General features: G+C 35.9%; 2 protein-coding genes and 1 pseudogene across 3 annotated transcripts; 1 reads left to right on the top strand and 2 right to left on the bottom strand.

Annotated features, from left to right (window-relative positions):
• Positions 1-34511: 34511 nt before the first annotated feature.
• FGFBP3 (fibroblast growth factor binding protein 3) lies at positions 34512-35904 on the bottom strand. The gene is made up of 2 exons (XM_079138953.1): positions 35824-35904; positions 34512-35481 (listed from the first exon to the last, which is right to left on the bottom strand). Exon 2 carries the CDS (start codon positions 35396-35398, stop codon positions 34631-34633), a length of 768 nt encoding a protein of 255 aa, XP_078995079.1. The 5' UTR covers positions 35399-35481; positions 35824-35904; the 3' UTR covers positions 34512-34630.
• A 10383-nt stretch (positions 35905-46287) lies between these two features.
• BTAF1 (B-TFIID TATA-box binding protein associated factor 1) lies at positions 46288-143660 on the top strand. Its single transcript, XM_079138281.1, is given in 56 exon segments — positions 46288-46619; positions 59387-59510; positions 66225-66339; positions 67346-67492; positions 72441-72604; positions 75364-75500; positions 77895-78024; positions 78296-78364; positions 80008-80097; positions 80882-80977; positions 81072-81248; positions 82170-82310; positions 83076-83200; positions 85883-86003; positions 95027-95092; positions 95094-95132; positions 97022-97069; positions 97071-97172; positions 97563-97705; positions 98572-98649; positions 98651-98687; positions 98689-98745; positions 100174-100284; positions 100286-100324; positions 100326-100361; positions 100363-100380; positions 106506-106542; positions 106545-106598; positions 106601-106628; positions 106630-106654; positions 106656-106683; positions 106686-106750; positions 106753-106915; positions 106918-106929; positions 107993-108183; positions 109988-110141; positions 110524-110633; positions 112092-112111; positions 112113-112208; positions 112210-112286; positions 113544-113692; positions 126275-126427; positions 126652-126773; positions 126863-126926; positions 126928-127031; positions 128695-128772; positions 128911-128954; positions 128957-129039; positions 130799-130940; positions 131030-131160; positions 133209-133334; positions 134984-135136; positions 136511-136722; positions 137862-138021; positions 138489-138659; positions 140142-143660. Coding segments are annotated over 56 exon segments (5520 nt in total). The 5' UTR covers positions 46288-46605; the 3' UTR covers positions 140286-143660.
• On the bottom strand, positions 52691-59379 carry LOC306660130 (peptidyl-tRNA hydrolase 2, mitochondrial-like; annotated as a pseudogene). Its single transcript has one exon. The product of its transcript is annotated as a peptidyl-tRNA hydrolase 2, mitochondrial-like (transcript).
• Positions 143661-144179: the final 519 nt, after the last annotated feature.

Genomic DNA, 144179 nt, shown 5'->3' with positions numbered 1-144179 from the left:
TTCCTGTAAGAGTTTCATAAGTATGTTCTTACAGACAATTAAATAACGAGCAGATGGTTCCATTGTTCAACTGTTCTGGAGTGGAGAAAAACTTCCAATTTTAAAGTACAGCAATAGGGTAATACTAAAAGAAATGACTGTTAATGCACATTTCTTTAAAACACCTACAAACAAAATCCAGCAGAACCTTAAAAAAATAACACCAGTAAGAGGAGAGAGAAACCACAAATGAGCATAATAGAACCAGGGGATGATGATATTTTTTTTTTTTTTTTTTTTTTTTTTTTGTGGTACTGAAGATTGAATCTAGACCTCATGCATGATGAGGCAAGCCATCTGTCACTGAGCTACATCTCCAGCCTTTAAAACTGCTCCTTATGTTTCAGTAGGATAGCTTTCAATTTTTTAAGTTAACTTTATACTTACCTGTCTTAACTGAATTTTCTTCTTGTTCCCACATTTTTTCAGTTTTTCATTATTTCTTAAAAAATAGCCAGGTGCAGTGGTGCACTGCTGTAATCCCAGCAACTGGGGAGGCTGAGGCAGAAGGGTCATGAGTTCAAAGCCAGCCTCAGCAACTTCATGAGTCCCTAAGCAACTTAGTGAGACCCTGTCTCAAAGTAAAATATAAAAAGGGCTGGTGATGTGACTCAATGGTCAAGCACTCCTGGGTTTAATCCCTGGTATCAAAAAAATAATAATACATAATGACCAGTTGGAGTTTATGTCAAAAAAGCAAGGATGGTTCACTATCAAAATTATTTAATTCACCCTATTAATAACTCACAAGGCAGAAGTTAGATAATCCCTGGGATTCTGAAAAGACATATACATATATGCATAATAGATACACATAAATGAATTTCATATATAAACAAAAAATTAATGTTTAACGGAGGAACACTAGAAACATTTCCTTTTGCATCAAGAACCAGGTAAGACTGTCCATTATCACTATTTAACATTGTTCTGTAAGTACTAGTAGTATTAGTCTCAGGAAGAAAAATAGTTTAAAAATTAAAAAGAAAAAGTAAAATTACTTTTAATTGATGTTAACTGAGAAAAAGTGTGGGAACAATAAGAAAATTCAGTAAGATGGGTGAGTATAAAATTAATTTTAAAAATGGATAGCCTTCCTACTTACATATAAAAAGCAGTTGTAAAAATATAATAACAGGGCCAGGAGTGGTAACACACACCTGTAATCCCAGTGACTCAGGAGGCTGAGGCAGGAGAATCAGAAGTTCAAGACCAGCTTCAGCAACTTAGCAAGATTTTCTGTAAAATAAATAAAAAGGACTGCAGATAAAGCTCAGTGGTATAGTATTGCTGGATTCTATATCCAGTACCAAAATAGAATAATAATTGTAGAAGAGTTTCCCCTGCTTTTTTTTTTTTTTTTTCCAGTACTAGGAAGTGAACCTAAACAAACTAGGCAAGTGCTGTACCATTGAGCTACATAGCCAGATTTTTTTTTTTTTTTTTTTTTTTTTTTGAGACAGCTTACTCAGGCTGGCAAGTCATCCTCTAAAAGAGATCCCATTTATAATTTTAAAAATACGGCAGGTGTGATAGCACATTCTTGTAATCCCAGCAACTCAGAAGGCTGAGGCAGGAGGATCACAAGCATGAGGCCAGACACAGCAATTTAGCAAGGCTCTGCGCATTTAGTGAGACCCCCATCTCAAGATTTTTAAAACAGGCCAGGAATGTAGCTCAGTGGTAAAGCATCCCTGGGTTCAATCCCTCATGCCAAAAATAACTTTATATATACATATAATTGTCTATATATATATGTACATATATATACACAAATATGTATGTATACACAATCATATACATAATTGTATACATATATACACAAATATGTATATATATACACAATCATATGCCAAGAAATATATATATATGTGTACACATACATATATAGGTATAACCTAAGAATAAAACACAATTGGAAGAAAATGTTTAATGTTTCTTAGAGACACAAAATAAAACCAGAACAGAATATGGCATGCTGTTCTTGGACAGAAAATTTTGGTATTATTATTTCATTTATTCCTAAATTAATATACAAATTTACCATGACCTAATACCATATTAAATATTAACCCATTAAAGGGAAGCAATGGAAAACTGTACAAACTGACTATACTGTTACTATGAAAAATAAACAAGGATTTTTATTAAAAAATATCTGGAAAAGAATACTTCCTGAGGGGATACCAGGCACATCACATACTAAAATAAGGATATTGTTATTAAACAATAATACTGGCAAATAGTACATTGAATGGAACAAAGACTCCAGAAATACTCTCAAATTCATAGTATAAGACAAAGGTAATTGTTGTGGAATGGAGATGTGGCCTTTGGGTAGGAATTAGGTTTAGATGAGATCATGAAGGTGGGATTCTCACAGTGGGATTAGTGCCCTTATAAGAAGAGATGCCAGAGAGCTCTACTTCCTGGTCCCAGCCATAGGAGGACATGGTGAGAAGGCAGCCCTCACCATAACCCTACCACCATCCACCTACCAGCTGCTGAGACTGGCCTCGAACTTGGGATCATCCTGCCTCTACCACCCAAATTGCGGGGATTACAGGCGTGCTCCACCTCTCCTGGCTGGATTCCTTGTTTTAAATCCCATTGTATCATCTCCTCCCCCAAATCACTCTCAATCTTTACCCTGCACTATCTTTTCCTATAACACTAAATGCATTGTAAATTCAATATAGAGGCTAGAGGTGTAGCTTAGTGGTACAACACTTGCCTAGAATGTACAAGGCCGTGGGTTCAATCCTCAGCACCACAAAAAATAATGATTCTATATAATTTATCTATTTATTATATTTATCATCAGTCTCCCACTTACACTAAAATGTAAACTTCAAAAGAATGTATTCCACTGATAAAACCCCAATGCCTAGAACAGTGCCTGGCATATATATGGTGCTGAATAAACACTAAGCGAATGAATGGGCTTATGTTAATGATCTTCACTCAGTTCTTTTTGAAGTCTCACTATTATACGGAGAGAGCAATAGCTGAATAGTAGTACCACTACAATCACCAAGTCTATCAGCAATAACAATGTCAATAATCAAAGTCTTTTTAAAATTCACCACCAGTAATAATATCAATAATTATAGTTGTTTCTCAAGTCCGCTACCAGTCATACCAATAATCACAATTACCATATAGCAAACACTACACTAGGAGCCAGATAGTCCACCTGGAAGATATTAAATCTGTCTTCCAGATGAAGGCACTAGGGCTCAAGGGTTAAAGAAATTTTCTCAAGACCCAAATCAGGAAAGTGGAGAGTCTTTTCTGATTCCCTTTCTGTTGTGTTTGGAAACTTTCAACCTAAATGCACTATACTCTAGAGTAAATCAGTCCCAAGGAGGCAGAAGTCTCCTCAGGATCTGTGGGCATGTCATTGGTCACTTGTGCCCCACAGGAATGCAAGATGGGTAGGTATCTGCAATGTTTCTGGTACTTGCTGTCTCAGATCATGGCTAATAACTGCTGCATCTCTGCTGCAACCCCTATTCCCCACCCCAGCCAGACCGTAGATTTGCTGGAGGAGCTTTATATTCCTCAAATCAACTTGCCTTCCAAGAGGTTTGAACCAAGGAGGAAGTAGACAGAAATCTGTGTCTGCAGTTCTTCCCCCTTGAAACGGATGATCCAAAGGATGTTTTTACTTAGAATCCTGAATCTGCTATATTTTAAACTGACCAATTCACGGAACAGATGGATTCTGGATGAAGCTGTAATCTAGAGGTTGAAACTGATTTCTGTTAGCTGTTTCAACCCCACATATTTGTGAATAATGGTAACTCTTCGGAGCGGGTAGTCATGGAGGATGTTCTGTTCCAAAAAGAAAAAGAATGCTTCTGCTTTGACCACAGAATAAAAAGAATGAATCTAGGCTGAAATGACCTGACTCAAGTTTAATAGATTTTTAATATAAAAAGGCTAGCAGATTCCAGTGGAAGTGAATACAGTGTATTCGTATTTATACACAGGGATTAAACAAACTAATCCAACAGGAGTCTGTGCAGGCAGTTGTTTAGGAGCAAGATAGACCCATCTGCGTGCAAAGAATTGTGAATGAAGGAGCATCCATGGCTCAGTGGGCAGGCAGGGCACAGGGGAGACCACCAGTCTGAATAATCAGACATTCACATTTCCCACTGTTTTGTTCTATTGTATCCAAATGTGAGAAGCTGCTCTTCAGTCCTCCACATACAAAGCTCTTTATTGAACTTTATTGAGGCATGATCCCAGCTGCTTTACTCAAACTGCCAGCCTCTAAAGGAGTTGGGCTTGATGGTGTCTGGCAGCTTGGCTTTGCCCCCCAGTAGATTTATGAGCTGTGAAAGATAGTCAAATTAACACCCTAAGCATTCCTGATAGGATTAGAGGCCTGCATTTGCATACCACCCTGACACACCACACCACCTTTGTGTCTTCTCAGTCCTCCTGGGTGGGGTTTGAAGAGGGCAAGTAGGAGGTGATGCCACACACCCCTCTCCCAGCTGGCTATCCAAATGGTCACCATGCAGTTCCAGATGATGTTATTTGGCATTTAACATCTTCTAATGGCAGCATCTCCCAATCAAAAGGACTGAACTGAAGGGGCTGAACTGAAGGAATGTAGCCCTTTACAGGACTAGATTCCTATCCATGACTCCCAGAGAAAGAAAGAGCCAGTCTCTTCTCTGAGGTGGGATGAACTCCCTTAACTGCCCTGAGGAGCACTGGGAATAGGCCATGAAACAACCTTTGAAATCCAACTAGTAACTGATTGTTCTGATTTTAACCGCTGAGCATATTCATGGTAGAAATTTTGGAAATGTTGAAAGCACAGCAAAATAAAAATTACCCACAATTCCATTACTTAGAAATAATTTACCATTAACATTTTTATGTAGTTCCTAACTGTTTTCTATGTATATAGGCAGGTGATCTGATGTTTGCTTTGGTTTGGTTTGGTTTGATGTTGGGGGTCCAGGCCTTGAGCATTCCCTCTCACTGAGCTATCTGTGCAACCTGTTGTTTTTAACCAAGCCAGATCATATTTATTCTGAATCTTTTTATTTTAATATTGTATCCCAAGCCTTTGCCATATTACTGCCATCTTTTTTGTACTGTGTGAGATCTACTGACAGAATAATCACACTATCACATCACATACTTGAGCCTGGTGAAATGAAGTTACACCCAGTGTAGAGGCAAGAGATAACTGGGGTGGCAGAAGTTTACATATGTAGTTGAAATTTCACAAAACCTCAGGAATGGAGTGAAACCAAAACCTAATGTTTAGAAAGGTTAGAAAATAACCCTGATTCTCCATCCTGTCTCATCGGCAAGCTCTGATCACTCTATGGCAAGTCATAATACTGTATTCCTGCCATTGAATATTTCTTCAACCGTGTATTTGGCTTTCTCGTCTTTTATTTTCAGGGTTAAATTGTTGTTTGTGGTAAGAAATGGGTTTTCAATACCTTCAAACCCTAGTGTCTAACCTTGTACCTATAGAAAATTTCATTTTATGATTTAATTAAGAACTATCATCAAAGAATCATTTAGATTATATTATTAAATAGAAGGTTGTTTGTTGGCTGGGGCTGGGGCTCAGTGACAGAGTGCTTGTGTAGCATGTGTGAGGCACTGGGTTCGATCTTTAGCACCACATAAAAATAAGCAAATAGAGGCAATTCTGTCCATCTACAGCAACAACAAAAAAAAAAAAAAAAAAAATTAAGAAAAAAAAAAAAAGAAGGTTGTTTGTAAATCTATTGTATTAGAAAGAATTCCCAATGCTGGCTATGGTTAGAATCATCTGGGGAATTTAAAAATACTGCTTCTTGGGCCTTAATTCCAAAGATTCCAATTCACTTGCTCAAACATGGATTTAAAATATCTCAAGAAATTCTAACAATCAGAATTGAGATCTTCCATATTTAATTACCTGTAAAAATTACCTTCCCAACAAGTGTGCTTGCTCCATGAAGACAAGGAGGGGCCATGTCAATCTTGATTGTGACAATGCCTAGCATCCAGCCCAAGCTGGGTACATTTGTATTAAATGAATACAACGATGCTCTTGAAGTTCATTGATTTAAGTCCTAAGTGTCAGCCTATTTAGACCCACCACTCACTTTTGGGAAAACGGAAGGCTCTGAGAACTGGTTTGAACCAAATTTGAAAGTAACAAAGGAGGCAGCTATAGAGAAACCTTTAGACAAGCAACCTGGATATGTGGGAATTTTAGCAAGAAGCAGGGACAGGCTCAATTGGCCTTGAATATGAGAAAACAGATTCCTTATGAAAGCAATTACATCCCCACCTCTACCCCAAGGAGCCTAGGAGCTGTATGAGGAAAGTGAGAGGTGGGGCCAGTTAAGGATCTGCAATAGAAAGGACTTGGCCTAGCCAAGGGGGCCGTTGAGACACCCATGTTCACAGCTGTGCTTCTGCGATCCTATAATTCCAAGCACGAAGTTGTGCCATAAATCAGAGCTCTGGTGGCTACAGCAGTGTTCAGAGGAGTGTCCCAGGGAAGATTGATTAGAATTAGTAAGTGGCAGGGCGGTGGGGCAAGGGGACCAAAAGCTGACATGGAACAGATCCGAACACTAGGAAGCCAAAGAGAAGAGATGCTGAATTGGATTTTCTGCAAGTCACTAAAATGATGAAGGGAGTCAGAGGACTGGCTTCTTTAGAAGAGTGTTTTGTTCTTGCCCTGAAGCAAAAGCATAATGGCAGAGCTTGGTCAGAGGGAGAAGTCAAAGTGTAATTTTATATATTTGTTATATATTAATTTTTGAATAGGTATTTGTGTGTGTGTGCACGCGTGTGTGTGTGTGTATCACATACATACACACTTATTTATATATTTTGGGTTCTGGAGATTGAACCCAGGGCCTCACACATGCTAGCAAGTGCTCTACGACTAAGTTAAACCACCATCCATTAAAACACAATTTCAAAAAGAAAAATGCACATAGCATAGAATTCCAAGGTACAAGGAATAGAGGGTGGAAAGCAAGTTTCCCTCCTTTCCCCTCCCCTGCTACTCATTTCCCTTCATAGAAGCAATAATCATCATCGGTTTCCTCTGTATTTTCTCAGAAAGTGTATGCTTAATCAAATATGTTTTTTTTTCTTTCTTGTAAACACAAATAGTACTATGTAATGAAAGCAAATGAAAGAGAATACACAAAGAAAAAGAAAGGGAGACAGACCTCAGCGATGGTTCAGTGAGGCTTTATTAAGCAACCAAGGAGTACATTTCAAGAGGGAAAATGGCAGCTGGCTACAAGAATGGTCTGAGTTTTACAGGGTTTAGCAGGGCCAGGTCACGGGAGGAGTTGCTTAGTTACTTTTGGCGGGCTTACTTTAGGTGGGAAAAGGGGGATTTGGGCAGATAAAGGAGATTTCAACAGGTCAGATTCCTAAATTCCCTTGGTCCCTGAGGGTTTTGTAAATCTCCATTTCCTTCATGTAATACCTTTGCTTTTTTCTCTTGACAATATAGCCCCAAGATATTTCCTTGCCAATATAATGTTGCCTCAGTCTAAAGGAGAATTTTTAGCCAGGTGTGTGGTGCATACCTATAATCCCAGCAGCTCAGGAGGCTGAGGAAGGAGGATTACAAATGCAAGCCCAGCCTGGACAACTTAGCAATTACCCTGTCTCAAAAAGAGCTGAGAAGGTAGCTCTGTAGTAAAGTGTCCCTGTTCAATCAGAGTACCACCAAAAAATAAAATAAAGGACTTTGGGGGGTGTGGGTGTGGGTGTGCGTGCCTACCATGCACAAGTCCCTGGGTTTGGTTCCCAGCATGAAAGAGGAAAGGGAAGGGGAGGGGAGGGAAGAAGAGAGGAGAGGAGAAAAGAAAAGAAGGAAGGAAGGAAAGAAAGGAGGAAGAGGAAGGGAAAGAAGAGGAAAAGAAGGAGGAGGAGGGTGTAGAAGAAAAATTTGAAATGAAATCTCACATATACTCTACATTCTCTTAACTTGCTAAGTCCTTGTGAATTCCTGAAATCTGTCATATCAGGTACCTGCAGGTCTCCTACCCCATTCAGCCCTCATCCATTTTACACATTGGTGTTCAGCATAAGGATTTGTTAAAAATAGAAATTTAAGCCTGTTATACTCCCTTGAATTTCATAAGAAGTTTGTGAGACCCAAAGAAGTTGAGTGACTTGCACAGATTCATCCAGTTGGAAAGAAGCAGGTCTCCCAAATAATGCCCATATCCTGTTCTTCTCAGGCCAGGATCCTAGTCCACCCAAGGTGGCCCAACCAGAGCTCCACCTTCTTAGGACTGTTTGTGTCTTCAATAGACAGTTATTGGAAGGTTTTAGGTTTTCTTACCGTGCTGAGGGTGGAAACTAGTACCTCACACATGCCAGGCAAGCGCTCTTCCAATGAGCTACAATCCCCGGCTCCGGTTATCAGAAGGCTCAGCCAGCCCCTCTAGATGATTTCTGTGCATGTTCACCATTTGAAACCAAAGAATTGCTTAAAGAAAGGGCATCTGGTGTTCTGGAAGAACAACTAGGAGAGTGTTAGGGGAAAGAGGTAACAGGTAGGCATCTGCCCTCCCCTGCAGAACCAGGGGCAGCTTAGCACAAGGCAAGGAAACATTCAATCCAAGAGCTTGCAAGAACTGTGCATCAAAACAAAACCGTCCTTCGTCCAATAAAGTCCACTCATGGGGAGCTCCAGGGAGTTAAATCCCTGTATGAATTAGCTTTATTATTATTATTATTATGATTTTCAGGGCTGGGGATCAAATGCAGGGTTTCACGCATGGAAGGCAAGCACTCTACGATTATGGTGCCATATTATTAACCTCTAGGAATCTTTGCATCTCTTTGTAGGAAGGCAGGAAGGCAAATTCAAGGCATTTATTTTGTCTCATTTGTTCTCCCTTGAAGCACTATCTTCAACTATGACCCCATGAGATTTACAAGGGCAGTTTTGTGACTTAGATTTATGTCACAAAGCCTTCCCCAAATCCAGGGAATTGTGAAGGGTCAGGACCAAGAATGGGTCCAAAGGGAGACTTTTTTCACTAGTCCCTAGCAGAGGCAAAAAAATAGTTGTGCCTTTGAAACCAACAAGTTGAGATAAGCAGAGTGTTGAAGAGGAGAAACTGGCCTAAAATGAGGTGAATCACAAGCAAAGCCCATTAACAAGAATGGAAAATGTATTTAATAGGAATTTAAGTGTAGATTTTTTTTTTTTCTTTTTGTGGCCCTGGAGATTGAACCCAGGGTCTCACACATACTAGGCAAGCACGGTACCACGGAGGTACATCCTCAGCCCTGAGTGGTATGGCATGTTCTTTAATCAGAGCTTCCTAGGTCTCTTAGAATGTCCCCTAAAAAGGCATTCAAACCCTGTGGTCTGTGATCCAATGAAAATGCACTCTGACTCGGTCTGGATTAAAAGAGTTTTGTTTTGTTTCCTGTCTCCCTTTCAAATGATGGAACTACCATTCAAAACAGGAGATAAATTGCAAGAGGCCATTTCATGCCAGAGCAGTTACAGAGTAGAACCTCCAAGAATGCTCAGCGAGAAAGTGGTTGGCCAATCATTCTGCTTTGAGAGCTGCAGGGATACAAAGCAGCTGATGGGTGGAGAGAGCCCTAGCTTCCAGCCCCAACCAGCTTGTCTCAAGTAACAAGAAGGAATAGTCTCCCATGGTATCTTCCTTTGGTTGTTCTTATTGTGATTAACACACCCAAAATTTTGGCAATCCTTGGGCTTTTTTAATAAAGAGGGGGAAATCATTTGAAAATAGAAACAAAACTATTGTCTATTGCCTATATAGTTATGATTATAACTCACACCTAAAGATGCAACAGATGAATTGAAAGAAGAGGGATTTTTTCCACAAATTGTCAAAATGTTGCATTTTGTGTTCTCTTAGGTGAGAAATCACCTTGTAAAATTTAGACTCTAATTAGTGCTAAAGGACATTCTTTAGGAAGGCCTAGGTGCTAGTCAGCTTTCCATTCCTATAAGAAATACCTGAAATGATAAACTTATAAAGAGAAAATGTTCATTTCAACTTACACTTTTAGAGGTCTCAGTCCATGGTGAGTTGGGTCCTATCGTAGTACATCATGGCAGGAGCATGTGGTAGGATACAACCACTAACCTCATGACCGAGAAGCAAAAAAGAGAGAATCTTTCCCCACTGGAGCATAACCTCAGTGACCTTAAAACCTCCCACTAAGCCCTACCTCTTAAAAGTTCCACCACTTTCCAATAGCACCAGCTGGACACCAAGCCTTTAACACTTTTTTTTGGACTTTTGGGAGACAGTCAACATCCAAACTATAGATCTGGTTGGTTTTTGTTGTTGTTTGTTTTGTTTTATTTTGCAGTGCTGGGGATCCAACCCAGGGCCTCAAGCTTACCAGGCATTAGCTCTACCACTCAGCTAAACCCTGAGCCCCTAGGATCAAACCCAGGGTCTCACACATGCTCGGTAAGTGCTCTACCACTGAACTATATCCCCAGCCCTTTTATTTATTAATTTATTTAAATTTTGAGACAGGGCCTCATTAAGTTGCTGAGGTTGCCCTTGAACTCTGCCATCCTCCTGCCTCAACCTCCCAAGTAGCTGGGATTACATACATATGCCACTGTATCCAGCTTTTTTTTTAATTAGTTTTTACTCTAACTCCAATAAACATGTCCTGAGTGCTTACTAGAAGCAAGGCAGTGCAGAGGAGAAGGAAGAATAAAAGAATAATTACTAGCACCTATTACATGCCTGCTGGCCAGAAGTTTTCCTTCAGAAAAATGTAAAACATCACATTGCCTTTCTTTGCTTTAGTAATTCCCCAAATTTTGCTGTACATTGGAATCACCTGGACTCTTTTTTCAAAATATGGATACAAGACTTTAATCCCCTGGCATTCTGATTTGTGATGTGGCCTAGGCCGTCAGGAGTTTTAAAAGCTCCTGAAATGGTTTCGATGTCCAGCAAATTTGGAGAACTTCTGGCCTAATGCCTTATCTTTCTTCAGGAAAACTGCAGATGGCTTTCTCCTCTTTATCAGCTCTGTCCACCCTGTGGGGTGCATCTCCTGCAACTTATCCTTAGGCGTCTTTATTCTACACTCCTCCTCAGGAGTACTGAGAGATGCCCCAAGGCAAGACCATGTCCCATTTCGTCTTGAATCCCCAGGGCCTGAACCATCATGAGCTCTCTGAGTACTAACTGAAGGGGTAAAATAATTCTCTATTTGGACATATCATTTTACTCATTCTGTGAATGCCAGTAGACTTTCTCTGGTGAAAATAAATGTTTTGTATTTGCCCATTCTCTCATACTTCGTAATTTTCATGATCATTGGATTACCTTTTAAAAGAAAGCATTTATACCATTTTATGTTTTACATATTTTAAGATATGTTTGCCAGCTGTAGTTATCAATACAAGCAAGATCCCAAAATGCAATTTGTCACAAGAAGTTAAATGATTATACGTGGGTCAGGATTATATGTGAAAACATTCTCCATAGACTTAAAACCTGGTTTTCTTCTTATTAGAAAACGAACAAACAAATAACTTTATACTTCATAAAATCAGAGGTAAATTCTTGAAAGTATATCCTTTTTATTTGATTAAAATGGATTTCATGGAGCGGCACACACATTTCTGAAGTTGTATCAAGCTTTGCATGTCCACACTGTTGCATCTCCAAAATGCAAACAAAGAAGTAGATTGGCAAGCAGTCCCCTGAAACACTGCCGAAGCGGTCAGATTCAAGGCTGGGGGTCGGGCCTTCAGAGCCACGGTAATTGTCCCCACGTTCCTGCCCCGCATTTCTATTTCCCGCGACGTCCGCAGACTTCTAATGTCGCGCTTTGTAACTCCGCGGAGCCGCGTGAATGGCGGCGAAGGTAACGTGACTGAGGAGCGCGGGGACCGCCCGGGAGGGGCGCAGGCCTGGCCAGTGGGAAGGTCGGACGCTGAGCGGCGAAATCACCCCACGGCATCAGACCACCGTCTCCATTCAGCAGCGGAATGTGGGCGGGCGGAGGACCTGCGGCCCCTCGCCCGCGGTTAACCCTGTGCGCGCCCGCGGCGGTGCGCGGCTAGGCGCCGGGAGCCGTCCCCGCACGGAGCCATCCCTGAGCGTTGCGCAGGGCACCCGGCACCCTTCAGTGAACGGTGCTGCGATTTGCCACGTTCACGTTCCTCTGCATGTACGTGTGGCTCTTTTGGTGTTGCTGTCTTTTTTTACGTCTCGCCACTTAATCACCGCTATTGCGTTCCCCACAACCACATATTCCCGCCACAGTTCAAATAATTTAGAAAAGACTTTAAGGTACGATGCAGGTGGCTTCGCTTGCTGGAAGTCACTGCGCAGTACCTAGAAGAGGAAAGGCAGTGCCCCAGCAAGCGCTTAAAACTGCAGAGAGAGAGGGAGAGAGGGAGAGAGGGAGAGAGGGAGAGAGGGAGAGAGAGAGAATGTGTGTACTCATGCATGCTAAGCAAGCACTCTAACACAGCTACAACCCCAAAATTTCTTTATGACCTTATCATATTCCTAAATTAGAGGTATGATGGGTCTCCAGTGAGTTTTCCTCCAAACTTTTAATTCAGAAAATATTCAAATCTACAGAAAAGTTGAAAATATCGTGTAATAATGCAATAAACCTCTGTGTATCTATCCTTTACCTAAATTAATCATGTGTTATCGTTTTGCCCTGTTCACTTTATCATCGATGTGTGTAGGGAGATTTCTTTTTCCTGAATTGTTTGAAAGTACATTGTAGACCTCATAATACTTGGCCCAGAAATAATTCAATGCAGCAACTAGGAATAAGTATGCTTTCTTACATAACTACAATATCATTGATCAATATTAATACCTAAAATATCATTGATTCAACCTAAAATATAGGTCATATTTAACTTTTCACAGTTGTTACCAAAATATATCTTTAATTTTTTTAAACTAGAAATTGAACCCAGGGACACATAACCACTGAATCACTTCCTCAGCCCTTTTTAAATTTTTGAGACAGGGTCTCTAAGTTGCCAAAGCTGGTTTTGAACTTGTGATTCTCCTGTCTCAGTCTCCTGAGTCAACTGGATTACAGGAGTGTGCCACTGTGCCTGGTTCAAAATGTGTCTTTTAAATAAATTTGTAATATCCAGAGTACATAAGGATTCATGCATTACATTTGTTACTTGCTCTTTATGGTAATTTTATTTTCTTTTTCTTTTTTAAAAACTGTGCTGGGGATCATACCCAGAGCCTCAAACCCTCTGCCAGAGACCTACAACCTTCACCCCTCAATACTGATTAATATTTTCAATCTGGCATTTGCGTTTGGTGGCTGAAGTTATTCTAGGTCTGTCTTCTCTGGGGGACTAGTTAGCACATTTTTAACCTAAGCTTCTGAGTGAAATCCTTTGTTGCTGAGCTTCTGGTACATATTCTGGGTTTCCCATGCAGACAGCTATACTTCCCTGGTTTGTGGACTGACCCAACCCTGATGCAAGAAAGTTTTCTTTCTCAGGTCCTCTCCTCCAGAGCCAAATATCTCCTAGAGATCATTGTATTAGTCTTTTTGTTTTGTTTTGTTTTGTTTTGTTTCCAACCTCCCATTATTTTATTTATTTATTTATTTATTTATTTATTTATTTATTTATTTATTTATTTATTTATTTTTGTAGTTCTGGGACCCCCAGGGCCTCATGCATACTAGGCAAGGTGAATGCTTTAAAAAAAAAAGTAAAAATAAAAAATTAAGCCAGGCTGGTGGTGCACACCAGCAGTTGGGAGGCTGAAGCAAGGGGATCACAAGTTGGAGGACAGTCTTAACAATTTAGCAAGTCCCAAAACAACTTAGAGAGACCCAGTCTCAAAATAAAAAATAAAAAAGAGGTGGGAATATGAGTCACTGTCCTTGGGGTTCAATCCCCAGTTCAAAAAAAAAAAAAAAAAAATTAAAGAACACATGAGTTGGTTTTATCCCAGAGATGTCAGGGTGGTTTAATATACACAAATCAATACATGTAATTCATCTCTTAAATAGAATTCAGGATCAAAATCACTTAGTTACCTCAATAGATGCAGAGAAGGCCTCTGACAAAATCCAGCATGCATTCATCATAAAAACACTGAAGAAACTAGGGATAGAAGGAACCTACCTCAAAATCATAAAGACTATATATAAAAAACCAAAAGCCAACATCATAGTAAATGGGAAAAAACTGAAAGCATTTCCTTTAAAATCTGTAACAGGATTTCTGTTCAAATCTGGAACAAGAGTGGACATCCTATTTAATACAGTGCCAAATTCTAGCCAGAGCAATCAGGTAAGTGAAGAAAGTAAAAATGGGATAGAAAGAAGTCAAATTATCACTATTTGCAGATGATATGATCCTATGCTTAGAAGATCCAAAGAGCTCCACCAGAAGATTGCTAGAACTAATAAACAAATTTGGCAAAGTAGTAGGTTACAAAATCAACCTAAAAAATCAGGTTTCCTATATACCAATAATGAATTTACTGAAAAAGAAATCAGGAAAGCAATCCCATTCACAATAGTCTAAAACCAAACAAAAACAAAACAATACCAAAAAAAAAAAAAAAAAAACCCCTAGGAATAAATTTAACCAAGAGGTGAAAGACCTCTACAATGAAAATTATAGAACATTGAAGACATAGGAAGATGGGAAGATTTTCCTTGTTCATGGATAAGCATAATTAATATTGTTAAAATGGCAATAATACCAAAGTATTAGTTAATACCAAAGTAATATGCAGATTCAGTGCAATCCCCATCAAAATATCAATGACATTCTTCACAGAATTAGAAAAAAGTCCTAAATTTATTTGAAAAAATAAAGGGCCCAGAACAGCCAAAGCAATTCTAAGTCAAAAAATCAACACTGGAGGCATCACAATATCTGACTTCAAATTATACTACAAAGCCGTAGTAAGAAAAACTGCATTGTACTTGCATAAAAACATAGACTAGTGGTACAGAATTGAAGACAGAGACATCTAAAATCAACTGATTCTTCCACAAAAGTGCCAAAAACATACATTGGAGAAAAGATAGTCTTTTTAACAAATGGTGCTGGGAAAATTGGTTATTTATACATAGGAGAATGAAACTAGACCCTTATCTCTCCCTGCACAAAAATCAACTCAAAATGGATGAAAGATCTAGGAATTAGAACGAAACTAGAAGAAAACATAGAATCAACACTCCAATATATAGGCACAGGCAATGACTTTCTCAATAAGACCCCTAAAGCTCAGGGGAAAGCGTCAAGAGTTAATAAATGAAATGCCGTCAAATTGAAAGCTTCTTCATGGCAAAGGAAACAAGAATGTGAAGACAGAACCTGCAGAATGGGAGAAAATTTTTGCTAGCCAATCTTCTTACAGAGGATTAGTAATCTAGAATATGTAAAGAACACACAAAAAAACTGAACACCAAAAAAAAAAAAACATTTAATAAATCGGCAAATGAATTAAACAAACACATTTCAAATGAAGAAATACAAATGGCCATGAAATAGATGAAAAAATGTTCAATATCATTAGTCACTAGTGAAATGCAAATCTTATACCAATCGAAATGGCGGTCATTGAGAATGCAAACAATATTAACTTCTGGAGAGGATGTGGAGAAAAAAGGAACACTTTTACACTGTTGGTGGGCTTGCAAATTAGTACGACCACCATGGAAATCAGTATGGAGCTATCTTGAAAGATGAGGCATGGACCCACCATATGATTCAGCTATACCACTTTCAGTATTTGTCCTAAAGAATTAGTCATCATACTGTAGTGATACATGCATATCCATGTTTATATCTGCAGAATTCACAATGGCAAAACTATGGAACCAGCCTAGGTGTCCATCAGCAGATAAATGAATAAAAAAAAATGTTTATACACACAATAGAGTTTTATTCAGTCATAAAGAAAAACGACATTATGTCATTTCCAGGAAAATGGTTGGAACTTATGATAAGCAAAATAAGTCAAACTCAGAAGGTCGAGGATCTTGTTTTCTCTCATGTGAAAGCTAGAGAGGAAAAAGGAAAAGAATGGTGAGGCATTGGGATCCCATGAAAATCAAAGGGTGATCAGTGGAGGGTGAGTACTGGGGAGGATATTGGCCAAATTATGTTGTTGTATTCTGTGTATGTATGAATATGGAAGAACATATCCCATCATTATATACAATTATACTGCACAATAAAAACAAATGTGAAAAGGAAAGATGTTGAAGAGAGTTGCCTTTCCCCTTCTGCCAGGTGAGGACAGAACTAGTACCTTTATCAGACGCTGAATCTGCTGACACCTTAATTTTGGACCTTCCAATTTCCAGAACTCTGAGAAATAAATTCATTATTTTATTTTTTTTGGAAGAGCATATATGTACCTCTGTTACTTGGGAGGGCTCGGTTCTAGCACAGCTTGGTCTATAACCTTAAACATCCACTTTTAGAACAGCACTGTTTAGACCTCAGAGAAATGCTTCTCCATATTTCTTGGCCTGTGTCCCCAAAATATAAGGTAACCGTGAATGCTCCGATCTTAGATTGATTCTCTTCAGAGTATGAGGAAGAGTTTGTCAGCAAAAACACTTAGGACTGAGAAGAGATGAATTAACGTGTCAATCCTTCCTCTCAGCAGAAATGCAATAAATTCTTGCACAGTGACTTTTTATTATTATTTATTTCCCGGTAACACTACAAGACCAATTTCTTCTCTTCTGTGTTCCAATTTATGTTTATAGAAGTATTCATGAATAAGAGTAGTGTTCACAGTATAGGTACCACCTTTTTTTTGATTAGTAAGCAATTCATATAACTCTTAAACTTATGGATCTGAACATTATGTGCATGAAACACTAGAGTTTTCCATCAGCAACTAAAGATGGACATTGAATGCAAGCATTTGTAATAAGTTTATGTTTAATAAAATCTCAAAATATGAATGAGTTTTTAGATTTATTTAAATAATTTTGATTTGAAATTATTTGTTTTGTATTTTCCTTTTAATCTAAAGGACTTTTTGTTTTGTTTTTGCAGTGCTGGTTACTAAACCCAGGGCCTCCGACAAGTGCTTCACCACTGAGCTATACCTTAAGACTTTCTTTGAATTTAGTAAGTAGATAATTCTAATATTGTAGGAGAAAATAACCTTTATGAAAATATGAAAATAATTCAAATGACTCGATTTTCTTATTATTAAAAATTCACATCTTTTTAATAAAGATCATCAATTTTTGTAACTACCAGATATTATTAAATTTTATTTATTTTAATGTTTAATTTTTCTTAATTGCTGGGGACCAAATCCAAGGCCTCAAGTATGATAGATAAGCACTCTACCACAGACCTACAAGTCCAGGCCCACTTTTATTTTTAACCCCTAAGTTCATTGAGAGAATGAGTACTGGTTAAGACTAAAATAGGAAGTACCAAAATGAAACTCAGAACAGAAAAAAAGCTGAAAGGAAAAGAAGGAAATAAAAAGTTGTTAAATGACCTATTTATATTTTTTAGCACTCTAAACTATAAGATATGATTATCTTGGCTAGTGTATACCAGTAATTCTAGCAACTGGGGAGGCTGAGGCAGGAGGATCACAAGTTCAAAGCTACCCTCAGCATCTTTGAGCCCCTAAGCAATTTAATGAGACTCTGTCTCAAAATAAGAACTAAAAAGGGCTAGGGATGTAACTTAGTGGTTAAGCAGTCCTGGCTTCAATCCCTAGTACCAAAAACAAACAAACAAACAAAAAAAAAAATCAAGAAAAAAACAGATGATTATCTCATATGTACAAACAGAAAATTTGATTTTTTTTTTTACTACTGATGATTCAGTTACTTAATTAAATTTGGATAAAAAGTTATTCTCATCAAATCTGCAACTTGAACAAGTGAATGAAATGTTTTGCACCTCCAAATTCTTATTGTTTTTTGCAATATTAGGGATTGAATTCTGGTCTAAATGAGCTAAATCCCCAGTTGTTTTATTTTATTATTTTATTTTACTTTATTTTATTTTATTTTATTTTATTTTACGACACGATCTCACCAACTTGCCCAGGCTGGCCTCAAACTTGGAATCCTCTTGCCTCAGTCTCCCAAGTACCTGAGATTACATGTGTGCACCACCACACCTGTCTGCACCTTTCCATTCTTAACTAAATGGAGATATAATGATAACGCAAATCAGTGAGGATAAGAAAGAATTATTCCTATTAAAGCACAAATCAGAAAGCTCAAATGCTACTCTGAACTATTAGGAAGTGGAGAAAATTATATCCATGAAATTGACAAATTGGATCAGAAGAAGTGCTCTCTGGAACTTTAGTTTTTGGATAAGCATCCTGGAAAATGGCCATTTCATCCCCTGGCAACTGAAAATGTTTCTAGCAAAACACAATTTGATTCAAAAGAATGATTATCCAATTTTCCATTGAATGAACCCAGCAGAAATTGTAATATTTTACTTTACATCAAATTCCTTCAAATGAGGAACTAGAAATTGGCTTTTATATGCTAAGCTCAAAAACAAAATATCCTGTAGCTACTTTTGTGTCTCACAACCAAATTTATGATTACCTTTGACCAGTGAAGAACCTTTGAAAGGGCGCATTTAAGTTCACTGCTGAAAGTATATAACTGTCACTTGTTCATTAAACAAAAACAAAAACAAAAAGTATATGCAATTATTGGAACTTAAAAAAAGGCTGAATTAGCAGCAATTGATAGATTCGCAATGACAACTAAAGGCTAATACAAAACATTAATGTACTAGTCCTAAAATAATAAAACATGTCTAATACTTAGTCATACATTGTGACATTTTTCATGGCATTAATAGCGTATTATTTACCTAAGTAATGGGAAATTTCTAGATTTAGTAAATATGACTTCAAAAGTTAAAACTAAAACAGCTGAACAGGTAAGAGAGTTAGGAAATAATAAAATAAGGGATCACTGGGTGGAATGAAGAATTCTAAATGAAATTACTAATTTACTTAGAAAAACAAAAACTGAGCTGGCACCAACAATTACGGTCATAGGGCTCAGTAAGGACCCTCTAACCCTTAGACTTGAACTTTCATGTTCAATACTTACTTGTTTTTATTTATTTAAGACTTTCATTTATTTGTTAATCTCGTGTCTGCCTATTTTCTGACTACTTGGTTAATTCTAGACTTATTAGTCTATAACTGGATAAATATGTGTATATGCTGTTTTTATAATATCAGCATAAGTTTTTTTTCATGGTCATTTGAACCAGGTGGAGTAGGCAAGGAAACAATTAGGTCAGAAAAATTTTCAGTTCTCAAAGAATAATTTATAATTTTTTTTTTCAGTGCTAGGGATTGAACCTAGAGCCTGACACATGCTAGGCAAGCATCCTACCACTGAACTACATTCCCAGAACTAGAACAAATTCTTTTAAAGATAAGACAGGTCTTATGAGGCTTGATTACACCTAAAACAAAACAGAAGACTCTTCCTACGTAACCAAATGTTTAAAGAAGGTAATGAATAGTTTTTTTCTCTTTGTGTATGTATATATACTTTCTGAGAACACAAGCATTTTCAAGGTCAAAGAATAACAGGTATCAGTAGATGGCAGAATAGTGGTAGGCTATTCATCATTATAAACATTTTTTTATATTAATCTTCTCACTGAATCAGCTTTTTAGAGCATAACTCTGCTGTGAAAGGAGTAGCTCACACTTCTTCCAGTCTCCTGAAGCCAATGATTTTTTAAAAATATTTTTAACTGTAGATGGACATAATATCTTTATTTTGTTTATTTATTTATTTTGATTCATTGTACACAAATGGGGTACAACTATCGTTTCTCTGGTTGTACACAAAGTAGAGTCGCACCATTTGTGTAATCATACATGTACATAGGATAATGATGTTTGTCTCATTCTGTTATTTTTCCTTCCCCCCACCGCCTCCCCACCCCTCATTTTCCTTCATCCTTCCTCCATTCTTGCCTCCCACCCCCTGTTATGTATCATCATCCACTTATCATTGAAATCATTCAGTCTTTGGTTTTTTGGAATTGGCTTATCTCACTTGGCATGATATTCTCCAGTTCCATCCATATACCTGCAAATGCCATAATTTTATTCTTCTTTATGGCTGAATAATATTCCATTGTGTATATATACCACAGTTTCTTTATCCATTCATCTATTGAAGGACACCTATGTTGGTTCCATGGTTTAGCTATTGTGAATTGAGTTGCTGTAAACATTGATGTGGCTGTGTCACTGTAGTATGCTGATTTTAAGTCCTTTGGGTATAGACCAAGGAGTGGGATAGCTGGGTCAAATGGTGGTTCCACTCCAAATTTTCTAAGGAATCTTCACACTGCTTTCCAGAGTGGCTGCACCAGTTTGCAACCCCATCAGCAATCTATGAGTGTACCTTTTTCTCCACATCTCACCAACACCTTTTGTTGCTTGTATTCTTGATAATAGACATTCTAATTGGAGTGAGATGAAATCTTAGGATAGTATTGATTTGCATTTCTCTTATTACTAGAGATGTTGAACACTTTTTCATATATCTGTTGATTGCTTGTACAGCTTCTTCTGTGAAGTGTCTGCTCATTTCCTTAGCCCATTTATTAATTGGGTTATTTGTATTCTTGGTGTAAATTTTTTTGAGTTCTTTATAGATTCTGGAGATTAGTGCTCTATCTGAAGTGTGTGTGGCAAAGATTTTCTCCCACTCTGTAGGCTCTTTCTTTACATTATTGATTGTTTCCTTTGCTGAGAAAAAGCTTCTTGGTTTGAATCTATCCCATTTATTGATTCCCGCTTTTATTTTTTCTGCTTTGGGAGTCATGTTAAGGAAGCCTGGTCCTAAGCCAACATGATGAAGATTTGGCCCTACTTTTTCTTCTATTAGGTTCAGGGTCTCTGGTCTGATTCCTAGGTCCTTGATCCATTTCGAGTTGAGTTTTGTACAGGGTGAGGTAGGGGTTTAGTTTCATTTTGCTGCATATGGATTTACAGTTTTCCCAGCACCATTTGTTGAATAGGCTATCTTTTCTATTTATTTTTTTATGCAATGCCAACAATTGAACCCGCTCCTCACACATGCTAGGTGAGTGCTTTACCTCTGAGCCACAACCCCAGCCCTAAAGCCAATGATTTTAGAAGAAACTTCTCATCTATTTCTTTTCTCTTTGCAAAATTAGTAACTTTTCTGGCTAAGAAAAAAATAAGTAGTAGAGAGGAGAAAAAATTTCTTTCCACACCCATTACAAGGTTTATGGCTGACACTCCTCTATCCAAAAAAAAAAAAAAAAAAAAAAAAAAATACTGGAAATATAATACATGCAGAGAATTCATTGTTTCTCCTCATGACCAGGACTGACTGGGAATTGCAGCTTCTCCTCGCCAGCACTGCAAAAGAATACAATACTATGTATAACTAGCATTTAGGTTGTCTTTTTGTTTGTTTGTTTGTTTGTTTTTTGTATCAAGGACTGAACTCAGGGGCACTCAACCACTGAGCCACATTCCCATTCCTATTTTGTATTTTACTTAGAGACAGGGTCTCACTGAGTTGCTTAGCCCCTCACTTTTGCTAAGGCTGTCTTTGAACTGGAAATCCTCTTGTCTCGGCCTACCAAATGATTGGGATTACAGGCATGCGCCACTGTGCTCGACTTTATTGGTTTATTATAAAGAATGCAGATGAGAAAGTGCACAGGGTGAGGTGTTAGGAAAGAGGAACAGAGCTTCCATGCCCTCTCCAGGTACAACATTCTTCAGGAACCTCTACATATTCAAATATTTGAAAAATTCCCTCACTTTTGATATTTAACAAGTACCAGGAAGTCTATGAACTTCAATTAGGATATAACAATAAAGTGGTTAATCAAGGAATTTTTATGCTGTATTGAAATTTATAAGACTACATTAACAAAATAATACACTAGTCACAGGCTAAATTATTTTCTAAACAAGATCAAAATTCAAGATCAGTTAGGTATTAAACAATAGTTGTGTGATTATTATTTTAATGGTGAATGAAACTACACAGCTATTAAGAGAGGAGGCCTCCTCTGCTCTTTTAAACAAATTTACCATTGAGTAGCAGTCAAAGATTGAGGCTGTGGCCCAAATGCTCCTGCTGGCCCCTCTTATATCCTACCTGTTGGTCCCATAAGGTTTATTGTCCTACTAGCAAATAACTCTAGCTCTCAGTTTTTGATACACACCTTCCTAAGGTAGCCTTTCTTACTTTTAATCACACACACCCTAATCTTACATGGAGGTCATTCATTCTGGGTACTTCACTAAAAATTTTTGTAACTCTGTAGGTGCCAGCCAACCACAGTTCCACAAAGCTATTTCATCCTCCAGATCTTCCTGAGGATTTGTGTTATGGATCTTAAAGGGGCTTTGCAAAACATCCAAACCCATCTAAGAAATCCCAGCAACTTGGGAGGCTGAAGCAGGAGGATTGCAAGTTCCTCAGCATCTTAGGAGACCCTGTTTCCAAAAAAAGAAAGAAAAGAAAAAAAAAAAGAAAGAAATTGGCTGCTTACTGGCATGCCTATGTGGTTGAGAATAATGATGTGAGGTAAGGAATTAAAGACAGAACTGTACTAAACATCCTCTTTCCTCTAGTTTTCAAAATGCTCCAAGCCTCTGTGCTCTCTGTGACTGCGTGTGAGTGTGTATTTTCTTTCCTTCTTTCTTTCTTTCTTTCTTTTTTTCTTTCTTTCTTTTTTCTTTTCTTTTTTTTTTTTTTTTTTTTTTTTTTTTTTTTTGTAGTTGTTTTTGTTTTGTTTAATTGAGAGCATTCCTGAGCTTTGGGCAATAATTAGAAAGGGATAAGAAGAGAGAAGATTAAATAACTACCTCTAAATTCTTGTATTTCATCCCATGGCACTATCAAGGAATACTTATACAGTACATGGTTAAGCATAAACTTTGACATTTCACCCTTTTGGGAATTCCATACTAATGCTCTTCCCTTTACTTCTCTCCCCACATCTTTAAAAATCAATGCACAAGGGCCCTATCTCTATCTCCATTTGGGGAATTGTTCTCATTGAAATCATTGTGCCCAGGAACAAAAGAACATATGGATCAAAGGTTTAGGATCTTCAGCCCCACCACAATCACATGACTACCCAGCTCAAAGGCGGCCACTGTCAAGTGAAGAGCTAGTTGGAAGCTTCAGGCCTTTCAAGGGGAGTCCTTGTGGTAACCTAGAAACGCCCCCCACCCCCAACATACACACATCACTTACATTGTTTTGCACTATGCTGCCAACATTCTGGGAGACTCTGTATTTAGCCATTTCAAGTTGTACCCCTAATGAAAGCATCTTTCTTTCGTACTTTCTTCTTATTGATACTATGATTTTTTTGTTTTATTTTTGTTTTCTTATTTAAATTTTTATTTTTACGGACTGCATTTTGATTCATTGTACACAAATGATGTACAACTTTTCATTTCTATGGTTGTACACAATGCAGATTCACACATTCATGTAATCATACATATACATAGGGTAAGACTGTCTGTCTCAGTCTACTATCATTCCATCCCCCACCCCTCCCACCCCATTTTCCTCTACACCATCCAAAGTGCCTTCATTCTTCTCTTCCCCCCCCTTCGCCACCTCCCCATTATGTATCATCATTGTCTGATACTATGATTTTAATAACATAATTACATATAATTTTAATATATATGTATACATATGAATTTAATCTATATACATATATATACATATAGTATATATGTATAAATCCAGGGAGAATTGACATTTTTTTAAATTAATAATTATTCCATGTGTTTTCACTTATTTCAGCCTTTCTATTATGCCCTCCAAAGTATTTCTATGTTCTTCTAACAGTTTTCCCATATTTCTCATTGAGTTCACTCTTAGGTATTTAACCATGTGCCACTGTTATTAATGGTATCTTCCACTGTGATTGTCTATATTTGATGACCTCCAATCCTTTTTTTTCCAGTGTTGGGGATCAAACTGAGGGCATCACCCATACTACTACTAAGCTCAGCTCCCAATAATTTCAATATGGATAAAGTAGGCTTCTTTCTTTAAATAGGAGAGGAGGATCTTGGTCTGCTTTTATGGCTGCTTTGACAATTTCAAATGGGGACAAGTCTGAATGTGATGAGCCAAAGGTCATGGGAGGGACAAAACTTGGGTAAGTTCATCAAAGCCCTGCAGCTGTAAGCTTTGGTCAGGAACTAAAGAGAATCGTTCTTTGAAGTTATAAGAAAGCTGTGAAGCTGGGAGGTCAGCTGTGGTTCCCCAGACTCCAAGACCACATATGAACTCCTGGACAGAAACATTTTCATTTCCTTTCAAGTCCTCCATATTGAAGGAGATCTTCCAACCTCCTATGCCTTCATATTAAAGATATGAGCACTTATCATCACATAAGAACATCACATTCTCTCTTCTCCACCTACACATTTCTCACTCACTTCTTTCCTTTTCTTTTCTTTGTTTTTATTTGGTTATGGGTTTTTTTGGTGTCTGTGTGCACGCTGAGGATTGAACCCAGAGCCTCACACATGCTAAGACAAGCTCCACCGTTGAGCTACACCCTCAACCCTTCCTTATTTCTTTTTATGCTGTTCCAAGCTGAGATGAGGAGTTGCTGATCACTGTTTTGTGTAAGTGCCCTTCAACTGAAAATTCGCTTTAGATGCCTGCATTGGGATACATAAAGAAATGTGATCCCTAATAATATATTATCATATTTTTGCAATGTGTTAAGCACTGTTCTTTACATGACCATTTAATGTTCTCCACAACCCTGTGGGGAAAGTACTATTACTATCTTTCCTATTTTACAAATGGAAAAACCAAGTCTCAGAGAGATGAAAAGAGTTGTCCAAGGTTACACAACTATTAGGAGTAACACTGAGACTGGAACTCATATATGTTGGTCTCCATTGCCTACTCTCTAAGTACCTTTTAACCATAAAAAAATTTTTTTGTTGGGGGTGGGGTACCAGGGATTGAACTCAGTGGCACTCGACCACTGAGCCACATCCCCATCCCTATTTTGTATTTTATTTAGAGACAGGGTCTCAGAGTTGCTTAGTGACTCGCTTTTGCTGAGGCTGACTTTGAACACATGATCCTCCTGCCTCAGCCTCCTGAGCACCTGGGGTTATAGGTGTGCGCCACCTCGCCTGGCGCTATAACATATGGAAAGAAAGAAAGAAAAAAAAATACCCAAATCCTGCCTCAGTCAAACTGAAACATTATTCTCTTCTAAATGTTTTCAGCAGCCATGGGAATGCTTACTCCCTTTAAGTGAGCACCTTCTGTGAGGAGTGTGGTTAGCTGACCATTTCCAACAGGAGCATCTTCAGAATCCACCAGTTTTATCATCAAGAGCGTGCTCTCATTGGGACATTCCCATCAATGACTGTGCCTGCAGGAGAGCTAGAACCAGGCCATTCCTGTCCAGTGTGGGGCTCCTTCAATGGGCTCTCTGTGTGCTGGGACTCCCCACAGTCATGGCTGAGATGTTCTCAGAACTGCACAAAGCTGAGTTCTTTATAACCAATTCTCCTTCTTCCCACTCAACCTGCACATGACTCAGAGCTTCGTCCCACCTACTCCTGCACCCTCCTCCTTTATTCCTTACAACCATCTCCCCTAATTTACATTTTGTCATATGCTTTTTTTGGAGGGGTGGGGAATGGGGTTTGAACTCAGAGGCACTCATCCACTGAGCCACATCCCTTACCCTATTTTGTATTTTATTTAGAGACAAGGTTTCACTGGGTTTCTTATCACCTTGCTTTTGCTGAGGCTGGCCATCCTCCTGCCTCTGCCTCCCAAGCTGTTGGGATTACCGGCAAGTGCCACCGTTCACCGCTGTTATATGCTTCTTAAAGGTCTCACTATATCTTTCCCCAAAGATGTTCTCATCTTTGTGGTTCTCCTATGAATCCTCTTTAAAGTTTCTGTATCTCTTTGTTTTAGGATGGGATATAATGCTGTAGTCTGACCAGAACTGAGCAGCAATGAAACTAGTTAGGGTATCTTTATATTCATGCATGACCTCTGGTGAAGTCCTCAACAGATCAGTTGAGCATGTACACACTCAGTTGTAAAATATTCATTTGTCAGTTTGACTGTGCAGTTAATCTTCACTTATTATACCTGTTCCCTTCCCCTGGACATGAAATGCTGTTTAATAAGTTTATATTTTTATCAATACCTAGCATTCTGCTGCACACAGGTTGAGCCTTTATTATTGTATTTTGCTGAATTTAAAGCTCAATAATTGTAATCCATGCCATTTTAACATGACATTCTGAAGGTAAAAATACACCATTACTAAATGATGACATGCCACCTATTATAAGATGTATTCTGATTTCAGATGTAAATGTGAGAAACAATGGTGTACTAGATAGACTTGTCTCTTCAGATCTTTCTACCCCTCCCCTTCAACAATGCTTTGGACCACTAAGCATTGCATCCATGAGATCCCCTTGTCTCTGGCTTCTGATACGTCCAGTCCATGAAAAGTGGAGACAAAAGATTGAAGAATAGTTGGAGGGCTGGGGAGATAGCTCAGCTGGTATAGCGCTTGCCTCGCAAGCACAAGGCCCTGAGTTCGATCTCTAGTACTGCAAAAAAAAAAAAAAAAAAAAAAAAAAAGAGTAGCTGGAGAAAGAAGTCAAAGTATTTCTTTTTTCTCTTGGGTTCATTCCAGTAGGACAGGAATTGACAACAGTTGCATTTATGTACCTAAGACTATAGTTTCTGTGAAGCAAACTTTTCCTGCAGCTCCAGCTCGCTCTCCCTGCAGCCCCATTCCCATCTCATTCCCTCTCTCTCTGCTCTGGAAATCACTCCTCCCTCACCCCTTTAGACTTAGGGATGGACATAGCTTCCACTTATTGCTAATCCTGGAGTGTCATCATTCCTTCTGAGCCCTTATATTTGTTTCCTAGAACTGCCATAACAAAGCATCACATCAGCATGGCTTAAGCTAACACAAATTTACTCTCTCACAGTTCTGGAGGTTAGAAATCTGAAATCAAGGTGCCAACAAGGTCATGCTCATTCGAAATGAAGACCCTAGGGAAAAATCCTTCTGGTCTCTTCTAGTTTCTGGTGGTTGCTGGCAATTCTTTGTTTGTATGTTCATAATTTCAGTCTCTGCCTCTGTCTTCACTTGACCTTCCTCCCTCTGCATCTGTCTTTTCTCCTCTTCTTATAAGGACACCAATCAAAATGGGTTCAAGGATCACCTTACTCTACTATGACCTCATCTTAACCAATTACATCTACAAAGACCCTGTTTCAATACAAGGTCACACTCTGAAGTTTTTGGAAGGACAGTCTCCTTACTCTACACTTTTATAAATAGTTCCTTCATTAACTCCTTCAGATATCCCTTAATGTGTTATATATTTCCTACACGGACAATGATGATATGATGTATACCTAGGTATTATTAAACACAGTATTTGTTTTTTGTTTTGGTATTGGGGATTAAACTCAGGAGTGTTTTACCATTGAGGCATATCCCCAGTTCTTTTTATTTTGAAACAGGCTCTTGCTAAGTTGCTGAGGGCTTTGCTAAATTGCCAAGGCTGGTCTAAGAACTTGCAATTCTCTAACCTCAGCCTCCCAAGTAACTGGGATTGCAGGTGAACATCACCATACCCAGAATGGCATTGTTTTTGACTAATAGAAACTGCACTAGAATCTAGAATCTTGCATTAGTTATGGTAAAGGGAAATCTCAGAATATAGGAGCTTAAATAAGAAATACAGTTGATTTCCATTATTTGTGATAGGGACATTCTATAGAGTCAGTGTGAACACTCAATTAGCAAATACTGAACCATTGCTCCTAGGGAATATACAGGATTAGGTTTCTGTAAGCCTCTGGTCAAAACATTTTCATTAACCATATGATACATTATTTATGTATGTTTCTGTGTAAAGACACTTATTTGATATATACAGTTGATTCATTAACATTGAAACTCCTGGACAATAGCACTATAAACAGTTTCCAAAAGTGCCTGAAAGAAGCTTATCAATACATGTATGGCACATTACAGCTTTCTTAGATTTAGGAAAGCTAGACAGCGTTTCAGCACTATGCTTGGGGGCTATTTTAAACTGCAAAATAACTAACAAAGGGCACAAAAATGCAAAAAAAAAAATGGCGTGGATAATATCATGTAAAGGAGATATATTTAGAGTATGAGAACTGAACCAAGCTGGGCTTGGCAGTACATGCCTGTAATCTGAACAGTTCAGGCGGCTGAGGCAGGAGGATGGTGCATTCAAAGCCAGCCTCACCAACTTAGTAAGGCCCTAAACAACTTAGTGAGACCCTATCTCAACATAAAATATAAAAAACAGGGTGGGGATGTGATTCAGTGGTTGAATGCCCCTGAGTTCAATCTCTGGAACCTAAAACATATTTTTTTTTAACAGAACTGAACCAAGGAGGCACTGTGAAGTCTTGTTGGATCTCAGCTGGAAACAAACATGTCGAATGACTCAAATTTTTCACCATTCTCTGCATGCCCAAGTCCACAAATGATTGCAGAAGCACAGAAATAATTTTGAAGTTACAAATGAATTGTTAAGGTTGCTAACGAACTGAAATTTACATGCGTACAAAGGTGCTTTTAATTTAAAAATTAGGGAGGCAAGTGATGATGGAAACAGAAGTTGAAATAAGATGATTGCTGACTTTGAAGATGGGAGAAGACTGTGGTCTAAGGAATGTGCACAGCCTCTAAACGCTGGAAAGGGCAAGGAAATTGATTCCCCCTAGAGCTTCCATTGTTTATTTTCATTGAGGTTGGTCTGACTGCCTTCTGCTTCCAGCTTGACCTTTTCAGGGTTTCTTGTTTTCACCTTGAACTTTGTGTTGACTATCAAGATGGGAGGTTTACCCCTAGAATTTTCTTTCAGTCAGCAGAAGGTGGAAAATTAAGACACATCTTTCAGGTAACAGTATGCTCAGGCAATGAGATGTGGTGGAAAATTAGCATTTTATGAACCTAATAATATTCCCATATAGATTTACTTTCTGGGTAGAAAATGTATGACAGACTGTCAGCATACCAAGCACATTGTGACATTTCCCATGAGTGCAAAGTGAAAATTTGAATTGGACCCGTTTCTTAGATACCTTAGCAGTTAAGGTAAAATTGAAAGAAAAAAATCAATGGAAACAATATCCATAAGAAAGGGAAATATACTTATGTGTAATAACAAAGAATTGATTCTTTGTGGCAAAGGGCAGGGTCAGATAAGTTTATTAATGTTATGGGTTGAATTGTGTCCCCTCAAAATTTAATTAGAGTCCTAATCCTCAGTACCTCAGGATGACCCTATATGGAAATAAGGTTGTAGTAGATGTGATTATTTAATATGAGGTCATTCTGGAGTGAGATGAACCTCTAATTCAATAGAACTTGGGTCTTTTTTTTTTTTTTTTTTTTTTTGCGGTACTGGGATTGAACTCAGGGCCTTGTGCTTGCGAGGCAAGCACTCTACCAGCTGAGCTATCTCCCCAGCCCAAACTTGGGTCTATATAAAAAAGGGAAACTTACTGCTCTACTCAGGAGATTGGCGAATCATTTGGACCCAGGAGTCCAGACCAGCCAGAGCAACATAGTGAGACCACCTGTCTTAATTTAAAAGTGAGAGGGGAATTTGAAGACAGACACAGGGAAAATTTTATAGCTAGAAGCCAAAGAATGCCAAACAGATTTATCACAACTGTCAGAAGGAAGCAATCCTTGCAGACACCTCAATCTCAGACTTGTGGTTTCTAGGATTATGAGACAATAAATTTTTGTTGTCTAAACTACCCAGTTTGTGATTGTTTCAGCAGCCCTAGAAACTAATAAAAATATGATTTAAGGAAGTATAAGAATAGAATAAAACCTTGTGGGAGTGCATAGGTGATTTTGATTTTGCAGTTATTTCCTATCTTGCTTAATATTATGTTCAAATGAAAAATAATAAGAGGCTTATGTTCAACATGCTCTTTAGAAAGATCTCCAAACTTGATGATCATGTAAAAAAGTAAATTATGACTTCATTTATGCAAAAAGAATAAACCAACATATATATAAATGTAAATACATATATACAATTAAATAGAGCAAAGTATGAAGATTTGCATAGCCCCTAAGTTAAGAATCTTAGTCATAGACCACTGAGAAGTGGTCTGAATATCTATTATATCCAAAGGTTTTATAAACAAACTAACTGATGATTTATACCAGGTTGCAGCAGTTATTGGTAACTTCTATGTAGTGGAGAGGGCATGGGGAACAATGAGAAGGTACAGAAGGATTTTTACATTTTACTCTTTTATACTCATGTATTGTAAAAAAATGTTTAATGAAAATGTCTTCAAGGGAGTTTCTTTGCTTTCTCTCTCTCTCTCTCTCTCTCTCTTTCTCTCTCTCTCTCTCCCTCTCACCAGGGATTGAACTCAAGGGCACCTAACCACGGAGACACATCCCCAGCCCTTTTTATTTTTTATTTTGAGACAAGGTCTCACTAGGTGGCTTATAGCCTTGCTGTGTTGCTGAGGCTGGCTTCAAGCCTGCAATCCTCCTGCCTCAACTTCCTGAGCTGCTGGGATTACAGGCATGAACTACAATGCCCAGCTTCATGGGAATTTCAATTATACAATATTATGGGTGGGGGGGCAATATAGCAATATTTTTCAAAATCCTAAATGCGTATATCCTTTAACCCATGAATTGTATGCATCTTGCAGATACACTAGCATGTGTGCACAATAAAATAATTCCTAAACAGCCTTCCCAGATAATCGGACCTACACTCATCTTTCATTTTCCTAATCTCTTACGTGTAGAAATGTAATTTCTTTGTTTTTTTGTTTTATAATTATAAGTTTTATGGTATAATCTTAAATTCAAATGTATTAAAGATGGGTACTATATCAAGATATTCCTGCCCCCTTCCTTGGTACTAAGCATTATTCATTGTGTTTGTGTATGTTTGTGTGTTGTGATACTGGTGATTGAACACAGGACTTCATGCATGCTAAGCACACATTCTCCCACTGAGCTACATTCCTAACCCCTTTATTTATCATTTAATTAATTGATTTTTAAATTTACAATTCTCTAAGAGAAGAAGAATTAATATTTGTTGGGTACACTTTATGCATCAAGTATTTGTGGTACTGGGCAATAACTAATGTAGAACATAGTTTATTCTTCATGATAATGCTGCAAGTTGGCTACTATTCTCATTTAACAAGAGAATAGAGTAAAATGGACATATTAACCAACTCTCTCAAAGTAGTAACCTAGAGTAAGTGGTAGGCAGAATTAGTATTCAGACCAGTTCTGTCTGACTCCAATACTGGTGTTTGCCCACCATACAGGAGCTGCACTAGAAGGAGGCAATTAAGATAAGGCTCTAGCCTTGGATGTAAAGTGTTAAAGGGTGAAAAAAAAAAAAAAAGAGTAATCAAGATAAATGCTATTTTAATATAACATTTTTAAAAATCAGAATTAATGCAAAGCAATCCACATTGAACAAAATACTTAATTTTCAAATAAAGATAGGATCATTATTACTGGTTTTCCTTTTACTAATGTAAAATGTAGTTTTAATGTAATTTCCAAAGGTGCCAGTCTTTAATTGAAATTATGAGTCTTTGGATGAAATATTTTAGAAGGATGAATAAGTTGGTGGTGTATAGGGCAAACAAAAGAGTGAACCAAGAAAACTTGAAGGTTGAAGAGATTCTGCCTAGCCAAGATGAGTTCAGGCTGGGGATGAAGCTCATTAGTGAAGAGCTTGCCTAGCATGTGTGAGGACTGTGTTTGGTGCCTAACAACAACAACAACAACAACAACAACACACACACACACACACACACACACACACACACACGGGGGAGAAAACAAAACAAAACAAGGAGTTCAGAAAGGCAAACTGGGTTTGGAGTACACAAATGTACACAGTTCCTCCTGTGCTAAGTAACTTGGGAAATAGAACCAAAACAAAATGATCCAATGTCTGTGATAAGTTCCCTCCCTCCCATAGACCAAGCTGCAAGTCCCTTGTTACTTGATGCCCCTGATGATCCCAGCACGGACAGTAAACCTGGGTGTACCCTGGCAACTCTCCCTTTTTTTCTAATGGCACCTGAAGCAGAAAATATTCATGTTTCCCCAGTTCATCTCCTTGTTATTTTAGAGATTTTTGATCCTGTTAATTACCAACTGCAGGATCCTTCTAGCTATTCTTCCAAATGCTTCTAGATGCTCCAGATGTGAAAGCCTTCTCTATTTCCCTGGCCATTCAACTGCCTTCCTCTGAATCTTTGTGATGTCCATGATCTTCTTGGGTTATAGCATGATATTCTTATGTTATTATCTGTATGCAAGACTACATTTAGAATTCTAGAATGATAACAGTGTACTTCAGGAACCTCAGATTTAACCCAGTCCTACTCCCTAAATGTACAGTCTTGAAGGCTCTGGGACTTAGCTGTGGTCACTCAGGCAGTTGATGGTAAGATCTGTCAATTTTCTTCCCACTGCAAGCAGCTGGCTCCTGTCAGTCCTTCTTTGTTCCCAAGACAGAGTCATAGCACATCTCTTCTTTTTTTTTTTTTTTTTTTGTGGTACTGGGGATCGAACTCAGGGCCTTGTGCTTGCGAAACAAGCACTCTACCAGCTATCTCCCCAGCCCACGTCTCTTCTTATAGAGCAAAGGAGCACAGGGAGTAGCTGTTGGTGTTCTTGGGCCTACAGAGTTTTCTGAGAGAAAAGTTCATCAGATTGTGAAAGGGCCCACAGGAATTAGCAGTGGGAGAGGTAAATTCCAATTCTAGTCATGGTACTAGGCAATGCAGTTTCATTTTCAATACCCTTTTCTGAGGACACTTGCTTTTTGCTAGACTTTTTTGAGAAAGCATATGTTGGCCCATATTTTGGGGAAGTGGTCTCTAGGTCCCCAAGTTTCCCTTTTTTGGCCATAATGAATTTTATCTAAAGGTCAATGTTAGTCAGAATGTGACCTCATAAGTGTAACCTGAAAGTAAGTTCAATCTGAATGTTTTGAGAATTGTGTGAATATAAGGATGTATAGAATAGGTATAAAATATTTTACATTTCCTGGAGGCAGGTCAAAGAGGGAAAACATCAGGATGAAATTGTTACATTTACTACTCTTTTAAAAGGGGAGGAGTGAAAAGAACTGGCCAGAAAAAAGGTAAAAGCTTCATATTGAGGGGTGACTTAAATGTCTAGGAATCGCAGGCTGGTAATGTAAACTAATAAAGTTGATTACCTAAAGAGAGCCAGTCAACAATCAATTGTTTCCCTGTGAGAAGGTAAATCCAGTGTTGCCAGATCTGATTTTTCAAGACACCAGAAATCTGGATTTTAATATGAAACTGTCTAATTTTTAAAAGTTGACAAGTAATCTAAATTGGAAGAAAGAGGGAAGGAGGGAAAGTGAGAAGGAATCTTAAACATGATTCAAGATGTATTCGAGAACTTAATTCAAGGTGTGCTTGGGAGTAGATCAAATACAGCAGAATTTCCATTGCCTGGCTGGTTCTTTAAGTCTAATCAGACAGTTTTTTATTGTGCACCTAACAAGTGCAAAGTCAATCATTATGTCACATTAAAACTGAAATACATTAGCAGTTAATTACATGAAAGAGAATGGTCAAAGTGAGATCTTCACATTTTAACTGTTTTTAAAAGAATGATCAATGTAAAGAGACTTGTTGGTTTGCTTTAAAAAGACCTACTAGAGCATTCAATTTGTACATTTCTGAATTTAGATGGTTAATAAGAAAGTTTCAGAGCATTAGGCAATACTCAGTTAAAATGGAACACTTCTGAAAGAATTGAAAGGCAATCATGGCGAAAATCTTTCCTGGGAGCCAGTTTTGACCTATCCCCATAGAAGTGGTCTGTGATGCCAAGCTACACCAAAGTTCATAACGATTCAGAAAGGGGGGAACATTCTGTCTTCTTGTCAGCTAGATAGATAAGAAGACACTGAACAATTCCGCCTGGCTTAGGTTATCCATTGGTCATGATTACATTTTTGTATAAATTGTTAATGTACATTGTATCCTGCTTCTGATAAGGGAGTCACATCACTTTAATCACTATTTCCCTCTTACTCTCAACTTACCTGTACCTCTCCCCAGCCTACGGTTTTTGCATATTTAATGCATGCCTATTTCTGTTTCCACTATTACTCCTTTTAGTCAAAATTGAGACGCTTCAAAACTTTTCAACTTTTCAAAAAACAAACAAACAAACAAAAGAAGTTTTTCTGCTGCTTCAGAGATTCTCCATATCCCTACACTTCAGCCCTAGCTCCCCGCCCTCCCCTGCCCCATTCCAGAATCCGGATCCTCCACACCTCTCTCCCGGTACCCCTTGGTCTAAGATGCTCCTAGCTTCCCTGCCCCAACCGCGCTGACATCCTCTTCCCTCACACCTGTCCCCATGTCCCTTCCCAGATCCGCAGCCTCAGCCGTTCCAGAAATTCACAAAGAAGTTGCAGAGGGAGTGCCACTTCTCAGCGCAGTAGGTCTCCGTGAGCTCTGCGTTCTGGTCCAGCCCGTCGGAGCCGGGCCCGGTCCCCATGGGTCGCTCCTCCAGGGGACCCGAGGCCGCCTTCCTCTTGCCGGCTCTGGTCTTCCTTTCAGAGGGCTTTTCCTTGGGCGGCGAGTTCGGGGAAGGCGCCGCCGCAGCGCCTGGGTAGGGCGCGGGCTGCCGGGGCGGCCCCCGACTCCTGGCCCTTAGCCTGGGCTCCCGGGGGAAGCCGGTGGCAGTGGGGCCGGCCGGGAGGGACGCTCCGGGCACCAAGCGCAGCTCGGCCCCGAGGCCCTTCTTGCCAGCGCACAGGCGGGGCTGGAGCGGCGCAGGGTCGTGGCAGGGCCGCCGTTTCTTGCGAAGCCCGCCCAGCACCTGCTTCCAGTAGTGCGAGCGGCGAGCCCCGTAGGCGGCGCAGCGCTCCGGCTCCCCTCGGTAGGCACACTGGTGGCGCGCCCCATCCGGGCCCTGGCAGCGCAGCGCCAATTCGCTTCCCGCCGCGGCCCCTGGGGTAGGCAGCAAGAGCTGCCAGCTGCACGCGTGCTGCTCCGGGCTCATGAAGCGACCAGAAGAGCCGCCCGTGGGGCCAGAGGCGGGTTTCGCCACGTTGCCAGCCACCCCCTTGTCCCTCCGGGCAGCCGCGTGGAGGCAACAGCTCAGCAGCAGCAGCGAGAGAGACGCTTGTAGTCTCGAAGGACTCATGGCTGGCGGTGTCCACACAGCACTCTTCTCGGACCCCTGAGTACTTCAGTGGAGGTGAGGTGAGGCCAGGAGCATCCCGGGATCTGTGGACAGAGGCAGAGACCGCTACCGACTGAGCCCGTGCAGCAAGCCCAGGCACATGCACCTGTGAACTCCCTTCCCCAGAATTTCTAAAAATTGATTCCCCCAGTTGCGAGGGCCCCTCCTCTGAAAAGCTTTCCTGGGAGGAAACAGCTTACTGTCTAATCATTTTGAAACCATTTGTGCCTTGAGATTTTTCTTCCCCATGTAGTTGTGATAGCAAAATGATGACTGATAATTTCCACCTTCACCCCCTCCGTTCTCCACCCTCCAAAAAAATCATCAACAAAGTCATTTCAGATTAGTCCTTGGAAACATGAACTTTTACTGCACTTTCAACTTACCGAGTTCTGGGAGAGGTGGCAGAGCCTAATTAGGGTAGAGGGAATGACTGCATAGAAGATGAGTCTGTTTTAACCGGTTCCCTATGAATGAACGTGTTATCAATGAGACAGAAGACGCCTCCCCTGCTATGCTCCTCCCAGACTTCTCTCACGCTGAATTTTCCAACACACACACACACACACACACACACACACACACACACACACACACGTTCTGTATGACAGAAGGGGCCCAGTGATGTGAAATACGTATCTTACATTTTGCTTCCACTTTAAAAAATAACCATGAAATGTTTTCTTTTTTCTAAAGAGATTCATCATTTATAAGAAAATAGTGTATTGGAACCCAACTGCATGAGAGCATGCAACATGTTAACAAATTAGAGAGTGGAGTCTTTTTGGAATATCTTACTTGGATGTTTCACTATTTTATCATTAACCTAATGCAGGTGGTGGTTAAAAAAAAAAACTTGCAAATTTTAACAATTTTTTTTTCATTTAGTCATCCAAAAAATAAAAGTTAAACTCAAAGATGTTTTAAGCTTTAAATAAGATAAAATGGAAGTCAATATTCTAAACCGAACATTATTTATCCCATTACGCTATTTTCATACCATTCTGAGTCCTTTATTTTCCCCGATCACTTTAGTGTTTCTTAGAACTCAATCTTAATAAATCTTATTACTAATAAAATTATAATATCATAGTTTATTAGCATAATATGGTGTCTATCTGTTTACTCAGGGGTGGGCATTTGATTATTTTTAGATATTATGAATCAGTTATAAATGTCTTTCAAAAACTAAAGGGTTTTAAAGAAATTGTTTGCATTATAGTTGAAAGGTAATATCAATTCAAAGGGTTTAACATTTAAGAATTAATGTGTTCTTAAAGCCTGGCAAAGTGGTACATGCCTGTACTCCCATTGACTGGTGGAGGATGAGGCTGAGGCAGAAGGGTCAAGTTCAAGGCCAACCAAAGGGCTGGGGATGTGGCTCAATGGCAAAATGCCTCTGGGTTCAATTCCCAGTACTACTACTACTACTACTACTACTACTACTACTACTACTACTATTAATAATAATAAAAAGCTATTTATTTATTTATTTATTTATTTATTTATTTTGGTACCAGGAATTGACTCTAAGGGCACTCAACCACTGAGCCACATCCCCACATCCCTAGACCTTTTTATTTTTTAAATTTTGAGACAGAATCTCACTAAGTTGCTGAAGATGACTTTGACTTTGCAATCCTCCTAACTCAACCTCACAAGCTGCCAAGATTACAGGTGTATGCCACCGTTCCCAACTAAACAAAGGTATTGTTTTAAACTTCAGTGTATTCCATCATATTTTAAAACATTTTCTCAGTAACAAATATGAGTTTTTAAATTTCAAAAGTTTTTTTTTAAGGACTGGGGATGTAGCTCAGTAGGAGAGCACTTGCCTAAAACACACAAGATTCTGGGTTTTACTGATCCTTGGCACCACAATTTTAAAAAAAGAAAAAAAGACCTATACCTCTGAATGTAATTGTTTTACACAATTTTTTCTAAAACAGTATTTTTATTACTGAACTCTCATTGGTATTGTATTTGAACAATTATAACTTAATTACTACTATAAAAACCAAAATACTTAGCATTGGAAGAATGTCTTTAAATATATAGTGGTACATACTAAATATATAGTAACATATATTGACCCAAGGAAAAAGATGTTCACTACTCTGGTGAGTTGATAAAAATTAAATAACTTATTCAAGTTCATATATCTTTGGGTGATAATGTCACAAAACATCTGCTTTTCAGTGGTCAGTGATCTTTACATCACAGCTTTGTATTTCATTTCTACTAATTTCAAAGCTAGTTACAGCTTAATTATACCAGTTCAATTTGTAATGGAAACCAATTTTTACCTATGAAGTAAAGAAATGGTCACAAATGTTTATAATTAACAGTGAATTAGTAATAGTTTTCACAAATGGAAACAAAACCTTTCTTTTGCAGAAAAGCATATTTGTATGGGTAGAGCACTGAAGAGTAGATTTTTTTCCCTGTAGTTTTGGTATTATCACCTACAAAACATATTTGGAATTGTTTTTCAGCTAGAGAGTGACATCTTGTGGCATTATGCACTAATTACAATGAAAAAGTTTACTATCTAAAGTCATAATTACTGAGATTCCAGAGATCATGCTTTGTTGTCAGAAACATTGCTCCTGGAGGAAAAACTAAGGGCACACATATGTGCTATCTCATATCAGAAAAGGAAAACTAACTTTAAAAAGTTTTGGTAAAAGAAACAAAATTCACCAGTTGGGCCATTTTAAAGTGTACCACACTGGGTTTTGCTTGTTTTGTTTTCAGTACTAGGGATTGAACCCAGGGGTGCTTTACCACTGAACCATATCCCAGCCCTTTTTTATTTATTTTTATTTTTAATTTTATCTTTTTTTTTTTTTTTTTTTTTTTTTTGCAATGCTGGGGATTGAACCCAGGGCCTTGTGCATGCAAGGCAAGCACTCTACCAACAGAGCTATATCCCCAGTCCACTACTTTTTATTTTAAGACAGGGTCTCACTGTAGTTGTGGAGGCTCCTGCCTCAGCCTTCCAAGTGGCTGAGATTACAGGTGAGTGCCACCACTCCTGGCAACATCCACACTGTTGTGCTATCATCATCAACATTCATCTCCAAAGCCTTTTTCATTTTCCAAAATGGAAAATCTGTATCCATCAAACAATGACTCCCTTTCCTGTCTCCATCCTGTGGAAACCATCATTCTATTTCTTGTCTCCATGAATTTGGCCACTTTCGGTATTCTATAAAAAGTAAAACCATATAGTATTTGTCTTTTTGTGACTGACTTATTTCTCCAAGATGATGTCATCCAGATTCATCTACACTGTCACTTGTCACTCAATTTCTTCCCTTTTTAAGATTGAGTCACATTGCATTGTGTTTATATATCACATCTTCTTTATTCATTCATCCACTGATAGACACTTGGATTACTTCTACTTTTGGGCTATTAGGAAGAATGCTTTTATGACCAGTGGTGTACAAATATCTATTCAAGTTCCTGCTTTCAATTATTTTGGGCATACACTCAAATGGAATAGAATTACTGGGTCACATGATAATTTTATTTGTATTTTTTTTGAAGAATGGCTCTACTATTTTTCTATACTATATAGATACAGATATAGTATATCTTTGCTAAGACTTGTTTATTATTGTGTGTTCCTCTATAATATCCACTCTGTACATGTGAAGTAGTATCTTTGTGGTTTTTTGTTTTGTTTTGCGGTGCTGGGGATTGAACCCAGGGCCTTGTGCTTGCAAGGCAAGCACTTTACCAACTGAGCTATCTCCCCAGCCCATCTCTGTGGTTTTGATGTGCATTTTGCTGACGATTAGTGATGTTGATCATCTTTCCATGTGCTTATTGGCCATTTGTTTATCTTCTTTGAAAAAAAAATATATTCAAGTCCGTTGCTCATCTTAAGATTGTGTTGATTTTTTGTTGGTTGAGTGGTTGGAGATCTTTATATATTCTGTATAATTAACCTCCTATCAGATATATGACTTGCAAATATTTTCTCCCATTTTGTGGATTGCCTTTTCACTATGTTAATAGTATCCTGTGATGCACTAAAGTTTTTAACTTTGTATAGGCCAAGGAAAATTTCTTTTTCAAATATCATGTGAGGTAAGAAAAGATGAAATATATATCTTAATGATTTTAAAAATCTTGTTTGCATCAATGATCTAACAGGCCTGTTTGGGTTCCTACCATATACTACCTAATGGTTTATAATGGGGTGAAATTTCTTAATAATTTCAGTGATTGTCTGGTTCTATGAATCTTAAAAGAAAAATCTTAGTCATAAAAAAAATAGTCTTTGCAAGTTGGGTGCAGTGGCACACACCTGAAATCCCAGGGGTTTGAGAGACAGACAGGAGGATCACGAGTTCAATGCCAGCCTCAGCAAGGGCGACGTGCTAAGCAACTCAGTGAGAACTTGTCTCTAAAGAAAATACAAAAAATAGGGCTGGGGATGTGGTTCAGTGGTCAAATGCCCCTCTGTTCAATCCCCAGTAGCCCCCCTCCCAAAAAAATAGTCTTTGCAGCCCCTTGTGCTCAGATAAGATGAACTGCAGCACCCAACCTAACAAACTTCTATGGTAGATGGAATGGTGAGTGTTCCTGGCTTTCGGTTTCTTAAGACTTCAAGTCATTCCTCCTGAAAATAAAATGAGCTTTGCATAGTTTAATAATTGAGTTTTGTTTCATGTATGCTAGCCTAATCTCCCAAATTATATACTGGAAGGTTTATCAAGACAGGATTATTTTTAAGACTTGTTTGTACCTAATAAAGTGCTCAAGACAAAAAAGTACTTGTTTGAACTTTCATGTACGCTAGTAGAAGTATTAAAAGGCACAATCACTTTGGAATATTGTTTGATATTTTCTTATGAAGTTAAATACACACTTATTCTATGATCCAGGTTTTCTACTTCTAGGTATTTACTGAAAGTTAATAAAAGGATACAATCACAAAAGACAAATACAAGAATGTTCATTGCATATTATTATTCATAATAGCCCCAAACTGGAAACCATCCAATGATCCATCAACAAGAGAATAAACAAATTATGGTACAATCTGTTTATTCCTCAGCAATGAAAAGGACATGACTACCACAACATGCAACAATGTGGATTAATCTCATAACTGTAATATTGAGTAAATGCAGAGACACAAAGAACCATATTGTATGATTCATGTATATGTTCTGGAATTAACAAAACTAATCCATGGTTGGAAAAAAAATCAGACTGCGACAGCCTCCGGGGAATGAGTGAAGGATATATTGCCCAGGAAGGGATATAAAAAGCTTTCTAGGATTTTGGCTACATTCCATATCTTGGTAGAGATTTGGGTTACACTTAGGATTTGTGTATTTTAGCAGGTGCAGTGGCACATCTATAATCTCAGCAACCTGGGAGGTTGAGGCAGGAAGATCACAAATTAGAGGCTAGCCTCAGCAATTTAGCAAGAAGTTAAGCAACTTAGGGAGTTCCTGTCTCAAAACAAAAAATAAAAAAGGGCCGGGGTATAACTCTGTGGTAAAGTACCCCTGGGTTCAAGCCCCAATACAAAAAAAAAAAAAAATTATTATTATTATTATTATTATTCTGTATTTTGTTGTATGTAAATTTTATCTAAAAATAACATTAAATGATTATTAAACCCAAGTTAATGATAACCATGCTGAAGTGTTTAGGGGTGAGATTGACTGATGTTTGAAACTTATTCTGAAATAAAAATATGGATCATGTGAATATACAGAAATTAGTAATGGAAAATTGCATGATAAAGCAAATATGACAAAATACTAATCACAGAATCTAGGTAATTAGTTTGTGTGTGTGTTCACTGCATATTTTTTTTCTATTTCCCGTACTTCTGAAATGTTTCATAATTAACATTGGAAAAAACTAAAATGAACAGAGTAAAAATGGTGTATGCACTACTCAGAACTAACCTATATTAATATCTCATTTGTGTTTCAAGATTTTTTAAGGAAAAAAATTATAGTGCTTGTATCTCTATTACCCTTTTCAAATCCAAATTCCTTCTCTACTGTACTGTCATCCAGGGGTCACAAGTGTGTTATCATAAGATTGGGGTGAATTCTTTCAATCCACTTGTAAGAATACTTATTTATGCACACATATATAAAGTTAATATCAAGTATAGTCATTGTAGCTTTATGGATGTTAATTAAAAATTGAAAAAAAAACTAAATATCAATTCATATAGAAAGATAAATTGTGGATTTTCATATAATGAAATAAATCTTGGAAACATAATATTAATTAATTTAAAACAAGTTTATAAAATGATACTCTTGTTTATGAATATTCATGTATATACGGAACTGATATAAAAATAAAGACAGGAAGCATATACACAAACTTCGTAACAGTTATTTTTAGGAAAGTAGGGAGGGGGTATGGAATTGAAGAGGAGTAAACACTGACCTCAGTTACATTTTAATATCTTGAATATTTATCTGAAGCAAATTTAGTAGAATATTAACATTTAAATATCTTGCATCTTGGTTTTTTGTTTTGTTTTGTTTTGTTTTGTTAGTTTTTGTACTGGGAATTGAATTTAGAACCTTGCACATGAGTGATCTACCACTTAACTACATCTTCAAACCTTTTTATTTTTTTGAGACAGGGTCTCGCCAAGTTGGTGAGGCTGGCCTCAAACTTTGGATCTTCCTCCTCAGGCTTCCAAGTGGCTGAGATTACAGGTGTGTGCCACCACGCCCAACCCAGAGGCACTTTACCACTGAACGACATCCCCAACCATTTTTATGTTTTATTTTGAGACAGGGTATTGCCACGTTGAACAGGGCTTCACTAAATTGCTGAGGTTGGCTTTGAACTCATGATCCTCCTGCTTCGGCCTCCCAAGTGTCTAGGATTACAGGTATGTGCTGCCACACCCAGCTTGCATATTGCTTTTTAAACTCAAGTTATAGTTTTATGTTTTGTCCACAAATTTATTCATTTCACTACTGTTAGGAACTCATTATGAGATATATAACATTTAATTTATCCATTCCTCTATGGGTGGGCATTTAGATTATGTCCAGGTTTTCTAAATGGTAAACAGTGCTACACTAACTCTTCTTTTTTTTTTTTTTTTTTTGAGTTTTTTATCTTTTTAATTTTACAGTCTGCATTTTGATTCATTGTACACAAATGGACAATTTTTCGTTTCTATGGTTGTGCACAATGTAGATTCATACCATTTGTATAATCATACATGTACATAGGCTAATGATGACTATTTCATTCCACGAACTACTCTTTAGAGATCGATCTTTTGTATAAGAGTATGTCCCTACTGCAGTTTTCTTTAAACTGGGGTACATATACCCCCTGGGGAGACCCAAAACTGATTCAAGAGGTGTATGATCTAAATGTTTCTTTTCTTGTGCGTGTGGTTTTTGTTTGATTTTGTTTTTTGAGGCACTGGGAATGAAACCCTCTATCACTGAGCTGCACCCAATTCCTCTTGGGTGGTTTTTAGACTATATCCCTATGGCCAATGGTCAGTTTAGTGATGGATGTGACCCAATTCTGCATACATTTAGAAGTTTGCTCTCAGATTTTGGTAAAGTTCTTCTCTGCTATTAAGAGATGATAGAAAGTCAGGTCTTTCTCCCCTTTCCCTTGTGTGTTCTCCTTTTGCAATATATAAGTTGTACAGTTTGGTGTGTTCAGGTTTACCTATTTTTTTTTCCTCAGTGGTAAATATTTCGTGCATTAAGAAATCCTCTCCTACTGTGGGGTCAAAATATTCTTTAATGTCTCCTAATAGTTTTAGAGTTCTGCTTTTCGTTTTGGGATATTTAATCCATCTGAGATTTATTTTGGCATGTGGGATGAAGTAAGCATTTGATTTGTCCATTTATATGGAGAGCCAGTTGACCCAGATTCTTTATTTAATATATTTTTTTCTTTCACCATTGATTTTGAAAGCTACTTTTTTGGTGGTAAAACTAATAATTAATACTTATTTAGCACTTAGCATTTCCTAAGTGTATCATGTATTGATTCATTTAATCCTTACCACTGTATCGATTCATGATTTATTATTTACAATTCTGAGGCTGAAAAGAATCTGAAAACCACATTTAAACAAAAATTTTGTTTGGTGGCAAAACCTGACCTGAACTGGCATGCAGCTGTCTATATCATCTTTTATGGTGTTGGTATGGTTATTGCCAAATTTGCCACAGAACTATACATCTGTTTAATTATAGAGTGTTGCCCTCAAAGTTATTGGGGTGTGGCATCAGATGAAATATATTCATTGGATTACTTTTCAAAATGAAAAGAATTCGTAATTCTGAAAATCTTCTGGCAGGGTTTTCAGATAAAGATTGTGAACAAACATTATTATTGCCATTCTATAGCTGAGATAATTAAGATATAGAAGTTAAGTCAATTGCTCAAGGTTATACTGTTAAAAAAAATAATCAGTGCTGAGCTGTAGTCCAGTTGCAGAGCACTTGCCTAGCATGAGTTTGATCCCTAGCACCACCTACACAAAATCGATGGAGTTATAATATTTTGTTAGTGCTTTTCATGGCAATTGTTTGGTTAAGTGTTTTATGTACATTATCTCATTTAATCCCTACCACCCAACCCTATGAATACTATTATTTTCCTCATGTCCCAGGAAAAGGAACTGAAGCTTATTGAGATTATATAACTCCCCTGGACAGCTGTTAAATGTAGTCAGAAAGGATTTAGAAATAAACACATCCAAAGTCGATAATTTGATTACTCAAGCATCCTTACAAATCTATACATCTTTCCTCTCTTCAAAGTGCCATCTAGACTATATATCTAATTACCAATTTGACACTAAAGAATGAGATTTTTTAAATGTAAATCAGATCATTTTAATCTCTTACTTGAAATCCTCCTTTCTATTGCCTCTAGCATAAAATCCAAATTCCTTACCATAGGCTCTTTCTATCTCTCCCATCTCATCTTCCAACAAAGCAGACTTCTTAGGCCTTTGTACTAGGTTCGTCCCCTACCCAGAAGCTTTCTCAGATCTTCACACAGCTATCTCTTCTCTGTTAGGCCTCAATATGAGTTCCTCAGTTTTCCCAAAGTACTTGAGAATAGGCCTTTGTTGCCTTTTCTATTTCAGCATTCTGTTTAACATAGCACCTAAACATGTTTTTGTGTTTATCTGTTTACTTTCTTTTTCCTTTCATTAGAGTTGTAGTTCAGTCAGGCGCAGTGGTGTAGGCCTGTAATTCCAGCGATTTGGGAGGCTGAGGCAGGAGGATTACAAGACCAAACAGCATTTATCAATACCCTGTTTCAAAATAAAACTTGAAAAAAAAAAGGCTGGGGATGTGGCTCAGTGGTTAAGTGACCTTGGGCTCAATGCCTGGTACCAAAAAAAAAAAAAAAGAGAAGAATTGTAGTTCAACCAGAGTGGGAGTTAAGTTGAGGAGGCCGATGAAACCAATGAGAAAATGTGACCATACAACAGCTTAATCAGATGTTGTCGGATAGTATGAACAGTGCCTAGCAGGGTGTCTCACACAGAGGTGCCAAATAAATATTAGTTGAATAAATGAACAATAAATATTATCACTAGCTTTGATCTTGGACAAATTACTTAAGCTTTCAGAGTTTAGGTCCCCACCTGTAAAGAGATTAAAACTTACTTTACAGTGCTGGCCCGCAAATCATGTGAGATAATTCAAGCTGAATATCCAGCAGGTACTTAAGTTAGTTTCTTTCTCCATATGTAACTGCTTTATGGTTTACAAAGTTCTTGCAAGCTTTCCAAGATACACGACCTCATTTTATTTCTACTGCCTACTATAGTGCTTCTCATTAGCCTCATTTTACAGATGAAAAACACTCAAGGATTGAAACATAGCCTCTTCAGGCAATGTTTTATAAGCAGAGGAGTGAAATGATAAGTGTTTTTGAAGATTAATCTGTTAGTGACCTCTAAAATGGGTTTGAAGAAAATGGAGAGATATTACTATGTCTACGCAAATAAAGTTTAACTTGATAAGGGCCTGAGCTAGGTGACAGAACAGTGTTTAAAAGGGTATTTTTTTGTTGTTAAAAAAATACTAATAAACAAAATGATCGAAGAGCAAACAAGAGAAGCACTTTTTTCAAAAAAATGGGCATCTTCGAATCTGGTTGATTGAGAAAATGTACCAACAACAATCAAAACAGAAAAGAATTTAAAAAATCAAACTTGGTAAAATAGTGGGCAAGATCTTCCTTTCCACACCAATGCAGAATTTCTGTCAAATAATGGCACGCGCTTGAGCTGTTTTCAGTGTTGCTGTCGATCTTTTTCTTTTTGAATTTATTTATTCATTCATTCATTCATTCATACGAGGAATTAAAACCAGGGGCGCTTAAACTCTGAGTCACATTCCCAGTCCTTTTTATATTTTGAGGCAGGGTATCGCTAAATTGCAGAGGTTGGCCTCCTAAATTGCTGGAATTAAGGGCATGCGCCACTGCGTCCGGGAAGTTGCAGATCTTTCTTGATTTCATCCTTCCCACTGGCACCGCCACCTGGACCACAGTGCCTCAAGCTTTTTCTTTTCACCAGATAAGGTGGAGGATCAGGATGGAATGCAATTAGAAACCAAAATTTTGAATTTTCAGAATTTTGGCTAAATTGTCCTTTTTCCTACTCTGGAAAATCAGGGCCCCGTATTTCACGTCTCTGTCTAGTTTTAAGACCAGAAGTCTGCTCCAGATCAGCACAAGCAGCTTCGTTTTTAAGTGCCGCGGGCAGGCCCGGACTCCGAAGTCCCTTTCACTCCCCCGCAGAGCGCAGCCCCTTGCGGTGAGCTGATGTCACTTCCGGCGCGCTGACGCTCAGTCCGGCGTGCCGACGCCTGCGTCAGCAAAGAGCGGGGTTGGGGGCACCGGGTTTGAAGTCGTGCGGGTCGGAGGACTGCCGCCTCCGCCGCTGTCTCAGATCCCTGCTCCCGGTTGCGGCAGGGACGACCTCCGGTAGGTGGCGAGGCAGATGCCCGAGGGCCCGCTCCGGGACGCCCCGCACCGCACCGGCCGCTCCCCTCGCCTCCGCGGCCTGGGCCTGCGCCGCTCTGCTCTCTGGAAACTAGCGCCTCAGCGGCGCCGCGAGTAGCTCGCGGGGAGCTCCGAACCGCCGGCGCTCGGCCATGGCGGTCTCCAGGTGGGTCTCGCTCCTGACGTGCGAGTGGGAAGAGGGGTCAGGCGAGGCACCGGCTGCTCCTGGCGCCGCAGCTCCTAGAGAGGAGCGGTTCTCATTGTCACTGGACTCCAGCGCCTTCTTCCTTAGACTTCGGAGTTCGCCCCTCGGTCGGAGGGGACTCAGGCTCGGGTTACTCCTAGTAAATCGCTTCTTTTTCTTGTTAAATAGACCCTCCGGCACTTTAGAGCTGGGTTTTTTTCCCCCTTCTTTTTTCTTTCCTCACCGTATTTCTTTTCTCTGGTTTCTCTTCCCTCTTTCACTTCTAGGAGGGTAAGTCTTATCTGAGTATTCTAAGTCTGATCCCTAACCTCCATTTCATGGCAAAACTTGGTAGGAACTGTCGAAGGGGGAGAGATTTGAATTTTCTATTATCGAAGAGACCTTCTGATTATGCTAGTTTTAAAAACACTTTATAGCGTTAGGCATATGTTCTTTTCTGAGGCATTTTTTCCCTACCTTAAAGTATAAAAATCCTTTTGTTCAGCAGTAAACATTCTGTCGTCAGCTTTGTAATCTTATTATATTAGCCCCATCTTTCAAGAGGTATCAAAAATCTTAAATTATTGTAAAACATTGCCCAATGACTGGAAAGCTTAAGAAAACTAAAGCAAGAACAAGGCATTTGTTCAGGTATAGGAGGAAAGTTTTCTCCCAAATGACAAAATGGTTGAAAAATTAAGAGTTTTTATGATTATTTGTTATGATTATTATTTTAATGATACTGGGAATTGAATCCAAGGGCACTTTATTTTGAGACAGGGTGTGCTAAGTGAGGCCACCATGCCTGCTTTTTTGAGAGATTTGATTTCGGTGGCCCTAAAGGGAGTATAGTCTCTTGGTGAGAACAGTCAGAAAGAATCATCACGTTCTTTAGAGTTGGGTTCTTTTTCCACATAAGCTGAAGGAAAAAATGGTGAAAATAAATAGTTTTCATTCATTTTTCATAATTAATTAAACGCAATCTTAGAGCATCTTACATGCTAAAATGTTATTTGTTATGCAAGGGTAAGAATAACCCCACACCTCTCAGATTCCCTAGACAACTGATGAAATGGTGTATAGGAGAATCCTGTGGGAGTCAGGTGAAAAGGGTTGCTAAGTACTGGTAGTATGGAGCATCTAAGTTTTATTTCATAGATTAATTAATCCATTCAATGTGAGAAAATTCTTTTCTCTCTTTTTTGGTACTGGGTATTGAATCCAAGGGCACTTTACCACTGAGTGTCATCCCCAGTCCTTTTTAGTTTTTGTTTTATGACAGGGTGTCACTAAATTGTTGAGACTTGCCTCAAATTTTTGACCCTCTTCCCTCAGCCTCCAGAGTTGCTGGGATTAATGTGAAGAAATTCTTGTTTTGTGATGTGGAAAACTGCTTTAATGGAATACAAGTAATATTTTTAGCTTTTTTGCAAGTATAAAAAGGAATTTCTTCTAATATGTTGCCTCCCATATAAATACATAAATATATATATTAGAAACACATTGATTTATAAACTTAAAATGTTTATTAGGTGTTACAGTGTTTAATTGAATGAATACTTGGTTTCTTAGAGCAGACTGTATATTTTCCACAATATTTGATGTAGCCTTTTAGAGACAAAATGATAGCGTTTTATCAAAAGAGCCTTATCTACTTTAGTCACACTAATCTATTTTTGTAAGGTTAAGTCACTCAATATTTCTGAATGAATGAGTGGGCTTTGAAGGCTATTTTGCCTTTGGTTCTGGCCCTTGGGTTTCAAAGAGTAGTTTGTTGTTCTTGTTGTTGTCTTTGTTTTTTTGGTGTACTTATTCACTTTACCAAAATTATTTTTAAAAAACCTGTTACATTTTTATGAGAGAACTACTTCTCTGCTTGGTTTAATAATATAAATTAAAGCAAAGTATTTTTGAAATACTGTGTTTTGGTGGTATTTGCCTGTTCTTTTTTAATATGTGAATTCACTTTGACAAACTTTGGTTTCAAGCTGGTCTTCATGCACTAAACATATTTCTGTGCTAAGCTTCCTTTCTTTCCTGTTGATGTATGCTTTTCAAAATATGGACTGTTTTAATACTCTTTATGTTAAAAAAAAGTGGAAGATGGTTCAAGAGATAAAAATCACATTCCAGAATCAAATCTAAAATATTTTTGTTCCGTTTATATCAATGTGTATAACTGAAGATAAACTGCACAATATTTTTAGGACCTTGCAGATATTTCTACAGGAAATAGTAAATTGGTACTGTCATTCCCTGAATTGCCAGGTCAACAAATCTGGGGATAATCTTTGATTTTTCTCTCCTTCCCTCTATCTGCATCTGGCCAGTTACCAATTCCAGTTTTCCTTTTCTAATCTCTCATTATTTCTACTCCAAGACATCTGCAAATAATAGAAGCTTCTCTCCTCTCCTTGCCTCTTATGCTATCTCACTCTAGTTTATCCTTCACTTCAGCCATATTATTTGCTAATATGCAAATTTTAACATGGTTATTTTTCTGCTTAAAACTTGTTAGTTTTTTGTTGCCTTAGGACAAAGTCCAGATTCCCAAACAGATATCATTCCTCAGCTCAAGTCTGACTAATTCCAACCATAGTTTTTTGGTCTAAGCCTATGTCACTTTGTTCAGGAAGCCTCTGCATGTTTTGCTTCACCTTTGCTATCTGCAACACTGTATACTCCTGTCCTTTGTATTATTTAATCATACTTTGTAATTGTTTAATTGTTCTCTCCCTTCCTGACTTAACATAAACTCAGAAAAAAGAATGTGTCTTTGATCTTTGTGTCCCCAGCTTCTAGGAGATGATACCTACATTATTTTTTCTTTTCTTTTCCTTGGCCCCTCCCTGCCCTTTCTGCTGGGGATTGAACCCAGGTGCACTCTTACCAATGAACTAAATTCCCAGCTCTTTTTTTTTTTTGTTTTGAGACAGGGTCTCCCTAAATTGCTCAGACTGGCCTCCAACTTGTGATTCTCCTGCCTCTGCCTCCCGAATAGTTGAACTGTAGTCGTGTTCCTCCACACCTGAGTCCTCTTTCTATTTTGAGAAGGAGTCTTGTTATATTGTCTGGGCTGCTTTAACTCTTGGGCTCAAGGGATTCTCCTGACTCAGTCGCCTGCAACTGGGATTGCAGGCAGGCAGACACTTAGTACCTAGCTTAATATTTTTTAAAGGTTGATTAGTTAATTTTGTGGTGTTGAGGATTGAGCCCAGGGATTCCTGAGTATTAGGTAAGTGCTTGACAACTGAACCACACTCCCAATCCTGAATATGTTAAAAAACAAAAAACAGTGAGTGATTTTGCTTCTTGCTTTAATACCTTCTATGATTTTACCATAACTTATGCATAGTAGAATATTTCTTGTGTTTTTCAGTGAGTGTTTCCATGTTTAACTAGTTTTCCTCACAAAGAAAAATAATGCAGTATAGCTTTGAATATTGGCCAGGATTATAATTTCTTAAAAAATCATTAGAATAACTTTTTGAAGTTTAGAATACAGTTAAGTTCTGTGATAGCATAGACTTTTGTAATGTAAACTGTATGTAATGTAACCCTGTATTTTGTCTGATGAAAAATTTTAGTTCCTGCTTAATAGTACTATGGAGGCTTGATGTTACTGTACTTTGAATTGTTAAGAATGTGTCAAATTATGAAATGTATGAACAATTCTTGATCTTTGGATGAGATATATCTTGCAAAAATAACTGCGACTCTCTAAAATTGTAAATACAATCATAACTGAATTTTCTATAAAATTCCGTGTGATATCACTGAAAGATGTATGACTCCTTTAGACTCTTAAAAAAGAGATGGCATACTCTGGGGTTTGGTGGTGCATGCCTGTAATCCCAGCTACTCAAAAGAAAGGCTGAGAGCAAGAGAATTGCAAGTTAAAGGTCAGCTTTGGCAATTTAGGAAAGGCCTGTCTTAGAATTTAAAGGGTGGAGAGTGGGGGAAGGTAGGGATGTAGTTCAGTGATAGAAAGAGCATTTGCCTACCCTGGGTTTAATCTCCAGTACCACTACCAAGAAGGAAGGAGGGAGGAAGAGAGATTGAGATTGCATACAAGTATAGAGTAGACAACCTTACCTTTGAAATGTAAATGCTGTTAAGTCATTTAAGCTCATACTCTAACTGTATGACTTGTGCCCACAAAACCAACTTTCGGGGAAAAAATTAGTATATGTTCTAGGCTTTCGCTGTTGTTCACAGACAATTTAAGTCTTAACTCTTAAATCTTTTAATACCTTTGTTTTGTTTTGTGAGACTTTCTCCCAGTATTTTCTTTACTTGGCATTAAACAGCTAACAGTAAAGGCAACCCTAGAGGGATTGTTAAAGTTTATTCATTGGTGTTGAATTTTTAACTGTAGGATTCCAAAGCTTAATGTAGATTCTTTTTCCAAAAAGATTGCTTTATATCTTTGCCAACTTATGCTGTAATTGTTTGAATTGACTGTTGTACAACAGTTTTGAGCCAGTAGTTTTTCCTTGATCATATAGAGAAAATTTCAAAAATAACAGTTTTTTGCTCGATGATCATGATTTTAAAAAATGTCTAAAAAAAAATTTTTTTTTTTTGTACTGGGGATTGAACCCAGAGGTGCTTAACCACTGAACCACTTCCCCCACCCCTTTTTATATTTTATTTAGAGACAGGGTGTCATTAAGTTACTGAAGCTGACTTTGAACTCTGGATAATCCCCTTGCCTCAGCCTCCAGAGGGGAGTGCACCCAGCTTGATTTGACTCTTTTCTAGCAGTACCTTAGGTAGTGACATGTATCTGTGCACCTGAAAATGATACAGTTCATAAAGGATTCAGGAGAAAAAAACAACAAAAAGCATGCCAGAAGTTACACCCTCTTACTTGAAGAAACAAGTTGCTACATAATATGAGCAGAACTTTGGTCAGTTTTGTTAATCCTCACTTTGCATTGCTGATACTTCAGAGAAACATTGTTTCAATAGTCCTATTCTGCCAAGTAAAAGGAAGTTTCTTGATGTGGAGGAAGTTCAGTGAACCCTTCCTAAGGACAGGGGAAATGCTAATGTAGAACAAAACCTCTTCATTTCCTGTATGAGAGTACACAGGTGTGCTAGTCCTACTTCTCTCTTACTGCTAATTTCAGTCCATTATGAGATTGACAGGAGTTAGTATTGTAAGTCATAATTTAACAAATATCTCATTATAAAAAATAGAGGCAAAAAAGCCAAAAAAAAAAAGTACCAGGTACATTGTACAAACTTTTCCATTTTAATCTTCTATGGTTAATTCCTTCCTGTTTCTTCATACAAAATACTTGTATGAAGTTTGTTGACTTGTTTTGCAGTGCAGTGGATCAGACCCAGAACCTTACACATGCCTAGGCATGTGCTTTGCCACTGAGCTACACCCCCAACCCTGTTTTTATTTTTAATTTTGGTAACATATAACAAAATTTACTATTTTAGTCATTTTAAAATGTATAATTTGGGGGCTGGGTTTATGACTCAGTGGGAGAGCACTTGCCTAGCATGTGTGAAGTACTGGGTTTGATTCGTAGCACCACATATAAATAAATGAATTAAATAAAGATCTATCAACATCTAAAAAATATTTTTAAAATGTATAATTTTATATCATGTTCATATTACAGATATTTCTGCTAAAGAACCTAGAAGAGAGTTGTTTTATTCCCTCCTGGTCTTGGGTATTGAACCTAGGGCATGATGCATGCCAGGCAAGTGTTCTATCACTGAGCTCTATCCCCAGAACTATTTTTATCTTTTAGATAAAGTCTTGCAAAGGCATGTTGGATCAGGGATGAAGTGTATTAAAAAAAGTCCCAAAGGAAATAGCATAGTGTGGGTGTCCTTTTTCACCATTCATCATTCATTTAACTAGTATTTACTGAGTGCTTTCTGTGTTTTAGGTACTAGAGATAAAACAGAGAAGAAAAGTAGTTTGTTCTCATGGAATTTATGTTTGGGGTTGAGGAATGTACCTGGCCCTTCCACCTGACTTTAGTGTAGTTTCGTATCTTTGTAGTAATTCTTAGTGTTCTTCGTAGTATCTTAAATCTACTTTCTTATTTGGAAAACATAACATAATATCACATTATAGTGTGAACTAGTATTCATACCAAATATTTATTTTTTTTTCCTTCTAAGTAACACACAGACTTTACATCTGTTACCTCTGTCTCTTCCATTTGTCTGAGCTTCAGAGCTTGAAAAACAACTTTCTTTTTCCTGTTAGAAACATCTTTAAGAGAAATTTTAAGCAAAAGTAGTATTTTGGTAAGTACTGTGTTCCCTCAGTCAGCCCTCCTCATAACTTCCCTTCTCTCTCGACATCCTAGCTTCCTTCAGACCTTGTCCTCACCAAAAAACCTGTCTGCCTTCCAATATAATTCTAATCCTCCCACACCAGTTAACAGCCTTTTCCACTGTGGCCTGGCCCTGGTACTTAACTCTGTTTGCCTCAGTTGGCTACCCTGGGGTAACAGGTCAGACTACCCTCTTGTCAAATTCTTGTCTGTTCGTCCCTTTGTTTTTCCTTTTGTGTGTTGTCTAATTTGCTGTCCTGGAAAGAGGAATGGAGAACTCCAAAAGTCAAGGGAACCAAAGGAGTTTCTTGTGTCCCCATTCCTCTGTTCTGGGAGTCTATCACCAAAGCAAGTTTGGCTACCACCGGAGTGGAAGAGGTAAGGATAAACAGGCCTGGGGTTGAAGGACAGAGTAAGCTGATTTTCTATCCTCAGGACAAATGAATGGTGAGGGAACAGAGATGACATGACATGGCATTGGAATAAAAGGCGCTGCAGAATGGAGAGGCAAGAGGAACTGAGGAGCTATGGGGTAGGATCAGCATTAGGTTAGAGAAAAGATGAAGATCTTTGGGCAGAAGTGTGGTTCTAAATGAAGCTGAGTGACAGAGGCTAAAGGAAAGTTCAGGAAGAATGGAAATTTTGGGCTTTTTGAGCTTTCTGTGACTGGAGCAGGCATGACTGCCTTGTTGAGAATGCTGAAGTACTGCTGTGCTGATATTTTCACTTATTGAAACATTACCTTAGCATCACTTAGTTATTTTTATAATTTGTTTTTATGTAATAGCTATTAAAAATGTTTCTTAAAGGAAGCATAAATTTCCTTAATATGGTGCATAAACTTGCTTGCAAGAAACTTGAACATTTCCTTATTTGTAATTAATAAATACTTGAATACTATACAAAGTATTCTGGGGGACAAAAAGAATCATCGAAGGAAGTAGAGCCTAATAAGGAGCGGAAGGCATCCTGTCATGAATCAACATAAGAGATGCTGCATATAAAAAGCATAATAAATACCTAAATAACTGTTCAAGATGAAAATTCATGTAAATTTCTGAAAAGAAAACAATTTCTGTTGTATAGTAGTCAAATCAAATGGTGAAGGATTTTAGCTGAATCTTGATGGAAGGGAACTGGTTGACAAATTGAATGAAGAAAAGACATTCTAAGTAGAGAAAGTAGTATAAATAAAACCATGGAAACCAAAAAGATCCATATTCAGATAATACTTTTTTGTTTTGGATTACTATCTGGTAGCTAAGGGTGAGCCATTTAAAGCTTTAGAATAAAGTTATGATTTGAACAAACGGTGCTTTAGGAAGTTAGACTGGCAATGGGATCACCTTTAGTGTGAAGTTATGCTTATTAGACAGTTGGAAGTATGAAATTGGATCACCCAGATGGGCTAGTGCAGTGATACAAACAAAACTATACAGTTTTCAAAAAGCAACCAAGGATTAAATTTGGAGGAATGCTAAGAATCTGAAGACCAAGGAAAGAAGGGTTTGGAGAAGAACAGAGTAATGTGAAAACTTAGGAAGGAAAGTATTTTACAAATGAGGTACTTCCTGGTGTCATGTGTCATTGAAGAGTGAAGCAAAATTGAATTTGAGAGAAAACCATTGTATTTGGCATTTAAGAGTTCATTGGTGACATTTAGGTGTAGTATTTCAGTACTATGGAAAGAAACTTGATTTGTAAGGATTAAATTGTGTAAAATGAGAAATGAAAGAAGTGTTTTAAGACACTTGTTCAAGATGTTTGGCAGTAAAAGGAAAGTGTTCTAGAAGATGGAAGTCTGGCAATTTCTTTTTCTCATTAGAGTTCTCAGCAAAGTGGACTACAGAAGGGTGTGAATTAATGAAGCAGTGATTTGAGATACTAGATAAAGGATAATTGAAAATAGAAGGAGGACAATATTAAGATAAAAGTTGGACAGTAATATCTAAACCTTGAAAAGGAGTGAGACTGTCTTCAATCTGAAATAGGATAAATATAAAGACTAATTTTTAGAAGTAAGGGGAAAGAACTTGAGATAATTTGTGTTCCATAGTGTATAATCTCCTTTTTAAAAAACAGAGAATGGCTAATTGGTGGGTTGAGGAAAGTTGTAATGACTTAGGAAAGCTTTGAGAATTGGTTTTCTTTTTGCATATGGGTTTATAAATGGGTTAACATTGTGCTTTCCTTAAAGTTTATTTTGCAGCCAGTATTGCTTTTGGTCACCACAAGTGGAAGGTATACCACAGAAAAGGGACTGGGAAGTTTTTGACATTTTCCCACAGGTAGTCTAACAAACTGGCATCAGATAAGTCATAAATAGGACAAACATAGAGGAAACAAAAACACCCTATAAGGTTGTAAAACTTGAAAATGTGGGTGTATATCTACTTATACACTTGAAAATAAGATTGAGTGAAGTTAGTGAGCGTCCTTTAATCTTCTAAGAAATGGCAGAAGTGGGATTTTTATGGTCTCCTAACTTCTAGTCTGGTTGTTTTTTCATTTTATCATTCTTTTTTGTAGTAAAGTCCTCAGTCTATCTGAATTATACACATTATTAAAAAGAAGAGTCCAATGTTATGAAGAGTTTATATAGCATATGCAAATTTAAATCTGTAGCATAAACTTGACTTTAGGCTAATTCTTTATACTGAAACTAATTTAAATTTTAAATTTTTGGTAAGTTTGTCTGCCATAGAATGTAGAAAGTTTAAAATGAATATTTTGACCAAGTTGGGTTGCAGTTAATTATATTCAGGCTCCAGGAGGAGGTCAATTTAGTTTGATTTGACAGTATGAAACTTTTTTAAAAAGTAGATATTTATGTCAGTGCATACAGAAAGTTGTTAGTAGATGCTTAAAGTTTTCTTTACTGAGCAGGGGGCATTAAAAATTATTGCCATGGCAATATGTTAGCATTTGTTAGTATTCCTAAGGTATATCTCAACCTCCTCATGAAGATAAGTCAAAGGGTATCCTTAAGGTTATATAATGAATGGGTGATGGAAATCATTTTCTGGTGAAGAGATTTTAGGTCTTAGTCTTAGAAGTTTATAAGAACACACTGGGCCTGTGTTGCCTGTAATCCCAGAGACTAGTGAGGCTGAGGCAGAAGGATTGCAAGTTCGAGGCCAACCTAGGCTACTGAGTGAGACCCTGTCTCAAAATAAAATGCAAAGGACTGGGGATGCAGCTTAGTGGTAGAGTGCCTCTGACTTCAATCCCCAGTAATTAAAAAAAGAAAAGAAAAAAAAAAAAAAAAAAAAGGAACACTGGAGGTCAGAATACAATCTTTTATCTTGCAGGTCAAGGCAAGTGTTTAAATAGCCTTGAATGAGTAAGGAGAAATACTGTATTAAAAGTTGGATTATGTCTGTGCATATTATATGTAAAAAGTAAATTACTGTTTGTATGTCTCTCAGAAATTTAACTGTCATATTACCCTTTTTTCTTTGTTGTTAACTTTGTCTAAAATAATTTTAAGTGTGACCTTTGCCTCGTAGTGTTTTGTTCTGAAACAGCTGAAAATTTCATAGTACTGTTAGCATTTTTTAATTAGTACTTTATAGTTTCACCTATTATGGTTCATTTTGACATAATCATACAAGGGTGGAGTATAATGCGCTCTATTTCGGTTCCCAGTACTTCCCTTTTTCCTCCCTCCCTCCCCCTGTTCCTCTTCCTCTACTCCACTGGCCTTCCTTCATTCATTTATGTGTTTTTTAGATTAGTGACCCCTCCCCCCCCCCCCCGCCACAGGAACAAATTTTATTTTCATCTTAAGAATATTTAAATTGGGGAATGAAATCAAGTTTTTAATATTAGAATCTGATAGGGCTTTAAAAAAAAAAAATCCTCATGATTGGATCATCATCAAGGAAAGCCTATCTAATAAAGCTTTAGGTGACCTGTAACTTTGTTGATTAGGTCTGCTGGTCATGGCCCAATCCCTAGGACAGTTGGGGAACCTGGTTCCATCTAAGTACACCCAGCATCTTGGATTAAATTTACAGTAAGTCTCAGCATTTTTCCGTGGGTCAGTAATTCAGTCAGGGTTTCTTCATCAGAAGCTTTGACCACCACTTTGGTCTGGCCAAGTTATTCCTGTTTTCTCCTTTGAATTTGCTTGGAGGTGGGAACAGAAGCATGAGACACTGTGCAGCAACTTTTCCTTTTTCCATCTTTAAGTTATTTCAAACCACAAGAATCATTTTGTACTCCCTACTCTCTCCCAAGATGCATGCTTCAGTTCTGGTCTCTGTGTCTGTCTCACTTTTTGAATTTCTTCAGATCATCCCAAAGTGTACCCAGAGGCCCCAGCCAAGGCACATGCCACAAGCAACTCCACCAGCCAGACTGAGTGTTCTAGTATGAACCAAGTATTCCATAACCAAGGATTTGGAGAACAAATAAAGTACCTCCCCTCCTCTCGTGCCTTCCCATTCTTCACTTCTAGGGAGTGAACACACTTCTCTTAATTAGTATATTTTATATACACACACACACACACACACATACACACACACGAGGGTGAAAGTCACTGTGGTATATTCACATATGTACATAGCATATTTTGGTCAGTTTTATTTTACTGTTCTCCTCTTTCCCAATTTTCCTCCATTCCATTCAGTCCCCTTCCTCTGCTCTACTGATCTCCCTTCTATTTTCATGGGATTCCCACCTCCACTTTTTCTCCTTATTTTGTCCTAGTGTCTACATATGAGAGGAAATGTTAGCATTCTTGACAGAAAAAGATCTATTTTAGTTTTATTTCTTATCATTTGTTAAGATTTTGTGCCTATTAATGACTTTTTTTAATGCCCTGTTTCTACTGTTTATCTCCTAATGCCACAAAAATTTTCTTTTTCTCAACCTCTTACAAGCTTATTTTTTGTAATAAAAGGCTTTCAGAAGTTCCACTTTAACTTTTTAGTTCTTTGTGAAATAAAAGGAATCCCAGAAGTAATAGGAGTCTCTTTGTAGTTTATCAGTGCTTAATGTTCATGCTTAGCCCTTGCTTGCTTTCTCTTCCTTGTTGATAAAATTTGAAGATGTATAAATAACCCCTCATGTAGGATTGATGGTCACTACAACCTTGCCCCTTGTCATCCTCTATGTTGCTTAAAATATCCATTTATTCCAGATTTGTAACCTCCTTCCTTTCATTATGTATAGCATCTGCTTTACCTCACTGAAGGTGTGGTGATAGGTCTAGACCCATATAATGTGTAAACAGTTGATAATAGTTACTTGTGACTTCACCTCTTTAGGACTTTTTAGGATTTTCTTTTATCTTAAAAAAAAAAAAAAAAAAAAAGGTGAGTTTTTCACTACCACTTCCTTACTCTGGTCCAAGACATCTTGATTTTATCCCTTTTTTTAGAAGTAGCACAACTGAGATTTGAACTAAGACACTGTAGCCCTGGAATTTGTGCCATTATGCTATATGATTTTATAAACATGCAGATATTATTTATCACCCTCTCTTCTGCTAACTCATTCACCTCCTTATGTGTCTGTCTGTATGTATGTTCTTTGTTTTGGTAGTTGGGATTGCATCCAGGGAGGCACATTTTACCATTGAGCTGTATCCCCAGCCTTTTAATTTTTTATTTTGACACAGGGATTTGCTAAGTAGCTTAGGTAAGCCTTGCTGAGTTGCTAAGGGTGGCCTTAAACTTGTGATCCTTTTGCCTCAACCTCCCGAGTCACCGGGATTACAGGAGTATTCTACTAGGGCTTGGCTACCTCCATACCTTTAGCCCCAATTTTGACCTGAATTTTAAATCTTTATTCTTTTTTCTCCTTACTGTACTTTCCCTGACACTAGTAGCTTGTCATCTTCTTCCATAATACTTCCTCCATGGTTTCTTCATGTTTCTTTAATGGCATCTTTATTTTCTGAGATGCAGAATCTGTGTCCTTAATATTTTATCCTTAATATTTCAGTTAATACACCATGTGTTTTGCTCCTGCATCTTTTCTACCAGTTTCTTTCTAATCTTGCCAGGAATGTAGTTGAGGTCTGTGCCTATAATTCTCTGAAAGGTTCCTTCTAATTCATTCTTCACACTGCTGCCAGATTAATCTTCCTAAAACATAGCTCTAGTCCCCTCACTTTGTTAAGACTTTCGTGGTTGCACTATAAATTCAAAAAGGTTTCCACAATAGGGCTTCAGCTTGTTCTGTAGCTGTATCCTCCATTGTTTTCTTAAGTGCAACAAGCTGTGTTTTTCACTTTCCAAAATACTCTCTTCCTTTTCTTAGTGCCTTGTTCTTATTCCCTCTTCCGGATGTGTTTCTTCCCTGAGAGCCAAGATTAGGCATCTCCTGCAGCCCTACATAGGTCTTTGTTCATAGGTCCTCAATGCATTGACTTAAACTTATTAGGAAACACATTTCAGGTTAACCATTATATTTTTGTTATAGGCTTGATCGTCTTTTTATCTTACTGGATACTGGCACTACTCCAGTTACAAGAAAAGCTGCTGCTCAGCAACTTGGAGAAGTGGTGAAGCTTCATCCTCATGAACTAAATAATCTGTTATCTAAAGTAAGAACTTTTTTTTTTCCCCTTAGTAGAATAACAATTATAGAGACTTGACCATGGACAAGAAAACAAAAGTAAAGATAAACATTTGTGTTAAGTAATAATTTGTGATCTCCAAATTCTGTTAAATATCTTACAGTTCTCCAAATAGTTTTAATAGTTTTGCCGTTTCTTTTCTTTTTGTCACGACTTAATTTTTTTTTTTTTTAACTCAAGTTTAATTTTATAAGAGACTTGACAATATGGAACTTTTTGCTCGTGTCACAAATTTGAATCTGACCCAATTTGGTAATTAACTAAGTTGTTAATCTAGTTTCTTAGTGGTCTGACTTGTTCTTATGACTAGTAATTATATCATAGTTGGTAGTTTTCAAATGGAAGTACTCATGGGCAATGATTGAAATACATGAGAAACTAATTGTCATATTACATTCTTAGTTAATAATAGCAGTTTGAAAGTGGAAACATTCTGCTTTGGTAGACCAGTGTTTTTATACTCCTACTTCATGTTCTTTCCTTAAGTAATAGCTGTATTTTTACTGAACTCTTTGGGCTTGTTTAAGTGTACCTACATGGTAGTAATTAGCAAATTCCATGTGTTTAATTCCCTGGCATGCAAAGTAAAGCAGGAGTGCTTTGGTGGGGAGGGGAGTAGTGGGAAGTAGATAGAGAATAGGGTGGGGGAACAATTTGATTGCCCAGATATTGGAAGCCTGAAGATACCTCTTCTAGTCTAACCTCCTCCTTTCATTCTCATTTATCACTCCCTGATACATAGTAGTAGGAGTTGTAAGACCTTTTTCAACATATACAAATCTGTACTGTATGGTTGCTCCCCTAAGGGTTTCTAAAAATGCCCTTTCCAACCTACTCCCTTCCTACATTAACTTTCTAATCAAGGTATAGATGGAGAGACAGTGATTTACTATTTGCAGCCTCCACATTCTCAGAAGAGAGAAGGCTGCATATTAGGCATCTGTAATGTGAGGAAATAGAATCATATGTATTTCTTCTCCTTATTCCAAGGGGAGAAATGCAGGTCTGACAGACCTAGAACTGGAAACAATGAACTAGAACTGGACTGACTATGCAGAACCGGTAAAGGTTTTTAGCTCTCCAAGTGAGTTCTGTTCTTAATTCAGAAGTCAACAAATTGGCTGCCATCAAATCATTCCAAAAGGGGCAGTTGTCTTTAGTAACCTCTTCATATCCTGTTCTCCACCCTCAATGTTTTCCTGTTGTCTTGGTTTTATTTTTTAAGCAGTTTTATTAAAATGTAATTTGCGTATCTTAAATGTACAATTCAGTAATATTTAACATATTATTGTGTGCAACAGCTGTCACTACAGTCTAATTTTAAAACATTTTTATCACCACAAAAAGAAACCTCAATCTATTCAACCCAATCAGACCTCATTCTGTGTTATTCCTCTTCCCATACTCAGCTCTAGGAAACCATTGAAATAACTTTGTATGTAGATTTGACTGTTATGAACATTTTATGTTAAACAGATCATACCTAATGTGTAATCTCTGTGACTTGTTTTTTTTTTTTTTTTTTTTAAGAATTTCAGCTTTTTTTTTTTTTTTTTTTTTTAACCTTTACTTAGTTTTGTATGTGGTGCTGAGGATCTAACTCAGTGCCTCATGTATGCTCCACCACTGAACCACAGTCCCAGACCTGTGACTTGTTTCTTTCGCTTAAAATAGTGTGTTCATATTATAGCGTATACCATTACTTTACTCCATTTAATTGTCAAATAATATCCTGTTATATATGAATATACAATATATATTTACAGTATACCACATTTTAACTGTTTATCAGTTAATGAACAGTTGGATTGTTTTCATTTTTTAACTATTATGAAAAATACTGCTGTGGGTTCATGTACAAAATTTTTGTAAGGTGGTATGTGAATTAGTCCATTTTCTGCTGCAATAACAGAATACCACAAAGTAACTTATAAAGATTAGAAGTTTATTTAACTCACATTTCTGAAGGTTGGAAAGTCCCAAGATTGGGTAGCTGCATCTGGCGAAGGCCTTCTGGCTAACTTTTGCAGAGTCCCTAGGTGTTGTAGGGCATCACCTGACAAAAGGGGCACATCCAAAAGATAGAGCCAAACTGACTTTTATAATAGATCCACTCTCCATGTAATCCATTAATCCATGAATGGATTAGTCCATTCATGAGGACAGAGACCTTATGACTTAATCACCTCTTAAAGATCTTACCTGATCCCACCTCTTAATACCTCAAAATGGGGATTAAATTTTAACTTGAGGTTTGGTGAGGACATTGAAACCATAGCAGCATGTTTTCATTCTTTTGGGTATATACGTGGGAGTAGCATTGCCAGGACACATGATAACTATGTTTAACTTCAAGGAATTGCCAAAATGTTTTCCAAAGTGGTTCCATTTTATATTCCCAACAGTAGTGTATAAAAGCTCAGATTTCTCCACCATCCTTATTAATAGTTATTAACTGACTTTTTGATCAAAGTCATTCTAGTGGGTATGAAGTGGTTTGGATTTACATTTCTCTGATGACTAATAATATCAGACATCTTTTCATGTTCATTAGTTCTTTGGAGAAATGTCTATTCAGACCTTTTGCCCCCTTCTTTTTCAATGATTGAATTGTTTTATTTTCAATTTATTTTAATTTTAGTGCAGGGAATTGAACCCAGGGCCTCATGCATGCTAGGCAAGTGCTGTACTGCTGAGCTACACCCCAACTCAAATCATTTTAATATTCAAGTAGAAAGAAGAGACTCCATACTCAAAAGATGATAGAAGTATGTTCAAAATAAATTGACAGAATACCAGTTTTTTTCTACAAAGTGCTCAATTATAAAATGAAGAGCAATTCAGTAGTGAACAATGGCTATTAATGGGTACTTTATAGGGAAAAAACCCTGTAAATTAACAGTATAATTTGAAATAATGCCTAACAATACTTTTTTCTCCTTTTTCTTTTTACTTCTTCTCTTCTTCCTTTTCTTCCTCTTTTTTTTTTTTTTTTTTTTTTTTCCTTCAGTACTGGGGATCGAATCTAGAGCCTCTTGCATACTAGGCAAGTGCACCACTGAGCTACATTCACAGTCCTCTTTGCCCTCCCCCGATTGCCCCCACTATTTTGCCCAACCTTTTTGATAATTAATAAATACAAATAAAAACTTTCATGTAGTATCATATCTATCAAAAATAGCAAAATTGAAAACATTTGATGATGATACCTAGTTCTGACAAGGATATGGGGAAATTTGCTCATTTTTTACTCAATTTTAAATTAGGTTATTTATCTTTTTCCTTCCTCAATTTCTCTCTTTCTTTCCTTTTTTTTAAGACTTAATTCTGTGTTGCCAGGCTGGTTGCCACCTCCTGGGCTCAAGTGATCCTCCTGCCTCTTAGTAGTACTGGGGATTGAAGTACTCTGCCACGGAGCCACATTTCTAGCCCTATTTATACTTTTTAAAATGAGTTGTAAGAATTCTTTATACATTCTGGATACAACCCTCATATCACATACATGATTCCCACATGTATTTTCCTGTTCTGTTGGTTGTCTGGTTGTCTTCATTTTCTTGATGGTACCCTATGAAGCACAAAAGTTTTTAATGATGATTGAATCTATTTTTTTAATCATTGGCGCTTTTGGTATCATACTTAAGAAACTGTTGCCTGACATAAAGTCACAAAGATTTACCCTGTTTTCTAAGAATTGTATAGTTTTATATCTTCCTTTAGGTCTCTGGTTCATATTTGAGTTAATTTTTAGATATGGTGTGAGGTAGATGTTCAGCATTATTTTTATTTTATTTTATTTTTGGTTCTTATTTATACATGACAGTAAAATCCATTTTGATAAAATTATATATTCTAATTAAAATTAATTCTTAAGGGTTGGCATGATGGTGGAGTTCACTTAGGTAATTTCATATGTGTACATAGTAAAATTATGTTCGATTTATTCTACTGTCTTTCCTACCCCCTTCCCTATTGTTCCCCTTTATCTAATCTACTGAACTTTTCTTCTTCCTCTCTCCCCCTTTATAATAATGGGTTAGCTTCCACATCAGTGAAAACATTCAACCTTTGCTTTTTTGGGATTAGCTTATGTCACTTAGCAAAATATTTTCTAGATACATCCATTTACTGGCAGATTTCATAAAGCCATTCTTCCTTATGACTGAGTAATATTCTACTGTATATATAATTTATCCATTTATCTATTGATGGACATTTGTGTTGGTTTCAAACTTAGCTATTGTGAATGTACTTCTATAAATATTGACATGGCTGTGGTGCTGTAGTATGCTGATTTTAAACCTTTTGAATATATTCTGAAAAGTGGGATAACTGGCTCAAATGGTAGTTCTGTTCCTAGTTTTTTGAGGAGTCTCCAAATTGCTTTATTTGCAGTCCCACCTGCAATGTATGAGCATTCCCTTTTCCCCACATCCTTGCCCACATTTGTTGTTACTTGTATTCTTGATAATTGTATTCTGACTAGAGTGAGGTGGAATCTCAGTGTAGTTTTAATTTGCATTTCTCTAATTGCTAGAGGTGTTGAACATTTTTTCATGTATTTGTTGATCATTCATATTTCTTCTTTTGAGAAAGGTCTGTTCATTTCCTTTGCCCATTTATTGATTGGGTTATTTGTTTTACATGTGACTATTTAGTTTTCCCAGTACCATTTGTTGAAAAAGAATCCCCACTGAATTGTCTTGGCACCCTTATTAAAAATTGTTGACTATAAATACAAAAATTATTTCTGAACTCTATTCCACTGGTCTGTTATCTGTCATTTTGCCAGTACCACACTGTCTTGGTTACTGTGAGTTTTGAAATTAAAAGGTAAAGGTATGGGTTTACAATCCTTTCTCAATATTGTTTTGGTGATTTGGAGTTTGTTATATTTCCTTATGAATTATAGAATTAGCTTGTGCATTTCTGCAAAAAACAGAATAGTAATTGGGTTGGATCTATAGATAAATTTAGGGAATATTTTATCTTAATAATATTAAATCTTCCAATCCATGAACAGGAAGTGTCTATTTATTTAGATATTTAATTTCAGAACAAAGTTTTGTTTTGGAGTTTTTTTGCGAGGGTTATGGGGGATTGAACTCTGAGACGCTCAACCACTGAGCCTATCCCGCAGCCCTATTTTGTATTTTATTTAGAGACAGGGTCTCACTGAATTGCTTAGTACCTCTCTGTTTCTGAGACTGGCTTTGAACTCAAGATTTTCCTGTCTCAGCCTCCTGAGCCTCTGGAATTACAGGTATATGCCATCATGCCCTGCCAGAACAGTTTTTAATGTTTCATAGTTTTCAGTATACAAGTTTCACATTTCTTTTGCTAAATTTGAGTATTTTCTAGTTTTTGGTGCTATCACAAATAGAATTGTTTTATTAACTTCATTTCAGAGTAATACATAGAAATACATTTGATTTTTATATGATAATTTTATATCTTATAACTTTGCTGAATTTAATTCTACTAGCCTTTTTTTTTTTTTTTTTTTTTCCAATGATGGGAATCAAACCTAGGGACTTGTATGTGCTTGGCAATCTTTTAACACCAAGCTATATCCTCACCCCCACTTTTACACTTTTAAGAACTGCTTTTTTGAGGGGAGTGAAGGAAGTGGGTGGGGCAGTGGGGATAGGAAGGACAGTAGAATGAGACAGACACTATTATCTTATATACACGTATGATTGTATTACTGGTGTGACTCAGCACTATGTACAGCCAGAGGAAGGAGAAGTTGTGCTCCATTTGTGTGTATATGTCAAAGTGCATTCTTACTGTCATATATAACCAATTAGAACAAATAAAAAACAAATAAATTTTAAAAAGGAGCTTTTTTTTGTGGCGAGGGGTTTATCATATATAACTTTGCATTATGTAATAGGACTTAATGAATTTGTACTTGCTTTTTTTTTTTTTTTTTTGCGATACTGGGGGTTGAACCCAGGGCCTTGTGCTTGCAAGGCAAGCAAGCACTCTACCAACTGAGCTATATCCCCAGCCCTGTACTTGTTTTTTATTAATATGGTAATATTTTCAAAATGCACTTAGGATTTCTTTTTTCTGATTTTCTTTTTGGTACTGTGAATTGAACCCAGGGGCACTTTATCACTGAAGTACATCCCCAGCAACCACCCTCCCATTTTTAATTTTGAGATAGAATCTCATCAAATTGCTTAGGGCCTCACTAAGTTGCTGAGTCTGGCCTCAAGTTTTTGATCCTCCTTCCTTAACCTCCCAAGTCACTGGGATGGAATTGCAGACCTGTGCCTAGCTTGGTATTCTTTTCTTTAAAGTTTATTTTCCCTTTTTAAGATGGTAGTGATGGACCAGGGTTGTGGCTCAGTGGTAAAGTGCTTTCCTGGCATGTGTGAGGCACTGGGTTCAATTCTCAGCACCTCATATAAATAAAATAAAGATCCATCTACAATAGCTATTTATTTATATATATAATATATATATTATAAATATATATATATAAATAAAGATATTTCCTGTGAATGATAAAAGTTTATAAATGACTTTAAGCATTCCAAGGTGTTTTGCATGTATTTGGAGGGCTGCAAAATATAAATTAATAACAAGTAAATATGTATTTATTGGTTTTGACTACCTTGAGCAAATATAATTTTTTCCATTTGTAACTATTTTATTTTACAATTTTTTAAGGTGTTGATATATTTAAGGAGTACAAATTGGGATACCCGGATTGCAGCAGGACAAGCAGTTGAGGCTATAGTGAAAAATGTGCCCGAATGGAATCCCGTGCCAAGAACAAAACAAGGTGCTTTTAAGTGGAAAAAGTAGCTTGAAGTAAAAACCTAACTATAGAATTAACTGCAGTAGAATAGTTTATATTTGAATAACTTTTACTTTAATTTAGTTTTCATGCTTTTAGGTGAGATTTTGTCAGAAAATGATATTAAATAAAGTGATTTTTACCACTGAACATAAATGGATAAACAATGTTTTTGTACATTTTTAAAATTGCTAATACTGCAGTGTGCTCAATTTATAGAGATTATTATTTCCCTTCAAGTAATTCACATTCTAAAAAAAGAAATGAAGTGAATACAGTGCTAATATGTGAAACAATTTTTTTTATTGCTGGGAGACTAGTATAGTGTGGTTATTTTTTAAATTTAAGCAGAATTAAGTTACGTGTGGATATTTGGAGGGGCAAATCTTTAGTTTTTTTATGTGCTCTTTAGAGATATTCTGTAGTGTTAAAAAAAATTGGATTGTAATGACATTTAAAAACAAATCATATGCTTTTGAAAAGTTGAAAAGGTATACATTTTAAACGAAAATTTGTTTGTTATTTTTATCTTAATTAGAGTTCTTTTTGATTCCCAGAATCAGACAATATAGTATCACTTACGTAGTTGTATGATTGATGTCACAGGACAAAATCACAAATTTAAAGATCTTTATTAGCTTTATTTTCATTTCTGAATCAGGCCACACCTTATAGATAAGTGAAATTTTAAAATGTTGCAATTATATCCATTTTCATGTCACCAGAATAACATCACTTTTAGCGTACATCTTGTCTTAAATTTTTGCTTTTATTTTCTGGCACCTTATATTTTGAGTTATTGTATTAATTTGTCTTCTCCAGTCCAATGAAATGTATAACCAGGAGACATTATACTTGTAGAAAAGAGCCTTTTCTTTGCTAGCTCATTATCCCTTCTTACTATACACATATACACATCAAGTAATGATATGCTATTTTCTTTGATTCTATGCTTTGGCTATATGGTCATTAATATTTTAAACCTGTTTAGAAACTACTTCAGAAAGTTCAATGGAAGATTCATCTACTACAGACCGATTGAATTTTGACAGATTTGACATATGTAGACTGTTACAACATGGTGCATCACTTTTAGGGTCTGCTGGTGCAGAATTTGAAGTCCAAGATGAAAAATCAGGTATGTTATAGTCCCGTAGAATAAAGATTGAACTTCGTGTTTTCACACTGACATGTCACTTGCTATATGTTTTCATAGTAATCTAACATGTCATGCAATGTAAAATGACTGAAGTTTGTAGGTAGGTAGAGATGATATTGGTAGGAAAGGGAGCCAGTACACTTTGTTTTAAAAGCTACAATAGAATTATTTTTCTTCCTCTTAATTGAATGTACCATGTATCATTAGTTGATACATATTAATATTTATGTACTAATTTTACTAGGCAATATAGAAATTAGATGTATTACTCAGAAGCCTCAGGATAACAGATTTAAAAATCAGTATTAGTGAAGTGTAGCTTATAGTAATGTTTTCACAACTGTGGAAATTTGAGAGGTCATTTGATTATTTTATTTATTTATCAGCAGTGTTGGGGATCAAACCTAGGGCCTTCTGCGTGCTAGGGAAGCACTCTACTAGCAGACACACTCCCAGCCTCATGATCGTTATATCTTTATCTTATGTTTCTGATATTGTTGGATCTACACATGCTTTCATGTAAAGCGAAAACTAAAAATTAAAATTAAAACTTGGATAGATAATTATCCCATTATCCTTAAACTTACAAAATCTATCTGGATATAAAATAAATGTTTTGGCCATTTAAGATTATGGCCTTGATGGACAAACCTTGATGTTTTTAGTGGATTTCTGTAAGTAAATAAGTTGCCCTTTGACTGAAAACCAAAACTGAAAAGGACTTGTTTTCTTGCTAATTAATTATCATTCAAAGCATATATAGTTTTATTAATCTCTAAATGAACTTTAATTTGTTCATACTAAAAATTGTCAGACCGTTTTCTCTTGCTTACTGTGGTTTGTATTTGAAAAAGCTAGTTTATTTTTAGAGAGAATTAAGAAGATAATTTGCTTAAATTTCAGAAAAGCATAATTTTTCTAATAAGGGAAGTAGAACTATTTTTAAAACTATTTTGAAACAGTTATTGCTAAATAGTTTACTAAGCTTGATAGAATATAGATTTTATAAGAGATTCTGACTTTTTCCACTTGTAAAAGACAGTTTTTTCTTTACCACTTTTCAAAAACGTGTGTTTGGATCTTATCCTATAGATTTATGATTTCATAGATCTGTGGAGAGCAATGCAAAATTGTATTTAAACGAACAGCTCTTTAGGCTACTCTGATATATAACCGGATTTAAAACCTCAGTTTCTTGAGAACTCGGTGTTTTAGTGTTGATAACTCGCAACTTGCTTGAACAGTGCTCATTGAAAACCTGAAGTTACGTTTTTAATTTAAATGTCTGCTGATCTGTTTTCGTTTTCTCATACATGAATGTCTATACATGATAAGTATAGCTATTTGTCTAAGTTTGCTTTGCAGTTGTGTAGATTATTTTCCAGTAGGACTTCCTTGAAATGGGAGGACCGGTTTGGTACTCAGTGTGTTTTGAGATTTTTTATTCAGTGTCTTTTTAATATGCCCACACTGACCTCCAACTTGCAGTCTTGCTTCCTTACCTCCCAAGAGGCTGGGATTACAGGCATATGCCACCTCACTAGTCTTGATGAGTAGAGTGATCTTTAAAAATTTTTTTCAAATTCCTTTATTGGTATAATTCACATTTCATGCAATTTACCCATTTCAGAAAAGCATAGTTCTTCTAATCAGGGAAGTAGAACTCTTTTTAAGACCTTTATTTTTGAAACAGTTATTGCTAAACAGTAAGTTTACTAAATATGGTTTAGTGAATTTTATTATATTTACAGACATGTCACTAGTCAGTTAAATTAATTAATTAATTGACTGACTGTGGTACTGGGGCTTGAACCCAGGAGTGCTTTACTATTAAGCTATGTCCTCAGCCCTTTAAATTTTTATTAAAAATTTTTTTTTTAAATTTGAGACAGGGTCTTGATAAGTTGCTGAGCGTCTCACTGAGTGCTGAGGCTGGCCTGGAACTTGGAATTCTCCCACCTTCAGCCTCCCAAGTCTCTGGGATTACCGGGATTACAGGCAGGCACCACTGTACCTGGCACCACAGTGCCAATTTTAGAACATTTTAATTGCCTCAAAAAGAAACCCATATCCTTTAGCTACTACTCTTTTATCCTCCTACTTTCTTTCTCCTCACAGCCCTAAGAAACCATTTGTCTATGTTTTGTCTATAGATTTTGTATTCTGGACCTTTCATGTAAATGAAATATGATATGTGGTCTTTGGTGACTGGCTTCTTCTATTTAGCAGAATGTTATCCATGTTGTAACATATATCAGTACTAAATAATTTTTATTACTATTATGAAATGTATTAGATTTTTTTTTTAATTGTGGTAAAGTATGCATAACCTGAAATTTACCATCTTAACCATTTTTAAGTGTACAGTTCAGTAGTGTTATGTCATGTCCTGGTGACCACCATTCTACTTGTCTCTGAATTTGATTCCTTTTCTTTTTTTTAACGGGTCCCACACATTCTTCTTGATTCTTTGGGTATCCAAATTATTCAAGTTTGACTACTCTTATAAGTGAATTGTTATGCAGTATTTTTCTTTCACTTAGCATCATGTCCTCTAGGTTTATTCATGTTGTAGTGTTAAAATTTTTGTCCTTTAAAGGCTCAGTAATATTTTATGTGTGTATACTTCACATACTGTTTACCCTTTCATCCATCATTGATTCCACACTTTTGCAATAGTAAATAATGCTGTTGTGAACAGGGTTGAACACATATCTGTTTGAGTAGTTTCTGCTTTCAGTACTTTTGGGTATACACCTAGAAGTGAATTGCTGAGCAGATCATAATTCTGTTTTTAAATCTTTTGAGCAACACTATAAGTTTTCCATAGCAGTTGCATCATTTTATGTTCCCGCTAACAGTGTATAAGGATTCCAATTTCTCTACATCCTTGTCAAAACCTTTTTTTTGTAGTGCTGGGGATGGAACCCAGGGCCTCATGCATGGTGGGCAACTGTTCTACCACTGATCTACTCCTTGTCAACGGACATTTATTTTATTTATAAATGGTGCCGAAAATTGAACCCATTGCCTCACACGTGGTAGGCAGGCACCCTGAGCTAAACCACCAGCCCCCTAGCCTTTAGTTTCTATTTATGTTTTTATTTTTGATACTGGAGATTGAACTTCAGGCCTCACACAAGCTAGGCAAACACTCTACCACTGAGCTATATCCCTAAGTCCTTTATTTTATTTTGAAATGGTCTTGCTGAGTTGCTAAGACTCCCTCAAACTTGTTATCCTCCTGCCCTGACCTTCCAAGTAACTGAGATTACAAGCATGTGCCACCATGCCCAGTCTAGGACAACTTCTTCTTTTTTTAAAATAGTTTTATTGCATAATATAATTCTTCCTTTTCAAGTATACAATTCTACTTTGTAGTTTGTTTCTTTACCAAGGTATCCTTTCACTCATTGTGACAGTATCTTCCTTAAATTGAGTACTGTTGTATTAGCTGCTTAGGAGTCTTATTTTCTAATTCCAACATCAGTGTTGTCTTGAAGTTGGTCTCTATTGTCTTTTTTTTTTGAAAATGAGTTATGTTTTCTTGTTTCTTTGTATATTGTTGAATTTTGAATCAGATCCTGTACATTACAAACATTATGCTGTGCAAACTGGATTCTCTTTTATTCCTTTGAAGGTTGTTATTGTTTTTGCCTGCTTGTTTGCTTTAGCAGGCATTTAATTTGACAGAACTCAGAATTTCAAGTTCATTCTCCTTTGTGGTAGACAACAGTTCAGATCTCAGTTTTGGCTTTTAGATTTTGGCTTTAGCTGCACTCTTTGGAGTCTGCCCAGGGTCAGCCAGAGACTTGAGCTGAATTTATCCAGAATTTGGATAGCCTTCTTTCTGCCTCTTTCTTTTCTTTTCCTTCCTAATGACTATTGTGGCCCCTAACTCTTTTTTTCTTTCTAGTTCTTCAGACCAACAAGACTTGAGATTTTTTCTTTGCTTATGGTAATTGAGGATTGAACCTAGGGCCTTGTGCGTAGCTCCCAAGTGCTAAGTGTTCTACCACTAAGTTAAGCTATATCCCCAGTCTTTTTTTTTGATAGGTTCTCACTAAGTTGACCAGGCTGGACTCAAAGTTACAATCTTCCTTCCTTGACCTCCTGAGTCACCGGGATTATCAGTGTACAGAACCACACCCAGCAACATGGGTGTTTAATCCAAGTTTTAGCTGTTCCGCTTTGCATGGACTGGATCTGTCTTCAGTCTAAAAGCTACAGAAAGGAGAATCCTACCCAGTGCTATTCCCTTCTTCCAGCTGTTGACAACTCTCTTAAGTAAATGCCTACTTTTATTCTATTTTATGTCCCTTCAGGTAGTTTTTAAAAAACATATTTTGACCAGGATTTGTTATCTGCAGTTATTCCAAGAGGAACTTACTCAGACATTATTAGAAGCAGGCATTATTGTTTTTAAAATTAAAAATTTTTCAACAATGTAGAGAGCCCTCTTTTGTCATTTTGTTGTTTTAAGGATGATTTTTTATTTTTGAAATAACAACAAATAAGGACTGGGTCTGTAGCCTAGTGGTAGAGCACCACTGAGTTCAATTCCTAGTATTTGGTGAGCTGCTATTAAAATATAGATTTTGTTTTGTAGTCTAATTAGATCTTTCTCACTATAAAATAAGATTGATTTATTTCCATAAGAATGAATCTTATTATTTCATTTGTATACTTGATAATGGATAGTGGGACAATGAAATTATCTCAGGGAAAACTCATAGAATGATTCGTTAGTTAAAACACTATTTTTCAGTCATGATTAGGCAATGGATTTATGTGATGTTGAAATTATCGTGAATGTGGTTCTTTTGGCAGAAGAGATATAATGGGTTATTTTAATGGAGTCTGATATGCATATAGCACAAATTTTCTTAACTGATTTGGAGGAAATATATTTCTTTTCTGTTTAAAGGTGAAGTAGATCCTAAAGAGAGGATAGCACGCCAGCGAAAACTATTACAGAAGAAACTTGGCCTTAATATGGGAGAAGCAATTGGAATGAGTACTGAAGAACTCTTCAATGATGAAGATTTGGATTATACACCAACTTCAGCAGCCCTTGTAAACAAACAACCTGTAGGTAAAACATGTGGTTGGTTGTTTGCAAGTAACAGAGGGTTTGCTTCATTTTGCTTATGCATTTGTAATTCTTTTTAAATGCTGTGCTTAATTCTATTCATTGTTGAGTGCCACTGGAATTTAGTGTTTTCATAAAAAAAATTTATGTTTTTTTTTATTTATTTATTTATTTATTTATTTATTTATGATACAGGGGATTAAATCCAGGCCTCAGACATGCTAATAAGCAAATGCTTCACCACTGAACTACATCCCTGGTCCTTTTTAAAAATTATATTTGAGATAGGGTCTCAGTACACTGGCCTGGAAATTGCAATATTCCTTCCAGAGCATCCCAAGTAGTTTGGATCATAGGCACGTGTCACCACTCTCAGCACATAAAGTAAATTTCCACAGACAGATTCTATAGAGAAAGAAACTGAGCCCACCTCAACATTGGACTGTTCAATAAAAGCTGTGGTGGACTTTTTAGGAGCCACAGGTATTGAAAGATCCTAGTTGCTGCATTTGTTCTTTCCTTTGTTTTTTGGTGAAAGAAGTAGTAACTTGGAGGAAGAGTAAAAGAAGAGAAACTATTATAGTCAGATTTGATGGTAGTAGAAGTCTTTAGAGCTGTGATTTATTCATTTAATTGAGAAAAATTATCATGAAACACTTTCAAACAATAACAATAACAAAAAAATATACAATATGAAGCAGAACGTTTCTTGCCCACATTCATGGACATACATGTCCTCATACCCCACTGATAACCCTTTTTTTAAAGTTTCTTGTGCATCCTTCCTGGAATTTTCTGAATATATGCAAGTATATTTGTGTCCATGTAAGCTCTGTTTACCTTTTCCCACGTCATAAGACTTAATACATCAGTATAAGGAGATTGATCACTTTTTTTTTTTTGGTATTGGGGATTCAACTCGGGAGCATTCAGCCACTGAGACACATCCCCAGTCCTATTTTATATTTTATTTAGAGACAAGTTCTCACTAAGTTGCTTAGAACCTTGCTTTCGCTGAGGCTGACTTTGAACTCTTGATCGTCATATTGGCATGTGCCACCATGCTTAGCTGATCACATTTTTTTTAAAAATTATTTTATTTTGTGGCTATGACAATTTTACTTTCTTTTTCTCCTTTTTCATGATTTATTCAGTTCCCAATGGGTACAAATGGGCTTTGTAACTTTTTTAATGCCATGAACTCTTTGAAGCTCTAGTAAAAGCTGTGGCTCTTTCCTCACAGATGAGTAAAATACTACATTTCAAGGAGTTTAGTATTCTTTCTCTATCCCCCAGTATTCTTTTAGAGCCCATGGGTCCTTTTTAGAATTCCTGCTTATTTTGTCATTCCTTGGTCCTTTCTCTTTTCTGGTTCAATTTGCCTTATACTAGTTGTTTTCTAAATCATTAGAATTTATAAAGTATAATTTTTATGGCTGGGGCATATGTGATGATGAATTACTTCAGCAATGAAGAAAAAAAATATCAAATACCAGTAGGAAAAAGGAGAGAGTGTAAAGAGGAAGAAATATAACAACAGCCAGGAAGGAATGGAAAGAAATGTAGAGGAAAAAAAAGCATAAGACGTTATTAAAAAAAAAAAAAAAAAAAAGGGCAGGGGGAGATTTAATAAAAATTCAGAAATGTAATACTATAATGGATAATTGAGCATGGTATAAGGAAATGTATTGGGAGGTGTATTTTGAGAGAGTGATCTACAGACATTAGAATACTTAGATATGGGATGAACAATGCCAATTTGATATTTGCGAGATCCATGTTTAGTTGGTATTATATGTTACACACTTTTTGGAAATGTTACATAATGATTAATCGTTGCTGTAGAATCATTACAACTGCATTGCCTTGTGTATGTGCCAGTGCTTCCTGAACCAAGACTGTAGCAGAGCCTCCATTCCCAGTTATAGAAGTATAAATTTGAGTCATATAGTTTGTCACAGAAGGGATTTTAAGGCTTGGGTTTAAATCATTTCTGTCTCACTGCTGCCCTGCCCCCCAATATTGCCTGTGCTCAAACTCCTGGCTTCAAGTGAATCCTTCTGATCCATCTGCCTCTGTCTTCCAAGTAACTGGGATCACAGGCACATACCACTGTCCCTTGTTTATCATACAGTCTTTATTAGTATCTCACATGAGTAGAAAAGAGCAAAACAAGTAGGCAGTGAGTGAGTGGCTAATAGGGCTCAGTTGACCATAGGCTGCTGGACCCATTAATCACTTGTAGCTGTAATTATTTTTATTTATTTTTCAACAAATGATTTTTTTTGCATTTTATTTTTTAAAATTTGGGTTTTTGAGATATATATGACAATAGAGTATATTTTGACATATATACATGGAGTATAACTTCCCATTCTTGGTGATATGTTTCTTTTATGGACATTCTTTATTCTCATAACTTTTAAGTGGTAATTTGAATATTTTGAAGTCTCATCTTTTCAAAGCCCTCTTTCTGGGTTAGCATCATTAATTTGTGCCATATATATGTGGCTTAAAAAGAAGTTAAACACAGGTGTATCTGTTGGGAGTGGAAGAATAAGGAAGGAGGAGTAAGAAAACAAAATTATGATACAGCTATACAATAGAATATTATGGGACTGTCAAGGAATGTGATTGATCTGTGTATACTGGAATTTACAGCATAGTCCTCAGTAAATTAGTCCTCTACTGAGGCTGAGACTATAAGTATTTATTTTAACCTCTGAAGTTCAAACTCAGCATTCTTTTACTCTTTTAGACGCTCCAGGCAGCAGAGTTGATTGACTCAGAATTTCGAGCAGGAATGAGCAATAGACAAAAGAATAAAGCTAAAAGAATGGCCAAACTATTTGCAAAACAGAGATCCAGGGATGCAGTGGAAACTAATGAGAAGAGGTAGTAATCTTTGTTTTTTTTTTACTTAAACCAATAATGCTGTGTAGCTTAAATCTGTGTTTGCTTGATTTATAAAAAACATTTTACTGATTTTTGTTTAGCTGGAGACTACTGTTTGGATCGTTTTGCTTAGTTGTCAGAATATTTACTGTTAGTAGGGACTAAGACCGTTTTCCAAGAAATGTCCTCCTGAATAGCTTTTTTTTTTTTTTTCCTTATTACTTATCAGCTCCAAATGAAGGCTAAAGATTACAAAGGGGAGAGAGTATTCCAGGTGGAGGGAATAAATGTGAATTCCTGAATCATGGAATATTCAAGAAACAGAAGGGCAGTTTGGCTGGGTATGAGTGAATGGAAAGGAGATCAGTAGAGAATGAATTCAGAGAAGTGATCAAAGGATCACAAGTTAAGAATACTGCCTCAGTAAAGTGAGAAGTATTGTCGGGTATTGTATCATCTCTTCCCTAGACTGAATTTAGGCTAAATAGTGGTAATAATCAAAGTTTGCTTACTTAATCTTGTAGAAAATAACTCTTTAGGTAAAGTCATTCTCTTCATTTTCTTAATGAGTTAATAAAAGTGTTACCTGGGTGTGGCTTGGTGGAACAGTGGTTCTCAAAGGGTAGTTCAAAATGGCTTCCTTCAGATGTTCTCTGAGGGTCTTGTTAATGTCTAGTTTCTTGGCCCTTATTCATGTCTTTATAAATCAGAGTCTTTGGTGGTGTTCAGGAAATTTTTAAGTAAATGATGAGTTAATAAACATTGAAAAACTTATAAAATTAGAACTTTATAGGTAGATAGTGGTTTTGCATATAGTAGTACTTTTATTGTTTTTCCATTCACAGAAAGCTAAAAAGTGTTTACAGTAATTGTTTAAAAACTAGGCACAAAATGGGGTTAAATAATAAACATCCCTTGTGAAAAAATTTATACTTGGGATTAAGTTATTTATTTATTTTTTTAAGTATTTAAACTTAATTGAAATTAACAACTTTTTAAAGTGAACACCTCATTAGATCATAAACAAGTTGATCTGAGTGTTCTAGAACATTCCAAAATCTAAAACTTTTTGAGCATTAGCTTCAGACTTCAGGAGGATTTGGGATTTTCAGTTTAGGGATGTTCAGCTGATAAAATCTATGCAAATATTCCAAAATCCAAAAGACTAAAATCAGGAACACTTCTTGTCCCAAGTGTTTTGGATAAGGGATATTTAGGTTACCTTTAGTAACCTAATAAATGTTCCTACTAGGTTTTTTTTTTTAATTTTTTTGTTCTAATTAGTTATACATAACAATGCATTTATGTATTTTGATAAATTATACATAAGTGGAGTATAATTTCTCATTTTTCTGATGGTACATACTGTAGGATCACATGGGTCGTGCCTACTAGTTTTTATTCACGTACTTTATCCAAAGATTTGAGTGTTGGAAAGATAGACTTATTTTACAGAATTCACAAATCATTCATCCTACTAATATTTATTAAATACTTTCTATCTGCCTGGTACTGTTCTAGGCCCAGAGTATCCAGTAGTGAATACAATGGATTAGAATTCTGCCATTGGAGCTTATATTCTAAAGGGAAAGAAAGATATGAAATGCGATATGTTGTGTGTATATGTTTGTCATGTTAATGATAAAGGTTAAAGGTGGAGAAAAGGGGGCCAAGGATCGAATCCCCAGCACCTCCTGGGGTCGGGGAAACAAAGGTGGAGAAAAGGATAAAATGAGGAAGAAATGTGGGTACAGAGTTTGAAATTTTAGAGTGGATGACCTGGAAGGGCTCCAGAGTGACCTCTGAGTAAGATCAGAAAGAAGTGACAGTGGCTCTGAATTCGGTATCTAGGAAAAGACATTCCAAATACAGGAAAATAAAAAGCAAATACCTAAAAATGGAAGCACACCTACAAATTTAAGGATGTTAAGTGACCAACCAGTATAGCTAGAGTGGAGAGAATTAAGGGAAGAGGAATAGAGGTTGAGTTTAGGGAGGCTCAACTTTCTTTTATGACCCTGTATTATTCAGTATATTAGTTTTCTCCAGAATACGAAAGCCTAAAGAAGATAGTATTATGTTAGGCCAGAGTACATTGTTGGATTACAGACATACAGAAAGGAGTGGAGCTGGTTCTGGAGAGAAAGAAAAAGTGATCACTAGATTTGAGATCCAATTTGAAAGGAAGCATTCATTGACCCATAGAGTGGTGGGATATATTTTGCTCAAAAAATATTAAGCAGTTACTTTCAGTTAATTGATACATGAGATTTTTAATAAATCATATAAGCAGAATGTGCTAGAACATTTGTTCAAGTGATGGATTCTCTTATATTCATTGTGGTTCACATTATCCTTTACCTTCTTTTTGAAATGATGGCTTTTATTTTTTAGCAATGATAGCACTGATGGGGAGCCAGAAGAAAAGAGACGGAAAATAGCAAATGTTGTTGTTAATCAGACTGCAAATGATTCCAAAGTCTTGATTGATAACATTCCAGACAGCTCTTCCTTAATCGAAGAGGTACTATTGAAATAGCCTATAGTGTCCACTGAAATTGTTCATAGTTTCTTAAACTAAAGTGTCATTTGAGAGTACTGAATGATTTATCAGTTGAGAGAAATTTTATTGGTAAATAGTTTGTATCTTTATTACTAAAAATGTTATTTGTTTTAAAAATTTAGAGTCTTAATTACTACTACTAAACCTACAAATAAATGCCTTTATTGAAGTACTTATTGTTAGCATAAAACAGATCTTTTAAACTAGTAGTAACTATGTCTTTCTTATTTAGACAAATGAATGGCCTTTGGAAAGCTTTTGTGAAGAACTTTGCAATGACCTTTTTAATCCCTCCTGGGAGGTAAGGTATCTTCATTACAGTTTCTCTGGGCTCTACTTTTTGTGCTAATGAAGGAAACAGTGTCATGAACAGTATACTTTGTCAAGGGTCTCTAGTCTTCTATTATGACTGGCCTAGGACTTCTAGGCACATCCTATCATTGACCTTTAAGTAGAAAAATGGAGACTGATTTTTCTCCTTTCATATCCTTTTAATCATACTTTGAAGTGAATTCTTCATTTCTTTTCATTCTTTTGACTATAATCTAAAGGTGTGCCTTTTTCTCCCAGGCATTGCTTCCTTTTCTTTGAATGGATAGTTTTGATTAATCAAGAGCAGTAGTTTCAGAGGTTAGGGATACAGCTCAGTGGTATAGAGCCTGTTCTTAGCATGCACAAGACCATGGATTCAGTCCTCTGCATGTACACACAAATAAGTAGTGGTTTCATAACCAATTTTGCACCTCAGAAAAATTCTTCAAAGAAAATCTTGAACAGGTTCCAGTATATAAGAGAGATGATAGTGAAACATCTGACTGAATTTGTTGGGTTCGTAGTCTCAGACTATTCTGTCCCCCTTGGTCCTTGGGTAACTTAAACAAAAGAACAACAACAAAAAATAATTTACTTTGGGCTTTGGAATGTAGCTCAGTAGTAGAGCACCTGCCTAGTATGCATTATCCCAGCACAGCAAAGAAAACAAACAAAAAGAACATGCTTTGAAAGGTTTTAGCAACCTTTCTGTTCCTTTATGTACTTCTGTTTATTCAAGTCTTAGCTCAAATGAGGTTTTGAGTATGATGTCAATGGCTTGTTTTATTCCCTTCCAGATAACTCTGCAGAAAGTTTCCTCACCTTCTTTAAGAAAGGTGATTTATTGATACTTAACACTGGTTACCTTGGAGCTTTTACCACTGAGCCACACCCCAGTCCTTTTTATTTTATTATTTTTTAAAATTTTGAGATAGCATCTTTCTAAGTTGCTGAGGATCTCTCTGAGTTGGCGAGGCTGGCCTAGAACTTAGTATCCTCCTGTCTTAGCCTCCTGAGCCACTGGAATTATAGGCATGTACTACAGTGCCTGAGTGGAGCTTATTTTTGATGCATATAGTTCTAAAATATTGTTGGGACTGAAAAAAAAAATAATGCTCTCTTTACTCTTCCTCTTTCTTTATTATAGATAGTTTTGAAATGCAGGTAAGAGATAGGAAAGTGACAACCATGTAGGTTTATATCTTAGAAAGATTTTTGGAATAGGGTTTTTTGTTGTTGTTTGTTTTTGCAGTACTGGGGATTGAACCCAGGGTCACTTTACCACTGAGCTACATCCCTAGTTCTTCCCTTTTATTTATTATTTTGAGACAGAGTCTCACTAAGTTACTGAGACTGACTGAGAGCTTACAGTTCTATCTCAGCCTCCTGAGTCAGCTTATCTATGTTAAAATTGCCATTTTCTTGCTTGAATGTTTAAACATTCCATATAACCAGAAAAGTTGTGAAATTAATATATGTAATTATTTTGGATAGTTGAAATAAAACACATTCTTGTAAAGTACCACTTTAATTTCTTAAATGTGCTATATCCCTTTTTCTTAATTGAAGAAAAGTTAAGCTTGATTTCTTTAAACATTCAATCTCTGACATTTGCTTCTTGATTCTTTTTAGGTTCGACATGGTGCAGGCACTGGACTAAGGGAAATTCTTAAAGCTCACGGAAAGAGTGGTGGTAAAATGGGAGATAGCACTTTAGAAGAGGTAAGTGTATTAAAGCTATGAATATCAACAAGTTTGAGTAATTGGTCTCTTTTTCCAGTAGAGGGAAGTAAGTAACAAAGGTATGTATCACAAAGTAGATGTGAGGGGCACATAAGAGGGAGCATTACGAAGAGGCGAAAAAAAGATAGGAAGAAGTCTATTTATAAACAGAATGAGTTTGGGGAAAGACATATTTGGAAATACTGAGTGGGAAAACATGTAGAATCAAGAGTATTTGAGCAGGATATAATGAAGTGGAAAGTTTAGCTTAAGGTGAATAAGAGGTTAGTGGAAAGGTCAGTGAGCAACATGATTGTTGTAGCAAGAGACACTGGTAATAGGTTAATAGATATGTGACAGGTTTATTTGATACCTGAGCAACCTTAAGTAATTAGTTTCTCTTTGAAGTACAAGTAAGAAAATGCATGAATTTAAGTTTTTTCTTTCAATTTTTTTTAGTTCACAATATCTTTTTATGTATGTATTTTTATGTAGTGCTGATGATTGAATCCAGTGCCTCACATGTATGAGGCAAGTGCTCTACCACTGAGCTACAGCCCCAGTCCCAAATTTAAGATTTTTGATACAGTACATATGTAGGAGTCAAATTAATATCAAAAAGGATATACTTAATTTTAAAGATGGTAATTAGAATGATTCTACTCTTTGTTCACTCAGCTAAAATAATCTGTCCTAATATTTTTCATTTTGGATCTAAGTTATTCCTACAGACCTATTTGTAAAGTGTGATCTTTGTTATTAAAAACTGATTATGTTTTGATAGATGATTCAGCAGCATCAAGAGTGGTTGGAAGACTTAGTTATTAGACTCCTTTGTGTTTTTGCATTGGATAGATTTGGAGACTTTGTTTCTGATGAAGTAAGTGTCATTAAAGTGAAGCTTTGCCCCATCAAATTTTAAATTCTACAGAATTAAGTCTTTTGCGAATATAACTTTTCTTTCTCATCTGTAGGTTGTAGCACCAGTTCGCGAAACTTGTGCTCAAACATTAGGTGTGGTTTTAAAACACATGAATGAAACAGGAGTTCATAAGACTGTGGATGTGCTATTAAAATTACTTACACAAGAACAATGGGAAGTTAGGCATGGTGGTCTGCTGGGAATAAAATATGCTTTGGCAGTTCGTCAGGTAAATCCTTCAGTTTTTGAAGCATGTGGGGAGCGGTTTCCCTCGTTTATTTTCATTAACTGTATACAGAATGACTCCTTAATGCTTTGGACCAGCATTTCTTCTCTAGTTTTGTTCATGATGTAAAAGAATTGAAAACTCCCTTCCTGTCCTTAAAGGCAAGCTCATAGCTTTTCGTTTTCTAAGATTTTGTTTTTGTTTTTGACTGCCAACAACATGATATTTCCTTGTGATTTTTGCTTGTTAACTCTGTACCTTTATTTCCTTCTCTACTTCCTTCCTTATTTTTCCTGGCTCTAGTTCCTTCTCCACACCTATCACTGTCACAAACAAAAATTGCTTTTCTGTGTTGTGATCTCTAGCCTATGTAGAGAACAACAGTATGCCCTGCAAATGGAAATGCCTTACTCGTTTTAGAAAAACTATCCCTATGTCATAGCAAGACCAATTCTCAATGAGATCCCTAGTGTATGATCAAAGTAATCACCTCTGAGGGCCGGTTCTCCTGGGGAAAATGAGAAGAGATTAGATGGGAATAGTGAGAAGCAGGAAGGTTTCCTCTTCTCTCATACCTACTTTGGTTGTCAGTGACATTGAATAAGAAATGGAGCTAAAGTATCCTGGTGTGTGTGTGTGTGTGTGTCTGTGTCCATGTTCACAGAGAGAATTTGTAGTCTTATTTAAGTAATATCTTCAGATATTTAAGTCACATCCAGTAATAAAGTACTTGGTAGTATTATAGTCTTTCTCAAATAGAATTATTTAGTTGGCTTCTACTGATGTTATTTTTCTTTTCTGTTTATGTGATTCCTTTAAATATATGAGTTGGACTTTATGCTCTCATATGGCAATTTAATAGAAATGTTGAAGCACAACAATTGTACTGTAAAAACTAATCTATTTTTATGTACTATTTTACAGGATGTAATTAATACTTTATTGCCCAAAGTTTTAACTCGAATAATTGAAGGACTCCAAGATCTTGATGATGATGTCAGAGCAGTTGCTGCAGCATCATTAGTGCCTGTAGTCGAAAGCCTCGTCTATCTTCAGACACAAAAAGTAATTTAAATCTTTTAGTGTTGTTTTGTTTTGTTTTTCTTGTACAGCATATTTACATTTTTCCTCCTTCATCCTCAATTTTCTTGTGACAGGTATCCCTCTGGTGCATGTAATCTCAAATATATATTGTCCTAGGGAAGAATGAATTGTGCCTGTTTACCTACCCTCCATGTACATAATATGGACAGAGGAAAGCAGACATTTCTTCTTTATTTTAGTCCTTATTTTTAGAGATAGGAGTTTTTTGTTTGTTTTGATTTTAGTTTTTGACTTGATTTTTAATCTGGTTTCAGTGTTTTGAAGTGGTTGTTCCAAGTTGTAGGTGATATTCCATTTTATCAAATCTAGAACACAAAACTTAAGGTACAACCAGCCTTATATTTTGAGCTCAAAAATTAAATTTTGTCTTTTCACGATGGCTGGTACCATTTTAAATGCACTAAGATTGTTTTATATAAAGGGGCATGTCTTATATTTCTATACAATATTTTCAGAGTTAATTTTTTATATAAAATACAATATTGGTTATTTTATTTTCTGAATTTTTCTGCCCAAAGTAGAGTTTAATGGCACTAAAAAGAGGAATAGAGATAATTTAATGGCAAATAATGTCTCCTGCTTCACATTGTTTAAAATTGCCACTGTCCAAGTTAATTGGGATTATATTATATTATTGTCTTATAGTGACCCTTGGGATGTAATTTGGCAGGACTTGTGAATTTTTTGTGTAAAGTTGATAACTTCTCTTGAAAACTGACCTCATAGGTACCCTTCATTATAAATACATTATGGGATGCTCTTCTGGAATTAGATGATCTCACAGCTTCAACAAATAGTATTATGACTCTTCTTTCATCTTTGTTAACTTATCCTCAGGTCCAACAATGCAGGTAATTATTTTTGATTATTGTTTATAAAGTAAAAATCCTTTATATACTCTTTTCAGTTAATTAAGCTTAAGAGTACAATACTAGCACCTGTAAGAGTAATATTTTCTGTATCCCAGCGACACAGGAGACTGAGGCAGGAGCATTTTGAGTTCAAAGCCAACTTCAGCAGTGTTGAGAAGCTAAACAACTCAGTGAGACCTTGTCTCTAAATAAAATACACAATAGGGCTGGGGATGTGGCTCAGTGGCCAAGTGCCCCTAAGTTCAATCTCTGGTGCCCTGCCCAAAAATAAGAGTAATATTTTAAGTTGGGGATGCCAAAGATCACTATTTTCAGGTGGCTCCTATCTCCTTATTATAGCCACCGACACATTTGGGACAAAAGTTATTTTCAGGGATGGGCATAGCTAACTAGTAGAGTGTGTTTTGGGCATGCAGGAGGCCCTGAATTCAATCCTCCACACTTCTCCCCATCCCCAATTTCCTTATCCTTGAGTTACTTTAGTTATATAATTCTATAAAATAGTTCACTTCAAAAATGTAAGCACTGCATATTATTTCCAGCTTTGGTCCCAAAATATAGATAATATTTAATGATATTAAGTTTATAGGATTATAATTGATCATCAGCTTTATGTTTTCAAAAACTTAACCCTTTGTGAACTTTTTCTTTGTAATGTTCATTTCCTCAATTCTTATTCTTGCTTTCAGTAATTGCTTATCAGAAAGTGAATACATAATAATGTTATGCCCAAAGACAGAGATTAGGTGAAGCCAAAAACATACACCAGAAATTTAAAGTTACTGACTTTCCTATCCTGATACTTGATGTGAAGCTCAGTTAATTAGTGTGTTCCTTACCTTTTAAGACAGGCTCCTGAATATTATTGAATCTATTAATAGTATCCTTAGAGATACATAAGAAAAAGTATTTTGTAAGTTTTAAAAATTTGTAGTTGAGAATATTAATTATTTTTCTTAGTCTAGTGAGGTGTTCAATGAAAAGTTCATACTATTATAATTTAAGAATGTGTTCTGGCTTATGAGTATTTCCAGTGGAAATCATAAATGTATAAAAAACATGTAGAAGTGTTTCAAATAATATGACTTACTTTTACTTTAACACTAAATTTAGACTAGTAAGACAGCACTCAAGTAGGAAGAGTAAAATAAGTGCTTATAAAAGCAATAGAGGAGAAAAATTGAAGTGGTGGTAGATATATGGGATTTCCTACTTTTTGTATGTTCCCATTACTAATGAAAACTATAGGAATTAAGTAAGTGAGGTTTATCCATACTGAAACTCTCCTTAAACGACAAAATGCAGGGGTTTTAAATTATTCCAAATCAAGGGTTGTTAAAGTTCTTCTGTGAAGGCCCAGATAGTGAATATTTTGGGTTTGTGAGTCAAAACAGTCTGTTGAAACTACTCCACTCTGCAGTTACAGCATGAAAATAGCCATATAAAATCCATAAAGGAATGAACTTGCCTATGTTCTAATAAAACTTAAACAAAAAGGTTGGAGTAGCTCTGACATTTGCACCTTAGAAGATGATGTCAGAAAAACTAGATAATGTAAGAAAAGGAAATGATGTCCTAAAAATTCTGGGATATTGATGATGTAAAGTAATGTAGTTTTCCATGCTTTTGTTTGTTTATTTCAAAATTACCTTATTAGAAATTTTGCTTCGTGTGTGATATTTGGCAGATACTTTGCAGCTTATGTAAGGAGGGATTGCAGCATGTCATTTGGAGCATGAATATTGTTACACTATTAACAATATGTTGTTATGCTTTGTGTATTTTAAGTCTCTTATGTCTGTGTGCATGTGTTCGAATTAGAATTTTATAAATGAACTTACTAAATATGTAAAAAAGTGCAAGAAGTAATTTTCATACAAACTTGCAAGTAGTAAAAATAATGTTAAAAGATAGGAGTCCTGAGAGGAAACACAATAGATAGATAAGAAGTTATTCCTGGCATATTTTCTGTTCATGCCTTTCTCTATAGAGATAAATACTTCAAATGCTACTTATGAATCATCTCATAATTCTAGGTAACTTTTACAAGTGACTCATGAATGTGGCAAGAATCTTATGGCTCAAGTTAGCCTAGACTTGACTTCTTTTGTTCCCATTTAGAATCTAATCTATGAGAAGAAAAAAAATGAGTTTTTCTAACTTAGTAATGCTAAACTAGGATAACAAATTTCAGAGCTACTATTATACCACCTCTTGCTCATTTGATTCGAGGCAAAGATGACCTCCAAGGGGATGAAAATAAGTGCATCTGCCCATTGGGGTTAGCCGTGGGGATGGAATAAGGATTGACAAACCTGATTGTATAGCTAGACTACATGTCCCATTTTTCCTGAGTAAGCATAGTCATAGATGTGGTTATATAGAAAAGGTCTAACTTCATAAAGGTTATTCATGGCATTAGGGCCAATGAAAAGCCTTCTTTCTGGCTACATTTTCTCTGACTCTTGGTGCTGTGATAACAATTTTGAATGAGGATATTAAGTGAATGTTCATATGCAAATAGGATAGAACCATCTTTAATTCATTAAAAAGACACTTGATGTCAATATCACTAGATCCTCATGAGAATGATATGTAGATATTGTATCTACGGAGTTTCAACCGAGAATGAGTAAGATTAATTTGTGTCTTCTTTATTAGTATTCAGCAGTCACTCACAGTTTTAGTTCCACGTGTCTGGCCTTTTTTGCATCACACTATATCATCAGTTCGAAGAGCAGCATTGGAAACTCTGTTTACGTTATTGTCAACACAGGACCAGGTAAGAACTAATAACTGTATATAGCAGTCTTGAAAATTATATAAATTAATTTCATAAAATAAACCTGATCATTAGCTTACCCTTGCTACATACTCAAAGATCAGAATGCTGGGCCTAGTAGAAGTGGTATGGTAACCATATAAACTTACAAGAATATAGTCATCATGAGAGCAGAAGTATTTAAATATTTTGTTCTAGGTTGTATTCTTAGCACTTGGATTAGTGCTCAACACTAACACATAGAAGGTCCTCAGTCTTTGTTGATTGAACAGTTGATTGACTAGTCCCTTCTTATAGGAGACCTATTATTCAGCCATTGCTTGCTTTGTAAGGTTGATAATTGGGTGATTGACAGAACCCATCCCATGTTAGAAGGGTTGCATTGAAAGCTTTGAAGTATAGCTCTTAAAGACTGACCACTGAATTCACAGGTTATTGCCTTCTTCTAAAGTTTACTCTATCTCAAGAGTGTGATATTTCCAAGGATAATATACTCGAGGAGTCATATTGAAATGCGTATGGAGATCCTTTAAGTAATATCAATGTGTGAATGTAGTCTATGGTGAGCTGATGAGCACTGTGCTGTTATAAAAGGCTTCACACTCCTGTTTTTAAAATAACCGTATCTAGGTAAAGCAAAATACCTTACGGGAATTATCAATGAGGAATCCATTCTTCTAGCATGCTATATAGTACATAGTACTACAGTTTCGGCCAGTCATCTTTAAAAAGCAGTGAATATAACTCAGTTGGTAGAGTGCTACCACAGGCCCTGGGTTCAATCCCCAGCACTGAAAAAAAAAAAAAAAAAAAAAAGCAAAAAGCAGTGGTTAACTTTTAGGTAATAGATTATTGCATGAATTAAATGTCTTTTATGTCCATTAACCATGTGTTTCCCTGTGAATTAGGAATATTCTTTGTAGAGTTGCTTTAATCTGCAGCATGATACTGTGTTGAACTGTGAATAAACATCTATAAGTTGAGTTTTGCTTTATTTTGATTTTGTCTAATCAGAATCTTCTGTGCAGAAAACTATTAGGTCTGTTTTATAATTCTCAATTGATCAGGCATGGGTTGATACAACAACTGGCATGGATTGTTCTTAATTCTCATTTCATTTTTTCTGTAGTTTTATGATTTTTTTGCCTAAATGTTTTTGATGTAAGTTGTCTTAAATTTAGAGAGACCTCTCAAAGTCATCAAACCTATTCCTTTCACTTGATTTTTTTATTTAACATATAGATTTTATTTTTAAGAATAATTTTAGATTTACAGAAAAACTAAGGGAAAAGTACAGAGTTCCCCATATATTTTTTTATCCCCTCCCACTACCCATACAACTTCTCCATTGTTAGCATCTTGTATTAGTGTGGTACATTTGTTTAAACTTGATTAGCCAATATTGTTACAGTACATTAGGGTTCACTCTTTATGTTGTAGATTCTGTTTCTTGACAATACATAATAATAACAATATCCACCTTTGCAGTATTATCAGAGTATTTAAACTGCACTAAAAGTCCCCTGTACTCCTCATTCATCCCTCCTTTCCACTCCCTGAATGCTTGGCAACCATTAATCATCTTACTGGCTTAGTTTTGCCTTTCCCAGGATATTATACAGCTGAAACCATATAGTGTGCAGTCTTTTTCATATTGACTTCTTTCACTTAGGAATATAAAATTATTATTTCTGTCTTTTTGTGGCTTGATACCTCATTTATTTTTATCACTGAATAATATCCCATCATATGGATACACCACAGTTCATTTATCAGTTTACCTACTGAAGAATGTCTTGGTTACTTCAGGTTTTTGGCAATTAGGAATAAAGCTACTATAAATATCATTATGCAGATTTTTTGTGTAAGTTTTCAACTCTTGTATGTTTCAGGGAGCACAGTTACTATATCATATGGTAACCATATATTTAATTTTATTAGACATGACCAAATTATCTTCCAAAGTGACTGTGATTTTGCATTTCTACCAGCAGTGGGTAAGAATTCCTGTTACTTCATACCCTGGCTAGCATTTTTTGTTGTCTTTATTTTGGTTCTTAACCATCCTCATGGATGTGTAGTACTATTTCATTGTTTTAGCAGTTTCCTGATGACAGATAATGTTATACATCTTTATATGCTTATCTGCCTTCTGTCATCTTTGTTTGAGATGGCTGTTCAGATCTTTGCCATTTTTTAAACTGGGTTGCTTGTTTTCTTCTTGTTGAATTTCAGGAGTTCTTTTTAGCAGGGCATGGTTGTACACACCTGCAATCCCACCTATTTAGGAGTCTGAGGCCCAAAAGTTCAAGGCCAACTTGGGCAACTTAGCAAGACCCTGTCTCAAAATTTAAAAAAAAAAAATTGTAATGGCTAGAGGTAACTTAATGGTAGAGCACCTACCTAACATGTACAAGGCCCTTAGGTTCTATCTCCAGTACTGTCAACAAAACAAAGTTTTTGAGGACTGGGTTGTAGCTTAGTGGTAGAGTACTTGCCTAGCATGTGCAAGATCCTGGGTTCAACTCCAAATGAATAAATAAAAATTTAAAACCTTTTTGATAGTATCATCAATGAAATTTCCCATTTTATCTTGCCTTTGCCTTCAGAGAATTTTTTTTTTTTTTTTCCTTTCTAGATATACATGACAGGGTGTTTTTTGACATGTTATACATACATAGAATGAGTATAATTTGTTCAGTGTATCTTTTCATGGAACTTAATGTTGTCATTGAAACTTAATACTGATGATTATAAATCATTTTGTACTTTGTCACTGCCCTGAGTTTTCCTCACAGTATCCTTACCACTGAAGTCTGTGGCTGTTCTTAACCTATCATCTTCAGTACATTCTGCTTTTGACCTTCACATACATATGACCTTTTGTATCCTTTACTACTTTTGTTTGATATTTTTTGCTGTTTTTTCAAATAATAGTATAAAGCCAGCCCTTCAAAAAAGCTTTCACAACTACCTTTTTTTTTTAATTTTGGAAAAATTTTTTTTAAGTAAAGAGCAAGGAATTAAATCATTGGTGTTTCATCATCCACAGCTGGCATTTGTTATAATTTTTGTCTTGTTTTACATCATGGTAAGAAAATTTAAAAATAAGCTGTACTTCTGTTTAAATACCCTGTTTTCTAATTTACCTACTTTCTCCCTTTTATATATTTATAGAAAATATCATTCTTACTCCAGTGCTTAGTTTCAATACAATCATAGTATTTCTTGAGGGAGAGGATTTAAGTCTTTCAACAAAAATTCTAGGACTCAGGATATAACTCAGTTGGTAGTGTGCTTGCCTCCCAAGCACAAGACCCTGGGTTCAATCCCCAGCACTGCAAAATAAATGAATGAATGAATGAATGAGTGAAAATTCTAGGGACTGTAGCCTCAATTATTTGCAAAGTTGTTAGAAATTTATCATTGACTACTATATTAGAATTAAATTCCTGTCTTTCTTGGTCTTCAAGTATCTAACTCTTAACAATTTTAAATCTACTTTTAATCTATTTCCATATTTATATCCAGAAGTCAAGAAAATATCCCAACTCCATCCCTGTATCCCAACTGTAATTATGTTCACTTGATCAGAATATCTTTGTACATATCTCATCACTCTCCTTTTGCTACTCCCTGTCCCCACCCTCACCTTCCTAAATGTCAGCCCTCTTTCTGCCTGACTCTCTGTTCATAGAATAGGTCAAATCTTTAGTGCCACAAAGCTACCAACTTCAATAATTCACTGGATTTTTCTGTATTTAAATATTATTTAGATAAAAGCATTATTCAGTGAAAATTTAATTTTTAATCTTGTGATCATAGCAACATGTACTAAGGGTCAGAATAAACTATGTCTGGGACTGGGGTTGTGACTCAGTGATAGAACACTTGCCTAGCATATGTGAGGCACTGGGTTTAATTCTCAGCACCACATATAAATGTAAAATAAAGGGAAAAAATAGAATAACCATGTCTGATGGAATTACTGTATTCTTCACAAATTGTTTTGATACTTATGACTGATTCATAGTATATACAAACTTGTTATGCTATTCCATGATCTCTTAACTGCAATTTTGAAATCCAAACTTCTTGTAAATCGGGACAATTTATAAAACTATTCATTTGATTGCAAACTATTCTGAAGAGAGGCTCTTTGTAGTTTTTTTCCCCCACTTAATGTGCCTATTCACATATTTTGCTGCAAAAATAATATAATTTATTATTATATTGCCTCAGACCTTACTGGGGTTTATATTATATACAATACAGACCTTACTGCCTCAGACCTTACTGGGGGTTTATATTATATACAATACATACAACATCATTATTCTAAATTTGAAAATTCTAATGTGTGTGTGAGCGCGAGCGTTGTGTTTGTGCATGCATGTGCGCGTGCACACGCCAGAGGTTAAACCCAGGGTTACTAACCACCCAGCCACATCCCCAACCCCTTTTTTTTACTTTTTGTTTTTTTATCTTGTGCCGAGCCTTGCTAACTTTACTAAGGCTAGCTTTAGTTATCTATCTGTTATCCTTCTCCCTCAGCCTCCCAAGCTGCTGTTATTATAGGTATAGCCTCTACACCTTGCAAATTCTGAATTTTAAAACACATCTGGCTCTAGGCAATTTGGATGAGAGATGATAGGCCTCTAGTATTAAATTTATGCTTACTTTAGCTTGCTTTCCATTTTCTGAGCTGCTTCCTTGCCTTTTACTCCCATCCTGGTGTTGCTAAATAGTTGATGTTCTTATATAGAAGCAACCATAAATTAGTCAACTGGAGCATGATTCATCATTATTTTACCTCTTCAGTGGTATAGCGAAAAGATCCTTTAAACAGAAGGATCTGTGTTCTAACTTTGGCTCTACCATCTGTTAACTTCTTGACCTCAGTCAAGATTATTTAGCCCTCTTTGGTTAAATCCCATCAGCAGCCTTCCTCAGAATTGTATGGATCAAGTGAGATGATGTTTGTGAAGTGCTTGAAAATGTTATGCTATAAAAATAAATAATTAGTAGTTCAGATAGTAAAACACTAACACTTCTGAGAATTCTTATAACTTGATAATCTTACTTATATTCTGGGGTATGGTATATTTACACAAATGTACTATTTGTATATTTATACAATATTTAAAAGTAATAATGATAATCTGAGCTATTATTGGCTTGTTTTGTGCTAGGAGTTGTGCTAAGCACTGTATATGAAGTGTCCACTGCTGTTTCTATTTTGCATTTGAGAAAACTGATGATCAAAGATTAAGAAATTTTCCCAACCCCACATAAGCTACACAGTTCACAGTGAGCTGCTTACTTCAGATTCAGATTCAAGTCTGACTTTCAGCTTTAACCTACTTTTTATATAGGACCAAAATGGATTAAGTGTTGGTTGAATTGTATTCCCACTTCTGAATGTGGAGTCATTTTAAGTACAAGTAATAAAATGAATCTCACTTCTGAATATTAGTAGCTGTGTTCTGGTTTCAGTTTTTTATGTACACAACTATTCTTCTCAATAATTCCAGAGTAATTAGGTGAGGTCAAACTTGACTGTAACTGGGTATATCACTACCTCATGAAGATTGATGCTTCTGTTTTCTTGAAATTATTCTGATTATCTTTAGTAACTTTTTGTTTTTCCTGATAAAATTGGAAGACTATAAGGAAGATGTCCATATTTAAATTTTGCCCATTGTACATATAGGCATGTACTTTTCTAAAATGTCTTAAATAAAACCACGATTAATAGTTATGAAATCTTATTCCATTATATTTCCCTGTGGTATACCATTACATCTGTGAAAATGTTTAATTCCTGTGTCTTTACCAGTGAGTGATGTTAACACATGGAAGTATTGTGGAAGCTGGGCTTCTTGAGGGGAGCACAAAATAGAAACTCTTAAGAAAACCAAACTGGTATCAATTGGTTATGACTTACAATGAAGGTGTGACTTTCTTTACTGTCAGCTTGGTAATCAAATGAAGGAATTTACCATTTGTTTTTCTGTTGTCTTTTTAGCCAGGAAGTGTTGGTACATGGAATAGTGTATCTATGAATGTGTGTGTCTGCCAGTGAACTACTGGCATGATATATCCAGGTTAACTAGTTTTGATAAGTACTAAACTATTATAGCCAGAACTTGACTCCATGATGTAGAAAGATATATTCCTAGGTATTAATCTCCTATGGTGCCTTGGTCTACTGACTGGGTCAGCTCTTCTATTCAGTTTACATCACAGTCACTTTGTGAGTCATTCTGAAATTTCAGTTACCAATATGTTAACTCTTTTGTTTAACGGACAGATTTAGTCATTACATAAAGGCATACATGAACTGAGTTGAAATCAGAGGCATTTAAATCTAGGGACATTAGAAAATTTCACCATGTACATGTGTAGAGAAGGAAACAAAAAACCGAAAAGAATGGACTTGACTTAAAGTTTGGCATTAGAGAAAGTTAACATAATTAGGTATTAGCCATATTCTATGAAGATATGAAAAGGGAAGAGCAAAGTTGAGATATTTAACTTTTCAGTAAATGTTAATTGAAGAAAGAAATTAGTAGAACAAGGCATTATAAATGGTCTTAATGTAGGTTTGCCAATGTATAATGTCATGTATCCACAATTACATCATAAAGAATAGTTTTAGTGCCTTAAAAATCTTTTGTGTTCTACCCATGCCTCTTGTCTTCTCCCTGGCTCTTTTAAGTAATTATAGAATAGAATTGACTAAAATAACAAACCAAAGTTCGTAGTCTGAGAAGAAGTCTACAGTTTATATTACCACTTTCCTGGTTATAAATGGTAATGGTGGAAAGGAATGTACAGATATAGCTTTGGAATCCACAAACAACTTTTTGAATTGCCAGTGGTGGAGTTGAGGATAGGGGAAGAGTTGGCAAATATAATGGAGAAAATAAAAAATGAAAGGAGATATGGAATTGGATACAGTGGCACATGTCTGTAATGTAATCCAGCTGCTTGGAGACTGAGGCAGTAGGATCACAAGTTCAAGGCCAGCCTGAGCAACTTAGTGAGACCTGTATCAAAAACAACAACAACAACAAAAAACCAAAAGAGAGATTATGAAGGACTAATATTAAGTTATTTGTGTATCACTTTTACAACTTTTCTACTTCTGTTAAGATTGTCTAATTCTCTCTGGTGAAAAAATAGAAATGTATTTTCTTCTTCCTACCTTCCCTTCAATAAGAAGTAGAATTCTGGTTACCAGCTTAGTGAATATGCTCCCCAGTTGATGATTTTTGTAAGGTGTTTTAAACTTCTCTCAAACCATCTTGAGAGCGTATAACCCGGGTCCTATATTTGTCATTAGTTTTTCAGGGGCTAGAAAATTATAGGTAGCTTTTTAAGGTACACACATATTATCCCTAGAACATGTGTTTCTGAAATTTCAGTTAAAAATAATCAAATTCTCTTTAAGTCTCTTCCAGAAACTGTTATTTATTGTGTTCAGAAAAGTCATGATAAAGTTTGGGTGATAGGTATTGTGAACTAATTTATTTGAATTTTTCTGGTGGTTCTGTTCAAAATGAAGCTTATAATTATTTGAATAGCATTGAGAACATGTACAGTTCATTGTACTGAGAATTCTGGGCACACAATAAGGTGTTTGGTTAACATACTATTTGGCTACTTACTTAGTGGACTTTTGAAAGGTTGAGAAATTCTTAGCTTAAGATTCTTTTTTTTTTTTTAAATTATTTTTTTGCATTTGATTCATTGTACACAATGGGGTACATCTTTTCATTTTCTGTGGTTGTGCACAATGTAGATTCATACCATTCATGTAACCATACATGTACATAGAGTAAAGATGTCTGTCTCATTCCACAATTTTTCATATCCCCCCTCTTATTTCCTTCTACGCAATCTGAAGTTCCTCCATCTTTCTCTCATCCCCCCACCCCCTCACCCCCATTATATGTCATCATTTACTTATCAGGGGGAAACATTCGGCCCTTGGTTTTTTGGGATGGCTTTATCTCCCCTAGCATGGTATTCTCCAACTCCATCCATTTACTTGCAAATGCCATAATTTATTCTTTTGACTGAATAATATTCCATTGTGTATATATACTGCAGTTTTCTTTATCCATTCATCTGTTGAAGGGTGTCTAGGTTGGTTTCCACAATCTAGCTATGTGAATTTGAGCTACTATAAACATTGATGTGACTGTGTTAGTGGAGTATGCTGATTTTAAGTCCTTTGGGTATAAACCAAGGAGTGAGATAACTGGGTCAAAAGGTGGTTCCATTTCAAGTTTCTGAGGAATCTCCCCACTGCTTTCCAGAGTGGCTGCACCAATTTGCAACTTCACCAGCAACGTATGAGTGTACCTTTTTCTCCACATCCATGCCAACTTAACGTAGGCTTGAGGAACCCCTTGATATTGGAATAAGATGATATACCAAAATATGTACATATGTGTTGTTTTTCTAAGAAAAGAGCAGACATAGCTTTCATCACGATTTTTGAGGGGTCCCTTACCTGAGGTAGATTAAAAACTTTGCCTTAATTTTATAGTGAACTCAGAAGTACTAATTTTCTAGTTTGGTGTTATCTTAAAACTCATTACATGCATTACTGATGAGCACACACAACTTAAGCTCTGATCAGGTAGCATAGTAGCAATAATCCGTTGATATTCCAAATTTTCCTGACAATGCAGTGATGTCTGATATAAACCAAGGAGTGTGCTGGTTACAGCTTGGTTCTGTATGGTGGATAATTTCACTTTATTTGAGTGTTAATGCTAATCAACCTTTTTCTAGTCCCCAGTGATTGTTTTCTATGTAATTTGTCCAAACCTTGGAATAACAAATATGGTATTTGTTTTCTCTCAATCTTATGAAAATCTATCACCAGTTGAACCTTTTTGATAAAGCCAGTGATCTTTTCATGGCAATACTTTGTTTGATTTAACTTCAGGTGGAGCTTACAGCAAAGTATTAAAACACTATACTTTTTGATTCTGTTTTGTTTTCAGAATTCTTCATCTTGGCTTATACCTATCCTACCTGATATGCTTCGGCATATTTTTCAGTTCTGTGTTTTTAGAAAGCAGCCAGGAAATTCTGGATCTCATTCACAAGGTACACAATGAATATATCTTTACCCCTCTTTCTATAAATTTTGTAGATTTTTAAAAGTTTCATAATTTCTGTACTATGGATCTGGATTTTAAGAAATTAAAAGTTATCCAAGAGATTTGTAAAGTCTGGCAGTCTTCATAATTGACAGGAAACTAGGCTTTTATGCTGTGTAGTAGTTAAGTTCTGATTAGCCATGCTCCTTCCTTCTTTTTTTTTTAATTTTAAAGAATTTTAATACAAACAATACAAACTATTTTTAGTCCTTCTTAACATGTAAGACACTACCTCAAAATACTTTTTATACCATTTTTTCAAGTATTGCACAATATAGGTACAAAACTAACACTTATGATTAGATTTTCTTATATAATATATAGCAAGATCTTCTAAACCGTAAGAGAAAACATATATTTTGAAAAGCCAGTATTCATTTATTTTTAATTCTACCACTAAAGGAATAACCTGTACACAATTTTAGAATACTTGATATCTTTAAGATGAATACTTTATAATTTCAGTTAAAAAACAAATACAGCATGAAGCTGCTGCTGTCACAGATCACTATAGTAAAAAGATATAAATGCAATACCATTTCATAGAAACAATACTATATCCTCTGATATTTTACAAACTTCGTGCTAAATAAATAATACAATTAGAAAAGACCAATAAACCCACTTATTAGTGCTGATATTTACTTGAAAAAGTCAATCATGTCCTTGCTGTATCTTACTGTAAGAAGCCCATATCTGTGTCAGTGTAAAATGACTTTGTGCTTGGTTGGCAAATGCTTTTATTTTTGTAACCAAGCTTGAATGTGTCCTTTAAGCTTAAAAAAATTCTCAAGGAGGTGAAAAAAGTCCCCTTGGGCCTGTGCATTTTAATTTGTATGATACACCTTTTTAAAAGTTAGCCATAACAAGCTGGAATTGCTGGTTAGAATAGTGTGTGTTATTTAAGCTAAAATTCAAGCCATCTACAAAAGACTTCTCATTCTGCCTTCTTATTATGTGACTTTTAAAGCACTGTTTTAAGCACTTTCTGAAAGCCTCAATACAGAAAATTATACAGGGAAGAGTGATGTTCTTCAGCCTCATTTTGCAGTTTACAATATTCTTATAGATGTATGTATTTGGGGAGGATATTAATAGTATAGGAAGTCTTAATTATAGTTTAGGCTTGTAGTTTTTCTAACTTAGCAAGGTTAGTCATATGTGTTAAAGTCTTGAAAAGAGGAGTCATTTGATATATTTCATAGCTTTTGTTGGGGAAAATGGCACTTCTGTCTTGAGGATTTGTTACGTTTTGAATTGTCAGCCTCTGAGGTAGCTAGCTCATTGTTAGCAACTGTGGATTTTTAACAGTGAAGTTATTTCTGCATTGCTGGTTCTAGCCAATTTAATGTTAGGCCTCAATAATAGATACCTTATTAAGTAAGATCATGAATTGAGACTTACACTGTTTTTAATCACCTAGGATATTACCACTTTGAAATTTAGTAGTGAAAACTTATCCAGAGCTATTATCTCTTGAAGTGTTTGATATAATACTGCATTTGTATCAAGCCCTGTGTGATGGATGAAAATAATTGTTATGCCTTAATGAGATTTTGACAACTTTTATTTATGGGCATATTTTTTAAAGTTTTCCATAAAAATCCAAGAAGGATTCTGTTTTCCCTTTTTTTTTTTTTAAATCAACTTCCTTTGCATTACTTCTTGTGGTATATAAACCCATCCAAAAACAGCATTTCAGTAAGCCTCTGTTGAGTTTTAAATTAATCTCTGTGCCATTCCTACTTTTTTAAATTTTGATTCAATATCCCTAAAAATAAATATTAAGTTTTGCTAGCACTGAAAATGTACTGTCATGTTCTCCTTATTTTTTAGGTTTGGATGGAACTCTTGAGCAAGGCATCAGTTCAGTATGTGGTAGCAGGCTGCTTGCCCATGGATGGGTGCTTGGCTTTGCTTAATGATGCAGCCTTCTCACTTACCTATTGATTTAAATATGTTACTAGAAGTAAAAGCTAGAGCCAAGGTAAGTGTAGCAAGACATAATGTATTTGTATATTCAACTCAATCTTTTTTTTCTTTTGGGAGGCACTGGGGATTGAACCCAGGACCTTGCACATGCCAGGCAGGTACTCACCCCTGAGCAACATCCCCAGTCCCCAGCTTACACTTATTATACAGCAACAATGTAGGAAATTCATATTGTTTTATTATTAACAATAAAAATTAATTTAACATTAGTAAGGAGAAATTGTTTTTTATTAGGACTGTGACAAGGTGAATAGTAATTTTTATCCATTAAAACTGTTGTGAAGTATATTTTACTGGGGTTATATCAATATTTTTGATGTTGCCAATTAAATTTTATGTTTCACCTTCATTGTTTTTTGTTTTATTTCTTCTTTCTTTTCTCTAGGAAAAAACACGGTGTAAGGTACGCCAAGGCCAAAGTCAAAGTAAAGAAGTACTTCAGGAGTATATTGCAGGTGCAGACACCATCATGGAAGACCCAGCCACCAGGGATTTTGTGGTTATGCGGGCCAGAATGATGGCAGCTAAGTGAGTATACACTAGTGTTGAGTAATCATAAATTTATAGGTCTGGCCTTGAGATAAATCAGCTCTCAAGAAGAGAAAAAAGAGTCCCTAACTAGATGGAGATCTAGATCTATGAGTACTACCAGCCACATTTGTCTCTTTAGGTAGATGAACAAAAACCTACAACATACAGATCAACTAGAACAAAAACACATTCAATTTAAATGTCACCATATTCAAAGACCTATACAGTGTGCCATAACCTGAGTTATGGTAGACTCGCTTAACCAAAAGAAACATTCTAAACCCCAAATATCAAGTGATTGACATGGGCTCTTACTTTCACAAAAGCTGTTCCTGGGAACCTGTACTTTTCTTCCCAGGAAAATTCTGTATATAGTCAGAGAGCTCTACCCTGGGTGTGTCACTCTTCTTGCTTTGAGAGGTGAGTTGAGTCTGCAACCTGCCCTTATGGGTGTGTATATCTTTGCTTTGTTACCCTTTAATAAGTCTTTGCTTGTGCCTTGCTTTCATGCATCCTAACAATTTTTTTTCAGCAGGGTAAAGTAAAGAACCCACCTGGGCTAGTTTGTGTTCTCAATTCCCCCATAACGGGACTCCACCAAACTGTTACCCCAGGACAGCCTCAGAAGTCATTTAACAAGATTCCCTCCTCATGTGTCTATTAATCCTCCCTTATCACACTTGTTACAGCCCTATGACAAATTTAAAGCAAGTAAATATTTTTAATTTTTTTGTTTTAAAAATAAATGCCTATTTTTTAATGATAAGATAGGAGTGAATCACTGGCAGATCTTATGGCTTCAGCAGGGGAAAATTTTTAGTTCGGGTAATTTTCTATAGTAAGTTATTTTTTCTCCCTTTTAGATTGTTAGGAGCACTTTGTTGCTGTATTTGTGATCCAGGTGTAAATATGGTAACTCAAGAATTAAAACCAGCTGATCCCTGGCCAGTTACTACTCTTCCATCTCAACTCCAAATCTTGCCTTACAAGAGATTAGGTTTGCTTTGGTAATCTGTGAATGGGCTGCTTTACAAAAGGTAAGATTTTGCCCTGAAAGTAATAAGACAGATTATGTAAACTAATTTCCATTAGCTGTTAGGATAATTTATATTTTACAATATAAAAGTGAAATTTTTCTCTACTAAGATCCAACAGTTATAGAAAAAGTTTCCAAACTATATTGAATATTATTTCACTTCATTTACCTTTAACAGTAGTTTTCTTAGCATTTCTACCATACCTGAGACTACCCATATCTGAGTATGCCCATATTTAATACTTGTTTTTGACCCTGCAGTCTATTAAGAAAAGTCCCTATTAAAAACATGGATAATACAATAGTCTAGAAACTGGGTTATATGTATGCAATTGGGTCCGTCATTTCTATATATATCTCTTAGTACTGAAAACTACAGAAAGTTTCTTTGTGTTTTTAGAGCTCTATTTTAAATGGGTAGTAGCAAGGGCAGAATTTTATGGAGGAGAAAGAAAATCTCTGCATTTAAACCCAAATCTGCATATATCCAAATAAATTATTCTCTTCTAGCCCCTTTAACCTTTAACTTCTAATAAGATGTATGATTTTATGTAAGACTTGTTCTGGAAATTTAACTGTCTGCACTTGCTGTGAGAGTTGCTTGTTACTGCCTCTTAGCAGTGTGTCAAAACTGTGTCTAAAAGTAACTGAGCCATGCTCTATTGCAACTGAGACCCCTGCTTTGCCTCTGGAAAGAAGCAAGGCTCATCTGTTTTTAGGCAGGACTCGGTGTGCTGGAGAGTCAGTGATGCTGTGTTTTTGTGCCTCTCAGACTCAGCAGCAAGTGTTGACAGTTCGGTTTCTGGACCCTCACAGAGCTTCTCTGGATTTACTCTGTGAAGCCCAGGCTGATCACCCAGATCCACAGAACCCCTCATGGCTCCCCCTGAGGGCCATTCCCCCTCTGGTTGGGGCAGGCAACAACCAGATGAGAGTGGGAAGGGTTAGTTAAATTTGGGGGCAGGTAAGTAGCTTTTAAATTATATATCCATTTTTTACAGTATGGCATGTAAAGCTATGGTCTAAACTGTTAAGAAGTCTAATAATGAGTTTAAATAACATTTTAGTGCATGCCAATGTTCTTTTTTGACTGATTTTTAAAAATTTTTAAAGTTAATATACTTTTAATCTCTGTGCTATATTTATATATGTAAACATCAAATAATTCAGTACAGTAAGTAATGAAGAAAAATAAATTGTAATGGAATTATAATATTTCCAATGCATGTTTCTATAGTCATTCATATAAAATTTTAGAGCAGTTTGGATATAATATCTTTCTCTGTGTAATATTGTTTCTCTGGGAGAAACAACACAGATTCAAATCAGTAGAAATTTAGAATTTGGTAGTCTGCAAGTGAACATTTATGTATCAATAAAATTGTGTTTATATATTTGCCCTGAATATTTGTTGTCTATTATATTTTAGGAATGTAAAGCTGTTACCCTAGCTGTGCAGCCACGTTTACTTGATATCCTTTCAGAACATTTATATTATGATGAAATTGCTGTTCCATTCACACGAATGCAGAATGAATGGTAAACAGCTTATATCATCATTAGCTGATGCACATATTGAAAGTTGGTAATAGAGTAAACAACAATGTTTTAACAATTAGATCAAGCTAATGACCTGGTGAGTAAGCGTAAGTAACTTTCTTATTTTAGAGCATGAAAATAAAGATTAGAAATTTGTCATAGCATGTTTGTCAGAAAAGTACACTATTTTGTAGAATCTATTGCCTGGTAACCTCTAATCCCAACCCTTTAGAAAGTTTATTTCATGTATTGACTTTTCTTGAAGAAGAGAATGGAGAAAGAATTTTCTTTTTTAACTCTACTTTTTTTCCTTTTTTTTTTTTTTTTTTTTAAAGTACTGGGTAGTAACAGTATAGGGCCTCATGCATAGCAAGTACTTTGCCACTGAGATACATCTTCAGCCCTTTAAACTCAGATACAATTCTAACAACAAACCAGTGTATCTTTATTAGAAAAAGTTGTTACATTTGTTGTGTCTTAGTCCATGATTGAGATGGGCATATATAGGAAAACCGTTGAATAAATTCCTCAGTGTTTCTCTTCCTGCTCCCCCACTATAAAAATAGAAATGAAAATTCAAACACATTGAAAAAAGTGAAAAATTATATGTTAACCTTATATATTCAGCAATTAGATTGTGCAGATGACATTTTGAATATATGCTTTGTCATATATATATTCAAATATCTACCCTTCTTCCAAACCATCAATCCCTTCTTATTTTTAAATGCATTTCTAAGTAAATTTCAGATATTTGTATACTTTAACATCTAATATATAATTAACTAAAATTTAGTATTTATTTATGGGTTTGTTCTGTTTTGAGGTAAAATTTACATATTAAAGTACACAAATCTTAGGTGAACCATTAGATGAATTTTCACAGGATACATACACATGTAAAACCCCAAACCCTGTCAAGATAGAAATTATTGTCACCACTTCGTCGTCAGTCCCTTCTCCCTTCTCTCAAGTAAACGTTCTTTGCCCCAAGGTAAATTAATTTGCATCTTTAGAATATCATTATAAATGTAATTATACACTGTGCTCTAAGATTTTGTTGTTGTTTTGTTTTGTGGTACTAAGGATTGAACCCAAAAGGGCTCTACCACTAAACTATAACCCCAACATATTTTTATTTTTTTGAGACAGGGTCTCATTAAGAGGCTGACCTTGAACTTCTACCTCAAACCTTCTGAGTAGCTGGGATTATAGCATGGCTTCAGCATGTTTAAAAACTCATCCATGTTAACGTGTATTAATAATAATTCATTTTGTTATTGCACTTTATGACATTGTGTGAATATTCCAAAACTAGTTTAAGCCATTCTCCTGTTAATAAACATGGGCTATTGCCAGTTTGGAGCTATTGTGAGCAGAGCTTCTATAAATCATTTGTATACACATTTTTTTGGTACACATATATTTTCATTTTTCTTTGATAAGTAATAGAAGTGGAACTGCTGAATCTAAGATAGTTGTCTTTTGGATTTTATTTTAGAAAACTACATAGAGGATAGGGGTATAGCTCAGTGATCGAGCTCTTACCTGGCATTTGCAAGGTAATCCCCAGTCCTGCAAAAAACTAAAATTAAATTTTAAACACTACAGACTTTTCCCCAAAGTGGTTCTATCATTTACCTCCTAACTAGCATTGTGTGAGTTTTTGTTGTTTCCCATCATCAGCAACATTTGGTATAATCAGTCCCCTTTAACTTTAGCCATTCTGTGGTTGCATGATGGTGTTCATTGTGGTTTTAATTTTCATTTTCTTGATGACAGATTTTATTTTATTGGCCATTTCTATATCTTCCTTTCTGAAATGTATTCAGGTTTTTTGTCTACTTGTAGTTAGGTTCTTATTGAGCCATATGAGTTCTTTACATATCCTGGATACCAATTCCTTGTCAAAGAGATGCTGTCTGAATATTTTCTGGTAGTTTGGCTTGCCTTTCAGTATTCTAACTGGTATCTTTAGAAGAGCAGATGTTTAAATTTGTGGTAAAATCTAATTTATCAATTGTTTTATTGATTGTATCTTGTGATTTAAGGAACCTTTTCCTGTCTCCAAGTAGTGAAGGAATTTGCATACATTTTCTTCTTAAGTTTCATAGTGTTAGCTTTTTGTTTAGATTTGTCTTCTGTTGTTGTTGTTGTTGTTACTGGTTCAAGGAATTGAACCCAGGGGTGCTTAGTCACATTCCCAGCCCTTTTTTATATTTTATTTAGAGACAAGTTCTTCCTGAGTTGCTTAGGGCCTCACTAAGTTGCTGAGGCTGGCTTTGAACTTGGAATCCTCCTGCCTCAGCCTCCCCAGCCACTGGAATTATAGGTGTGCACCACCACCCTGGCTCTTCCATCATTTTTTTGCAGTGCTGCGGATCAAACTGTGGCTTCATGCATACTAGCCAAACACTTTGTACCACTGAGTTATAACCCTCATGATCCATCTTGAACTAATGTTTGGGTATAGTTTGAAGTTGAGGTTGTTTTTCTTCATATGTCTAGTTTTTCCAGCATCATTATTGAAGAGATTTTCCCTGTTGGATTGCTTTGGCATCTTTGTAAGAAAATCAGCTGAAGAATGTGTGTGGGTCTGTATCTGAATCTGCTTGTCCAAACTGTCTTTCCTTAACACCAGTGCCTGAATACTGCAGCTTTTACTTAGTTCAGTCTGTGAGTTTAGTTAGTATAAATGAATTATTCCTGGGTTACAGAATGAGAAATTGAGTTACTTGTTTGTGTTTGGCCTGGTGAAATAATGTTCATTTCTTATTTCCCTTTCTGGCTGAAAAATAATGTAGTTGAAATTTTTTTGTGCTCACTAATGAGAGAAAGCTAAACTTGTTATTTTGTACCCAAGTTGTTCTTTGGTAAAGTTGTTTTCATGCCTAGAGTTAAAATCCCTTAAGAGTTTCTTTATAATTAGATTCCCTCCCTACTATTTCGGGAAACTTTTAAAAGTTTCGAATATCCATCTTCTTCAAGAAGGACCCGTATTTCCCAGTGAAACTACTATTCTGTTTCTTCAGTTTCGTTAGTCCAGTGGTTTTGACTTAGGATGGAGTAAGCATAAATATCTGGAAGAAACATATTGAGAGGGGGGTAATTTTAAAAGGTACCTGTAGTAAGAGCCCTTTTAAACTATACTGAATCCCTTTTTCCTCTTAACTGCCAGATAAGGGCATTTACCTGAGATATAGGTATTTGTCTTTCTCCATTCTCTTGATTTAGTCTTATCATGTGCTATGTTATATACTCTCAATCATGTACTATATATTGACTCTCAACCTTATGTTCTTCTATTAAGCCATTTTTATTTGAGTTATCTCACTGCCACTTCAGATTTAACCAAAGTAGGATTTTTTCTGTTAGAAAGTTTCATGTTTATCATTTCTGTGTTTCCATTTTCATAGTCCAAAGTCCTTGATACTTTAGGTCTAGGTTCTGATTCTTGTTTAAGGCTCAGGCAATCTCTGGTCCATTTCATCCTTCATGATTGCTAGACTAGTATTAATTCTTTTATGCTACTCTGACTACATCCCTCCCTTGCTTAAAATAATTTGCTTTTCCTTGCTTTTTAGGTTTTTCTTACTTTAATTGCCTTCTCTAGATTTCCCATCTCTTTTCTCCTCATTACTTTCTCAGACTTCTGCCAAGCCTGGTTAGCTTTCTTCTTGCATACCTATACCACACAGTGTCTTTTCTGTGCCTCAGTCTTACTTCCATGCCTGTGCTCCTGTTCCATTGACAGAAATTTTCTGCCTTCAGCCCTCTACACTCACCCAGAGTTCTTTTCTTGATAGTTCTCCATTTCCATCTTATACTCAAGCTGTGATAAACTGTTTTCAGTTCCTTAGAGGGCACCCTTCCTTCTACTTGTTACCTCACTTCATCTGTACCTCTAACCCCAGACTTAGCCATTCATAAACCAATCCAAAAAGCCAGGAATGGTGGTATGCATTTGTAATCCCAGCTACAAAGGCAGGGGGTGCTGAGATGGGAGGAATTCTTGAGCCCTGGAGTTCAGGCAAGCTTGGGAAACAGAGAAACATCCCACCTAAAAATAATTTAATTAATTAACAATTAATTAGTTTTTAAAAAAGGAAAGACAAGGAAAAGTGTTAACTGCCTCTGGCAAGTCTTCACTAATCTATTCTGCTAAGAAGGTGTTTGTTTTCATTTTGCTTATAGTTGTAGATGGACAGACTGCCTTTATTTTGTTTATTTTTATATGATGCTAAGGATTGAACCCAGTACCTCACACATGCTAGGCAAGTACTCTGCCTCTGAGCTACAGTCCCAAACTTCTGCTCGGAAGTTTTAAGTGACCCTTGTACTCCCACAGCAATTTGCCCTTACCTCAGTGATTTGTTATATTGTCTTAATCTTTATTTATATTTCCCATTTCTGCATTTTTAGGGTATATTAAGACATCATGTCTTACTCATCTTTTAGTATCAGTTAATAAATATTGGTTAAATGATTGAATTAATTGGGGTGATTATCTTTTCCTTGATTGCCTACAGTCATTGGAAGTTGACAAAAGTAAGCATAGTGTATTTTGGACAGTGTTTGCAAACTTTTAGCAGTGTATCCTATTTCAAATAATTCTTGTGCAGAACTCAAAATGAAGTGGAAAGTATAAGCTAGAAATGGTATGTGATTTTTCTTGTTCTTTGTGGTGAGCAAATTGACAGTTAAACTGGATATAGTTTGCTAGTCTTTGGCCTTTTATAGTGATAAAGATCTTATTTGTGTACTTATTTTGTATTTTATAATAAAAAATAGCATTATTGGTATTGTCCACAATGACACTTGGTAATTTTTAAGTATTAAAAATTAGGCTTGGGGCTGGGGATATAGCTCAGTTGCTAGAGTGCTTGCCGCCTTGCATGCACAAGGTCTTGGGTTCAATCCCCCAGCACCAAAAAAATTAGGCTTTCTGGGTCATGGTGATACACACTTGTGATTCCAGCCACTCAGGAGGTTGAGGGGAGAAAAGGGGGGCTCTCCATTAAAAAGAAGTTAGATTTAAAATTTTCCAATGTTACAGGCTTTCCTGATCAATAAGGATTTACCTGTGGAAGTCTTTTAAAATTGTGCTACTGTCAAGACTTTTTGTTATATGAACCATCACCTAGTCTTTATGTACATGAATGTTAAGAGCCACATCATTCATAATAGCCAAAAAGTAGTGAAAAAACTCCATCAGTAATCCACTGAGTGACATGAATATAGGATATAGTGAAATTTATATCACATGAAATGTTATTGATCAAAAAAAGGAAGTATTGATACAATGCTACAACATATATGAACCTTAAAGGCATTATACTAAATGATTAAAACAAGTCACAAATGACTACATAGCTTATGATTCTGTTATATGAAATTACAAAATAGGCAATTTTGGTCAAGGACAAAGCAGATAAGAAGGCTCCACAGGGGCTGGGGAAAAATGAGGAGTGTTTTGCTAGTGAGTATGTGTATTCTTTATGGATTTATTAAAATGTTCTAAAATTTTGATTCACTAACAGTATACTAAAAATCATGAATGTAAATTTCAGATGGGTTACTTTATGTTACGTGAACTCTATTCAGTAAAGTTATCTAAAAATGGACTGGACAGTCTTTAATGAGGTTTGTAAAGTTGTCTAGAACAGCAGTCTTCTAGCCTTAGATATGTCTGGTAATTAAAAAAAAATAATGGCTGCTGCACCTGCCCCGCCCCACTTCTATTGCCTGAGCATTTCTACCAGGAGGGAAGTCAGAAAACGAACAAAAATAATTCAGTTAGCATTACTTAACCACTTTGTAAATAGCTACCATAAACATTTTTGAGTTGGAGAGAATATTTTTCCCCCCAAATTTGTAAATTTTGATATTAACAGTTTATATTTGCATATCACTTTCTCATTTCATCAAAGTACACTGTTGGTGTTGTGATTTCCCCCTCAAACAAATTAAATATATTTAAAGGATAAGTAAGTTTATTCATCTTGAAAGAATGTGTCTTTCTTCAGGAATATAATTCTAATGTTAAGTTAGACTATGGTAAACTTGAGTTGGGAGGTTTTAGGTATTTACTAGTTTACTAAAACAATATTAGATAATATGGAACTCTTATGAAACAGAAAACTTGCTGTCTGCTGTTTAGGAGTTTATAGTTTATTGGGTTGATGTAATTAATGAGTTTTTATTTCTTTTTTTTTTTATTAGGTCACTACTGTTTTTACTGAAGTCACATCAACTTTCGATTAAATTCTCAAGTATTACAGCAATTAGATAGTAAACGACAGCAGGTCCAAATGACGTTACAGAGACAAATCAAGAGTGGCAAGTGTGCAGTGAGAGTGCATACTTTTGCTTGCATGTGCAGTTGTGAGCTTGCAGCAGCTTCGGAGAAATTAAATCCTATCATAAAACCACTAATGGAGACAATTAAAAAAGAAGAGACATACACTAGTGCCAAAACTATGCAGCTCAGTGCATAGCTAAACTTCTTCAGCAGTGTACAACAAGGACACCCTGTCCCAATTCAAAGATCATTAAAAACCTCTGTAGCTCACTTTGTGTGGACCCATATCTAACTCCTTGTGTAACATGTCCAGTACCAACACAAAGTGGCCAGGAAATTCTAAAGGTATATATCTAAACCTTCATATGGCATAGAGAAGGAATTAACTATTTAAATTTGTTTTCATTTATTTATACCTATAATCTAAGCACAAACCCACATCATGTTAGAGCCATTTCCCCCATTTTCCATTCTGAGAGAAAAAAGCTTGGTTACAACAAAATTCTTTGTTACTGCAATTTGCTGGTCCATCACAACCCTCTTAAAAACAATAAGCCAGTCGTAAAAGACCTGATAATCTGACTTAAGGTGACTGAAATCTATTGAGACAGGTATTCACCCTTACCTTCATCTTGAAAAGCCATCATTGTTTGACTTAGTAGACTTGAAACAATAGTATCAATGTTAATGAATGTGTCTTCCTTCTGTATTTTGTTTTCTAAATTTAGTCTTTCATGAGATTGGACTCTGTTTAGTAAATAATACTTAATCAGTTTTTTCTGTTTTCTTTTGGAGAATCATGTGGAAAATCTACTTTCAGTAGGCTGATATCAAAGATCAGTTGTTTCTTCACATGACTCAGTCCTACATGACTGATATTTTTGTAATAAGATTTTAGGAACAAACAAACAAATTATTGAAAATGTAATAGATTTGCAACTTTGGTGCTATATAAATCTTGCAGAAGGAATGAACTGGAAGAAGAATGAACATTTTGAATAATAACATAAAAATACAAGGGAGGGTTATCATCTCTTCCCTCTCCTTTATTGATGTATGAGGTAGGAATAGTCTGCAGTGATCAAGTTTTCCTAAATTTATGGGGACCCTGAACATCTTTTAGAGAAAACTTTCTTGAGTTTATTTTTAGTGTTTCTTGTTGTGCCTCAGCACAGCCATTCTTGCCTGTGATATTTCTCTTTGTTCTTATGATTCTACAACTTTGTGTTATAAAACCCATGCAGGTAGATTATTTTGTTGCCATTCATTGTCTTAAAAAAAAAACAAAAAAACATGTCATTAACTTATAAAGAATTGAGGCCTTAAATAAAGAGTTGTGTCTCCTTTGGAGCAGAAAACTTTTGGTTACCTGTATTATGATTAAAAGGCTAACTTTTTTCCTTATCAGGACCCAGCTCAGAAAAAGATGGAATGCACCATACTGTAACGAAGCATAGAGGTATAATTACACTCTATAGGCATCAGAAAGCTGCTTTTGCTATCACAAGTAGGCGAGGTCCTACCCCCAAAGCAGTAAAAGCTCAAATAGCAGATCTTCCTGCAGGAAGTAGTGGGAATATCCTTATTGAACTTGATGAGGTAAGTAGGTTTTTTTCTTTGAATGTTTTGATTTTCAAACAAATATCTAGCTTACACATTGAGAACTAAGTTGTCATGTCAGGTTCCAGATCTGTATTTTTGTACTTATAAAGGAAAGGACTAGTATCAGCTTTTTTGAATACTCTAGCAACATGGTCCAGAAAAACAGCAAAATTATTAAAGTTTCTCATGTCTTTTATAATTTTTACCAGCCTAACTTTTATCTTCCTAGGCAAGAAACCCTCTTGATGGTGGTTACATAAGCTCTTCATAAATACATAATTCACTCCCCTAGTGTTGACTGCAAAGAAGATATTAAACAAGAGTAAAAAGTTTTCTCAGTCCTATTGGTGTCCAGAATTTCTGTTGAAATTCAGACAATAGTTTACAAATGTGAGATTATCACAACCCACCTGACTTTTGGTCAACAACTTAGAATTTATTAAATGTGTGATATGAGAATAGGGATCTAAACTTCATGTGAATAGCCAGTTATCCCACTATCAAAACCTTTCTTCCTTGATTTATAATGGGCCCTTTGTTATATATCATGCTTTACATTTGTGAGGATTTATTCCAGTTTTCCATTCTGTTTTGTTGGGCTTTCTGTTCTTTATTTATTAATAACTTTTTAAAAGACAAATAATAACCAATGATAAGTGTTTGGTTTTGAAAATTTGAGTCACTTTATTAACAATGAAATGAATGTTCTAAATAGTTTTGATTGCAAGATGTAGGAACTTATCTGGGTTCAGCAGTAAACTATTGGTGCTAAAAGACATGTTTTTGTAAAATATAAACCTATTTTAAATTTCTTTTAAAATCATCCTCTTAAGTTACTCCCTGTCTATCTTGTCAAATACTCTTATGAATGTTGCCAGGCTTAGTGGTACACACTTGTAATCCTAGCAACTTGGGAAGCTGAGGCAGGAGAATCGCAAGTTCAAGACCAGCCTCAGCAACTTAGCAAGGCCCTAAAGAACTAGTGAGACTCTGTGTCAAAAAATAAAAAAGGACTGGGGATATATAGCTCAGTAAGCACCCCTGGGTTAAATCCTTGATACAAAAAAATATAAACAAAAAACAAAATCAGTAGTGTGAAATCTTTTTTCACTAGTTATATCTCCCTAGTTTCCAACAAAATTTTTACTGTGATTTTGGTATTTTTTTCCTCTGTGGGTTACATAGCTTTTCTAATAATTTATAGCATTTTTCTTTTCTTTTTTGCAGTGCTGGGGATCAAACACAGGGCCTTGCACATGCTAGGCAAGTGCTCTACCACTGACTGTATCCCCAACCCAATCTTTCTTCATCTTAAGATAATTAAAAATATGTATGTTTCTTTTGTAGGGGGAGACAGCCTTATATGGACCGTAATGATTGTTATCAATCTTGTGCTTGAACATGTCTTATTATGTCCCTTACATGAATATAAATAAGGATATGTCATTTCATCTGTCTTCTAACTGCTAAATTTCCTTGGGATAGGGAAAAGAATAAAACAAAGAAGGGGGGAAAAAAAAACAGTGTCATTTAGGACTCTTTCTAAAAATAGCACATATCCTTTTATTCCTTATCCCCAACCCTCAAAAATATTTTACTTAGGATACAAAAGTCTAGTTAGGAGTTTTAGTCCTACGTAATTTTAATTATTGGAAAATGTTTACGGTTGTTGTAATTGTGTCTGATAATTGCTTCATTAGTTAATGAAAGCACTGTAAATTCTTTAAATTCTCTTGATAAAATTTTAAATACATTATACTTTTTTCCTGAAATTATGTTTTCAACTAATATTTAATTTTAGGCCCAAAAGCCTTACCTGGTACAACGGAGAGGAGCTGAATTTGCCTTGACAACTATAGTGAAGCATTTTGGTGGTGAAATGGCAGTGAAGTTGCCACATCTCTGGGATGCTATGATTGGCCCACTGAAGAATATAATTGATCTAAATAATTTTGGTATGTATATATTTTTATGAGTTCCAGTTTTAACGTGTATCAATTAAATGTCTTTGTAAAATAAAAAATGCCTGTTTATCCCAGATATCTGTAAGTTTTAAAATGGATGTTTATTGAAAACATTCTAATTTTTTTAATGGTATTGTTTCCTTTTTGCTTTTTGTTCCATTTCTAAAAAGAGATACTCTGAAATGGATCATTATTATTTACTTCTTTATTTGCTTTGAGTGCAGTACCCCAGCACTTAAATTAAGGTCATAGCATTTAAACATAAAACAAAATTAACTCCTGTACTATCTGGGGAGGTGCTAAAAATTTATGTGGGCTCTAGATTTTGAAAAATAAATTTGCAAAGTGATCCAGACTTAATATGTTTGAATAGATGGGAAGTCCCTCCTGGAAAGGGGAGATGGACCTGCTCAAGAATTGGTGAATTCTCTGCAAGTTTTTGAAACAGCAGCAGCTTCAATGGATTCCGAACTTCATCCCTTGGTAACTTAACTAATGCAGGTGTAAAATTTCTTCAAATAGAACAAATGGTCTTATTAAAAATCTTAAGACTTGAAAAATGCCACTTCATGTCATCCCTCCTAATTACATTTGTTTGTTTGTTTGTTTAATATGGTATGACTTTATTTCTTCTTTGCTGACAGCACAGGAGGGCTTTGTGAGCTGGGTACATGAATGATAGAAAGCTCAATCTGGAAACTTAGAATATGGGACATTATGGAAAGGGCACTGATGCCACAGAAACCAGGTATAAACAGGAAGGAAAGCCAGTAGCCTTGCTCAGACCATCCCAATAATGTAGCTCCAAGAAGGGGAAAACATGGGTAATAAAGCTTGTTTCCAAGATAAATGTAAAGGTAGAAGGAAATCACCTAAAACACAACTGGTCAGTGTCAAAGATAAAACACTGGTTTGTTACTTTACTATTACACTTCTTATGAAAGAATTGGAACAGGAGGAGGAAGAGAATTGGTTGTGTTTTTTCTATAGAATAGTATTACTTTTGTATATACCCACATTAGGAAGCTCCTTGCAGTTGTTCCATTGTGAAGTTGGCTCCAGTTCTCTGTTGTTAGCTAACATAAGATTTATAAAAGTGAATCTAAGAGTAGAGAAGAATAAATATTTTTGTTCATGTAGTATAAAGTATGTCCTTATACTTGATAAAATTTTGTTAATAAAATGGGCACAGTTGTGTGTACCTATAGTCTCAGCTTCTCAGAAGACTGAGGCAGAAGGATCACTTGAGCCCAGGATTTTAAGGCCAAATTTATCATTAGTAAAGAAAGAATCCCATCTGTATGCCTTTACCCTCATGATTAGCAAACATGCATTCAGCTGATCTATAAGGCTATTGTAACTGCTGAGCAGGTACTTGACTATAATCATTAATCTTCGTTCCCTGCAGCAGACTTTTAATAATAGAATGTTATTGTGTTATAACAATCATAACACTTATGATAAGCCAGGAAGTGGAAAATATCTATCAGAGTATGGTATCTAGGACAAAATTAGGAACACTAAACCCAGTGAATAAAAAGTATGTTCCTAAACCTAAATCACCATATTTGGAGGAGGCTGGTGATATATGGTATCATATATTCCCAGGCTAATAAGATAATCTCGAAAGTGCCTTTTGATGTGTCTCTTGTTGATTTTGAAAGAATGGTGTGTTCCTGTATTCCTGAGAGGGTATTGAGCAGGGAGAAATTCTGTACCTTTTCTTATTTTTCTTTTTGAAACAGTTATGATATCTTAGTATGATTTTAGACTAATTTTCTATTGTTTTGATAGTAATGTTTAAGATATTTGGAGATATTTTTGGATTTAGAGTTACTAAAATACTGAGAACATCTCTGAATATGGGCTATTATAGTTAACATTTTAAATGATAGGGACCCTAATGAATATTCTGATTGCCTTTAACTTTTTTATTTTTAGTTGGTACAGCATTTGTCTCATTTATATGTGCCTTCAATACCCCAGCACTGCAGTGAGGCACATGGCTGCTCGTTGTGTAGGTGTCATGAGCAAAATAGCTACCATGGAAACAATGAACATTTTTGGAAAAGGTACTTCCATGGCTGGGAGCATTGATGACAATGTCAACAGAGGGTGCAATTGAAGCACTTGCCTGTATCCTTTTTTATTTTGACAAATCCCTTAGAAATTTTATTCAGTTACTTAAGGAGACCAAAATAAAATTGACTTATTAAATTATGCATATAAATAACCTGCTTTGTAGCTGTTGATGGACCTTTATTGATTCATTTATTTATATGTGGTGCTGAGAATCAAACCCAGCGCCCCACAGGCTAGGCAAGTTTCCACCACAGAGCCACAACCCCAGCCTGAAAACTACTTTTAAAATTTTATTGGTATCATTTTACATTTCTTACAAATATTTTTATTAAAAATTTTTACATAGAAAGTTCAAGAATTCCTGTTGGCCAGGCATGGTAGCACACACCTGTAATCCCAGCAGCTCTAGAGTCTGATGCAGGTGGATTGCAAGTTTGAAGCCATCACGGCAGCTTATTCAAGCCCTAAGCAACTCAGCAAGACCCTGTCTCAAAATAAAATACTAAAAAGGGCTGGGGTTGCGGCTAAGGGGTTTAAGCGCCCCTGGGTTCACTTCCTAATACCCCCCCCAAAAAAAAAAGATTTACTATTAATTTTAAGATAGCTTTATAATAGGCAAAATCATTTAATGTCCTATCTAATAACCAGTTTGTTTATGTGGTTTATAATTAATGTTTTATTCAGGTAGCACCTATGTTGTAAACATAAAGTATTTCCAAACTTTGTTTCTTGGTTGGAAAATGACCAAAATAATCCTCGATGACTAGAACTATGTAGGTAAGCCCTTTGTTAAGGACATGGCAGCTATTTTTAACTTGAAGTATCTGAAAAATGGTTCTGGAGCAAGAAAGATGGATGAAGATCAGATCAGAGAAACTGTCAAAATGTAGAAGATTATAGGAGCCTGCACTTACTAGGTCCACCATTATCTGGTAGGTGATTGTCAAGATCCTGGAGGGAAATTTAGAATTAATCTTTGACACTGCTTTGTGCTCACCCTTAACTTACAATGTGGCTAACTTTATTCTGACATTGAAATTTCTATTTTTAAAAAAAATTTTTAGTAAAACTTCTCCAGTCTTCTTTAGACAAAAATAATTTGTTTTTAATCATGAGAAAAATACATAATGATTTCAGAAGTACAGTATATCAATGATATAATTGCATAGTCCTTGAGGGATAGTCAGTCTGTTATCTCATAGAGCAGATGAGAAAATAAGAAACTGTTTTAGAAGTTACCTTGGTGTAGTCATTGTTATTGAAAACATCTCTCTCAAAATCATTTCAGAATTTCCTTAATCACTTATTCAGGTGTAATGGAACAACTAGATGTTGGTATTGTTCCATATATTGTCCTTTTAGTTGTTCCTGTGTTGGGAAGAATGAGTGATCAGACAGACAGTGTAAGATTCATGGCTACACAATGCTTTGCAACATTAATTAGACTCATGCCACTTGAGGTAAGTTGATGATACTTGGTTTGGGATTTAATGTTTCTGTGACTTCATAATAATTTTACTCTTCTTTAAAACACGTATCAAGTTTTTTAAAAAGGTATTTTTTTGAAAGTGTTAACAAGTATTAAGATTTCTAATATTTGATACTTTTTTTAAAACAGCATTTTAATTGAAAAATAAATTAGATACTTTCCTAAAAGAATGATAATTTGTTGATGCTTTTCCAGAAAAAAATTGTTCCAAGTTTCTCTGGGCTGAAGTTTAGTTGAGAAGTAAATTTCAGAGATAGTAATTAACACTGTAAAAAGCAAATGAAGTTTCTATAGGAGTATGGAGCAACAAGTTCAGAAGGCTTAGTGGAGCATTTTGGAGTGCATTCATGGGATAGAAATAGTGTATGTGGTCAGTGTGGACGGTAGACGTTTCTTGAAGCAAGAAATGAGCCTGGATCCCACTACCAAGCTGCTTTTTAATATTTTGATAGGATTTACAAAATTTTGGAAATTAGGCACGTATGTCATCCCCATACTATAGAATGTATTGTACTTTCTTTTTATTGCTGAATAATATTCATTGTATGGACATACATATTTTGTTTATCCATTCATCAGATGATAGATATTTGGATTGTTACTAGTTTTTGGCTATTGTTGAATAATGAACATGGCATACTCACAAGTCTTTGTGTATGGATGTTTGTTCTTATTTCTTTTGAGTAAAACCTAGGAATGAAATTGCTGAGTCACATAGTTTAACTTTTTTTTTCCCTTTGGTACTGGGAATTGAACCCAGAGGTGCTTACCTCTGAGCTACATCCCCATTCTTTTTTTTTTTTTTTTTTTTTTAATTAGGATCTTGTTAAATTGCTGAGGCTGGCCTCAAACTTGTGATCCTTCTACTTCAGCATCCCAAGTACCTGGGATTATAGGCATGCACCACAATACCCAGCTTGTTTAACTTTTTAAAGAAACTGCTAAACTACCCCAAAGTGTTGCTGTACCAATTTACATTCCTACCACAAAAGTATAAGTATAAATTGGATAGCTTCTTTGAAAAAAAAGTTGGCTATATTTGATAAAGTTGAAGATACTTATCTCAATGATTAGCAAATCTATTCTACATATATATGTAGAGAACCTCAACACATGTACCAAGATACATTTTCAAGAATATTTGTTATAATATTACTTATAGTAGTCTAAAACCAGAAACTCATATTCATGAAGAGTAGATATTTAAATTGTGTACTCTTATATTGCAACAAAAACAAATAGCAGACACCCCACAATATTAATGAACTATTTTTTACGGTGTAGATGACAGTTTATTTATTTATTTATTTATTTATGTGATACAGAGGATCGAACTCAATGCTTCACACATGCTAGGCAGGTGCTCTACCACTGAGCCCCAGCGCTATTAATGAACTCTATTTTTTTTTGTAATTTTTTAGTTGTCTATGGATACAATACCCTTCTTTATTTATCTTTATGTGGTGCTGAGGATCCAACCCACTGCATTACATGGGCTAGGCAAGCGATCTACCACAGAGCCACAATCCCAACCCCTATTAATGAACTCATAGCATAAGATTCATTTTTATGAAGTTCAAAACAGACAAAGAAATTGAATGCATACATAGACAATAAAGGTATAAAAGAAAGAAATCATGGTAAAAGTCAGTCAAGTGATTATCTCTTGGGGAATGAAATGGAGGTTATACTAAGGTGATTTTTCTTGTGCTGATAAAGAGAGGTTGGTTTTATCATTTATTAAGCTAATAGTTTATAAGACTGTTCAATTGTCATATCTCTCTGCATATAGATTTTATTATGACATTAAGAAATAACCAGTATGACAAAAAAAAATTGTGAGACCACTATATCAAAGACCTTAGTGTCATTTTCAAAATTTCCAAGTATGGCAATATATTCTTATTAACTGTAGTCACCATGCTCTACAGTGTATCTGTAGAACTGATTCATCCCATCTGGAACTTTGTACCCTTTAGCCAATATCTCCCTATTTCTCTTACTACTTCCCCTCCCACCAAACCCCTGGGAACCAACATTCATTTGACTTTTTAGGGTGCCACAAAGTGAGATCATGCAGTGTGTTTTTCTGTGTCTGAATTGTTTTGCTTAGCATAATGTCATTCAGGTTCATCCATGTTGTCATGAATTGAGAGGATTTCACTCTGTTTTAAGGCTGAATAATATTCCATTGTATACCAGTTTCTTTATCCATTCACCTATTGATAGACACATAGGTTAATTCCAAATCAACTCTACTATTATGAGCAAAACTGCAATGAATAGTGAAATTTTCTTTTCATACTGATTTCCTTGATATACACATAGAAGTGGGATTGCTGAATCATGTCATAGTTCTATAATAGCCATTCTAATGGGTGTGAGGTGGTAACTCAGAGTAGATTTAATTTTGATTTATCTGGTGATTATGATTTGAGCATTTTGGCTATTTATACATCTTTTAAGAATACCTATTCAGGTCCTTTGTCTACTTTGTGTTCTTTTTCTGGTACTGGGGATTGGACTCAGGGGCATTCGACCACTGAGCCAAATCCCCAGCCCTATTTTTGGTATTTTATTCAGAGACAGGGTCTCACTGAATTGCTTAGTGCCTCATTATTGCTGAGGCTAGAAATTGAACTGGAGATCCTCCTATCTCAGCCTCCCAAGCTGCTGGAATTACAGGCATGCACCACCACACCCTCCCAAATTGAGTTGTTTTCTTCCTGTTGAGTTCCTTATATATTTTGGATATTAACCTCTTATCATGTGAATGGCTCACAAATTTTCCTTATTCTGTAGGTTCCTTTGCTGTGCTGAAGGTTTTCCATTTTATGTGGTCCCGTTAGTCTGTTTGCTTTTTATTATTTATTTATTTTTTATTGTAAACAAATGGGATACATGTTGTTTCTGTTTGTACATGGAGTAACAGCATACCATTTGCTAATCATACATTTACATAAGGTAATGATGTTTTCATTCATTCTGTTATTTTTTCCTCCCCACCCACCCCTCCCACCCCTCTCACCCCTCTTTCCTCTCTATACAGCCCCTTCTTCCTCCATTCTTGCCTCCCTCACATCCCCCATTATGTGTCATCATACGCTTATCAGTGAGATCATTCGTCCTTTGGTTTATGAGATTGGCTTATCTCACTTAGCATGATATTCTCCAATTTCTCCATTTGCCTGCAAATGCCATAATTTTTTTATTCTTTTTAGCTGATTAATATTCCATTGTATATATATACCACAGTTCTTTATCCATTATCAATTGAAGACATCTAGGTTGGTTCCCACAGTGCTGGCTATGTGAATGAGCAGCTTGTGAAAACATTGATAGGCTGTATCTCTGTAGTATGCTGATTTTAAGTCCTTGGATATAGGCCGAGTAGTGGGATAGCTGGATCAAATGGTGGGTCCATTCCAAGTTTTCTAAGGAAACTCCACACTGCTTTCAGAGTGGCTGCACTAATTTGCAGCCCCACCAGCAATGTATGAGCGAACTTTTTTCCCCACATCCTCTCCAACACCTATTGTTGTCTTGTATTCTTGATAATTGCCATTCTAATTGGGGTGAGATGGAATCTTAGTGTAGATTTGATTGTATTTCTCTTATTACTAAAGATGGTGAACATTTTTCATATGTTTGTTGATTGCTTGTAGATCTTCTGTGAAGCGTCTGTTCATTTGTTATTGGGTTGTTTGTATTCGTGTAGAGTTTTTTGAGTTCTTTATATATTCTGGAAATTGGTGCTTAATCTGAAGTATGAGTGGCAAAGATTTTCTCCCACTCTGTAGGCTCTCTCTTTGCATTGCTGATAGTTTCCTTTGCTGAGAGAAAGCTACTTATTTTGAATCTATCCCAGTTGTTGATTCTTCCTTTTATTTCTTGTGCTCTGGGAGTCCTGTTAAGGAAGTCTGATCCTAAGCCAACAAGTTGAAGGTTTGGACCTACTTTTTCTTCTATAAGATGCAGGGTCCCTGGGCTGATTTTCAAGGTCCTTGATCCATTGTGAGTTGATTTTTGTGCAGGGTGAGAGATAGGGGTTTAGGTTCGTTCTGTTGCATATGGATTTCCAGTTTTCCCCGACACCATTTGTTGAACAGGCTGTCTTTTCTCCATTGCATATTTTTGGCACCTTTGTCTAGTATTAGAAATTGTACTTATTTGGGTTTGTGTTCGTGTCCTCTATTCTGTACCTTTGATCTACCTGGCTTTTTTGGTGCCAATACCATGCCGTTTTGTTACTATTGCTTTGTAGTATATTTGAAGTTCTGGTATTGCGATACCCCCTGTTTAATTCTTCCTACTAAGGATTGTTTTAGCTGTTCTGGGTTTCTTATTCTTCCAGATGAATTTCACGATTGCTTGCTCTAATGACGTAAGGTACGTCATTGGGATTTTAATTGGAATTGCATTGAATCTGTATAGCACTTTTGCTAGTATGGCCATTTTGACAATATTAATTTCTGCCTATCCAAGAACATGGGAGATCTTCCATTTTCTAAGGTCTTTCTCAATTTCTTTCTTTCAGTGTTTTGTAGTTTTCATTGTAGAGATCTTTTACCTCTTTGGGGTAGATTGATTCCCAAGTATTTCATTTTTTTTTGAGGCTATTGCAAATGGAGTTGTTTTCCTCATTTCCCTTTCAGCTGTTTCATCACTTGCGCATAAAAATGCTTTAGGTTTATGCATGTTGATTTTATAGCCTGCTATTTTGCTGAATTCATTGATGAGGTCTAGCAAGTTTTTCTGGAGGAGATTTTTGGATCCTCTAAATATAGAATCATGTCATTGGCAAATAGTGACAGCTTAAGTTCCTCTTCTCCTATTCATATCCCTTTAATTTCTTTGGTCTGCCTAATTGCTCTGGCTAGAGTTTCGAGGACAATGTGGAATAGAAGTGGTGAAAGAGGACATCCCTGTCTTGTTCCCGTTTTTAAAGGGAATGGTTTCAGTTTTTCTCCATTAAGAATGATGTTCGCCATGGGCCTTAGCATAAATAGCCTTTACAATGTGTCAGGTATGTTCCTACTATCCCTATTTTTTCTAGTGTTTGAGCATGAAGGGGTGTTGTATTTTGCCGAATGATTTTCTGCATCAATTGAAATAACCATATGATTTCTTATCCTTAAATCTATTGACATGATTGATTTATGGATGTTAAACCATCCTTGCATTCCAGGGATGAACCCCACTTGATTGTGGTGCACGATTTCTTAATATGTTTTTGGATATGATTTGCCAATATTTTGTTAAGGATCTTTGCATCTATATTCATCAAGGATATTGGTCTAAAATTTTCTTTCCTTGATGTGTCTTTTCCTGGTTTGGGTATGAGGGTGATATTAGCTTCATAGAATGAGTTCAGTAGGGTACCCTCCTTTTCTATTTCCTGGAATACTTTGAGAAGTATTGGAATGAGTTCTTCTTTGAAGGTCTTGTAGAACTTGGCTGAGAATCCATGTGGTCCTGGGCTTTTCTTGGATGGTAGATTTTTAATGGCTTCTTCTATTTCATTGCTTGATATTGATCTGTTTAAATTGTGTATGTCCTCCTGGTTCAGTTTGGGAGGAGCACGTCTCTAGAAATTTGTCAATGTCTTCGTAGTTTCTATTTTGTTGGAATACAGATTTTCAAGTAGCTTCTCATTATGTTCTGTATCTCAGTGGTGTCTGTTGTGATATTTCCTTTTCATCATGAATTTTAGTAATTTGAGTCTTCTCTCTCCTTCTCTTTGTTAGTGTGGCTAAGGGTTTGTCTATTTGTTTACTTTTTCAAAGAACCAACTTTTGTCAATTTTTTGAATAGTTTCTTGTGTTTCAATTTCATTGATTTCAGCTCTGATTTTAATTATTTCCCGTCTTCTACTACTTTTGCTGTTATTCTGTTCTTCTTTTTCTAGGTCTTTGAGCTGTAATGTTAGGTCATTTAGTTGTTGACTTTTCATTCTTTTCTGGAATGCGCTCCATGAAATGAATTTTCCCTCTTATTACCGCTTTCATAGTGTCCCAGAGATTTTGATATGTTGTATCGTCATTCTCATTGACCTCTGAGAATTTTTTTATCTCCTCCCTGATGTTTTTGTTATCCATGTTTCATTCAATAGCATATTAGTCTCCAGGTGTTGGAGTAATTTGGTTTTTATTTTGGCATTGATTTCTATTCTCAGTCCATTATGATCTGATAGAACTCAAGGCAGTATCTCTATTTTTTTGGCATTTCCTAAGGGCTGCTTTGTGGCGTAACATATGGTCTGTTTTGAGAAGGTTTCATGTGCTGCTGAGAAAAGTGAATCCGCTTGTTGATGGATGGAATATTCTATATATGTCTATTAAGTCTAGGTTATTGATTGTGTTATTGAGTTCTATGGTTTCTTTGGTTGGTTTTTGTTTGGAAGATCTATCTAGTGGTGACAGCAGTGCATTAAAGTCATCCAAAATTATTGTGTTGTGGTGGTCTATGTGATTCCTGAAATTGAGAAGAATTGTTTGATTTACAGGGATGCACCATTGTTTGGAGCATAAATATTTACTATCGTTTTGTCTTCCTGATTTATGGTTCCCTTAAGCAGTATGAAATGTCCTTCTTTATCCCTTCTAACTTTTTCTTGGAGTCCACTTTATCTGATATAAGGATGGAAACCCCCACTTTTTTACTGAGTCCATGTGCATGGTAGGTTTTATCCCATCCTTTCACCTTCAGTTTGTGGATGTCTTTTTCTGAGATGAGTCTCTTGCAGGCAGCGTATTGTTGGGTCTTTCTTTTTAATCCATTCTGCCAGTCTTTGTCTTTTGATTGATTAGTTTAGGCCATTAATGTTCAGAGTTATTATTGAGAAATGATTTGTATTCCCAGTCATTTGGCTTATTTTTGCTTTTTAAGTTGGCTTGGTTTCTCCTTTGAGTGGTTTTTCTCTAAGGTAGTTCCTCCCTTTGCTGACCTCCTTTGTTGTTTTCATTTCCTCCTCATGGAATATTTTGTTGAGAACATTCTGTAGTGCAGGCTTTCTATTTGTAAATTCTTTTAACTTTTGTTTATCATGGAAGGATTTTATTTCATCTTCAAATCTGAAGGTTAGTTTTGCTGGGTATAGGATTCTTGGTTGGCAACCATGTTCTTTCAGAGCTTGAAATACGTTGTTCCAGGCCCTTCTAGCTTTTGGAATCTGGGTTGAGGAGTCGGCTGCTATCCTCATTGGTCCTCCCCCTATATGTAATCAGATGCTTTTCTCTCACGGCCTTCATAATCCTTTCTTTATTTTGAATGTTAGGCATTTTCATTATAATGTGCCTTGGTGTGGATCTGTTGTGATTTTGTGCATTTGGTGTTCTATAAGCCTCTTGTATTTGATTTTCCATTTCATTCTTCAGGTTTAGGAAATTTTCTGATATTATTTCATTGAATAGGTTGTCCATTCCTTGGTTTGTATCTCTGTGCCTTCCTCAATCCCAATAATTCTTAAATTTAGTCTTTTCATGGTGTCCCATAGTTCTTGGAGATTCTGTTCATGATTTCTTACCATCTTCTCTGTTTGGGCAACTTTATTTTCAAGATTAAATATTTTGTCTTCATTGTCTGAGGTTCTGTCTTCAAGTGGTGTAGTCTTTTGGTGTATGCTTTCCATTGAATTTTTTATTTGGTTATTGCTTCCTTCATTTCAAGGATTTCCATTTGGTTTTTTTTTGAGAATCTCTATCTCTTTGTTGAAATGATTTTTTGCTTCCTGCAGTTGCTCTTTCAGCTTATTAGTATTATCATTCATTGCCTGCATTTGCTCTCTTATCTCATCCTTTGCTTTGCGAATCATCTTAATCATGTATAATCTGAAGTCCTTTTCTGACATTTCTTCTCCACACACTGTCATTGGATTCTATTACTATAGAATCTAGATTTGTTTGGATCATTTTCTTCCCTTGTTTTTTCATGTTGTTCATGTATCTTCCCCTCTAGCAGTGCAGATCTGGGGTATTACAGATTTTCCCCCATAGGCTTATAGTGGCCCACTAGGTTTCCAAAGCCCTTTCTTTAGGGGAGATCAATATTAGCAGTGCCCAAATCAGACACTATGCAATCCTAGACCAAATAGCCCCTATGAGGACAATAACAAAATTGTCATAGTAAACAGAATGAGTTCAAATATTATCTTCAGTAAAACAAAGAAATTTGCAATAAGGTCTGCAGTTTCAAATGGAGTACAAAGAGGATGCAGAGGGATGTAGAATGTGGCTGTTAATGGGATAAGAAAAGAATATAACAGAAGTATATAATAATAGAAAGGGTGAGAGTGTAATCAAAAGAAATTGGATGTTAGCATGCAAAAAAGGGAGAAAGAGACTCTGAGGGAACAGGTAAATAAAAGGAAAAGAGAGCAAGAAAAGTGGAGGAAAAAAGAAATCTACAGTATAACAGTCATATAGTAAAGAAACCTCCCAGAGTTCAGTAGCCTGATGCATAGAGGTACCTGACAATGAGCTTCAAGCCTCCAGCAGGAGTCTCAGGGTGGGTTTGCCCCACCTAAAGATCAGAGTTCTGTTTTCCAGGATTATCCAAGATGGCTGCTCTGGCTTCAAAATGTGTTGGCAAATGGGGAACTGCAGCTCAGGGTGTGGCCGTGGCAGCAGGAGGACCAGGAGGCGGATGCAGTTGGTCAGGCAGGGGTCTTGGAGGTCGGGTGTGTTTGGTGTGGTTGTGGGATCCTAGAGGCTGGTTGCAATCAGTCGGTCTGGGGATCCTGGCGGCAGGGAGCAGTCAGTTGATGTGAGGGCCCCAGAGGCAGGGAGTGATGGATCGGGCTGAGGGATCCTGGAGGTTGGGCTCAGTCAGTCCGGCCAGGGGTCCTACAGGGCCTGGCTGTTGTCTCAAAATGGCGGCAACCACGTGTAATCAAACCTGCAGGTACTGTAACAGTGAACTTCCAAGCAACAGCAGGCAGCTGGTGCTCCATTGGCGGTCGGCGATCAGTTTGCTGACTGTTGTTGGACAATCGGAGGTGAACCTGGTGCGTTGGGTAATGGATAGGTGTAAAGCAGGCAATGGACAGGCGAGAGGCAGGCAAATGGCGGATGATAGACGCCCGACAGTGAGCAGTCTGCACTCAAAAAAGGTGTCGATATGCTGGCAGATTGCAGGTGATCACAGCAGGCAAATGGGGTAAACACCAGGGGATGGATGAGCACCAAAACTGCCTTACCAAGAACAGATATCCTCTGCTTGAAACTGGAGTTACGGAGCAACAAGGAACGCAGCCTCCCTCTAGTCTGCCATCTTGGATCTCCCTAGTCTGTTTGCTTTTGTTTCCTGTGCTTTTGGATTTTATCCAAAAAAATCATTGTATGGACCAATGTCAAGTCAGTTGCCTATTTTCTTTTGTAGTTTATGTTTCAGGTCTTAAGTTGAAGTCAGCTGTGGTTTGGATGTGGTTTATCCCTCCCAAGGGCTTATACACTGGAAGGTTGACCCTAGTGTGGTAATGTTAAGAGGTGAAGACTAGGGCTGGGGGTTGTGGCTCAGTGGTAGAGTTCTCACCTAGCATGCATGAAGCCCTGGGTTTGTTCCTCAGTACCACATAAATAAAGTTATTGTGTCCACCCACAATTAGAACAACATATTTAAAAAATAAAAAAATACAAAAAGAGATGTAGACTATTGGGGAGGTCGTTAGGTCATTGAGTGTGCCAGAGTGATTGAGGTGGTTTCATGGGACCCTTAGTTAGTCTCAAAGAGAGTAATTTTAAGAGCATGCCCAACACCTGAGTCCTGAATTGCTCTCTCGTTTCCTGTTTCAAAGTAATCTCTTCCTCTCCATGTGCTCCCATGATTGTGGTGCCATCTGCCATGGGGCCTTTAACAGAGATGCGCATATGCTGGTACCATGCCCTTAAATCCCCAAAACTGTGAACTCAATAAACCTTTTTTCAAAAGAAAGTTACTCAGCTTCAGGTAACAAAAACCAGACTAATAGAAAGTGTGGTCCATTGTGACCTGATTTTTGTCTATCCAATTTTCCTAGTATCATCTATTGAAGAAATTGTTTTTCCCTCTTGTGTTCTTGGAACCCTGTCAAAGATCAGTCTGTATATTTGATTTTATGCCAGTACCATGCTGTTTAATTACTACAGCTTTGTAGATCTCTTTATTACTTACTACTTACTATTGTGGTGCTGGGGATCAAATTCAGGGATTGCACATTCTAAGCAAGTCTCTATTACTGAGCTGCCTTATTTAATATATACTGCAGGGCTGGAAATATAACAAATCTTTTCGTTAAAGATTGCATTGCTATTCAGGGCTTTGTGGTTCCATATAAATTTTAGGAGTGTTTAGAATTGTTTTTCTATTTTTAAAAAAATGCCATGAATTTTTGAATAGAGATTACATAAATAGAGGTTGAATTTATTCCTGGAAATTTTGTTGTTGTTTTTGGTGGCACTGGGGACTGAATCCAGGTACATAGTAGGCAAGTACTCTACCACTGAGTTACACTCCCCCTTTTTAAAATTTTATTTTGAGATGGTCTGGCTGAGTTGTTCAGGATGACCTTGAACTTGTAATTCTCCTGCCTCAGCCTCTCAAATAGCCTGGATTACAAATGTGCATCACTATGCCTGGCCTAAGTTTTTGTTTTAATGCTATTATAAATGGAATTATTTTCTGGATTTCTTTTTTTTCATTGTTATCATCAGAACCTCTTTACACTCTGAAAATTGAAGTCCCAAAGAGCTTTGGTTTATCATATTTTCTAGAATAGAAATTGAAACTGGGCATTTTTTAAAAATTCATTTAAAAAACAACCTTTTATATGTTATAATTTATTTTATGAAAATAACTTTCCTAAAACAACAGTGAGAAGGGTGACATTGTTACATATTTTTGCAAATCTTTTTATGTGTGTCCTACTGGTAGATAGCTAGACTCATATTTGCTTAGGTATACAGTCTGTTGAGATATTGTTGTTTGGTTGAGGTAGATGAAGAAAGTCCAGCTATCAGAGAGATAGGCAGTTGAAAAAGGAGCAATCTTTTGATGTCTTTTCAAGTAATTGTGGATATATTTTGACCTAAAAACATACAAAACTTAAAAAGAGAAAATCTTTAAAATATTCTGGGCAGTGAGAATCTAAAGTTCTATCAAGGAATGTTTCATACCTTCTCACTTAAAAATCCATTGGTTTATCTTACACTTCTGAATGAATCTTTTACTCATACGTTTTATAACATTTGTATTGGTCATTTAGAAAATATTGGTCTCCCACAAGTTGATACATTTCATTATATATTTTTTAAAAAGATGTTCATTAATATCACCAGGATAAAATTAAATATTAGAAAGCATGTTACTTTCTCTGAAAAACTTGAATTTTATCAGTGGCAACAAGTTATTTCAGTTATTTTCAGGTTAATTTCTAAGAAAATGTCAACCAAATATTCCAATCAGAATGCCAATGGCTCAACAATCCTCTCACGTAAAGTGTTGTTCCATTTATTAAAAAAAAAAAAAAAAAAAAAAAAGTATACTAATGTACATTCTGTCTGTCTCCATGGCAAAATTTGTTGAAATATAAATTCTTGTGTGTAGATCCAAGTTTAGCAATCATTATCTTTAAAAAATATGAGATTAGCCAATAATGAAATGTTGGATATATTCAGGGTGAATGAACACCACAGAGTTTTTGGAGTGCTGAAGACTTTAGTTCACTTTTATAAAGAAAAAAATAAAGCAATGGCTTATTCAAGACCCAATTTAAACAATCTCATAAATACTTTTCCTCAATATATAATATTCTGACAAGCAGAAATACTTTATGTATATTTCACATTTTATCTCACAGAATGTTAACAGATGTATTCAAAGATTGAGGTTTGGTAATAGTCATTTTTATTCCTTTATCAATTACATTCTTAAGTGAAACTTTTTAAAAATGCTAGTGGATAGTGAGGAATAGTGACTACTAGTACATCTTGGTGCATTGCAGTGATTCTTCATGATACATCAGTTTTGCCTATCAGACTTTGTGCAGATGTCACCACAATGAAAATACAGATATTGGCTTTGTTTTATTATGAAATCATATTGGAGGTCCAGAATTCAGTCCCTAACACTCAAAAAAATTAATTCAAATTATTCTGAAATGATAAAAATGGTCTTAGGGATCCATAAGGGGTCCCTACCACAGGGATTACATCTGCAGGGATCTATCTAGACCACATTTTGAGAGCAAATACCAGAGGGCATTACAACACTAAATTGAGAAGCTCCAATTACAACATTTAATTTAAACTATGTAACTTTTATTTACCTTTTTATCGAGTAATGCATGGTATGGGAAAATTAAGTTGTATCTGTGTTCTTTAAAATACCTCATGTTTTCTTAATAGTCTGATTCAAGCTATCAAATTATTTAGACTTGTTTGTCTTTAAGTCTTTAAAACCATACTGTTTTGAATATTTTTTTCTGCATATTTATGTTTGGTAAGACTTATTAGATATATTTGAGAAAGAAAAAAATTGTGACTAAATAGTTTTAATACATTTTAAAAAATCATTTTAGGCAGGCATTCCAGACCCTCCAAACATGTCAGAAGAATTAATCCAATTGAAAGCAAAAGAGCGACACTTTTTGGAACAGTTGTTAGACGGGAAAAAGTTAGAAAATTATAAAATTCCAGTACCAATCAATGCTGAACTAAGAAAATATCAGCAGGTAAGTTGTATATTTATGTTGTAAATAGAAATAGTTATATTTCCTCTTCAATATACCTTGAAGAATTTTTTAAATCAACCTCGTAAAATCTGTGTTCAGTGTCTCATACCCATTTATTTATCTTTTGCTTATATAAAGATTTTTGGTCTGTGCAAACATGTTTTTTGTAAGAAAAAAATTTTATGATCCATTCAAATTTATAATTTTTCCTTCTAACTTTACAGGATGGTGTGAACTGGTTGGCATTTCTTAATAAATATAAATTGCATGGAATTCTGTGTGATGACATGGGCTTAGGAAAAACTTTACAGTCCATCTGCATTCTAGCAGGAGATCATTGTCACAGGTAATTTAAAATTTTAGTTTAAACTAAGATTTCTAGATTCTGAGAAATATAAACAGGCTGGTAAGTTTGTTGTGTTTTGCTTTGTAAAGGGCCCAGGAATATGCAAGATCAAAACTGGCAGAATGTATGCCACTTCCTTCCTTGGTGGTTTGTTCCACCAACATTAACAGGTCACTGGGTGGATGAAGTAGGTAAATTTTGCTCCAGAGAGTATCTCAATCCCTTGCACTATACTGGACCTCCCACTGAACGAATAAGGTAAGAGTTATACAACAGAAATATGTTTAATCCTCTTGTAGTTTGAAAGAGTAAAATTTATTTAAAAATGAATTCTATTTAGGTCTTTTAGTGATAAGATCGAAAATCACTCATTTAAGAAAGGTGAGTGTACTTTGGGAAGATATCATCAGTGAAGGTTATCAAAATTCAGGTATTTTAAACCATTGTACAATCAGCTGGACTAAGTATTGGAGCTGGGGAGCTATCTGGAACCAAGTTAGTTCTGTATGCTCCTTTGAGAAGTCTTGTTACCATAGTACTCTTCTTGCTGCTTCTATTATGTTTTCATTCTTTACCTACTTCTGTAAGAATTCCCCTTTGCACTGTCCTCCTTCTTCCTTCCCTTTTCTCAAAGATGCTTTTGGTTCACAGTAATTGCTCTAACTACTCCACTGCCATTTCAGCACTAGAGTTCTTATTGCTTTACCCCCTTGCTGTTAATTAGTACACCTCTTCATGTTTCTAACTATAAATTTTGAAGATTGGAAGTTCATTTATTTCATTTTATCTTGTAAAGCTTGGCTAGTCATAGGTTGCTGATTAAACCATAGCCTTGGCTGCCCTTCTGTATTAACAGCTGACATTAAATAAAGTTATGAAAAATTTTGACCAGGGATTATTGTAAGCACTTTTATATTTATGTAAAGTTGTATATTCACTGTATGCGATAACACTTTTCCATTTAGAGATATAGAGTTTAAGGCCTGGGTCCAAGATCATTCAGCTAAAAAAGGTGGGCAGAGTGAGGATTTGTACCCAGGCAGCTCAGAAGCTTGCACTTTTGAGCAATTTACTCTAAGTTAGAATTCATTGGCAAGTGCCCCTTGGTTAGAATTCATTGGCAAGTGCCCCTTGGTTAGAATTCATTGGCAAGTAATAACAATTCATTTCAAACTAGCTTAAGCAAACAGGAAAATTCATTCAGTATCTTGAGAATTTTAGGGATGAATTCTTGCTTCAGGCACATCTAGATTACTCTCATTTGCTCTTCCTCCCCAGTTTATTATATTGATCTCTGCTGAACTTCAGTCTACTGTTAGTGGAAAGGTGACCATGGGAAGAACTAGTTAGTTAGCTCTTTTAGTGACATTGTCCCAGTTTGACAACTATAGTAAACAAATCTTCCCTCTCCTGTCAGGAATATATCAATACTAGACATGACTGACTGGCCTGTTTGGATTATATTTCCAAACCAACCTCTATGGCCAGAGGATAAAATATTGTGAATTGCTCAAGCTGATTCTGATATACTTCATCTTCTTGTTGATTATGGGAATATGTGATGATAACCCTCTGTATACCACACCACCCCCAGGACCACTTGGAATGGTTTAAAAAAAAAAAAAAAATACCCCCACAGAAGAGATGTTGGCAAATCAAGTTTAAAATGCCCACCACATTTTGAATCAAGTGTTCATCTCTTTTCTCATCAAACTGAATAGAGTAACAAGACCACATCATAAGGAGACTAGCATCTCATATGTAGAGACTAAGCAGAAGGGTTTAATAGGCATACTGAAGCAGATTGAAATATTTAATATAATGGTAATTGTAGTTTTACTATTAAATTTACATTTAAAACTTGAATTTTCCTAATTTTTTTCCTAATTTTCCTAATTTTTTTTCCCTTTTTTAAATGAAGGTTACAGCATCAAGTAAAAAGGCATAATCTGATAGTGGCTTCATATGATGTTGTGAGGAATGACATAGATTTTTTTAGGTAAGAATTAAAATATTTTTCTTTAGAGAAATATTATCAAATATGAAGAAACTTCATATTTTCCTGCTTTTGAGATTCTTCATATAGTTCCTAACATACGGTAAAATATTCTAAAATTTTCTATTTATTCTCCCTTAGAAATATTAAATTTAACTACTGTATTCTTGATGAAGGCCATGTCATCAAAATGGAAAAACAAAATTGTCAAAAGCAGTAAAACAACTGACTGCTAATTATAGGATTATTCTTTCTGGAACCCCAATCCAGGTAATTATTTACTGTTCTTCCTATTTTCTTTCTGAAAAACATTTAACAAGTAGAGAGTAGGCTTGGCAATTGTCAGTGAATTAATGAAAGGATATGTTTAATTTATAGGGAGGATAATTATTTTCTGGTAATTATGTTGTTTTTGCTGTGTGTGTGTGTGTGTGTGTGTGTGTGTGTGTTGCTGGGGATTGAACCTAGGGTCTTGTGCATGTGAGGCAAGTACTCTACCAACTGAGCTTTGTCCCCAGCCCCTATGTCGTTTTTATAATGATTCATTTGGAATATAGCAGTAATATAGCAGTATCTGAACAGACCAGGATTTAAAGGTCATATTTAAAATGTAATTTTAGGCTATGTAAATACAAATCTTGTGTCCAAGTATGAAAGATGTCAGACTCTACTCCAAACTGACAATTCTCCTTCTGTAGTATAACACTGCAATCTGATTTAATATTGAAAAGCTAGAACCAATTGAGAAAATGAATCATTATATAATGAATGTATGAATATCTGATATCAGGAGGCAGTTGAAGGGAAACAATTGTAAAAGTTTATCTTGAAAAAGGAAAGAGATGGGTGAATACACAGGTATCTTCATGTACTTTTGAAAGATTCCATTGTTGGAGTTGGTTGCAAATATTCATATCTAGCCTGGATAACCAACTCCTCTGATAGGAAAATATCCTTGATTATTTCCAATCAGTGGGAGAGTGAACACCAAGTGGTCAAAGAGATTCCTCCTGACTCTAAAAATTGGTAGTTCTTCATTACTTTTTGTTTGAATTTATTTTTGGTGATTATTATAAGGGTTGGGGTTTTGTTCATTAAGTGAACACTACAGATTTTAATAACCATGAGACAAACTTGTCAGAAGTTTTTTAGGTACATTTAAAAGGGAAAAGAAGACTCAGTAGGCTTGAATTATCGAATTTTGTTTTTCTTCAATTTAAAGTCTTATAAAAATATCACAGTAGTTTTAAATAATTGTGTTACTTGGTTCAGACATCAGAAGTTTTTTGGATTTTGTCTAGTTAAAGGCCCTCTTTCTTCCCCCTTCTCCATTTAAACAGTTTTACTCTGCTGTCAGGTGGGTTTCTCCACTGAAGAGCCTGAGTGGGATTAGAAGGGTATGCATATGGGAGGGCAGAACAGCTGGTGACCCAGAGCCTGAGCAAGATGACGGGCTTTTGGAAGGGGGAGTTAAGGGAAAGGGAACAATGGAATTCACATCTGGGAAAGCATCCAAAATGGTAAAAATGCTGATTCCCCACTCCCCACAACCCAGTAAAACTTCAAACAGTAGATTTGGAAAGAACCTATGCTTTTGCTTCATGACTCATAAATACTGGGTGGACTTGACATTATAATTAAACTATTATAGGTTTTCTTTGTTGAAGACATGGTATTTGTTGGCCAAGTTCCTTAAATCTTGCTGTTAATGTGGGTATCAAAGATAAACTAAAAAAAATCAAAAATTTTCTGCTGTTCTATTTTACTGCTTCATGGGTGCTAGCAGTAGCGTATAAACACTGTGGACCTAGTCTAATCTGATGGAGAAGACTAGATTTCCCCCAAATAGGATGGAATATTTTCTCCAAGGATACTGATCTGAAAATAGATTTGTACCATACACTTAAAAAATGGAACATTAACAAAAGCCCACTATGATGACACAAATGGGAGATAATCACCACATTCTTAAGTGTCAGGAAATGAGCCCAGTACAAAAAATAATCAGAATTCCTTTTTTTATATTAAGAACAATGTTTTGGAGCTGTGGTCGTTGTTCGATTTCCTCATGCCAGGATTTTTGGGTACTGAACGCCAGTTTGCTGCTCGATATGGTAAACCTATATTAGCAAGTAGAGATGCTCGAAGTTCCAGTAGAGAACAAGAAGCAGGTATGAAAGAGATTTAATTATAGAGCCTATGTTAGTGATTGTAATTAATTCCTAACTTTTAAAAAGTCATTTTCTCTTGTTATTTACAGGTGTTCTTGCAATGGATGCACTGCATCGCCAAGTCCTGCCATTTCTTTTGAGAAGAATGAAAGAAGATGTTTTACAGGATCTCCCACCTAAAATTATTCAGGATTATTATTGTACTCTTAGTCCTCTCCAGGTTAGGAATCTGGTGATTGTGCTTATTAGCAAAATGTCTTCTATAAACTACAAGTATTGAGCAAAGGGGTTTAGTCTTTTTTTTATCACTCAAATATAGGTTTGACTTCCCTACCTTTAGGAACACTGTTTCAAATAGATATAAATAAGGGTAACTGAATCTGTCTAATTATATGGATATGAGTTTAGATGTGTGCACTTAGAATTTAGCATAAGAACAAAATCCAGTGTCATAGTTGCATTCTTAAATGTCTAGTTAATTGAAGAGGTTGCAAGGTTAAATTGATGAAGAAATATAATAGTCCCTTCTTATCCGTGGAGGATACATTCGTTCCAAGACCTCCTATGGATACCTGAAAACCACAAATAGTACTAAAACCTACGTATACTGTGTTTTATTCATACTATAGATCTGAGCATATGATTTCTTCTTCTTTCCTCATTAAGAGCTTTCACCTTTTTCACTCAAAGATATGACTGCTTTTTTCATATCCAAATTGTCAGTATTGCTATTCTTGTGCTTTGGGGACATTATTAAGTTAAATAAGTATTTTTGGAACACAGACTTTGTGATGCCATGGCACTTGATCTGATAATGGAGATGTAACTAAGTGACTAATGAGCAGGTAGTGTTTATGCTCTACAACAGGGTAATTCACATCCCTAGCAGAACAGAGTGGATGGTGCAAGGTTTCATCACACTACCTGGAATAGCACATTTTAAAATGTATGAATTATTTCTGGAATTTTCCATTTAATATTTTTAGACATAGATCATTGAAATAACAACAAAACCATGGATTGGGGGGCTACTATAAACCAGTGTTTGTTAGGGCTAAAAAATCTGCTTATGAATGTTGATGTCATCCTCACAGTAGCATTATAGTTATTGTTAATCCCCATTTTGCAAGTAAGGAAAGCAAAGTTCAGGAAAATTAAGCAACTTACCTGTAGTCATAGAGTTCAAATATATCAGGGCTGAGTTTCAAACCTTGGTGAGTGGGACTTTATCATCTTTGAAATATTGAACATTTCCCATTAATGGTACAGATTAAATTTGTTTTCTGCATAGTTCTGATTTTTATCAGAGGACTTTATTGTGAACCTTTTCTTACACTTTTCTAAGAATGTAAATGGAAACTGTCACTTGACAGTAAGATATGGCTTCTTAGTTATCTGTTTGAATGTTCACTGTACACTCAAGTATGCATCCATCTATTTCTGGTCAAATGAATGGAAGATACATCTAGAAACCTTTACTTACCTCCCTTGCCTCTAGTGTATAAACAACCTGTTCGCTAGTGTTGATAAATTTGACTTGGTTTAGTGGGCAGGATACTAGTCTGGAAGCTGAGAGCTCCATGATTCTTCTGTACCTCATCTCGCTGGTCTTCCGTTCTTTCATTTGCAAAACTTGGGCTAATTACATTTGTGCAATTTAAAAAAGATGCTCTATGGAAGAAAAATCTCTGGTGATACACTGGTGGTGATGCTATAACATATGCATATAACACATTTGAAAGCTCCAGAGAGAAGTGACATTTTGGCTTTGTTTAGCATTCTCAGGTTTTAATTGTTTGAATTCTGTTCTTTAGCCCTCTAGATTTTATTCCCTTTTACATTATTTTAGTATGTACCGTGCAGGAGCCCAGACCCCAAAGGTTATACTTTAAACTTGATAAGAGTTCCCTTTTTAAGCTAGTGGTAACACTCTTTTCACATTTCATCTTGAAATCTACTTAATAGGGTCTCAATCACATAACTTTATATTTAAGGAAGAATTTTTTCATTTATTCGTAAGGGTTCAGGTTCTCTTTTATTAGTATTTATTTTCCTAAACAATAGGAAAACTGAATATAGGACTATTTGACTAGTATTTTTAATGCTTTAACAACCAAACTTAATATGCTTTTTCTAAATGTAAATTTAAAGGAATTTACCCAAGATGGAGTAGATAATCTATAATATCAGTAGCGAATTGTAGATAATTTTTTTCCTTCATGAGGGTTTATTATATACTTAACTGTTTTCATGGGGGCAATTGTACAGGTTCAGCTCTATGAAGATTTTGCCAAATCTCGTGCCAAGTGTGATGTTGATGAAACAGTTTCTTCAGCTGCACTTTCTGAAGAAACTGAAAAACCAAAGCTTAAAGCTACAGGCCATGTATTCCAGGTATAGTTTATCTAGTCTACTTTTTTTTAAATGTTAAAGACTATTTTTAAATGGGACAGTTTTTATACAGAACACTAAAATATGAGTTTAAATCTTTTTCAGTATTGCATATAAACCAAAATAGGTCAAAGTACCTATTTATTTAGAAAATAATATTAAATGTACAAAATGTAATATGTTTGCATATTGCATACAAAGAAGGGTTTTAGAATTAAGAATCTTTCCCACCAGATGTGATGGTGCATGCCTGTAATCCCAGAGGCTAGGGAGTCTGAGGCAGGAGGATCACGAGTTCAAAGCCAGCTTTAGCAACTTAGCGCTAAGCAAATCAGTGAGCCCCTGTCTCTAAATAAAGGGCTGTGGCTCAGTGGTTAAGTGCCCCTGAGTTCAATCCTCAGTACCAAAAAAAAAAAAAAAATTTCCCATTCCAAAACTACCACATGGCAATAACTTTTCTAAGCTCTAGAATTAAAGCAGTAGACAATGGGCTGTGGGTATAGCTCAGTAATAAAGTGCTTACCTAGCACATAGCATGTATGAGGGCCTGGATTTGATCCCTAGCACCTTAAAAACGAATAAAATCAGCGGACAAAACAGACTCTCCCTTGTAGAGACAGCAAAATACATATTATTTAAGAGAAAATTTAAAAATAAAGCAGAGAGTGGGACTTTATACAGGAGTTCAGGGTAGCTTATGGTTTTTAATTAGAGGAGTCAGGGCCTTCCTGAGAAAGTGACATTGAAGCAGAGATCTGAAGGAGAATTAAGGCATGCAGATAGGTGTGGGGAGGTGATTCTAGGCAGAAGATAGAAAAGTCTTGAGACAGATCATGTCTCATGTGCTTGACAGACTAGTAAAAGAAAAAGAAGTGGTAAGTGTCAGCCCATTTTTTTCTTTACCTCTTGAACTGTTCCACCATGCAAAATCAATTATTGTGGCATTTTTAAAAACAGGAGAGGGACGAGGTGGTTGTGAAGACTTAATTCCTCTCCCACACAATTTTTATCATAGTGCTCAGCAATGTTGAGCCTTGTCAGTAGAGCTTACCAATACAAAACCTGTGTTAAAGGTGAGACTCAAATCATAAGCCAAGTAAAAGGCAGAAGAAAAAGAACGTGGTTGAATTAGAGAAGAAACCCTATAGTATTCTGTTTCTCAGTCACCTAGCTTCACTTTCCTGCCCCCACCACCACACCTATTGAATTAGAATGCTTTCTAGTTAGACTAGGGAGAGGCTTGCAGGTTTATAAGATCCTCAAAAAAATTTATACTCACAAAAGTTTGAGAAATCCTTCTTTAGAAAATGAATATTGGTTCTAGAAGCATCTGTCTACATTATCGGCACTTTAAGTGTGAAAGAGTTTTAAAAGAGCTGATGAGTAAGACATTTTCTTTGCCATGAGAAGCTCATTGTTTAGTTGTGGAGGCAGACATAAACAATACAATGTTTTCAAATTACAAATTGCATTCTTAGAAATACACAAACTGTACAAGAACTATGAATGAGACATTTGAATGGGTTCTTGAAGAATGAGTAGGGAGTTTTCCAAGAAAAAAAGGCTATATATATATAGTTGGATTAACAAAATACATAAGTAAACTTTCATGGTATGTGAAATGGACTATGTATACTTTTTCCCTCTTAAAGGCATTACAATACTTACGTAAACTGTGCAACCATCCAGCATTAGTCTTAACACCTCAACATCCAGAGTTCAAGAGCACTACTGAAAAACTGGCAGTTCAGAATTCTTCTCTTCATGATATTCAACATGCTCCTAAACTCTCAGCTTTGAAACAAGTATGTATATCTTTTAATGATAAGATATGTTCCTGATGTATAACACTAGGTAGATTTGCTTTTCCCAAAGATTATTGATGCATTCACCATTTATGTATAAATTTGGCTTAATTTTTTTATATAGCTCTTTTTGAAAACTGTATGCTTTTTAAACTATTTTTAAGTGTGCAGTTTTGTGACATTAATTACATTCATAGTGTTATACAGTCATCACCACCATCCATATTTCCATCATCCAGAAACTCTGTGCCCATCACTTTCCCTTCTCCTAGCACCATGCAGTCTTTAACCCATTGTGTTCCATCATCTCAGATGTGGAAAACCTATCGAAATGTTAAATTGAAGTCTGGGGATATAGCTCAGTGATAGAATGCTTGACTACCATGCATTCCCAGAACTGGGGAAAAAAAAAAAAAAACATATATATATATATATATATACACACACACACACACACACACACACACACCACTTATGATCACTTTGAAATAAATGGTTTTTGAATTCTTTTGAGAAAAGTAACTGGTATATGAGTAGAACATTTGAAAATATGTATTTTTTTCACATATAGTGGATAAAGATTACATAAGCTCTAGATTGTGATTTCCAGCCTATTTTAATGCACCTGTGTCAATTTCATTGAAATACAGAATTAAAAACTTAGTGGGTTAATCTATTTTGTATATCTGTGAATTTACTTATTTTAAATATGTCATACAATTATAATCATATAATATTTGTCCTTTTTGACAGGCTTATTTCACTCGCTGTAATATTTTAAAGATTTTTCCATGTTGTAAGATATATAGGTACTTCATTTTATTTGTGCATTTATGGGTTGATTCATGAGTTGATATTTGGTTGTTTCTGCCTTTTGGCTATTCTGAATAATGCTATAGTGAACATTGGCTTACAACTATCTTGAATGCACTGCATCATTTAGGGTACAGGAAATATAAAAGATCTGTGGCAGTATGCTATTAAAGGGGGACTCTTGTCAGGAATCCAGGATCTAGCAATATGCTTTTGGTTCTCTCCAATGTAGTTGCTTCATTATGTATTCTTCACTCTTTCTTTTTTTCATAATCTTTTATGAGCCATTTTGCCTGGGGCATCTTCTTTGTTATTACTTTCACTAAACACTTATTGAGGCTCCAGTGAGCTTCAGAGAACTAAGGAGAAGTGAGAAATCCTCGTTAGATGTGACCTCCTAAAGAGGTGACCAAGGAACTCTTTAAGTCTGAGCACCTAAAAAACTAGTTCCAGAGGTTTAAGGGTGACAGATTACAGCCCAGAGAACTAATCTCAAAAATACTTGTCACAGTGAGAATTGTTGTCTGCTTGATTGAGCACCTAATGATTTCTTTTTCCAAGTTGCTGTTGGACTGTGGTTTGGGAAATGGCAGCACTTCAGAGAGTGGCACAGAGTCTGTTGTGGCCCAGCACAGGATACTGATCTTCTGTCAGCTTAAAAGTATGCTTGATATAGTAGAACATGACCTGCTGAAACCTCACCTGCCCTCTGTCACTTATTTGAGATTAGATGGCAGCATACCTCCTGGTCAGAGACATTCCATTGTTTCCCGGTAAGTGGCTCCCAAAACTGTTAATATAAATCAGGGTATAGTATATGCATTATTACTTATGTAGAAGTTTGCCTTGTGAGGTATTTTCATTGGTTAAATATCTGCAAATGTTTTCTTATTATATAATTGAACCCAAACAAATCCTTTTTAAATACAAGAATATAGAAATACAATTCAATAAATGAAAAAGTATATTAAGAAAGAACTCTGAAAAGCATGGAATAAATTTAAGAGAATTCTTTCTCCTTTACATTTTTAGGGACTTAGGTGGGAGGAAGCAAAAAAGTGACTTAGCTAAAGTCTCCATTCTGATTCCTCTTGGAAGTTGGCCCATTCAGGAAGCAGAATTGGTGTGGCCTGCTTCAAAAATCTCAGTATTGCTTTTCTAAAAAATGCATATTCCTGGTTTCTTTCCCAAGTCTGCTGACTTTGGGCATTTTTAACAAGTCTAAAAGATTGTTAGGCACAATACAGTTAGAGATCCATTGGGGGGGGGGGGGGGTTTGGAGGGAGACCAACCAGGTGTGACACCTGATTCTACTATTTAAACAGTGCTTCCACTCCCTCTAAAATAGAAATAATGGTAATACCCTTACAGAGCTATACTGTATTAACATAACAATAATAAAGTTGAAAGCTCATTGTTGACTCATTTAAGAATGTAATGGTGATTTGGGAGTTGCTATTTTTAAAGTTAATGACATTAGATTTTCTTTTTCCTAGAAACTGCTAGATGTCCTTCATCAATATTTTCGAGGGCTAGTAAAATAGTAGCAACCTCCCACAGGCTCATCTTCTACCCTCCCTGAATGAAGTAACCCGTTCCCCACACTTCTGTCTCTGGATTTTATCTTATTTATATTTAGTGTTCTAGTTTTATAACTTAGTCTTTATCTTTTATAAAATACAATTTAGTTGGCCTTATTATATTGTGTATGAAATTTGTGACAGTATAGAATGGATTGTTTCTACCAAAGATATTTATGTGTTTTAAAAGAGGTTATTTTCATCTCAGATTATAGAAATAACCACGTAACAGTGTTTTCATTTGTTTTCTTTAATTTTTATTAAACCATTTCTCTAATAAGAGCCTTAGTAAGAAATGTACTAATTTTATTTTTTGATATCTATACTTTTAGGTTTAACAATGATCCATCCATAGATGTTCTCTTACTTACAACTCATGTTGGTGGCCTGGGGCTTAACTTGACAGGCGCTGATACAGTAGTATTTGTGGAGCATGACTGGAATCCCATGCGAGATCTACAAGCTATGGACCGGGCCCATCGCATTGGGCAGGTAAAAGTCACCTTTCATATACATGTGTTACCTGGTGCCCTGGGGAAAATACTCCCCCACACTGCCCCCTGCCATCAACAAAAAAGACAGGAAGATTTGGTTCAAGCTCTTGCTCTGGTGTTAACAAGTGGTGTGGTCTTTGATAAGTCACTTGACTCTTTGTAGTACCATTTCCTTCTGCATTAAATGAGGTGCTGGACTAAGAAAACCTGGTCACTGTCCCTCCCTAATAGTCTATGACTCTTGCATAGATTTTGAACTCGTGGAGCCAGACCAAAAAAAAAAAATCCAGTCTGAATTTGCATATACGAATATGTAACAATTCCCATCATATATACAAATATAATGCACCAATCAAAAAATATGGAAAGAGAAAAACAGAAGTGCTTAGGATAAGCCCCCTGACTTGGTAAACCACAGAACCTATCAGCTTGTACTACAATTGCTTAATTGTTTTTCTCATTTAGAAACGCGTAGTTAATGTTTACCGATTAATAACCAGAGGAACATTGGAAGAGAAAATAATGGGTTTGCAGAAATTCAAGATGAACATAGCTAATACCGTTATTAGCCAAGAGAATTCTAGTTTGCAGAGTATGGGAACTGATCAACTTCTTGATCTCTTTACTCTTGATAAGGTAGGAAACTTGCACAATGTGTTTTATGTTCAATGTATTCACAGGTTTCCTGGTATTTTGTGGTTGTGAGGATAAAATATATATAAGCAGTTAAGATACTTAAAGTAGATTCTCAGTAAATAGTAGCCATTATTGTTACAGTTGATAGAATCAGTGTATCCGATTACAGTTCATAATCAAAAGGGTGCACCAACTGGAAATATTAGTCTTAGTATACAAAACTGATAGTATTGAATTTTAAAACCTTCACCCTTCACAAGCTCAGAAAAATCAGCTGCATACTCAGTATAAATTGTGGTTGGAAGTGACCTTTAATGTGGGCAGAAGCCACAGTGGGCAAGTCTGCAGCTTGCCCTGGGAGGCACTGTGCATTTTCATAAGCCCTTCTGCACTCTTGCCAGTCATCTCAAAAACATTTTGGATAGCCACTGAATCAGAGATGTTGAGAGCTGCATAAACAGACCTGCACTCTGCCTAAAACCAAGCCCGAGACAGAGATAGGCCACATGAAGTCACCCACAGACCCCCAAATATGACACACAATGCCGGGTGTCAGGCACTGACTTTCAGGCTGGTTTGTTATGTAGCCTTTTTTGCAGCTCAAATAAAGGAATTCTTAATATTTTGCAAAAAAAATTTATAAAAAATGGCCTTTTATAATGAAATTAAATTGTAATAACAGAATTGTAGCATTCAAGCCTCAGATATTCTTTATGTTAAACCACATGTGCAGTAGTATGTCTAGTTCTGGGTGCTGCATTTTAGTGGTAACAAATTAGTCCCAGATTGTCAGAATGGAGAAAGCTCTTCAATCTTATCCTGGGAGGTAAAGTTGAAAGAATGAGTGATATCTAACCTAAAGATACATGTATACCTGTCTTCAAATAGTTTTTACTCTGTTTAAAGAAAATTATTCTTATGGGTGACTTTCACAAATGAAACTAGGCTCAGGATATTCCGGGGAAATGAGCTATTGCCTAAAGGCCACTTTGGAGACAATTGGAAGATTTTGAAAATGGGCTATATATTAGAACGTTTTAATACATCACTGTTAAAATTCCTTCATCTAATTTTGTTATGTAAGAGAATGTCCGTGTTTTAGGACTATATGTGGATTCCTATCTAAGGATAAAGGGAAGGGGGAAAAAAAATTTAACAGTGTATCTGACTAATGCAAACAAGGGGCTACGAGCAGAGAATGACAAAAGAAATGCGATGAAATTACTATATATTCTTGATAATGCTGTTATAATTCTTCCATAATTTCAAAACTTTTTCCCCAATACAAACTATAAATGTTAAAATTATGAGTGCTGTAGGAAAATCGAATGGGCTATCTTTAGAAGTCATGGACTTCCCTATTACATGAAATGTTCAACTCTAATGAAGTGCAGTGTTAGGAGCAAATGTGATAATTAAAGCAAAGTATAATGTCTGAAGTTAATAATCTTTCATTTTATGTTTCTGCCAATTTTTCTTAAGGATGGCAAAGCAGAAAAAGCTGATACCTCAACTTCTGGTAAAGCAAGTATGAAATCAATTCTTGAAAACCTGAGTGATCTTTGGGATCAAGAGCAATATGATTCAGAATACAGCCTTGAAAATTTTATGCATTCTCTCAAGTAACTATCAAATATTGTAAATGCAATTGCTGCTAGTTCAGTTACATTTCTGCTGATATTCAGCAAAATTTCTAAGTTTATGGTGAACTTTTAACTCAATGTGTAAATAGATCTGAAGAATATCCAGCATAATGCTGGCTCTTGTTTCACTGGGGGGAACAAGTTATTCTCAAATATTTGCACTGTATTAAATTTAAATGTTAATGTGAAATCGTTTAAATTTTACATGCTGAATAGCTGCAGAGCAGAGGAACCAAACCAGGTTTACATGTGCTACTTAGGAGGTGTTCTTACAGGGCACAAGCCTCCTCTTTCTATAGAGTCACTTTGTACAGGATGATATCCATGAGTACTTCCATGTTCATGTACATTTTTCCTTTTAAATGGAACTTGTTTTTATAGCTGATTAAAGAATAGGGCTTTTTTGTATAAAAGCCTTAATGAGCCATAATTATAAGAATATAAAAATAAGTACTAAAATATTAGTCAATCTTAGAATATGAAAATGTTTAGACAATGAATTGAACCAGGCCCTTGGTGAAAACCTTTATATATTTAACACAGACACATAGTGTTTTTCAAGTCTTTAACATCATTTTGTCAACTTTTAAAATATAATAACTATTCTAAATGCAGGTACTGGTATATTTAAGGCTACCATAACATCCTATTAAGAGGGTGTGTTTGTTTTTTTAATTTATCTAATGGCTAGGATATAGCCAGATTCAAAGAACATATGTACTCAATAGGTTTCAGTCATATATATATATATAATATATATTTTGTAACTATGAACATATACAGTTTTCCAAAAGTAGATTTTACACTGTTTAGAATTCTAAAACCTATGGTGAAGACTGTTTATTGTAGTAATGCATGATCGAAGCATAAAAGGGAGAGATAATTTATATACACAAACATACATGGATACTCATATCTATATGCACAAATGTGTCTATTCTGCACCCAAAAAGGTGCATGGTTTTGGCACTAAAATCATGTAGTTATACTGGGCAGCAATAATAATTGGGCATGAAGCTGATTGTGTTATAAGAGTGAGCTCAATAGTGAGGGTGGGTATATGTATATAGATATGCATGTATGTGTATGTATATAATTTTATAAATTTCACACAAATACATGCCTCTGTATACACATGTATGGGATATATTTGTGTATATACATATATATATATATGTACAGGTAATAAACATCCCCAAGGTTTGTGGCTGGCCATACATAGAGGCATCAGTTTAAAAACCATCAGACCTCAGCTGTACAATAACAAGTGTTTTGTTTAAAATTATTAAAGTTTTACTGTTCTGCAGCACTTAGACATGGACATCTACATGGACATCTGTCACATTTCAGTAGCTTTGACAACCATACTGTAACATTAAACCTAGCATTCCACAAGAGAATAAATATAAGATTTAAATTGTAAAATATATGCAATTGTGTGTTATTTGTAGGAAATGATCATTAAAATAATTAGTTCAGACCCACAGATTTTTTTAAAAAGCCGGATACTATCTTCATTATTTGAGATTCATATTTAAAATTAGAAGACCAAAAGGAAACTCATAACTTCATGTAAAATATCCAGTGTACTTAAGTTAAAATTTTTTATTAATGATTTATTTACTGTTTCCATAAAGCAGCTATTTAGCACAGCTCATAGCAATTGATAATTTCTAAGAATATGCAGGGAGCAATATCATTAAAGAGATAGTATAAGGGTAAGAAGAATTCATACCATCAGAACCAGAGTTAAAGTTTTCCCTGATTTGCTGATTTGAAAGGTCAGATAGAATTAGAAGTCAGATATTTAGGTAGTTTGAATTTTTAAAGAGTCTGAAAATATGCACGTGTAATTAGCAAAATGTTTCTAGAATAACTTTTTTTTTTTTTTTTTTTTGGTCCTGGGGATCCCAGGTATGCTCTACCACTGAGCTACAGTCCCAGCCCCTTTTTCTTTTGAGACAGGGTCTCGCTAAGTTGCTAAGACTAGCCTCAAACTTCTGATCCTCCTGCCTGTCAAGTGGCTGGGATTATAGGTGTGCACTACTGTGCCCAGCCCAGTATAAGTTATACCACTTTTAAAATCAGTTGAGTTATGAAATATTAAATGACATTTTTAAAAACAAGTCTACTTTGTAAGAACTAAGTATTTTTAAATGTCCCAGGCACAGTAGTACATCTTGAGAACAATGGAGGCTAGAGCTGGGGATATAGCCCAGTGGTACAGCACTTGCCTAGCAAGGAGGAAGGTCTGGGTTCCACCCCCAGCAGTGGGGTGGGGCGGAGCGGGGCAGGGATATCAACAGAGACTCCAGGAAATCTGAATTTAGTAATGAATGATATTTGCTGTCACTTTTGTGGCTATGAGATAAATGACTTTTAAATTGTGTGAATGTGGGAAATAAAGCAAGCTTGATAGAATGTTATTGCTATTTTAAGTTGAGTAACGGGTTCATAGATATTCATTGCACTGTTTCCCTATTTTTTTGTATGTTTATCATAGAAAACTGCAGTTAAGAATCTCAAATTCAGAGATTCTTATCACTAGTGTTTCCTGTAGGAAAATTTTTAAAAATTGGGGTTTGGGCTGTAATTTGTTTCTCATGTATATTTACACATTCATACTGTACATACATTTTATACTACAAACATTTATCAAAGAAATCTTTGTCTTTCAACAGAGCTTATCACAATGGTAACAAAGATGAAACTCTTTGATGTTGGGACTGAATTGCTGTAGTCTTAATCCTTTTGGATGGTTTATATAAATTTATTCCAAAAATAAATAATCCAGGGAAGCTAGTTGAGAATATAACCACTTAACAGGCAGAAGTAGAACTACAGGAACACAGAAGTTACAGAAAAGCAATACACATTCCATCACACGGTCTGTTCCAAATGTTTAATCTGAATACAGTCTTCTACCTTCTGTGGACCTCCTCAGTTTCCCAGAATACATGCAGATTATTAGAGCAATCTAAAATGAAGTCAATTGCAGGAACATCTGTTATCAAATAACACAACTCAGTGTGAATCAAAATAAAAACTTGAGTTATGTCTATTAATAGAAAATGTTTGCTATTCACACAAAGCACTGTCAATAATCATCTGAGAAAAGTTGCCTCCTGTTTCCAGAAAGCATTCCTATAAATCTCAGATAAATTCATTCAAACCAAATTCTATTGAATGTAAGGGAAGTAGGATCCTGGTCCCCCCAGAGGTAAGAGATTCACTCTCTATAAAAGCCACAAAGAGAGCTTGTATTCAAATGGTACTAGAACAACTATCCATGAAATAGAGTCATCTGCGAAAAATTAGAATCCCAGGCCTACAAAACAGGTAGGTTTAATGTCTGGATTTATACTAATGTATACTGTAGGAACCATAGCTCAAGAAAATAAAGGCAATTCTGGCATCCTGCATAAGAAAAACAATTTTTTTTTTTTTTTTTTTTTTTTTTTTTTTTTGGTACTGGGGATTGAGACTAGGGCCCCTCTATCACTGAGTTACATCCCAGGCCCTTTTATTTTTCATTTTGAGACAGGATCTTGGTAAATTGCTGAGGCTAGCTTTGATACTGCCTCAGCGTTCCAAGTCACTGATTACAAATGTGTGCTTCCACACCAGGCAAATAACAAATATAAACTTCCCTGTAATGACAATTTCAGATAGGGCCCTATAGAATGTCCACAGCAGGAAAAGATTCTCAGTTAAATTTAAACTTGCAATACAAATCATCTACAGGAGGAGGAATCAGGAAATGCAAATAGAATAATTTGAAAGACCATAAAATGATAAGAAAAATGTTTCAAAAACTGGACAAACTTGAAAAGGAATCAGTAAATAGTTATGTAAATTGGACACAGATAAGGAGAGT

Source organism: Sciurus vulgaris (assembly GCF_902686455.1).
Source record: "Sciurus vulgaris genome assembly, chromosome: 4".
Taxonomy (NCBI): Eukaryota; Metazoa; Chordata; class Mammalia; order Rodentia; family Sciuridae; genus Sciurus; species Sciurus vulgaris.
This window is presented reverse-complemented; position numbering and strand designations above follow the sequence as displayed.

Excerpts from the sequence above, each read along its gene's own strand:
- FGFBP3 (XM_079138953.1), bottom strand. The coding sequence starts at position 35,398 with ATGAGTCCTTCGAGACTACAAGCGTCTCTCTCGCTGCTGCTGCTGAGC.